The sequence below is a fragment of the Cupressus sempervirens genome, chromosome 10, assembly GCF_028749045.1.
Source record: "Cupressus sempervirens isolate cs-2001-9-10 chromosome 10, ASM2874904v1, whole genome shotgun sequence".
Lineage (NCBI taxonomy): Eukaryota > Viridiplantae > Streptophyta > Pinopsida > Cupressales > Cupressaceae > Cupressus > Cupressus sempervirens.
In genome coordinates this window covers 764,059,742-764,203,920 of record NC_143127.1, presented here as the reverse complement: position 1 = coordinate 764,203,920, position 144,179 = coordinate 764,059,742, and positions in this window count along the sequence as shown.

The window sequence follows — 144,179 nt, the reverse complement described above, 5'->3', positions numbered from 1 at the left end:
CACAAATGTTGATGCAGGTCAAACACTAGTTAAAATGATTTTTTCACATCTCTTTTTCACTATGAAACCATGCATTTTCTCTTTTGAGATGTCAATTTTTAATTTAGTACATTTTGTAACTGAATTGTTTTTAAAAAGTATGCTTATTAATGAGATTTTTTTTCTTAGTTCTTTCTAAGTTGTTAATTTTTTATCAAGTATTTGCTGAGTTAATTTTTGTTTTTTTGGCTTACAGAGTACTCTCTAAGTTCTAGTTTGTCAACTATGATTTTTGTTTTAAATATGATAAGAGTTCTCTCAAGACTTGCTTTTCTTCCACTCTTTTTTCTTATAAACTAAGATCTTTAATAATTTAGTGATTCAAGGTTTTGTACTTTTCTAAATTGATTATGAAACTAGTGCATTAATCCAAGCTCTTCACTTCTTATTGTGTCAATTTAAGTATCTCATCCCTCAGAATGGATCCTTTACTACCCATTTTCATCTTCGTTCCATATAGTTCTCTAAATTTAAACCTCGTCAATCACACTTGCTAAATTCTCTTACCCTAATTACATATAGGCACCCACCAAAATTTAGAATCTTTAACCTTCTTATCTATCCTCATATTATCTATTTCTATGGGAAATGCTCAAATTAATTGCTACACTAAATCTCTTGACAATATAGTTGGGTTTTATATAGTAAATGGAAAATTTAGTACCCTAGACAATTAAATCTTAGTATGTCAAAGAGTTTTAACATGCAAAGATATCTTTTATGGCTATAATCATAGAGAAAATAGAACCAAGCTTGTCTTGGTATTTGTCTAACTATGAAATTAATCTTTGGAAGTTTCAATTTGAGAAAGGTACAAATAAATTAATAGTATTATCAATTTAACATTTTGTGCATGTCCTTTATTTTTTACAAGAATATTTTACCTTTAGCAATGAAAAATGAATCTTTATCATAAGTACTACATTAATCATGATCATGGTAGATCTAATGTTGGAAATACAAATTTGTCAATTTTTTGCATTATTCTTTAAAGGGTACTAGCTCAATGGAAGAGCACCTACTTTATAAGGAGGAAGATGGCGGTTCAATTCCATCGTGCCCTAATATGACCAAATTAATGATTAAATAAACTACCAAATAAACTACCAAATAAAGTACCAAATATACTACCATATATACTACCCAAAAAACTACCAAATATACTATCAAATCAACTACCAAATAAACTATCAAATAAACTACCAATATTACTAAATAAACTACCATAAAATTACCAAGTAACAACAATAAACGACTAAACCAATGACCTAATCAATGATTAACATAGTTTAGTCATAAATTTGGTTGGGAGAAAAATGTCTGGCAATAAACTACCATTAGTCACATGATCAAAATTAGTCACATATCTACAATTTTTAGTAGTTTATTTAGTAATATATTGTTGTTTTTGTACTAGTGGTTTATGAGGTGAATGGATATATCATATATCTAAATATATTAGTATATCTTAGGCATCCATGTATATGTTTTGATTTAGCTTATGCACAATGAATAAGGGACTGATTAGATAGAAGATTGCATGTGTTTGTTGTTGCATACTTTGGTTGTGTTGATATTCAACATCATTAATCAAAATTTTTTCTCTTTCATGTTGAAGAACTAAAAAGTGTTACCCTCAATCAACTTGTGGATTTCATAGAGTTGCAATTTTCTAATGCACATCTTTGTTATTGCATAAGTATAGGAGAAATAAGGGTTTTATCTACTTTGTTTAGATTCAGTCTATTCTTTAGCAACTGGTACCATATAAAGAATCTATAGGTATACCCACCTAGGTTTTGTAGAGCCTAAAGTAGAAGAAGGGTCAAGCCTTATAGTTGGCCCAATGTTTAAAAGGATATGTTAAAGATGGGAAGTAGTTTCCCCTAGATATATCTTGTTCTCATCAGGGTAATTTGAAACTATGTTGTTTCAAAACACCAATAGTTACTTTTGCACATTTTTTTTATATTTCCTACTTTTCCACAATGATGACATGTAGGTTTACCTTTAGGTTTTGCATTTCTTTTCTCTCCACTCTTGGATGACTCTCATTCTTCAATACATGAAGAGTGCTTGATTTATCTTAGACTAGAAGTATCACTAGATCACCTTGGTGATGTCATTAGTTCTTCAAAGTGCCTTATAGTTTTACTTGGCTTATTCATTCTTTCCTTAAGTTATTTCTCATATCTTAACTCATTCCTTAGTAGGCCACTTTGTGATCTTAGAGTTGCATCTTAGAGTTGCAATCTCTATGTCCTTCCTATCCAACTCTTAATTTGCAAGTGAAAATTGATTCAACATCTCTAGCTAATTTTTTTGTAAGATTATACACATCAAATGAAATTTCTTCAAGTCTGGTAGCCATTTGGCTTTTTCCTTCTTTGACCGTGATTTATTCTTCTTCAACTTTCTTCTTTTTTTAAGTCACTTCACATAATATTATTGATTGGATTTCAAGTTCTCTCTTGAATCCTTTGAATTCTTAATTCAAAATATTGTTCTTTTCGAATAGGTCTTTTATTTTTGCATCACTTTTACTTAAATTCCCACCATTTAGAAATTCTTTGGTAACTACTTCTTTATATATTATAACATTCTACTAAATGGCCATGTCTTTTCTTTTCTTTAAGGATTTCCTTAACTCTTCTTTTTCTACTTCAAGTTGTTGTAGTATGTTCTAGATTTCAATCTTCTGATTCTCAATAATCTTTCCCAATTTGTAAGCCTCCATCACCAAGATCTAAACTGTCAAGCTGCTAGAATTCTTTCAAGAGAACTCTACTCTGATACCAATTGTTGGAAGTCTTATTGAGAAACAAGATATTGAGGGGGGGAGGGGGGATGAATCAGGATCTATAAAACTTTTCACTCTTTTAACCAAATAAGAGAAACTATATTCACTTCTAATCTGTCTCATATCTAGATCATATACCATATAATCATGAACCATAAAACTAAAATAAATCTAACTATGCATAAAAACCATCAACATGAAAATGTAAACACATAACAAAAAGATTTTGGTAACCCATAAACCCTCCAAGGTGAAGGTAAAACTGGGGTGGGGATGAAACCCACAAATCTTTGTTGTCATAAAAAAAAATTCTCCTATTAGAGCTATAACTTGATCACTTCAAATGATCTACCTTGTGAGGGGTTTGGTCAGTTCAAAGAATGACAAGACTGTTAAGTTTACCTTGATTAAAGGATTTAAACTTACAATGAAGTAATCACTATGTTAAGAGATTTAACTATTTATGTTAAAACCACTCTATTAAGATATTTTCTCAAATACACTAGTTATAATGTCTTAGTACATGATCCTTCAGTTTTCTCTCACAAAGATAATTTTTGATCTTCTCTCTTCAATGTCTAAATTGGATCTCTTTATCTAATTTTATCTATTCTTCCCTTCACTGCTAGGTTTCTCTCTCTAATCTCTCTATAAAACCTAGCCTTCCTTGTTCCATCCTTAGCCTTTTTACACATTCACAATTTTTGTTTGTAATCCATAATGATTTAGGGTTTGATCCCCTCTTAAATAGATAATCATGGAAGGTTCTACGTCATAATTAATGATCTAGAATTCATTCTTTTTCCTCTTACTCCTATTTTTCTAATTGATTACTCTACCTTTCTATGAATTGAAGACTTTAAAAAAATTCTTAATTAGATCCTCAATTGTCTCTACAATCCAAAAATATCATGTAAAAGTTGGATAAAGTGATTTACATGAGTTGCAAACACATATTCCAAAACTAGTTTACTCGGCAATTAAATGTTCTGAAGCTTGGTCATAATTAGCATTTATGTTGTCCCTCAACTTTTATAGGCTCAACATGTATTGAATCAATTAATACACATTATCTTTACATCAATTGGTCTCCATATATTTCACTTGACATGTATTATAACTCAATCCCTAGCAGGCTGCTCAGCAACCTTTAACTTGTTCAACATGTAGTGAAATATAAACAAGTCCATGTAGCTTGACCTTCTTAAGATAGCTTAGTCATAGTGATGACCAACCAATGCTACCTAGAAAATGAGTAAGTGTTGAACACTAGTTGAAAAAAAAGGCTTAGAGATTAATAGTTCCTAGAAGGTATGAAGCATGATAATGCATGTTTTTCTATAATTAAAAAAGACGAAGTAGAACATGAAAAAAGCTGTACACTTATTGGATTATTTTATAGATAGTGTGTTTGATTGATTAACACTAGTAAAGAATATTAGTCATTACATGGACTTGATACTAGGATCCAATTTTCCAAATAATGTGGCTCATAGATTGATACCAATAAAAAGTAAAGAGTTGAATAGACAAGTACATGAGTTGTTGTAAAATGGGTTAAACTAAAAGAGTTCAAGTATATGTTATGTACCATTAGTATTAGCACCAAAGAAGAATGGAGAATGGAAGATGTGTATAGATTCTCATGATACCAAGAATATTATATTTAAGTATAGGTTTCCATTGCCAACAATGGATGATATTATGGATTATTTTAGTGGAGCTCAATATTTCATAAAAATAGATGTAAAGAGTGAATATTGTAAAATTCATATTAAAGAAGGAGATGAATAGAAGACTGCCTTGAAGATAACTAAATGATTGTATGAGTGTTAGTCATGCCTTTTGAGCTAACCAATGCACCAAACACTTTCATGTGGCTCATGAATGAGGTACTAAAGGAATTTATAGGTAAGTTTGACATTGCTTACCTAGTTGGTATTTTGATATTTAGTAAGAAATTATAGGAGCATATCATGCATATTTGTAGGGTGTTTGAGAAGTAGAGGGAAGAGAAATTATTGATATATTTGAAGAAGTGTAGTCTTGTGAAGAAGGATTTAATGTATCTGGGATTTTTATTTATAACATAAGGTATAAAAATTGAACCCTAAGAAAGTGAAGGCTATTATTGAATGACCTATTCCAAGGAGTTCTATTGAGGTAAGGTGTTTTCATGGTTTGGTTAGCTTTTATAGAAATTATATCAAAAGTTTTAGTAGTATTTGTGGACCCTTGATTGAATCAATGAGAGGGGATCGAAAAGAGTTTAAGTAGACTATAGGAGTAGATAAGATTTTGAATTTTATGAAATAGAAATTTATAGAACCTATTTTAACCCTTTCAAATTTCAATAAGGTGTTTCAAGTAGACTGTGATGCTAGTAGTACTACAATAGGAGCTATTTTGAGCCAAGAAGGTAGACCTATTGCTTATTTTAGCGAGAAGTTAAATGATTCCAAAAGAAGGTATTATATTTTAGGTGAGTAACTCTATGTTATATTATATGCATTGAAGAAGTGGAGAAAATATCTTTTTCCTGAGGATTGTTTTTGGTAAACTAGTCATTGTGCTTCAAAATATTTGGATAGTCAAGTAAAGTTAAATTAGAGGCATTTAAAGTGGGTTAATTTTTTTTTCAAATTTAAAAATTTATTTTGAAGCATAGAGGTAGGAATTCTAATAGTGTTGCAAATTCTCTTAGCCTGAGATAACTTTTGATAATAGAGATGTAGATTGAGGTGGATGGGTTTGAGGAACTCATGAGTTTGTATCTAGAGGATCCTAATTTTGGCAAGCTTGAAAAGCTTGTACATAAGTTGTTACACTTGATAGAATAAGGTGGTTGGATTTCATCATCTAGCATGGGATGCTATTAGTTGGACATTTTGGTAGAGATAAAACCATTGCTTTGGTTGATAAGAATTAATACTAGTCAAAATTCTAAAAAGATCTCAAGAAATTGGTACAATGTTGTAGAGAATGTTAGATAGAGAAAGAAGCCAAGAAGAATAAAATGTTGTATCAGCCATTACCTATACTAGAAAATTCATGGGAGATGTCAACATGGACTTTGTTCTTTCTTATTGAGGACTTGATTAGGGCATGAATCAATTTTTGTAGTGATTGATGGGTTTTCTAAGATGTCACATTTTATTTTTTCAGGAAAACTAGTGATGTTGTTCATGTGGCAAAATTATTTTTAAGAGAATATGTGAGACTACATGGTCTACCCAAAGGCATGGTATCATATCAAAGCACCAAGTTTATTGGATATTTCTAGTGCACATTATGGAAGAAGTTGAAGAAAAAATTTAAGTTCAGATCATCCCATCATCCATAGACTGAAGTTTAGATTTTAAGTTGTGCCTTATGAACCATTCATTAGAAAGACCCTTAAGCTCATCAATTGATAAGTAGGAGATATTTTCTAGAGAAATTAAAATTATGATCTTGCTATCAAGATTTATGATATAATAATTTAAATTGTTGTGGAAAATATCTCCTACTTAACAATAGATGAGCTTGAGGGGATTTCTAATGAATGATACATAAAGCACAACACTTAGTGAAGTTTTTGCAAATGGGGTTGCAAGTAGAGTTGGTTTAACCATGGAGGAAACTCTATAGTTAAGTGTGCTCGAGATGGAGTAGTACTAGGATGGGTGACCTTCCAAGAAGTCCCAATGCTTCACCTATGTGAGCATCACCTAGATCCAATGAGTGCTAAGTGTTCCATTAATTCTCATGAGAGATGGGTTTGTTGAACCACTACTTATGAAATATTGGTGAATGAGATTGACTCAAAAATCATACATTTAATCTTGATAGCAATTTCATAATTTGAATTGCTATGGAAAATATCTCCTTATCAATTGATGAGCTTGAGGAACTTTCTAGTGAATAGTTCATAAGGTAGAACACTTGGTGAAGGTTTTAAGTAGAGCATGTTTAACCATGGAGAAAGCTCTATAGTTAAGCACACTCAAGTTGTAGTAGTACTAGGATGGGTGACCTCCGAAGAAGTCTCTATGCTTCACCTTTCTGAGCATCACCTAGATTCGATGAGTACTAAGTGTTCCATTCATTCTCATGAGAGATGGGTTGAGTGAACCACTACTTATGAAATATGGTTCAATGAGTTTGACTCAAAAATCACATAGTTAAATCATGATAGCAATATCATAATTTGACTTTCTATAGAAAATATTTGCTACTTATCAACAATTTTTTTTCTACACTAGCTATATGTCATCTAGAAAATATTTTCAGTTTAGGTGAAAAAACCTTTATTTACAAATAATTTTGTGGTGAGAAGTAGACACCCGAATTTGTAATATTTTCATCAACTCAAAAAAGGTCATTAAAAAATAACAAAATGCATTTTTTTTAAAAAAAAGGTCATAAAATTCACCAATTTCTATATATTTTATCAGTTTACATAATCTTCAAATTCCAAACACAAATATTATTTTTATTTTGTTGAAGTTTAATATTTTTTATGTTAGCCTTTTCTTATATATAAAAGTGACACGGGTCTATACTTTTACCCATATATTTTAAATATATACTAAAATCCTATTTAAAAATATGATATGTTCTATACATATAAATATTCAATTTCATATTAAAGAAAAAATACTTATAACTTTTTAGTAAAAGACTCCACCTAATTATTTCATTTATGATGGTGAAATTATTATAAAGTCCAAACCATACCATATTGAAAGATTCCTAATTTTACCTCACATGGGCCACTTGATGTATAGAAGTCTAGCACTTGGAATCTAACTGCATGTTTCTATATTGACAAGCTTATATGTGGGGTTGGTAACTTCTTTCATCTATTTAAGTATATTTTAATTTGAGAAAGAATGTAAGATCTTTTAGGTTCATAGTAATTGCAAGTATATGTTTTGTAATTATCTAATAAATAATTTATTATTATTGCATTAATTTGATAGTAAAATATTGTATAATGATTTAAAAAATTGAGTAATGATTTGTAAAAATGATCATAAGATTTTGAGATTGAAGATTACTTTGAAAAAAAATTCTATCCCAGGCTACAAAATTCTAAAGGCCTCCAATGAACATATAAAGATCTTGATCAACAATATGGAGAGTTGTATTGGGAGAAGGTAGTTGTGAAGATTGTTGAAGATCAAGAAGACCCTAGAGATAATCAAGGCAGACTAGGGAAAAGGACTAGGTCCAACACTAGGAAGCAAGTTGTTGTGGCTATCAAGGAGATTATGAAAATCAAGAAGGCTATTGAAAGTATGGATCAATTGAAGTTGTAGGTGGTAGATATTCTTAAGAGCATCACCTGATTGGCCTTTTATTGGGTGGTCTCTAGTCTTTATGGTTTTTTTTAAATTTTTGTTCTGTGTTGTCTGTTGAATGTTGTCTTTTGCTGGTTGACCTTTTGTATCTTTGTTGGCTTATCTTTTTTTGTCTATATGGGCTTAATTGATTAAATATTTTTCTTATTGTACAGGGTTTTAGGGCCCCTTTAAAACCATTTTATTTAATAAAAAAAAAATTGTAAAAATGATTATATTTAATGTTAATATGTGAAATTTATCAAGCCTTAGGTCTATTATTTAACAAAAGAAAATTCTTATAAAATTAATTAAAGAATAATTTTGATGATGAATGATATCTATTGAGTATATGCAGCAAGAGAATTTATAAAATTAAATATAATTTAATACACAATTTATCATTAGAAATTAGCTTTAATAATATTTAGTTGTCAATGAATCATAACATTATAATTTAGCAGATATGCTATTTGTGGAAGAAATGTGTTAGCCTTTGGGATGGGTTTTATTTGTCCCATTATATTTATAAGTTTAATTAGATACTATCGTTTAAACTATTGTTTTTTTTTTTTCCCTATTTTTCAGCAAGCCACCCCTAAATACTCCCACTAGGAGATAGAATTTTGATTTTCCCTTTTTATACCCTTTAATCTTAGATTCTATTTTAGAAAAAAATAAGTTTTGTTTTATTGTACATACATTGATCTTTCAAACATAACTATTCTTAATTCTAGATATTTATTGTACAATATACAAAAATTATTCTTTGTTCTAGTTTTCTTATTATTTTCTTTATTCTCAAAATGGGGCTCTTGTTGATGTTTGTGCCTACTTTGAAGGAGATTAGTGAAACAATGAGTATAGGAGAAGTTTGAGACTTTGGTTTTTCAACTTACATATTCTTTATATTCCAAGAAAACACATTACGAGGTTCATATCATGAGGTTATCATATGTATCAAATTTACCAATTAGCTATTATTTATATCAAATTTATGAGTTTTAATCCATTATAAAATTCATATAAAATAATTTATATTACATTTTACTAGTTGTAAATTGCTTTTAGTAAGAGGAAGTCACGAGGTAGACTTACTAGGTCTTACAAAGAAGGAGTTTATGAAAAAAATTAAAACTAAGCCTCACAAAGAAGGAATTGAGTTTATAAATAAAATTGATCTACTAAGTTCACCTCATTGAACATTTCAGTTAGGTTTTATTTCTTAATTATTTTTTATGTGGTATGTATTTCTAGTAGTAAATATATTCCACACAACCTTTGATCTTGTTAAGATTTTGATGAAGATTGTGTTTATTGCAAAATAAAAGGAGAGTTTTGATTAAGTAAAAGTAGGTTTTAAAGGACCTAAAACCTTTTTACAACAAGTATTTCAAGAAACAGATAGAGCATATAAAAGTCAACACGAAATAGACCTCCAAAAAGAACAAAGATGAGGTCAAAGAGAGAACTGTTGACAAAGACAGCAAAAAGTCAGCACAAAGACAACAAAAAGATAGCAAAAGAGATAGCAAAGAACAAGCTAGGTAGTCTTGATCATGTCCAGTGCCTAATCCACCATAATCTGCATGTTTTCAGCAACTGCCTTTACCTCATCCTTCTTGCTCGTGTCTTCAATCTTCTTTAAGTGAGCCCTAGTGCATTTGTTGGGCCCTTGTCTATCAACAACCTGAGGGGAATCCTAGCCTTTATCCATTTCTAGTTTCTTCATCAGAGTACTCACATTCTTAGCCATTTGTTTGATCAATTTCTCTAGTTTGTTTATCTTTGTTTCCATCATCGTGACCTTGCCCTAGTTAGCATTGAAATCTCTATCCATTGCCCAGTTCTTAGCTTCCAATTGTAGGATCTTTTGCATTATGTTTTTGACATCTTCAACACTCCCAACCACCTCCATTAATCTATTAATATGTTGTCCAAGAGTGTGCTCACCATGGGCAATTTGACTGGCATGCCCAACTTCCATCCTTAAGGCTTTCATATCCCTACCCAATGTCCACATTTGACTTTTCATAACCCCAATTTCTTTCAAAATAGTTCCAAGGTTTCCATGAATTCCTTTAAAAAACCTTGGAGTACCATCATACTTCTCATTATAATCTAGTTGGATCCCCTGTTCCTGAGAACCCTCATCACCCGACTCACCTTTATACCCAAATTGCTTCTCCAGGAATCTTGAATGATATCTTTTCCTTTCCATTCTATAGGTAAGAGTTTCATCATCCAAGGGAGAAGAAGCCCTCACCATCAAATTTTCCTTAATCCTGTTTCCCTTAACCTCACTTTTCTTCTTATAATCTCTCACCAAATCCTCCACGAAATCACTCTCCTTCTTAGAATCAGAGTGAGTAGCCACTCTTTTCTTCTTCTTAGACCTACTCCCAATGCCCTTGTTCAAATTCACCTCACCCCCTTCGGCATCATCTTAGGTTTCAAAGTCATAACCCTTCTCTTGAACACTCCCTTCTATATCATAATCAACATCCTTAATGCAACCTCTATTCCTCACTATCCTCTTAGATTTTAGAACATTCATAATAAAAACCATGAGACCCTCATGGTAGACATGTTTTCCATTAAGGTCTTTTTGGATAGCTTGAATAGAAACACTAAGCGATTGCTTTAGATAGTAGGGAAAATTGATTTTGACATTATGCCTAAAGTGGTTGGAAAGCATAAAATGATATCCATATCATTTTGTGAATCTCCCATTCAAGATTAAATACTCCATAATCACAAACAAAACAAAGTGCCAAGGCTGAGAGACAAAAGTTGGGTTGATATAAGACTTACCAATTTTGACTAGATGACTCTTCTCAAGCTCGGATTCAACAAATCCTTCAATAGCTCTATCTAACAATTTTTGTTGCTTATAGAAATTGATACCCTCGAGCTCCAATCCTATAGCCTTAGTGATCACCTCCTTTGAAATCTTCATATGCTAATTGCCCACCATCACCGAGCCTTCCTTCTAGGTTTTAATGAACTAGTGTGTGATGGCCGAGTTATTGCCATTAAGCCTCTCCATGAACTCAATAAAATTACCCCTCCTCAGAATATCCAAAACTTCCTCCTTCTTCCTCCACTCCATACAACTTACTGGTTCAACTCACTTCCTCTTTCCTCCCATTTTCCTCACATAAAAAATCCAAAGCTTCTTTGACTTCAACCTTCAAAACAAAAAAAAAATCACATAAAACAATGATAAAAAAAGCCCAAAAGACCCAAAATCCATGTGAAGCTAGGCACAAATCATTGGGAATTAAAGCACAAAACCCACAATCTCTTAACTCCACATCATGCCCCTGTACTAACATTGTCATTATTAAAAAACCTTTTTCTGAGACCTCTATTTATCATAATGAAAAAGTTGTTGAGCTTCCAGAGGTAAGTGGTCATGAATTTCCTAAATGATAGTGTGATCATTCCCACATGCCACATTTGTTGCCCAATTAGCCATCCCATTAGCCTCTCTAAAATTATGGGAAACAACACAATTATCAAAGGAATTTATAATTTTAATTGCCCCATAAATTATATTACTTATTGTCCAAGAGGGTGTAATTTTTTTGTTAAGACAATTAACAATATTGAGTGAGTTGCCTTCTAACCAAATATTATTCAAGTTCAATTTTTTGGCAAAGATAAGACCATGAAGAGCAGTAGAGGCTTAAACAATGTGATTAGATTGATTTCCAATCGGCATCTCCAAACTTCCCATATTATCTTCGTTAGAATTTCTAATCAAAATACCACATCCTACATTACCCGGGTTCCTTTCGATGCCCCATCAAAGTTTATTTTAAACCAATTTTTAGGAGGACAATCCCATCTAGCATGTTCTCTAGGATTAGGTCTTTGATCATCCATAGTCTTTCCTTTCAAATTCCAATTTAGAAGAATATTGGTTTCCCATTCATTACACAATTTTTGTTCAAATCCCATTGTGTTAATATTCTGTATCAAAATAGTCTTTATCTTATGAAAGACCTGAGTCGAGCTAGATTCCATATCTCTAAAGATTCTATCATTATGCTCCTTCCAAATACCCCATCCAACATATGGAAAAATGAAGTCCCACAATTTTCTAATCAAAGTGTTCTTTGAAGAAGCCTTCCAACTAGTAAAGAATAGCTAAATAGTGGAAGGGAACACCCAATCAACATTCAATAAAAAGAATATTTTATCCCAAATCTTCTTAGAAAAGGTATAATACAAGGTGATGTGATCAACTAATTCCCCATAATTCTTGCAAAGAACACATCTATTATTAATAATAATCCATCTCTTTTTAAGATTATCTAGAGTGATAACTTTATTCTACAAAAGGATCCAAAAGATAATATTGACTTTAGGCGTCGACCCCTTCATCCAAGCTTTACCCCAACAAGGTTCTTCAAAATCATCAAAGGAATTAGCATAGGCTGAGGCAACTAAGAAAACACCTCTAGGATCATTTCTCCAAATCAACTCATCCTCATTTTGGTTTAAAAAGAACACATTTAAGCACTTCCTTAGTTCAACCAAATTAGGGTCCACTCTATATAGGTTCATCCATTCATTCTCTTTCCAATAGTTCACCACAAGAGTTCCAATCTAGGTCTTACAAAGCTCCATATACTTATTCCATCTTAGGTCATCACACAGGGGGTGATAAAAAATTCAAACATCTTCCCAAAAACAAACTCTCCTACCATTACCAACCTTCCATTTAAACCCTTTTGTAATAATATATGTAAGCTTCTAAGAATGTTTCCAGATCATAGATCCCCCTTGATCCACATTATAGTTAAGAAAATGGTAAAATTCCAAGTTATCAAAGTTGTATTTATCATTCCAAATATATTTCCATTTCCCATCCTCTTTGTACCATCTCCATAACAGTTTAACCATTAAAAAATCATTCATAGAAGTAACCCTTCATAAACCAAGTCCTCCCTTCTTATAAAACATACAAAAATTTTCCCAAGCAATGAGAGGGAGCCTTTTTTTATTCTCCATGCTTGTCCACAAGAAATTTTTCTAGATCTTTTCAATAGCAAGAGCATATTTTCTAGAAATTTTAAAAAGACTCAAAGCATAAAGTGGGACACTTTGCAAAATAGATTTAAGAAAAAAAACCTTACCTGACTAAGCAAGGAACCTTTCCATCCTACAAGTTTTGAATGGATTTTTTCAATCAAAGAGTTCTAGAAACTATTAGGAGGAGATAATCCTAGAGGTAATCCTAGATAAGAACTGGGCAAAGAGCCTATCTCGTAGCTGATAATCTTTTTTATCTTCATTTGCTTCTCCACACTGACATTCATTTAATAAATCAGACTTTTATTCCCATTAATAATTTAACCAACAACATTACCATATTCCACCAAAGCCTTCTTAATACTCTTAGCATTCTTCACTAAAGCTTCTCCCATTACAATAGAATCATCAAGAAATTGTTGGTGAGATCACACAAGAGCCAAAGATGAAGGATTGAGGCCCACAAAATCCCTTCCAAAAACCATACAATCGACTAATCTTCTCAAACATTCAGCCAAAATGATAAAGAGAATAGGAGAAATAGGGTCACCTTGTCTAAGGCCCTTGGAAGCCTTGAAAAAAGAGGAGGGGGAACCATTCACAAGTACCAAGAAAGATGCTGATGACACTAGCATAAAGATTAGATCCCAAAATCTCTTATTAAAACCAAAATCTTCCAAAACACAGAGAAGAAAGTTCTAATCCACTTTGTCATAAGCTTTAGAAAGGTCAAGCTTAAGAAAAAAACCTTCCTTCTTAGACACTAAGAGAGAATGAATATTTTCATGCACTGTAATAATGGAATCCACAATCTGTCTACCAGGGATAAACCCATTTTTCTGTCTAGAGATAATGTTAGGAAGAAGTGACAGAATCCTCAAAGTAAGAACCTTAGAAATGATCTTATAAAATGAGTTACACAAGCTAATGGGCCTAAACAAGTCTATGCTATCAACCCCCAACTTTTTAGGAATTAAAGCAAGGAAGGTACCATTCAACTCCTTAAGGATGTTCCTAGATCCAAAGAATTCCTTCACTCTATTATAGATATCCACCCCAATAATATGCCAATACTTGTGGAAGAACAAGAGTGGGAATCCATCAATACTTGGGGCTTTGTCTCCTTCAAAGGAAAAAATAGCCTTATAAATCTCATCAAATGAAGGAATAGATGTGAGAAACATATTCTGATCCTCAAAAACACAAGAAGGGATGCACTTCATAAACAAATCCTACTTCTCAAGATCTAGGTTAGATTCATGTAACAAAGTTTTAAAGAAATCCACTGCCTCCCTTTTGATGATCTCTTCATTATTAGTAGGTTCCTCATCCATATTGAGTCTGCAAATCCTATTGGCCATCATGTGCTTAAGAGTTGTCACATGAAAGTACTTTGTATTACGATCACCTTCCTTTAAAAATACCTTTCTAGAGCACTGCCTCCAAAATATTTCCTCTTTAGAGATGATATCATGCAATTTAACCAATTTACCACTTTCCTCTTCCCTAGAAAAAGTCTCATAACCCTTAGTCTGAATGCTATCTTGAATGTCCTTAAGTTCCTCCAAGATCTTTTTTTTATTCTCAAAGATATTACCAAAAGTATTTTTGTTCCATATCTTAATCATTTTCTTAACATTCTTTAGTTTAGTAGCCACTTTAAACATTGTTGTGCCTTCAACTTGAATATCTCACCACTCCTTAATAAGAGACTCCAAGTCCTGATGGAGAGTCCACATTTTTTCAAACCTAAAATCTTGAAAAATAATTTTATTCTTTTTGGTGAGAATTTTCAACTTTGTGACAACTAAGTTCTAAAGTAAATATTAGTTTTTTTCTTTACTTATTACTATTCATTCAATAAATTGTATAGCTTTCTTCATCTCAAGATGATTTCTTGTTTGATTCCTTGGAAAGCCTTTATAATTCTTAAATTTTGTATATGTTTCAATCTCTTGATTTTGGCTTCGATTATAAATTTGAATTTGAGTGCCAAGTTACAAAGAAAAAATCAATGAATGAGGAAAAGATAATTTAGTTTGGAATGGTTTTTTCAAATTCAAATTTAAATTTGTAATACTATGCATTTCAACTCTATGTATTATAGAAACTCTAGGGTAATCAATAACCAAGAATCTTTCTTAGATCAACATAGAGTATAAATTATTATTCCAAAATATTTCACTCTCTCAACTTGAACTTAGGATGACCTAAAATCAAAAAAATTAAGGGACAACAGAACTTTCATGGATGGATGTGATTACAAAGCATTGATGTTGTGAATGCTTTTGAACACTAGAAAATACATGATATTTTTGTTCCTTAACTGATAAAATGTGAGGTATGCATTTTTGAAAATGGATTTATAAGAGTTTATTCAAATAGAAAATAAATAATTTATAAATGAATTTCAAAGGCAAATCAATTCATATCATTATATTTTATGGCAATGTTGGTATGTATAAAAACTATTAGGTATATATTTATGTTGAAGAAAATAAAGAAAAATGACATTTAACTTAGATATTGTTATGAAATTTAATAACTCTAGATATTTGTAAAGTAATAAATCATTTTTTATTTTTAAAAAAACTTAGAAACAAAATAAAAGATACAATGAATATAATCACATATTTCAAAGAAGATTTATCTAAAATTAAAAGAAATAAAAAAATGTTGAAAAAGAGGGAAGGAGATAAAAGTAATAAATCTCACCTATTATAAAAGATGTTTTATAAAACTTAAATAATGCACAAATTTAGGTGGTAAATATGCACTCCCACTTGATAAGATAATAAAAGTCTATGTTGTAACAAAAAATGAATATAATTATTTTATAGAAAACTCATAGATTAGCGTTAGTGTGGACAAATTTGATAGCACTATGTAAACTACACCAAACATGCAATAATATTTAGGAACAATCATGTAGAATACACAAAGTTTGTAAATGACAAGAGTCTACAACTATTAGTAAATTATGATTCTTACATTAGGGAGGTCTTGAGTTTGAATCTCCTTGAGATTAACACATAATAATAATTAATCTTAACAATAATAATAAATGAATAATAAATAATATAAGATTTGACTGATTATAAAGAAAACAAAAAAAATACACAAAGTTTGTATAGAATGTAGAATATATAAAGTTTGTGTCATGCCCAAAAACTACAGGGCATAAACACACTAACAAATTTATTTATTTTAGGGTGATTACAGGATGAAATGTAATACATAAGTATTTGAATAAAATTACTTTACTTTCCCATACTCATGTAGAATTACAAAATTTAAGTACAAAACAAATGCAAATTTTCTTAACATATTTTAAACTTAAAATTGCATAGCTAAGTATATATCAACATGTTATCTGATTAATCTAATATAAATGAATGTGATTACCAATCATAAAAAAAAATGTAGTAGGATGATACCATCACATCTGATTTTTAAAATTACATATGCAAAACTGAAAACAAGGCTATAAGACTCAATGCAAGCATATTTACTCGAACACCATTTTATTGGCAAACCTGATTCAAAGGCTCAGCCGGAAAAGAACCAGGAAGAGAACCCGGCTTCATTGCCATTTACAACAAAGTTTAAAATACAATTTACAATAGGATATCAATCCCAAATTTCAACAATATAATTGAATTTTCTTCATGTCCCTCATCAAGGGATTCATTTCAAATTTTGCAACACATTTATACGAACCAAGGAGGAAACAAATATCTGATCAGGTGACAACCAAGCATAACCAAGAAACAATCAAACAAGCATAATCATACATGGTTTACACAATAGGATTCACAATGAATCAAAACTAGGGAAAGGTGGATTCTTCCAACCAAGAGAAGTCAAGCACAACACCAAACAGATGCCCAATCGGGGCTATATATCAAGAACTTTCGTTCTTCCATTTCAACATACCAAAATCATATCATAATCATACAAGGTTTGTGCTGATAGGTAGGGGCACATAACACCCTACCCTTTCTCCCTCTTCTCATCTTGAGAAGAGACTCTACACTGGTTGGAGTCTGACTAAACAAACCTTTCCCAAAATTGGTCACTTCTGCCCTCTCCAAGGGTGAGTAATACCAAAACACCCATACAAGAAACATCTCAAGATTTCAAACATAAACATGAAAATAAATCATCCAAAAACAACCTGGTTTTCAAAGCTTCCCAACATACCCACAAACATACAAACATTGGAATAACAACAAGGTAGCATAAGCATGAAACAAGAATGAAATCTGAACAAGGGAGATGAGAATTCCAACCTTCACAAAGAGGTAATGGCAATGAACAAGTTTGAGTAGAGTTTCCCTTTCCTTGCTTCAATCTTCAAGACTCTTTCTCTCCATGTAGAGATTGGGTAACCCCCCTACTAGTCCAATGAAGGCCTCTAAATAAGCCTCCAACTCAACCACCAAAAAGGAGCAATAACTACTTCCACCCACTAGCAATTCTAGAAACTCCTAACTCAACCTACACTATGGTTAAACCCTAAGTGGAGATGAGGTGAGGTGACTCAAGATAACCATGGTCAATTTTCACACAAAGGAAAAAAGAGACTTTTTGAGTGACCTCAAAAGTCAATAAAAGGGGCTTAGGGGTTGGAAAAGACCCCTAACCCATACCCATACCCTTTGGGTATAATTAAATCATGTTTTAAGCCTAGGAAAAAAGGTTTAGAGCCAAACAAAATCTAGAAATAAAATAGGACCTTCTAACTACTTTATCATAGCAGATTAAACACTAATCTGAATTAAGGGTGGCTAAACTTGACTAAGAACCCAATTAGCAAAAATACACTAACTTAAATCGAATTAGGTCCACAGGTTACACAGCTAACCCTAATAAGCACGCTAAAGATCCCAAACAAATTCACGAGTGTCAAGTGACACTAAAAAAATAGTTACGAACATTACCATTTACTGATCACAAAAAGATACATTCACACATCTCACAATAAAATACTTGAATTACGAACAACAAGGTTTCCACAATGAGCACATAGGGATCAGTTATGTTCCTCCGTTGGGTTTCTCAGCTAAAATACCTGCACACTCATTGCACACATCAGCAGTCCCGTAAAATCACATGTACATATGTATATACATATAAAAAATTTACATAAATTGAAACATACATCAATTAGGGTTTCTTTCATCCTACTTATATCCTTAATCATAAAGATTCCAAAATCAATGTGTTAATCCTACATTTTACTTAATTCATCAACATACATATACATAAAACCTTAAATGATGAATATCAAATATTTGAAAGTAACATCACACAACATGAAATAATAAAATATGTTCAAGCATCAGATAATGTCTCGACATCTCGAGTCGTGAGTATCCAAATAATAGTAATGTATCACTATGCTACGATGGATCGGGGTGAACTCAGAACATAATGCTTCAATTATTTAACTATTTAATTCATTTCTACTCACATTTAATCATTAGTCATTACATACTTGATATGAAATCTAACTTATTCATTAATTCAGATTAAATACAAGAATAATCATTGTTAGGCATGCATGTACCTAAACATCAAAACATCATAACATCACCAATAGTGAGTATTGAACTATCTAAATGCATAGAATCCAAATCACTGAGGTAACAAAATCAATAACATCATCATTAAGTGAAACACCTTGTATTATTGTTAGTGCAAATTAATGTTTAAACAGTCAAGAAAACATAGTCGTTCTCTAATCTTTGAGTATTAAAGCATGGATATATCTATTGTTCTCAATGTTCCTTAGGACATCTAAAATCCTACAACATTACCCATATCCATTCAAATCTCCTACAACAGATTTGACAGAGAATTTCATATTTAATAAGTACATGTGAGGAGGGACCTTACAGTTTGTTTAAATCAATGTAATATATACAAAAACAATTTCTACACTAATATTTTGAGAAGAGTGTTCTACAAGTTTAAATCTTTTATGAATTGCATCAATTAAAGAATATGCTCAAATATACTATACAAAACTTAAAAACTTTCCTAAATTATTTATTAGATGACAATAACTAGTATTGGGAAAATTTGTATATAAATATGGAAGGTAGTTATTTTTAAAGTGAAATTGAAAAACAAAATAAATGTGTGGAGAGAGATAACTAAAGTGGGTCACTAGAACTCAAATACAAGAAAGAAATAAAAGTTGAGCAAGATTTATTTGTAAGTTAGTTTATATTTTAAGAGAAAAAAAAAGTTATTTTATTTTTTATGGTAGTTTATCATGGCCTTTTCTTTTTTTATGATATTTTTAGAAAAAAATTATTTTATGAATCTATTTGTAGTTAAAGGTTCAAAACTTGTACATACAAAAGCTAGTATAGAATATTTTAATAAATATATTATATGGTTATAACTCAAAACATTCTCATTCATTATCATAAAAATTACAAGCGTTATATTATTTATTTAACAATTAAGATCAATAATATTCTTGTCAATTGTAATAAATATTTATCCACTAGTAACCTTTAATAGAAGTACAACAAGATATATTGAAATTATAAAGTAATTTTCCTAGTCTTAAACTAAGTACAACTATTGAATATAAGCCTAAGTAGTCTTTAAAAGAATAGTATCTATTGACTACACATAACAAGAAACTTTAATTTCTCAACAAATTGATAAGAAGTTGTTAAAGTTATTTTCCACACACACACACACACACACACATACATATATCTATATATATACATATATATGTATATATACATATATATGTATATATATATACATATATATATATATATGTATATATATGTATATATATGTATATATATGTATATATATATGTATATATATATATATGTGTATATATATATGTATGCATATATATATATACATATATACATATATGTATATATGTATATATATATATATGCATACATATATATATACATATATGTATATATATATACATGTATATACATATATATATATATATACACACATATGTATATATCTATATACATATATGTATATATATATAACAGATAATTAAATTTATTCCCCTCTTTTAACAAAAATATGATAAAGTAATCTTCCAAATATATCTATCAGCCAAATAATACAAGAAAATTTTATGTACAACTTTGATGAATTTTATAAAGTGATCCTCTAGATATATCTATCAACTATATATAAAACAAGAGAACATGAATTTATCCATTAAACTTTGACGAAAAGTTGTTGAAGTAATCCTCCATTTTAGTGTGCTTCATATCAGGGTAGAGTTTGCATGTCCCTTTAGCTTCATCACCTTCAAATGAGAAAGTATACTAACATCCTTTGATAGCTATGTCATGAGTAAGACTTGCAACAATGCTTGCTAGCATCACCATTCTAAAACAAAAAAGGTAATATCCAACCCATTCAATTTAATTTAATGAGACTTAAGAAAAAATTAGAAAATCAAAGCCACACAAAGATGGAAATGAAGAAAAAGTAAAGGAGGAATTATATGACATAATTGATTTGGGAGTGTTTTTTATTAAGGAAAACAAGTTTTAATGGGGTCCTCAAACCCATACATAATAAAGAACTGACAAAAAAGGAATGCTTAGAGTAATAGTATTAACTAAAAGAAACCAACTTAAACAACCCCCCACAAATAAAAGAAAGAAACCTAAAAACACCAGGGGGGCAAGACAAAAAACAAGGGCCAGAAAAAGAGCTAGAAAGGCTGCTCAAGCGATTTCTTTGAGAATCTCTGCTGCACTAATTTCTAGCTCCAACGATCTACCATTTGCCTTGTTCATGTCTAAGAGATCCTTGTTAGATTTTGGGATGTCCTTCTTACTATTAGTTTGTGGTGACTAATCGAGTAAGTACTATACATACTTCATAAATTCTTTGGGGCTGACATGTAATTATTAATTATAACCCTAAAGTAGTAAAAATGCTTGTATAAAAGGGATTAGGGTTAGGTATTGTTTTATTGTGGTGATGCAAAAACTAGTTTGTGCAGGGTATGTGCAAGATCATGGTGTGCAAAAAAGTGGCAATCTAAAAAATATGTAGTTCTGAAATGCTTTAAAGCATTTCAAAATCTATTCTGACTTTTTGCCCACCAATCATGATACCAAACCAAAATATCAATACCTTTATAAGTCCTAGTATTTCTTTGGATAGAAACCCTACATGGTTAACTTAAAAAATGTCTTGAAAACATATTTTTGGCTTGTTCTTGTGTGGTTTTTACTTCAAACATGTGCCTAATGACTTTTTTTACTAAAATTTGATGAAATGAAAATATTTCTTCAGGATGTTCTTATCTTTCCATAAATGTAATGCCTATCAAATTACAGGTTTAGTGAGTAATTATTATTCATTTTCTAATGGAGTTATGCATAAAGTTTTTATTAACATACTGATTGAAAAATATATATATAACTTTTGAATGGTATAAAATTTTTGAAATCCAAAAGATGCGTCACATTATATACTTCTTTTTCTATAAGGAAAATAAAAGAAAAATTAAATTTTGTAAAGTTTTGAATTAGTTAAGGTGGTCAGACACATGAGTTTTTTTTATTCCAAAAATACTATAGTATAAAATTCATAATTTATTTATTTATTTGGAATAAAATATCCAAAAATATGTGTCACATTTGGGCATGAGTCTACTTCTTATATCTAGATATTATCATTTGATTTTAATTAAGGTGGTCAGACATATACCTACTTATTTTTATCCTAAAATTTGTATACTATTGCATTAAAATTCAAAATTTTGACAAATCAATTTTTTCTTTCTTGAGATTGCAGCTAATAGTTAAGAAACTAAATTCAATTTCCTAAAGATTCTTTTCTCACAACTATTTGATTTAAAGTTACTAACAAGTTCAAAATTACATGTCAAGTTGACATAACTCTAATTTGTTGCTTTTTCATTGCCACTTAAGGGCATAGTTTGGTTGACCATGATCTTGCACATACCTTGTAGTAGTATTGAGCTATAAATGACTATGGATTGTAATCAAGTTTTAATCACTAGATTGTAATAATATCAGACTTGTTGTTTGGTAGAAATAGCCTAGGGATTGGGTGAACCATGTTAAATCTTGGTGTCTTGTGTTCTTTTCTATGTCATCTATTATTTTATAATATTGTTTATATTTTCATTTAATTTTTATTTCTATCCATGGTTTAATCCTAACGAGTGGTATCAAAGCGAGGTTTTTTTTCAATTATCTTCTACAAAAAAATTTCACAGTTGAGTGGGAGTCTCACGGTTGATTGGGAGCAATGGAAAATGAGAGTAAGTTGAGGGTTGACAAGTTTAATGGGAAGAAATTTTAGTTATGGAAGATGCAAATGGAAGACTATCTTTATCAGAAGGATTTATGGAAGCCATTGGAATGCAAAACCAAGAATTAGGGATCTATGTCAAATGATGACTGGGATCTTTTGGATAGAAAAGCACTTGGAAGCATTCCATTATCCCTAGCACCATCAGTGACATTTAATATTACAAAAGCAAAGACAATAGAAGAGTTGATGCAAATCTTGTGAAACTGTATGAAAAGCCCTCCACTTCAAACAAGGTATATCTCATGAAGTTTTTATTTAATATGAAAATGATAGAAGGTGGATCTATTGCAAATCATTTAAATGAGTTTAATCCTATTACTAGTCAGTTATCTTTTGTGGGTATCAATTTTGATGAAAAAATTAGGGCCCTCTTGATTTTGTGTTCTTTACCTGAAAGCTGGAATGGCTTGGTGATGGTTGTGAGTAATGTTGTTCCTAGATCTAGTACCCTAAAATATGATGATGTAATTAGTGTTATTTTGAGTGAAGAAACTCAAAGGAAAACCTCAAGTGGATCTATATTAGGAAGTACTTTGAATGTACAAAGTTGAGATAGAACAATTGAGAGTGAAAGTAATTCCAGAAATTGTGAGAAATAAAGAGGAAATTCAAATAGGAGGAGGTCTCAATTGAGAGGACTAAATGACTACTATTACTATAGGAAACTAGGGCATAAAAATAAAGATTTTTGTACTCGGAAGAAAAATGAAGGAGATAAACCACATGGAGACAAGGAGGCAAATGTGGTAAGTAAAAAATTTGAAGAGGATGCTTTGCTTCTATCTTTAGAAAGTGTTGACGATTCATGGGTTTTAGATTTTGGTGTTTTATTTCATGCTACACCTCATAGAGGTTATTTCATTGATTATGTCCAAAGAGATTTCATATTTGTATATTTGGGGGATAATAAACCCTGTTAGATTGTTGGAAAGGGAAAAGTTAAGATTAAGGTGCAGAATGGGAATCACTAGCTACTACATGAGGTAAGACATGTTCCAAGGCTGAGTAGGAATTTAATTTCAGTAGGGAAACTCGATGATGAGGGTTATGTAGTTACTTTTAATGATAAAAATTGCAAGTTTTCAAAAGGTTTCCTTCTAGTAGCAAAAGGTGTGAAAGTAGGCACCTTATATCTTTGTATAGGTCATATTGTTCCTTCTACTTTAATTGTTTTAGAGAAAAATAAATTTTAAGAAACAATTGTTGTAGTTGAGCAGGGAGAACAAATAGCTTCTATAAATTTGGATATAGCATTGTGGCACAATAGACTTGGACACATGAGTGAGAAAGGTATGAAAGTACTTCATTCAAAGAAAGTTTTACCAAGTTTGATATGTGTTAATATAGATTTTTGTGAATGTTGTGTGTATGGAAAATAAAAGAGAGTGAGTTTTGTGAAGATTGGGAAGGAAAATAAAAAGGATCGATTAGATCTTATGCATAGTGATGTACGGGGACTGGCTCAGGTATCTTCCCTTGGTGGCTCTCATTATTATGTTATATTCATTAATGATACAACTAGAAAAGTATGGGTTTATTTCTTTAGACAAAAATCTAATGTATTTCAAACTTTTAAGAAATGGAAATGCTTGGTTGAAAATGAGACTGGTAAGAAATTAAAATTTCTTAGATCTGATAATGGTGATGAATATAACAATCATGAATTTGAATATTATTGTTTCAGTAATGGTATTCATAGATAGAAAACTATTCCATGGACTCTAAAGGAAAATGGAGTGGTTGAACACATGAACATGAGTATAATGGAGTGTGAAAGAAGCATTATTTTGCATGTTGGGTTGCCCTTATACATGTAGGTGGAGTTTGTCAATACTACTATCTATTTGATTAATAAAGGTCCCTCTACTCCTTTGGGTTGTGGTATTCTAGAGGAAACATGGAGTGGTAAGAAGGTGAGTTATTTGTTTCTCTAAACTTTTAGTTGTGAAGCATTTTCTCATATAGATTTTGAAAATAGAACCAAGCTAGAAGCTAAGTCAAAGAAACGTTTATTTGTTGGATATGCAATTAATGAATTTGGTTATAGCCTTTGGGATTTTAAAAATCATAAAATTGTAAGAAGTAGGGATGCCATATTCAATGAGAAAGTGTTGTATGCAACATGAGAAGAAAGAAGATGATTATGTAGTGTTGGATGATATTCCAAAAGATGATGTTCTAGCCATTCCTCATGATGTGCAACAATTGCAACAACAAATACCCCACACACCAATGAATGTTAGATAGTGAACAAGGCTAATTCAACCTTTAGAAAAAAATTCTCCCTCTTTGTATTCTATTTTACTTACTGATGTTAGTGAACCTAAATGTTATGATGAATCTGTGTAGGTGGATACTAAGATTCAGTAGGAGTCTGCAATGAAAGAAGAAATGGACTTTTTGATGAAAAACAAGACATGGGATTTATGCAAGTTGCTTGTAGGTAAAAAGGCTTTACAAAATAAGTGTTTATAGTTTGAAAGAAGAGGATGGAGGTAATAAAAGATTTAAAGCTAGGTTAGTTGTAAAAGGATTTGCATAGAAAAAGGGAATTGATTTTGATGAGATACTTTCTCCTATTGTTAAGATGACTTCTATCCATACTATTTTAAGTATTGTGGCTATTGAAGATTTGCATTTAGAGTAGCTTGATGTTAAAATAGCCTTCCTTCATGATGATTTGGATGAAGAGATATATATGGTTCAACTATAGGGATTTGTGGTCAAAGATAAGGAGAACTTAGTGTGCAAATTGAAGAAAAGTTTATATGGCTTAAAGCAAGCACATCGGTAATGGTATCTAAAATTTGACAATTTTATGCATGATGATGGATATAGTAGGTTTCATTCAGATTATTGTGTTTACTTTATGAGGTTGGATGATGATAGCTACATTAGTTTATGTTTATATGTTAATGATATGCTTGTAACTGGGTCTAACATGGATCACATTGAGGGGCTAAAATGTCAGTCAACACATGAATTTGCTATGAAAGATTTGGGGACAAAAAAAAAATTCTTGGTATGAAGATTTGTAGAGATAGGAAGAATAGGAAATTGGCACTATCTTAGGTTGATTATGTTGAGAAGGTGTTGCACCATTTCTCTATGGAGAATGCTAAAGTTGTCAACACACCTTTACCTAGTCATTTGAAGTTGACTAAGGCGATATATCCCAAGACACAAGAAGAGGAGGATAAGATGTCAAAGATACCCTATGCTTCAGCTATAGGAAGCTTGATGTATGTTATGGTATGTACTAGGCCATATTTTTGACATGTAGTGGGAGTTGTTAGTCGGTATATGAGTCATCCAAGAATTGAGAATTGGAATAGAGTTAAATGGATTCTTATATATCTGAGAGGAAAATCCAATAAGTGTTTAAACTTTGGGGGCTTCACTACTAATTTACAGGGCTATGTTGACTCAGATTTGGTAGGGGATATTGATACCAAGTGGAGTACTATAGGTTATGTCTTTACTATTGGTGGGGTAGCTATAAGTTGGGTTTTTAAGTTATAGAAGGTTAATGCTTTATCCACTACAGAGGCAGAATATGTTGCTACTACAGGGGCAGTAAAGGAGATGATATGGCTTTAGTTCTTCTTGGAAGAATTGGAACACCCTCAAAAGGATAATTATTTGTTTACAGATAGTCAAAGTGCCATTCATCTTACAAAGAATTCAACTCTGCATTCAAAGATCAAACACATACAGTTGTGATACCATTTCATTCGATCAGTTTTGGATGATAGATAGTTAAATATAGACAAGATACATACAAATGATAATCTAGCAGATATGTTTATAAATGTAGTAACAAGAGAGAAGTTGAACTCCTCTTCAACTTCAGTTGGTCTTCTAGACTAAACATGAATAAAAGAATAGTAGAGTCCAAGGTGGTTTGAACTAGTGGGAGCCTCATGGAGTAGCAACATAGCTACAAGATTAGTCTCCAACTCGAAAATTGTTGTTTACTATAGAGCCTGATCAGTCCTCAAGTGGGAGATTGTTAGTTTTTGGTGACTAATAAAGAAAGTATTGTACATACTTCATAAATAATTTGGGGCTGACATTTAATTATTAATTATAACCCTAAAGCAATAAAAATACTTGAATAAAAGGGCTTAGGGTTAGGGATTGTTTCATTATGGTGATGCAAAAATTGGTTCGTGCAGTAGTATTGAGCTCTAAGGGATTATGTGATGTAATCAGGCTATAATCACTAGATCATAATAATATCAGACTTGTTGTTTGGTGGACATAGCCTAGGGATTGGGTGAACCACATTAAATCTTGGTGTCTTGTGTTCTTTTCTACGTGATCTTTTATTTTCTAATATTGTTTGTATTTATATGTAATTTATTATTTTTATCTGTAGTTTAATCCTAACATTTCCTCATGCTAGATCTAGTACACTTCCTTGAACTATCTTCAAGTGTCCTATCCTTGGTGCTATAGGGAGCAAGATCCTCCTTCTTGATACTATGTTCCTTTGCTTTGTTAATGAGTAGCTTTAAATACTTATTAGCCTCTTTGAGGATGTTACAACTTTGTTCAACTATAATATGCATTTAGCTCTCCATTATTTTGACCCTGTTCTTCACATCCTCTACTTTGTTTCCCATGCTCTTTTCATTCTCTATTATCCTATTCTTTTAGCTATAGTTGTCTCACTCCAAGCTACTCACTCTATATTTGAGTTCTTGGATTTCATGAAAAATCAATTTGGTGGTGCAAAAGCTATACATCACACAATTTTTGGCATTGTTGAGGAAATCCATTTGACGATTTTCCTTAGTGGTGTTGCTAAAAATCACAAGGGTTGGGTCAATCAACTCTTCCATTTGGATATTTTCTCTTCATTCTCTTTCACCAATGTTCTGATCAATTTTCTTTTAATTCCCATTTTAGCAGAAATAGTGTCAAATTTCTCCACACCACACTCCTATCCTTGTCCATAATCGAGCATTTTTATTTTAATCTTCCAAATTTATCATAGCCCTACTCCTACTCCTCCCCTTCACATTGATTAATATTCTCTTTAGCCCCATCCTTCCCCATCCCCTAATTTTCCTCCTTGGAATCAGATACTTTCCCTCTTTTCCATCCCCTAGAGGTCATGGCTCCCTCCTCTTTGCTGGTTAGCATTTTGATGGTGATGTTTCTCTTCCCCCTCTTCCTCTCTATGCCCTTCCCTTCATTGAGATAAATCTCCTCCTCACCTTTAGCACTATTGTCCCCCATATGCATGCTCTTAGCCCTTTCAATATAGTCCCTATCTGAGGATGTGTCAAAGCCATTTTTAGGTTTAGTTAGTATTTTTTTCTCGTTCCTTTCCATTTTAATGATTCTTTTACCAGAGCTATACTATAGGGACTCATGCACCTCTAATTTTGCATGCATCTCAAGGCTATCCTCAGTATCAAAAGGCATATAGTCCTCTCCCGACTCTTTGGAGTCCCCTCTACCCTTCTTGCCCTCCAACCTATTCTTAATTTGTTTCCCCATAGACCTCAGTAGCCTTAAAAAAATTGTAAGTTAACAGAAAAGGCCCTCATAGAAGGCTAGGTTTTTGAAATGCCTCTCCTTATAATCATTAATATTCTCATTCATAAAAGAGTAGAAGTAGAAGGGAATAAATATCTTTGCCCCGTACCTAAAATGGTTGAGAAGCACAAAATGATGTGTGCAAAGGTGGTCAAATTTGGTGTTGAGGGAGATATACTTGATAACAACCTATAGCACAAACCTCTACAGTGGCTTGATAGAGCTCAAAAGATAGTAAATACCCTTCTTCACCGATTCCTTCTTTTCCTCTAAATCCTTGGTGAATTCCACCACCACATGCCCTAAAATATTTTTGTCTCTATAGAATTTCTTCTCCATAATGGGAATGTCGATCACAATGGATATAACATCCTTTGTCATTGTGAAATCCACCCCATCAATTTTAAAAATTCCCTCATTCAAGCTCTTTACCATACTCCTAGTAATGGAGGGTTTCCAACCATAGAGTCATTCTATAAAATTCATAATTTCTCCTTTTTTCAGAATGTTCCACACCTTGGAGCATCTGCACCACTTATGAGATTTGTCCTTTGGTTCACTCTTGTGTCTTTTCCCCACCATGGTGTCTTCCTCTATACAAGCTCTATTTCTAATATGATTGCCCTTCAAAGCTAGAATATCTTTGGCACTCCTCATTTTCTTGAAACTTCATTTCACCTTGTGAACTTTTTGTCCAAAATTGATCCTTGAAGTAAGTTGATGGATATTGTTGGTGTGAGAAGTACAAGTGTTGTTGTACTTACACATCACATTTTTGCACATTCCCCATAACTCATAAAAAATCATAATAAATCTACACATCATATTTATGACCATTCCTCATAACTCGTAAACAATCATAATGGACTTATTATGATTCCCAATCTACCCAAGATCCTTTCCCTTTTGATTAACTCATTAATATCTAATAGGAAATTATACCCATCTATCCACTTAGCCACTTCATTATACTTGATTTTCCAATTAGCCAACTTGTCCACCACTTGATTAGCTTCTTGATACTCATGAGCTAGATAGGTTTTTTTTGAAGGTCTTGAGGTGTTGGATGCATTCTTCTATGAGGTTCACTATTGTCCATGTTGGCTTGTTCTTCTCATTAAGGAAATCTATAATATTTTTTGAATCTCCTTCCAGCCAAAGATTTTTAACTCCCATTTCTCTAGCTATTTTAATTATTTGATGAGCCATAATCACCTCTCCATAATGATTAGTTTGTATTCCTAGGGGTAGTAATCACAACAATCCCTTTACCAAATGCATTTCTGATGATGTCACCCACCCCATCCTTTCCTGGGTTTCCTTTGGCTAACCCCATCAAAATTAGATTTATGCCAATCCCTTAAGTAGAAGAGTTCATCTATAATCTGCGCTCTTTTTTATGTCCCTTCCCTTTGTGCAAAGAGAGGGGATACGACCTTTGATATTGGTGTAGTTTTCCAACAAAACATTAAAGCATTTGTGTAAGACAATGTCTTCCTTAGTTTCTTTCTCCCTAAAAGTTCTATTGTTCTGCTCTTTCCAAACCCCCCAACACACATAGGGTAAGGTCCAATTCCACATAATCATGGTATCACTCACTAACATCCCATGGTGCCATTTTTTAAAGAGCCCCAAGATGTTGGAAGAAAAGCACCAAGTCATGTTGAAAAAGGAAAAGAAAAGAGATTAGATAGTTCTAATGAAATGAAAATGGATAAAGATCTGTTAAACACTCTCACTATGATTTTTGCATAGGATGCATCTATGGGGCATCACATTCCCCCTATTGGTGAGGTTTTCTACCATAAGAATGTGGTTTTGGAGCATAATCTAGAAAAAATGATAATTTTTGTGATGAGACCTAAATACCAAGCTTTGGCCCAAACTAGGGCCGGGCCATTATTTTGCATAGTTTCATAGCTAGAGGCCATAGTGTAATTCCCATTCATAGTCTCCCTCAAAATTATGGAACCTTTGTTATGGGATAGGGGAATATGCCTAACCATATCCATCAATAGCTTAAGCTCTAGGGACATCTGAACTAGATCAATCCACTTATTATGGATTGTGGAGTCACTCACCTTACTCCCAAATCTTTCCACACATTCATTAGCCCATCTATTAAATGGCTCTATGTCCCATAGGAGCCCAAATCTAAGCTAGTCATCATGCTAGAAATTGATATCTTCTTCATTACCTAGTTTCCATTTAGCTTTCTCAAAACCTAAGCTCTTCATTTGCAAAAAGCCATTCCAAATGTTAGAGCCCCTTGGGTCAGGATCCCTACTAATAAACTATTTGATATTGATGCTAGCAGCATACTTAAATTGCAAAATATCTATCCATGCACCATTATTTTTAAAGAGCCTCCAAATCTTTTTCTTTTTTTCTTTTTTTTTTTCTTAAAAAAGTGCACAGTTGAATTGTTTCAACTTTCTAATCCCCAAGACCCCTTGCTTCTTGGATCTACAAATGTTCTCCCAAGCCACCAAAGGAAATTTCTTGTTATCATTGGTGCCTGACCATATTTGAAATTCCTCTAAATAGCTTCCAGATTATCAGCCACCTTCGAAGGGATAGAGAAGAGGCTTAGAGCATCAATGGGCAAATTTTACAAAGTGGATTTGATCAACTTTATTTTACTAGCCTGACTCAAAGTGATGCCTTTCCATTCTGACAGCTTACTATTGAATTTGTTAATGAGATTGTTCCAAAAGATGTTAGGATGTTTGGTCCCTAAGGGGAGACCCAAATAAATGGAAGGGAGGACCCCAAAATTGCACCCTAGAATGCCAATAATTTTCCTCTATTTGTCTAATGAGGTGTTAAAAAAGAGCACCAAACTCTTGTTCTAGTTGATGAGTTTCCTAGAAGCCTTGGAATAAGTATTGAGGATGCTTTTCATAATCCTAGCTTCTCTCACTAAGGCCTCACCTCCCAAGATGGTGTCATCCATGAATTTTTGATGTTAAGAATAACATTATGGTCCTCTTCTTCCAAGTTAAGGTCTTTAGCAAGGATGGAAGAAAAGTACCTAATAGTATCATTATATTCCCTGATAGTATCATTCCCCTTTTTGATCTCACAAATTTTGTTGGAAACCTTGTGTTTCAAAGTGGATAGGTGAAAGAATCTTGAGTATTTGTCCCCTTCCTTGAGCCAAAATGACCTAGACCTCTACCTCCAAAACATTTCCTCTTTCCCCAAGATGTTGTGAAGCTTAGCTAGAATATCGTTCTCAGAATTCATCTTAATATCATCATAACCCCAAGTTTGAATCTCTTCCTACACCTCAACAAGGTCCTCCAAAATCTTCTCTTTAGCATGAAAAATATTGCCAAAGTTTATTTTATTCCATTTTTGAATCTCCAATTTAATGAATCTAAGCTTCTTAGCTACCTTATACATGGCAGTTCCTTCAACCTCTATACCCCACCACCCCTTAATTTTTTCAAATAGGCTAGGGTGCACAAACCACATCTTCTCAAATCTAAAAGGGAAAGCCTTCTTTCTATTAATGGTACCTAGGGTAAGAGAGATCAGGGAATGATCTAATCTAAGACACACCATAGATGAGAGCTTGCATTGAAAGTGATTCATCCAATCCAAATTTATGAGGGCCCTATCTAATCTCACCTAGATTAAATCCATGCCAATTCTCCTATTGGATCAAGTAATTTTACCTCCCCCAAGATCAACATCCAGAAGGGCTAGGTCCCTTATTATGTTAGCCAAACATTGCCATTTATCCACATTAGCTGGGAGCCCTCCTAACTTCTCTGAGGCCAAGAGAGGGGTATTGAAATCACCAACAACAATGCCCTTTGGTTCACCCATCTAGACCACCAAATCATAATTTCTTTTCCAAAAAATTCTTTTTCTATTCTGATTATGAGGGGCATAGATGTTCATCAAAAACTAGCTAACCTAAGCCTTAGGATTAAAGAAGTGCATGAGAAAAATATTACCTTCATCAAAGATGATGTCAACTTCAAAGGTTTCTTTCTACATTATTAATAGGCCACTAGAATCCCCATTAGAGTTTGTAGCTGTGTTCTTCATTCCTTCACTAAAAAAATCTTTTCAACTTTCTCCTTCTTCATTTTTGTTTCCTGTATCAAAAATAAATCTAGCCTATGATCCCTAATCATATTCCTAACAATTTCCTATTTATGGATTCCATTAAGTCCATGAATGTTCTAGGAGATAATCTTCATGCTTTATATTGGCTACATGTTTCTTGGATGGTTCTTTGCATCCCATCCAAAATATTGATTTGGGAGTGTTTTGAAAGTCATATTATAAAATTTAATTTTGAGCATTGTTAAATTCATATTCTATTTGATCATTTTTTTAACCTCTTGACACATTATGCAAAGGGTAAATTCTGTTGAAATGAGATTGTTGAAGTGATGAAGATTGATGAAACTATCATAGAACAATTATTATTTTGTCACTCATGTCAAACCTACTATTTGTTGGTGAGACAATTTCTTACTTTGGTTTGAATGCTATCATTTATTTGATTTATGAAGAGGATTTGAAAAGAAAGGATAACAAGAGAACCTAGAGAAAGGTTGATTTATTTGGTGTATAAAAAGAGCACTCAAACCAAGAAAGACATTGATGATAAAGTGTATTGTTTATATACTTAATTCTATAATAGAAGTATACTTTAGCATAGAATTGAAGGAGGTTAAGTAAAGAAAAGTGTTTGCTAAGCTCGATTGAGTAAACAATGCAAGCTAAATAAAGTTAGTGTAAGGTGAGGAAAAAAAAAGTTGAAGATGAGCAACAAAGTTTAGTATGTGTTGAATGAAGAAAGTTAGTATGAGTTGAGCAAGTGAAATATAGTTGGTGCTAAATGAAGGTAGTTTAATATGTGCCAAGCACTAGTTATGACCCAGTAGATGCCAAGCAACCCAATGTTGGTCAAGTGTCAGAACATAGTGTTTGCCAAGAAAATAGAGTGTTATTGCCAAGTGTCAAGAAAATGTGTTAAATCAAAGATTTAGCAAATCTAAGCCAATAAAGTTGATTTCTTGAATTGTGTGAAGCATGTAGAAGATTTCTATGATGAGCTAGTGGCATATAATAAGAGATAAACCATTTTGGGGTAAATTCAATGAGGATTGTAGAGTAAGTTTCTAGAAGGGACTAAAATGGAAAAGTTCTTAGATTTATTGAATCTTACCTAACCCTAGAATGGACGATTGTGGTTAAGAAAAAAAAAGACCTAAATTCTCTATTTATAGAGATAGAAAGTACAAGAAATAGTTTGCATGTGTGAAAACCCAAGGAAGACAAGAAGTCTAGAGTGTTGCTTCATATGATGGCCGAATAGAAGAGTCTACCACTGGCATGTAAAGAAAGAAGGCTTAAGAGGATGGATTCTTGAAGGGTAAACATGATGTGAGAGATAAAGAGGATGAAAACCAAGAAGAATAGAGGACCGAATGTGAGATCTATAATCTACAAGTGAGTTTTAATAGTTGTCAAATCAAGTCCTACTATTACTCTCTATAAATTGTATTAGTTTAGATAAATCCTTTGGATTAAGGTTGACCTAATAGTCATTAGTAAATCCTTTAATAGGGTGACATTCTAATGGAAAGTTCTAAAGTTCTCTAACAAGGATTACCCCTAATAGGGTGATTGAAATCCTTTAACTAGGTCACATTTAATAGTGTGTATTGTAACCTTTAGCAGGGTTGGTTCCTCATAGAGCTCACTTCAAAAGAATTAAAATTGGTAGCATGTTACTAGTGGTTTTTTCCAAATTGGATTTCTATGTGAAAGCCTTGTGTTAAAATGTGTGATTGATTTTTTGGTTTTGCATGTTTACATTTCTGCAAAGTTATTTTGACATAGGACAAAAATATGCATATGTTTAATGTATTGAATGGTCAATGCATGCATAAGGATAAATTGCAATATTGAAAAGTTTTACTTGTACATTTGGACCTTGGATAACTAATTCACCCCCCACCCCACCCCACTCTCAATTATTCTAAAGTATTTCAACAATTGGTATTAGAGCACTGCTGGAATTAAGGTATATTTGTCATTAGTGCAAACACTTATTCGATTTTGGATGCTTACCAAGCTCATCACTCAATCTACAAGTTTATATCAAGAATTCCTTTAGAAAACAAGCATATGGGTAGTTCAGCAGTGTTTACCAAGTTCATAGTGGTTACTGAGAAAAATAGTGTTCTCCAAGCAATTAGTGGTCACCGAGCTTCGCAGTGTTTACCGAGTGATCAAGGTAAACAAAGGACTTAGTGTTTACCAAGTGATCAAGGTAATCAAAGGACTTAGTGTTTACCAAGTGATCAAGGTAAATAAAGGATTTAGTGTTTACCAAGTAAACAAGGTAAATGAAGGAATCAGTGATTACCAAGTGAAGAAGGTTGTTAATGGATTCAATTTTTACCGAGTGACACAATATTCAACGAGTCACCAATGGTTACTGAGTTCCAAGCTACATAGAGTAATTAGTATGGACCATGCCTCTACTCTTACCAAGTGCATGATGATGCAGTGTATTGTAGTGGATGTTGAGTATCAAAAGGTCACCAAGTCAGTTTGAGGAACCCGAGTTTTCTACTATCTGGCCTACTCAGTAATGTTTTGTTCACTTGTGTTTGGTCGACCTTGCCAGTGTAAATATTGGAATGGTATATATGTAATGTATTATATCATTTGTAAAATATGAGGAGATGTTGTGTACCATTGTATGGTATTATACTACAATATTTTGAGAAGAGGGAAAGCGAATCAACAGCAAAACAGAGGAATACAACAAGGTCAACATAGATGCAGAAAAGTTATATCTATCACATCAGGTGATCAATGCATAAAGGATATTATCAGAAATCAATTGTAATCAGATCCACTGCTTCATCCTAACAGGTGAATTAGTTTGTAAATCCTTTAACAAGGTAGACTTAATAGGCTTTTGTAAATCTCCTAAAAAAGTGCATACTTCATTGTATGTTTGTAAATCCTCTAACAAGGTGGATCTAGCAATCCTACTTGCTCCTAACAGGGCAGATCATCAGAAGTGATCATTGTAAGCCTTAACAGGCCAAATTTATACTATAGTATTTAAGTTTTGTGGGTATCATCCCCACCCCAATTTTACTTTCTAATTGGAAGGTTTTTGGGTCACCAAATCAGTGTGTTCATGTGTTATGAATGTTTATCTTTTTATGCATACAGTAGATTAGATGGATGAATGGTGAATATATTATTATGTAGAATTGATTTAAATTTTTAGAGTTACTGATTCACCCCTCCCCTCTCAGTAACCTTGTTAGTCTTGATTATTTCCAACAAGCACCATGTTCTTGTCAAGAGAAAATTTGAAGGTACTTAAAGTTAAAGACCAAGATGTATAGAAAGAAGGTGCCCAAGTTAAATGAGGAAAACATTCCTGCATGAAATTTTTTGATGAAGCTACACCCTAGAGGTCTTGGAGATTATGCACATTACATAATCAACTATTACCACTAAGCATGTTGATCCAACAAGAAACCCAACTGCTAATCAATTGAAATAGAAGAAAGAACACAAGTAAGCAATGTTAGAGATTACATCTACCCTAAGCTACTCAGAGTTTTATGACATCAAGGAATTTGATATAGCTAAGAAGATTTGGGATGCCCTATAGGTGATCTATTGAGGAGAGAAGAATGTATTGAGAACCAAAGCTGAAAGCCTTAGAGGAAAATTTGATGAAATGAGAATACGAGAGTGTGAGACTATAGTCCAGTATTGTTAAAGGACCAAAGATATTGTTAACTCTATTCAAGGATCTGATGGAAATATTGAAGATGAGATTTTGATCAACAAATTATTTAGAACCATACTTCCTATCTATGCTATTAGAGTCTCTACTATACAAGATATGATGTGTACCCCTGGTAGCAATCTGACCCTTGAAGGACTGGCTGATAGACTCACTGCTTTTGAAATTTTAAAATTTTACAATTTGAAATCTAAAAATGTTGAATTTTCTTTTCAAGCTAAGTTGACACTAAAAGAGCCTAAAGATAAGTAGAGTCCAATGATAAATTTGAAGATCATGGTGATGAAGTTGTCTATGTTTCTATGAAGGATGATTCTGATGAAGATGAGGCAACTACATTGATATCTTATGTGAGCAAAAGTGATAGATGGATAATTGACACTAGATGTTCACATCACATGATTGGAGACAAAAGTAAGTTCATTATCGTTGAATAATAGAATGGAAATAGTGTTATATTTGGTAATGATGCACCCTGTCTAATTAAAGGAAAAGGATCAATAAGACTAATAGATAAGATTATGTGTGACAATGCTTACTATGTGGAAGGACTTAACTATTATTTGTTGAGTATGTCACAATTGAATAGTTTAGGTTGCAAAGTTGAATTTGATAACAACAAAGCTAAGATCTATGATACTAAAGGAAAAATAATTAAAAATGGAGATTAAACTAGATGTAATCTATTTTATCTTGATATGAATAATACTACTTGTCTTCTTGTACAATTTGATACTATGTGGCTATGGCACAAGAGGTTATGTCATGTAAATTTTGATAATTTGGTTAGTATTAGTAAGATTAAAAGAGTCAAAAGTTTTCCAAAATTGAAGAAACCTAATAATGTAATTTGCAAACAATGTCACTTAGGCAAGATGAAAAAATCTAGTTTTAAAAGTAAGACTCATACTTCAAAAGAAATTCTTGAATTAGTTCATATTGATTTATGTGGACCAATTGATGTGAAAAGCTACAAAGGTGTTAAGTACATCATCCTATTTGTTGATGATTACTCAATAATGATGATAATAATGTTTTTGAAAGAAAAAATTGATGCTTTTTCAAATGTTTAAGTGGTATCTAGCAAGAGTTGAAAAGTCAATTGGCAAGAGATTGAAATCTTTGAGATTGGAAAGAGGTGGAGAGTTTACATCAAATGAGTTTGAAAACTTCTATAATGATAGAGGAATCAAGAGACAAACTTTTGCACCTAGGATGCCTCCACAAGATAGGATTTCTAAAAGGAGGAACATATTTGTAATAGATTGTGCTAAAACACTAATGATGGAGAAGAATGTTGCTTTGAAATACTAGAGAGAAGCTATTAGTACAATTGTCTATACCATGAACCATGTACAAGTGAAGAAAGGTAGAAATTCCACACCTTTTGAATTATGGTATGAATACTCACCTGATGTCAAATATTTTAAGGTATTTGGAAGAAAGTCTTACATTCTTAAGGACAACAAAAATGGTAAACTTGGTGCTAAAAGTGAAGAAGGTATATTCCTAGGTTATTCCACAAGAAGTAAATCTTATAAGTATTTGAATATTAACACTAACAAAGTTGTGGAAAGTACAAATATGAAGCTTGATGAATATATAGAAGTGCATGAAGATGAACCAAAGAAGAAACATAAAAATTACAACACCTTTATATACTACTATGAAGACATGTCTGCTAATGATGTTAATCTTGCAAATCAAGTTGTTAATAAAAAAGAATTAGTATTATTGAGTCACATACAATGGATGTTGAGTTGCAGTTAGAAGCTTAGGTACATTTTGGTACTAAGATTAGTGTACATGAAAGGAATTTTGAGTTACCTAATAGAGAAGTGCACAATGATTCTTAAAGTGATAGACCCATTGTAGAAAGAAGAGTAGAACCAAGATTATCAAAGTATGTTGAAAGACATCGCCTTGTTGGAAAAATTATTGGAGATAAAGAAGACATACCAATGACAAGGAATAGATTGAGAAATGATACATATTTGTTAAGCATGCATGAGCCTAAGTCAGTATAGGATGCATTAGAGAATCAAGACTAGAGTAAAGCCACGAAAGAAGAAATTGATCAGATTGAGCAAAAAAAAACATGGACTCTAGTACCTAGACTAGGGAATAAGAATGTGATTGGAACCAAGTGGGTGTATAGAAATAAACTAGATGAGAATGGTGAAGTCAAAAGGAATAAGGCAAGATTATTCTGCAAGGAATATGCACAAGAAGAAGGAATTGACTATGGAGAGACATTTTCCCCAGTTGCAAGATTGTAAGGAGTAAGAACTCTACTTGATTACTCTGCATACAATGATTTCAAAGTTTATCAAATGGATATTAAGTCAACATTTCTGAATGGTATACTAGAACAAGAGGTTTACATATAACAATAAGAAAGGTTTGATGATCCAAACAACAACAGCATAGTATCTAGATTATGTTGGCTCCTGAATTAACAACTTTTGAATAACCCAATGATAGGAACAAATAAATTTAGAGGTAGCTAATTTCCATGTTCAATATATGTATTTAAACATCAAGGCCAATTATAAGGCTATACTCCTTCTTCAAGATATGCAAGACCTAGGCAAGTGTACCTATATATTATATTATGTGACTAGTTGCTAAAACCATAAATCTAAATCTATAATTAGTAGATCAAAACCCATGAATATTCTATGCTTATACAAATAACATAGACATGAAATAGCCAAAATCATAACTTATGAACTTGATAAACTAAGTGAGGAAAAATCCTTTTAGCTCTTCAACATAAAAGGGAAAAGACTTTGATTAATATGTTGATTTTAGAATAACCAAAACATGAACAAAAAAAACATATAGATCTTGTATCTTACTAGTGTCTTATCTATTGAGAAATTCAACATATCACAAACATACATAATTAGATATCAATAATATATCTCATATATCAAGACTCCAAATCTATCTTATCACTTTGCGAATCAAACATTTGCATCAAGGTTAAATCTCATACTTAACCTATCCCTTCATGAAATCTACAACCCCATTATGGTAAATCAAGAATTTACACAGCTCCTTGAATCACAAGAAGAATACACTAAAACATACAACCTAAAATAGGTTACACCTAGGTTTGTGCTCTTTGTTTACAAACCACAAAACATTGTAGACAACATAAATAGGAGACAAGAATTAGACCAAAGATAAACTCATTTACTATGTTTTATACATTACCTTGAAACAAATACACAAAGGATGCATGAAAATAACTCATGAAACAACTAAATAGATAAAAACTATCTATAAAAAATCCATTAATATTGTTCATACATGAGAGAAATGTTGGGCATGGTAGTATCATAGCTAGAGCTCTTCTCAATAGACTAGAACTAGAAAACTACCAACAAACTTAAAGAAAGAGAAGAGAAGAGACTAAATAGAATGGAAAAAATCTTAGATCTGCTATGATGCTACCATTTTTTCACTTGAAGAACTTCCACCTGTTGTTGTAGGACCTCTCTCTTCTCTCTTCCTTCAACTAAAAATTAGATCTTCTCATTTTTTCCTCTACAATGTAATCAAAATATCTTCAAAATGATGGAGAACACAATTGATTTGCAAGAAGACACAAAATTGCCAGTAAAACTCATGCCAAATGGTTTTGAAGGCAAAAAACATTCCTAGGAAAACTTCCGCCAAATATGGATCCAAAAATCTTCTCTATTTTCTTTCCATCTTAAAATGATGCTCCATGATGAAAAATATATGTTCTGCTAAGAATGCAACTAATTTTAAAAATATGTCCATATCTTTCACCTAATTGAACCTACACACATTCTAACTTCAAAATCAGAAAGTTTGTCTTCTCCCATTTCTGTTGATATATGATACTTCATATTTAGGAAAAATATAAGGCCCCTAGTGTGCATTTGAATTTTTAGGCCCTTGACCATGATCAAACTATTTTAAAAGTTGAACGATTTAAAATTTTTAATACTTTTAACTTTATGATGTAATCAATTTTATCTAAAATCTTCAACTTCTCAAGGTAAGCACTCAATTTGGGTAACATTTTATTTTAATATTTTAGAATTTTCTCATTTCTTAACCCTCCAACTCTGCATGGGGCTACCTACCAGCTGGGCTCCACATGGAACATCCTTATTGGTTGAATCACCCAAGTAGGACCCACACACCTTGATTGTAACTTCACAATGTTGAAATTCTAGCCTCCCGAATTCACAAATTTTGTAACTTCATATCTCTCAAACTTTGGCTTCTCGATCATACACTTTTGTGAGTTTGTATTTTGCATTTTTTGCATTCACAAACTTATGATTTTCGTAAGTTCTCAACTCTATTCATTTGACCTCTCAATCTTTCCACTGGGCATATAGCTTCAAAGCTTCAAAATAGACACATACGACCTTATGAAGACCTCTAGATGTGTTCCACATCACCATCTACTCATCTTCCTATGTGCAGGTCTAAAATTACATCCTTTATCATTGCTAACTATCCATGAGCCCACCATATTCATGTCTTCTCTCCAAAAGATGTGTATCTTTTAAAACACCATGATATTGTGCCTTAGGGTATTTAAAAACTAAAATGTTCACCTACCTTGTGAATGTGGGATAATAGCCCTCCATCTTTAAAACAATCCATACACATATAGCGATGACTCCTCAAGGAAATTTCTCATTTCATTCACAATGAATCGAGGCATCAATGTGAAGATAGAAAATGTCTCTATTGCAGCCACCTCATTCCCATGACCTAAATGACCTACATCTAGTATGAGTTATCCAATAGCTATCTTGAAATGTTGACTAGCTTTTGCATTTTGTTGGAATTTAAACACAACTTTGCAAACTATATTTGAGGCCTCAACTTGTCTCCAACCTCATTATCTAGAGGATAAACATACTCTACCATCTGGTCTCATTCATTGCAATGTAAGAGATCAGATCATTCAGACTGTGAGAAACATCTATAGTGCAGCCAACATAGATCTGAAAAAAATCAAATAAGTTCTCAAAAACTAGACAATCTTCTCCCATATTATATTTTAGGATCTCCTTTGTTAACCTGTATTGAGAATCATGGGTTATTTGATGTAGAAATCCCACATAATATACTGAATGAAACTAAGAAAGCTCCACTAGGTGTGCTTTGTGGGGTTGATATATCTCCATCTTCTTGTGAAGTTGTAAGAAAGCACTATATGATGTGTCATAGAAAGTTGATGTGGCTTCATAGGGTGATTGGGCCCAAAGTATACACTTTTGACATCCCATTTTGGAATAATGCTTTGACTTATCTATACTGCAAGCCTTTACACACTCTTATTTGGTGACAAACACACTTGACATCATTCTTGAAATATATAGGCAGAGGAAATTCTAAAACAATGCACCCAATCCTCTTACAAAAAAGGTAGTACCACTTCAAAATAATTTTTCAATCTCCATTTGAGTGGTGTCTTCTCATGCCCACATTGTCCTTTAAAATAACTCTTCCTTATAAATTTCAATTTTGAATATTATGACTCTTAACACTCTTCTTCCCTTTTTTTAATTTGGAAAATGAAATTGTCCAAAATGAAAAGGAAAAAGGCTTCCTAAGGAGTAAAAACTTGGGTCAAATCAATGCTCAGCCATACCTACCATACTTCATACTTGCCAATCAATCTCATTTCATTCATTGCAAACATAATCTTAACCATGCCCACTTGATCTCAAAATGATCATATGTGTACACTATAAATATGCAATCAACATCGTCATTCTAACTTATTAAGATACATTCAATCCCCACAATGTCTTATTGCCTTGATGAGATTAGTTTGGCCCCAAAGTGGTTCTAGCTATATTTTTTTTCAAATTGAAACACTTGACAATTCAAACTGATTAGATTCCAATTCAACCACTGAATCACCATTCAAAACTCATTTCACCTTAGTTTTGCAAACGGTTATTTTCTAACAAGAAGGCCTATGAGTTAGCTTTAAAAATTGATTAAATGAAATAATCTGACCCTAAAAATAAACATGCTAATTCTTTGTTCTACACTCTTGTATCCTAGTAGATTTCACCTCATGATGACATTAGGGTCAAAAGATATTGACTATAAAATTTGCTCACTTGACACTACCTACAAAAAAACATGTTAGAAAACAATAATGTGCATTCGATTTTGGATTTGAAAATAGGTCAAAGATCACTTGGAAACATGGAAATTGGGGCATTAGTTTACTATTAGGAAGAAAGTATCAATCTATGACTCAAGATCATGATAAATAATTGGGAAAATTTGGCAAGCATGTGAAGTTAGGTACTCAGAATTGCAGAACTAGGAACACTAATAGAACAATGATTTTTTCAAATAGAATGGATTTGAAAAAGTGTGCAGATGGATTTGTCAAGACTCAAAAATTGACACACAAGTATTTTTAGAGTATAATATAGTGGTACAAGTTGTTTGGTCTCACCTATCATGGATTTAGAATTATGACATCTTGATTAGGGGTACTGATTAATCTACACTCTTAGACACTAGTAAAACTTCATAAATTGCAATTAGAATCACATTTGGAAACTAGTCAAATAAATTCCTCATAGGCTCAAATCTGGAGTCTAACCCTTAGAATGCAATGCAAAAGGAATTTTCTCAATTAACACAATTGGGTCAAATCTATATCTGGTCAAACAGGGCTTCCTAGAATTCTAAACAATTTGCATTAGCATGACAATAGTAAACAACCAACTTTGAGAGATTCAAAACCTAGTCAAAACATAGAAAAATGACTCAAAAATTTAAATATATGCTCTTTTATATGTATACTAAACACTCCCAAAGTGGTGAGTCATGAAATTTAACTAGGTGCAAGGTATTCAAATGAAAACTAGGTTTCCTATCACTATTTGACACTTAGGCAAAAATGAAGATTTGAACAATGCTCAAAATGGAACTTCACAAAATGACTCACAATGACAAATAATCATTATGGGATGCATGCATATAAAGAATGAAAATAATTAGAAACATGAAACTCTTTATAGGTCTCAAAATGACATCTTGGTACACATTCATTAAAAGCACTTATAGGGGCTCAATTGTACTAAAAATTTAGAATCATACTCAAAATTAGGACTTCAATTTTGAGTCCAAATAGATTACATATCTTTAAATGGTTTGAAGCAAACTCCAAGAGCATGGTATGAGAGGCTTCAAAACTATCTTGTGATTTTTTTTTTGAGAAGACTAATGACGAAAACAATTTGTACTTGAAGAAAAAAGGAGGTAAAGGGATTTTACTAGCTAAAATATGTGTTGATGATATACTATTTAGAGGACAAAATGCATTGTGTAAGACGTTTGCAAATGAAATGAAGAAAGAGTTTGAAATGTCTATGTTAGGGGAGATAAAGGTCTTTGTTTGATTGCAAGTATATCAGATGAAATATGGTATTTACATCACTCAATCCAAGTATGTGAAGGAAATATTGAAAACTTTTGGTATGGAGGATTCAAAAATTATTAGTACTCCTATGGTGATAGGACACAAACTATCCAAAACTGATGATTTTGGTAAAGTAAATCAAACATTATATAGGTCTATGATTGGAAAATTGCAATATGTAGTTCATAATATACTTGAAATTGCATTAACTATTGGGATTTTTGCAAGGTTTTTTGCAAATCCTAAGGAGAACCAATTAATGTCTATTAAAATGATCATGAGATACTTGGAAGGAACATAAGACTATGGTCTATACTACAAGGAAATGAAAAGTTTGAATTGAGAGCCTATGTTAATGTTGATTTGGTTGGAAATATTGATGACATAAAGAGTACAAGTGGAGGAACATTTTTCTTAGGAAAGAGATTGGTCACCTAGACCAATAAGAAACAAAATTGTATATCACAATCTACTACTAAAGATGAATATGTGGCTACTATAGTGAATTGCAGAAATGTGGTATGGATCAAATTGTTACTCAAAGGAATAGAGGAGTAAATTACTGAACCTATGGTACTTTAGTGTGACAATAGAAGTGCCATACAAATATCAAAGAACCCTGCACATAAAGAAAAAGTACATTGCAATCAAGTATCATTAGTTGAGAGAGTTGGTTCATGACAAAGAAGTGAGAATGGAATATGTGAATACACAAGAGCAAATAACTATTATATTCTCAAAAGTTTACCTAAGGGTGAACATTAATATCTTAGAGGTAAACTAGGGGTGATACACTATCCAAAGCTATTTAAGAAGCCAAAGTAGTGCCTTAAATCAACTGAGTTGAATGACATATTTTACAAATTGATGCAGTGGATCTTTCTTTAGGAACAACCTGAAGTAAGGAAGGAGCTAAAACAAAAGATATACAATCACATGCAAGGTGATAGAGGGAGAATCTAAATTGGTTATATCTACATGTATACATAAAAGTCTTTGGAATTTTTTTCAAATAGGGGGATATAACAGAATGAGGGAGAGCCTACTAAGAATATATTAAAGGAGAGATCAGAGATTAGATGAGGGAGAAATTAGAGGAAGAGATCAAAGATTGGATGAAGAAACACATATTGATAGAAGGAGATATTTCAATACAAGGTATAAAGTTTCCTTTGGTATTGTTGTTAGTATTGGTTTGCCATCAATGCCAAAGAGGGAGATTATTGAAGTGAAGAATATTGATGAAAATATCATGGAACAATCATTATTTTGTCAATGATGTCAAACCTAATATTTTTTGGTGAGACAATTGCTTACTTTGGTTTGAATTCTATCATTTTTTTTATTGATGAAGAGGATTTGAAAAGAAAGGATAACAAGAGAACCTAGAGAAAGGTTGAGTTATTTGGTGTATAAAAAGATAACTAAGACCAAGCAAGACATTAATGATATAGTGTATTGTTTATCTACTTAAGTCTATAATGAAAGTATACTTGAGCATAGACTTGAAGGAGGCTAAGTAAAGAAAAGTGTGTACTAAACCTAACCAAGTAAACAATGCAAGCTGAGAAAAGTTAGTATAGGCCGAGCAAAAAATAGTTGAAGTCAAGTAGCAAAGTTTAGTATGTGTTGAGTGAAGAAAGTTAGTATGAGTTGAGCAAGTGAAATCTTGTTGGTACTAAGTGAAGATAGTTCAATATGTGCCAAGCACCAGTTAAACCTAGTGTTTGTTGAGCATTAGAACAGTGTTTTTTGAGCAAATAGAGTGTTATTCCCTAGTGTCAAGAAAATGTGTTAAATCAAAGATTTAGCAAATCTAAGTCAACAAAGTTGATTTATTGAATTGTGTGAAGTGTGTGGAAGATTTCTATGATGAGCTAGTGGCACAAAATTTAAGATAAACTATTTTGAGGAAAATTCAAAGAGGATTGTAGAGGAAGTTTCTAGAAGGAACTAAAATGAAAAAGTGGTTAGATTCATTGAATCTTACCTAACCCTAGAATGGACAATTGTGGTTAAGCCGTAAAAGACCTAAATTTTTTATTTATAGAGATAGCAAGCTAGAAGTAATAATTCCATGTACAAGAACCCAAGGAAGACAAGAAGTCTAGGGTGACAAGAAGTCTAGGGTGTTGCTTCATATGGTGGCCAAATAGAAGAGTCTACAATTGGCATGCAAAGCAAGAAGGCTTAAAAGGTTGAATTCTTGAAGGGTAAACAAGTTGTCAAAGATGAAGAGGATGAAAGCCAAGCATAATAGAGGAATGAACATGGGATCTATAATCTACAAATGAGTTGTAATTATTCTTAGATCAAGTCCTACCATTACTGTCTAACAATTATATTAGTCTAGATATATCCTTTGGATTAAGGTTGACCTAATAGTCATTAGTAAATCCTTTAATAGGGTAGAATTATAATAGAATTTCTTAAAGTCCTTTTACAAGGCTAGCTCCTAATGGGGTGATTGAAATCCTTTAACTAGGTCACATTTAATAGTGTGCATTGTAACTTTTAATAGGGGTGGCTCCTCACGGATCTCACTTCAAAAGAATGAAAATTGGTAGCATGTTACTGATGGTTTTTCTCGAATTGAGCTTCAATGTAAAATATATTGGAAATATGGTCAGTTAGATGTCTAGAGTGTTTTCATTTATGGCAAGATACATTTAGTATTTCATTAATGTATTTAGAGTTAGAAAATTGTCCAAATGTTAGACACTTTGTAGTAGTACAGAGACAAATGTGATGTGTATAGATGAAACACTTTGAGTTATCTAATATGTAGTTGAGTATATCTATATTAAAATGTCATGATGATGTAAGTTAGTACACAGATGTGCATAGACAATATGACACAAGTTATAGTTCATTTACTAGTTCAAGTATTTAACAGGACATAACAGAGAACATAAAAAATATGAGCTATACCACTTAAGGAATTATTTTGGTGACAAAATAATTACTAAGTCATGATGGGCCAAAATTATATATATTAATCCATAAGTTATCAAGCATGTGAACACATGAAAGCCGACTAAGAAGTGATTTGTTAATTTGCAAGATATAAGTAAAGATCTTATCTTGCGTGAATAATGTGAAAAATATGTCTAAGATGTATGACATGTGAACTATTGTGAAGATAGCTTCAAATATATGCAAGCCTTATGTGATACAAAATCTGATGTATGATCAAATCAAGTGCGAGTTACAACAATAAGAAAGTATTGTATGTATATCTATACTTTTGAAGAACTTTATTGCTTCTTACATGTTAGGGCAATGGACTCTTCTTGCATGCATTGTATTTGATCCACCAACTCCTAATAGGGTTGAGCCTTTTACTAGGTCCTAGTCCTCTAACAAGGATTTGATACACTATATGTACTTCATAGACTCCTAACAGGGTCAAGATCTTTGACAAGATTTTTTTGTTTAGGGAATCATCTAGTGGGAATCGTCCCCATCAAGGTTTTCCCTTGGCTAGGGTTTTCCTAGTTATCAAATAATGGTGTTATGAGTTCTCTTTTTGTATGGTTATATTTAATATTCAACATTGTTGGTTACTTTCATATGCAAGTTATAAAGTAATTAACAATATTTAGTTGTGGGAAAAAAATGTAGAATACTGATTTAATGCCCTACCCCCCACACCCCCTACCCCCTCGCCCCCCCTTTCTCAATATTATCTATTTCTAACAATTGATAGTAGAGAAAAATTACTCTAAAGAGGCTTAACAAATTGAGTAAAATCCCTATGGATATGGAACAATTAAAGAGAAATCTTGAAGAAGCTCTTGAACAAATTGATCTTCGTACAAAACAAAGAGACAACCTGAAAGATAGATCAAAAGTCTGCATTGGTAAATTGAAAGACAAGATAGATGATGTGAAATGTGGTAAGCAATCATATGTGCAAACTAGTGACAATGAGGAAGTATGAAATCTCAAGAAATAAAATGAGATCCTAAAGCATGAGGTAAAAATTGTTGAATTTAAGTTGAGCCTTAAGAAAAATGATAGTAAGAGTGACCCTGATCTAAAATATGAGAATACAGAACTTAGATCATAGTTAAGTCAAGTAACATCTAAATTAGATTCTATTATGATTGAGCATGTAGAATTAGAAATGTACAATACCATTGTGAAAGGAGAATTAACACAAGCTAAGCAATAATTAGAGAAATTTTATTCAAGTAGTGAAAAAATTAATGAACAAATATTTCACCAAAGACATTCTTATGACAAGATAGGCCTTGGTTACCTTATTGGAGAGAAATCTGCCAAGAAAGTTGAATTAAGAAAAGAACCAGATCTAGTTGTTGAATCCCCTAAAGAATTTGATTTGAGTAATATTGAATCAAGTATTAGTATTGAAATATCTAAGGAGATTGAGCTAGTTGACTTGTTTGTGAAATATGATGAGCCTAGGAAAATAGAGCAAGTTGAGAAACCTAAGTCAGATGAACCAGGCAAGGAAGCCAGACATGAATTTAGAGGTAGATGTTTTATATGCAATAAAGTTGGTCTTATGAAAATATATTACACGTAACTCTTTCAAACCTATTATTAATTTCTATTTTTATAATTGTCATGGTTATAGACATAAAGTAGTATATTGTAAGAAACCTAATTTTGATAGTAACAATGCAAATAGTAGATTGTTTAGGAACACTAACCCCATAGCTAATGAAAGAGGAAGATCACTATGTTAGAAATTTTTCCAAGGCTCCCATTGGGATTTGTGACAAGGTCTTAACTACCTCATGTGTACTATAAGTTGAGTGATTGTATCGGGCATTGATAGGTTGGGCTTTTGGTGCAACAAAAACCATACTCTAACAAGTGATATTAGATCTTGGTCAAAGGTTTGAATCCTTATACCCTCAAGTAATATCAAGGGGGAGATTGTTAGAAATTTTTTCAGTGCTCCCCTTGGGATTCATGAAAAGGGCTTAATTACCTCCTATATACTATAAGTTGACTGGTTGTATTTGGCATTGATAGATTGGTCTTTTGGTGCAACAACAACCCCACTCTAACACACTAACAAGATCTAATGATGGAGAAAAACCTAGTAGAGAAAGGAAACATTTTGTATGTTACAAATGTAACAATTGTAACACTGCTACTACTCACAAAACTAAAAATAAGAATCCAAAACAAGTACAAAGTACACAAATTTTTTTTATTTAACTCCTCTTAATAAAAATACTAGTACACAGATTGAACCATTCTCGATTTGAAAACCTCAAAAATACAAGTAAACATCATCCAAATATGATTCCATAAAGATTCTAAAACATATTGAGTTCAGTACAATAATGAAGTACAATCTCATCCTTAAATGCCTATGTCCAAAATATGGACCCTACTAGCAAATGAAAAATGATTCAAGAAGAACTTCAATAAGCATCTTTAGCTACTTGAAAACTTGAGGCACCTAGAAACACACAGGATGCAACACAAAACAAAAGAGGGCTCAGTACACACTGAGTTGAAAATTGTAATCCATCTGCATGTACGTTAGACCAAACATATACAAAACCATAATGTAGATATCTATTTCATTATAACACAGTGCAGTTCCAAAATTAATATGCAAGAAGTAAACCTTTCCTCATTATTGAAAAATTAAACTTGCACTAAGAATAACATGTAAATGAAACATATATATACTAAGGTGTCATCGTTATGGAACTAAGATACTGCATCCTTGTATGGTATGCTCATAGTCAACACACAACAAGTTTCTCTACTATACTTGTCATCGACAAAATAGAGATATGCCTTGTTCTCCATACTTAACCATATAGGTCTAAGTCATAGGTAAGGCCAACTATCTTTTATATATGTAATTAACCCACCCAGTTCATTTTAAAGTTATCACTGAATTAATTAACTGAAAAGGATAAACCAAATTCAACCACCCTGATATACATTCATCACAACTATTCTTAAAATACACATCAAACAGATTTTCTAAGAATGTTCATGCTACAGATATAACTCAGTTTTCACATGATACTACATCCTTTAATCTATTTGAACATATCTTAACATTGCCTATTTCCAAGGTAAATTTAGACTACTACCACAACAAAAAAAAATATTATAATAATAGAACCCGTAAATGCAATTAAATTAACATCTTAACTTAATGATATTTACTGATCTTAGTACTATACTATTCATCCCTGTTGTCATAACAATCTTTACTTATCCCTTGAAATAGCTAAATAGTAAGATTAAGTACAAAAGATACCTTCATTTTGAAAATGAATTTCATCAACATATTTCATAATTGAAACTTAAAGTGAAATCAACTTTCCATTTCAATAGAGTCTGGAAAACAAATCTGATTCTTAATAAAAATAGAGTATAACTATTTAATTAAAAATAATTCCATTTCATTTCAAACTTAATAACTGTATTAGAATATTTCAAAATACCATTTTAATACCATTGTCTATTTGTTCCAAGCAAACTCAATCAATGTTTCAACAGAGATCAACAATAATTTTTCCCTTCAAGATAACTATACAACTAATTCATAGATGCTTTGAGATCTACCTGCAATATATAATTCCCTAATTAAGCTATAACAACATTATATAACATCACGAATCATTTAACAAATGACTATTCAAACAAAATCTATGAATTCAAAGTTCCACACTAGCTAATTTTCAAATCTGTCGATGCCCAAACCCTTTTAAAAGTTTCATGATAACCATATGACCCAATTGCTTATTCCACAATTTTCACATAGTTGTTCAACCTCTAGGCTATGTTTGTCATAGCACAACCACACATGGTTTCAATACATCTTTCGACTCCCTAACAAACTACGATTTATCAATAATAATTCCTTATTGACTGTTATCTATTGAAAACTATTTTAATACCCTATCCCTGTTTGATAATCTTCCACCTCACAATGATCAAATCCAAGTATTAGCAAACTGTTTGACAAAATGTAAATGACAATTTTCTACTGCTGACTATTATAAAAAAAAAATGTGTTCATAAAATCAATGCCACACCATTTTCATTTCATAGAAGTAACTGTGTATCTTTATAACTACCAATATTCTAAGTAATGGCCAAGCCTAGTAAACACTACAAGTCCACTCTCGAGCATGAAAATCAACAACACTCAACAACCCATGTCAAGCCCTGCCCACTTCCAAATTCGAGGGTCAAAACGTAGTTCAGTCTTATACATCTATTAACAACTTTATATAATACCAAAGAAAAATTGTAGTAAGAAAGAGTAGGGATAGAGAATGCCCCTACTTGAAATATGAAAAATGAAGAATGCTCACACCAGCTTTTCTCTACAGCTCAGTGTTGAAGCCCCAAAAACACAACTCCAACCACTCTCCCAAAATGAACACCAACCAACAAGCTTGAAAAAGAGGTAAGATATGATAGCATAGAAACCAATAAAAATTCATGATGTACCCAAAAAAACCTTGCTCAATCCCCATATGAAAGAATCTCTTTCCAACTACAACCCATGTATTCTGCCGACTCTTCAGCATTCGAAAACAAGTGGTATACATTCTCAGAACAAAAATGCCAAATTAGCGACATTGTTACCACAGATCCAAGCTTGAAAAAGTATGGCAATGAAACCTTCAATGCCATTGAAAACCCCACTATGAAATGCATTAATGAATGTAACCTTTTATAGAGAACCATGGATACGGTAGCCCTCTTCCAATGCCATGTATTTGGCAGCAACAAAACATTAACACCTTTTAAAATGCATTCGAAACCCATAAGGGTTTTTCCACTAAAATCCCTCATTCCAAAACCAAAACAACAGATAATCATATACTATAGGTATTATATTTATATACCTTAGAACCATAAGGATATTCTAGTCCTTATAAACACAAAGACATTAAGTTAGGATAATCAATCAAATTGGAATTACATTATATATATTAAATAAAATAAAAAGATAACCTTGCTAAAATCACAAATCACAAGTAAATTAAATTAGGGTTATATTCTCCATATTCACTACAAATGACTAAATGCTCTGAAATCAAAACTATGTAAGTCTAAAAAAACATATGTATTTGAAGAAAACAAATCATTTATCATTTATGCATCAGTAAAACACAAACTGAAACATAACATCGCAATTAAATATAAATATTTTTTAGCTATTAATTCAAATCGAACTGAAATACAATATTTCTAATATCAATCCAATATAATATTTGTGCATTTGCAACAATAACGTAACATCAAAGATATCAAACTTGATAATCTAGAGACTACAATAAATTCTGATATAAAACACATGTTCCAAGGACAATATAAAACCAAGTTCAACAGATGAAATGAACATAATATCAGAGAAAAACTTATAACCAAAATTTCCTAATATGTAGTAAAACCAAAGAAGTGGTCAGGCATGACAACAATCTTGGACATATTGCAAGGAATTGCAAAGCACCTGATAGTCAAAATGGAACCAATCCAAGAAGAAATGCACCTATATGTCAGTTATGCAATAACTTTGGATACACAACAAGATTTTGTAGAATGGAAAGGAGGAACTTCAATGAGAATCTCAATCATAGAAGGAACAATAACATGAATGACCAAATAAATGATAACAATAATGATAATAGTCAAAATGAAGTAATCAAGGAATATGTTGATGAATTCAAGGAAGAATTTGTGAAAGAAAAGGATAAAAAAAGTTCTTATATAGTTTTAGAGGAACATTATTTTGATGCACCTGATGGGAGATTGAAATCGGAAATTTTTTTTGACTCATTCTAATTGAATTAAATGTTTGTAGTAAAGGTAGAGTGTCAATTAATTATAACTGATGTTAAAGAGAAAATTGGGAGTTGCACTATTAACAAAAGGTATAAGACATAGAAAGGAAGCTATGGTTGAGTGTGCAAGATTAGATATGATTGCAGGAAGATATAAGACATAAAACAAGTTTACTAGTGATTAGTGATAGTTTTTGAATTTGTGGTAGATACACATTTAATGTGGAGTCAAATATGAAGTGATTTAAAGATTGTGAACAAGATTGTGAGTACCATTTAATCATGTGAAGATTTTAGAGTGATTAAAGAGTAATTTGAGAACAATTTCAAGTGTAAAGAAAGGTGCTTGAAGTGCAAAGCTATAAAAACCCTAAACACAATATTTCAAGGTATTTTACAAAGTTGGGATTAAAATTCTAGTGTATATAGTTAAGAATTATGGAAATTCAGACAATATATGATGTGAGTGATAGGCCAAGGTATGAGTTCAAGAAACACCCTTTTTTTCTTTAGTGAATGATCCATTAGGATCATTATCACAAATCTTGATTAATGTGCTTCATGTAAGATGTTTGGAGTTATATTCATTGCAAGTTTGAAATAATTAGAGATGAGGAAATACATAAGGACTTAGGATTCATGTGTAATAGTGACCTAACCCTTAAATCCAAGTATGCACACCTAAGTGAGCTAAATTTGATCATGTATATTTTCTATATGGATTTTGACAATCACAAGTGGACTAAAATCATTTTGAGTACAGTGTATGATGAAATGTTTTGGATAGGTTAATTTCCACTCACAATTGACAATGACCTAATTCATAAGGTCATAAGTTTGAGCAATGAAGGATGCAACCTTGTGAATTATAGAAATATGAGAAAGATAATTGAGACTAACTTGTACACTAGGTTTGATGGTAGAAACATGAAAGTTGACATGATTTAGGATAGAGAAGTTAAAGTATTAAGTAAAATTATTGGGTATAAATTGAATCATAGTTCTAGAGTGAACTCAATGCTAGCAAGATTTATGCATGCAACATATGTGATGTCTATGGAGAAAAGAAAGGTAAGTATGTAAGAGATTATCAAAACACATCTTTTGGAAAATATTACAAAGATAAAGAATACCAAGAATGTAGTCTTCAAATTTGAGTCTTTGTTGATAGATCTATTCTTCTATGCAACAAAGAAATTCTTCAGAATGGAAAATTGGGACAATGATGAATATAATATGAAAATGGTAACATAATGTTATGGGGTGGGACTGGAAATTTTTAGAGATAGTGGCATTGACAAAATGATGAAGAAAAATTAGTCTGAGATAAAACAGAGATTTAGAATCCCTCCTTCCATGGTGGAGAAGTACAAAGATGAGATCATATGATATATGGTAGAAATTGCTAATACTTGTATGGAAGCAATAGAACCAAGGGTAAAGTTCATTGAGCCTATGGGATACAAGATGAGTGAAGAATTCATAGAAGGGTATGTCTAGATCATACTACAATCAAAAAAGGACACTGAATGCCTCAGATGGGGTACCTATGAGGAGAAGGTAAGGGAAGTTCACTCTGAACTTCACAACAAAGATATTATGAAGAAAGTTGAGAAGAAGATAGATTCCATCCTCAAGGAATCTAGTATGACTCAATAGATGTTTTAAGAAATCAAAGATATTGCACTAGAATTAAAGATCAATAGATAGACTGTGGTAATAGTAGCAACACCAATTGCTATTGAAGCACCATCTAAATGGGTACCAATTGTAAAACCTAGTGCATAGACACTTACACCTTATGCAACATATGTATAAGTACTACCAATCAAAGTTAATTTTAATCCACCAAGAAGGAAATCAAAGGATGAATCACCTATTATGTAAAGGAAATCTGAGAGATTGGTGAAAAAAAAGAAGGGACCTTTACCATCCTCCAAGAAAAGGGTCAAGAAAACCATAGGTGTATCCAGGAAAAGGAGAAAGACACTACAAATCAGTGATTCTAGGGAATTTAATGATGAAACTAGGGAGAAACCAGTGGGGCAAGCAATAGAAGAAGGAAGAACTCTAGTAGGAAAGAAGGCATGGAAACCAAAGGTAAAATATTTAAACATGTAGATTATTAATGATGATAATTTTGTACAATTAAATAAGTATTACAACTTGTATAATAACATGAATAGAAGTCATGTAGTGCAACATAGGAGAATCCCCAAAGGAGATGCCCTAGCTCCTAGAAAATAACTACACAATAGAAGAATAAATAATAACATGGATAATTAGATCCAAAATAATGCCAATTCTCATAATATAATCATAATATTTACATCCAACATGCCTAGTTGTAAGACCTTCTAGGTTATGGCCAAATACATAAGCAATTACAATAGTAATTCTGTAAGATCCCTCAAGATCCAATCCTAACTCTAACTAGTTTAGATCCACACTTTGATAGAAACCTCCAAGGAAGATCTCAAATTTCACTCATGAGCCCACCAAGAAATCTCCTTGTTTTCCAAGCCACAACTACTAGCTCTTCAAAGTTCACTCATCCTCCACATCCTCTTCTCCAAGCTTGATGAATAATAATCACAAGACAAGGCCCTCTACTAATACTAAACCAAGCCACAAGGAAACTCCTAGCAAGTTACATTAAATAAACCCTCAAGCCACAAGTTGGCTTAGCAAGTTACATTAAATAAACCATATAGCCACAAGTTTCATTTAACAATACCACCTATTAAATGTCTTTTCCCTCTTCTCTCCATTTATTATTTATTTTTACATTTTTTCTAATTTTTGTCACTTTCTCTCTCCTCCACAATTTTTTTTAAATTATTTTTTTCCTCTTTTTTTGAAAAAAATTAAAATAAAATTATTTTCCTCTTTATTTTTCGATGCAAGATGCTCCTGCATCAGACTCCCTAGGTAGATAGAAAAGTGTGGGTGTGTCCCACACTTTGATGCTAAAAGAAATAACTACAACCATCTTCATCTTCATTGAAGGCTTCCACTCCAATAGAGGAAAGAAAAACAACATGCAAATCATCCACATCTACATCACTCTGTCAAACACTAGAATCTCAACAATCCAAACAACATGCTCACTCCTAGGAAAAAAATGAACATAATGCTTCATTGAAAACCCTCATCCACATCAACAACTAGTGAATCCACACTAGCAACAACAAAATCCATATTAGTAGTAATATATAGATCTCTATGAATATATTCCAAGCTCATAACGCTAGTGGTCTTATTACTCACAACAAGATGCTCTGCAACATACAAGTCACCACCAATAGAAACTAGATCATCCATGACTAAGTATTCTACTATCTCCATATTAGACTCAACCAACTAATCATGAAAACCAATCTCCATCCTAGCATCAACAAGGTTAGGAATATCCTTAGCAACAACCTCCAATTTCTCTATAGGTTTTGTATTAGACTCCACAAACTAATCAAAAAAACCAACCTCTTCCACCTCAACATTGTTATGCCATCTTCTCTCTTGAACAAGTCTCTTAACTAGCCACACAACTCTCTTCTAGATCAGTAGACTCCAGCTCTACAAACATCCATGGAATTCCTTCCTCACCTTATCCTTAACTCAATTAACCAAGCTAGATTTAAACTGAGTAGACATCTCAAAAAACCTCCTCTCCACCACAACATAGAGATTTGCAATTATCTTAGGGTTTAATCCTCTTGAAGCCATCTTCCAAGATCTTGAAAAACTCTCTACAATAAATCACAAATAGATCAATCTTCCTGAACAAGATCTACATTCCATCTTTGCAACCATAGATCCATTTACATGTCCTTCCAAGGTCCTGATGCAAACTACCTCAACTTTGGTGCTATGTCTACACACTCTAGAATAACCTTCACTTCGATACCACTTGATGTAGTGAAAGGCAAGAGAATCCCCAAAGGATATTTCCTAGTCCCTAGAAAATAACCACATAGTGAAAGAATAAATATTAAAATAGATAATTAGATCCAAAATAATACCAATTCTCATAACATAATCATAATATTTACATCCAACATGCCCAGCTAAAAAGCCTTTTGAGTTATGGCCAAATACATAAGTAGTTATAATAGTAATTTTACAAGATCCCTCAAGATCCAATCCCAACTCTAACTAGTCCAGATCCACACTTTGGTAGAAACCTCCAAGGAAGATCTCAACTTGTGCTTGCAAGACCACCAAGAAATCTCATTTTTTTCCAAGCCATAGCTACTAGCTCTTTAAAATTTTCTCCTCCTCCACATCCTCTTCTCTAAGATGAATGAATAATAATGATAAGATAATGCCCTCTACTTGTACTAAACCAAGCCACATGTCAGCTACTAGTAAGTTATATTAAATAAATGCTCAAGCCACAAGTCTGCTTAGCAAGTTACATTAAATAAACCCTCTAGCCACAAGTTACATTTAATAATGCCACCTATTAAATGTCTTTTCCCTCTTTTCTCTATTTATTATTTATTTTTCTTCTAATTTTTGTCACTTTCTCTCTCCTCCACAATTTTTTAAAAAAAATTCTTTATTAAAAAAAAAAAACAAAAACAAAATTATTTCCCACTTTATTTTCTAATGCAAGATGCTCATGCATCAAGAGGGAAATTAGAGAATGCCATAGTAAAGAATATGATCTTGAGGAACAAAAGATTTGATAGTATACAAGGAAAGATCTTAAAAGATCTTTGTAAATGATTACTAAATAGAAAAAGGTGATTAGTAGAAGAAGACACTAAGCTAAGAGAGAGCATGGTTAAAAAATTGTGTTAAATAAATACCAAGGAAGACTTGGACAAAATCTTGGAAGGCATCAAACCCCTACTAAGAAATAAAAGAAGAGTTATTCTTCTTATGGGAGGAAACTATAAGGAAGCAAGGAAAGAAACAAAGGAAGCAATTGTCGAACACATGACTTTAGTACCTCTTGTCAAGAAGGAGAGTGCATAGCCATGATCAAATAGTCCAACATATGTGGAAGCTAGTACTCCCTCTAATGGAAAAGAATAAGCTAAAGAGACATAGTGAGCACCATCACATCCTCACATAGTTAAGGGTACTAAATCCATGCAAGTGGATAGTATGCACATAATAGTGGATGCAAAAGAAAATCCTTTTGCATGTTATGGAACATTAATTATTGGCAATATTAATGCCCATACCAGCTCTAATGAAGAAGATGAAGAAGAAGAAAGAAAGAGTAAAGAAGATAAAAAGAGAAAAGAAGAGAAGAAGAACCAAGAGGAAAAGAAGAAATCGGTAGAAGAAGTGAAGAGGAAAGAAAAAGAAAAGAGAAAAGAAGAGAAGAGGAAAGAAGAGGAAAAGAAGAAACAAGAAGAAGAAGAAAGATAAAAGAAGACGAAAATAAAAATAAAGTAGAATAAGAATCAAAGAAAAAAGAAGAGGAGAGAGAAAAAGCTAAGAGAGAAAGGCTAGAAGAAAAGTGGAAGAAGGCCAATGAAGAGAAGAAGAGTACAGAAGTAAAAATAGTTACACTCCTTCCCACAACAACTCCAATAGTAGTAGTATTAACTAATGATGACGATGACCATAAAGTATTGATGAGTTCTTTGAGAAAATTGCTCCAAAAGAATAAATTAGGTAACTCTTTAGAGAAGACATTATCATAAGTCTTGGATAGAATGCATAAGATAGTTCACACAACTACCACAAATCTAGACTTGCAGACTATGGCTAAAGAATTGGTGAAGTCTTTTGATGAAGAATTCACAACCTTATCTAAAAAAATTTCAACACAAGCACAACTCAAGCATGATGAATCATTTTTTGATACAGTATGCATGAATGTGAGAAATGACATAAAGTCATTAGATGTATGCATCAATTTTTTGAGAAAGAGCATTGATGAAGGTAAGAAGTTGTATGGACAATGCACAATATCATACAATTATCTGTCATATTTTGAGAATCTAATAAAGGGGTAAATGAGTGAGCTTCATACACTCACCACTAGGTTTTAGTTTCTAGAGGCCAACATTGAAGATTCATATTCTAAATAGAGGCATAGAGACTAATACAAAAAATGTAATCAAAAGATTCTCTACCCTTAGAGAAAATTCTTCACCTAAGATTAGCATTTTGCAGAGGCAATTGGAGGAGTGTCTTGTAGAAAAGTCCTCTTATCACAAATTTTCTTATATTGACTTGAGCATGATAGAAATGGTAGCTAACACACTTTTCAAATTCATCAATATCTCTGATATAGTTAAGGAAAATTGGAAGAAAGAAGTTGAGAGACTGAAACTTGTTTATGCAGACTAGTTTTCTAGAATAACAAGTTGATCAACAAAGGGCTATACAATTTTTGTATACTGTTCTTACACCTTTGCCATTGATGTCAAAGAGGGAGCAATATGTAAGGAAAATTGTATATGTTTATGATGTTTAAGGGAAAAGTTAATGTAAGGAAAATTGTATAAGTTCATGATGTTTAAGGAAAAAAATTATGTAAGGAAATTGAATATGTAAGGGGGAGTACACCTATATACCATTATAAGGAGTGATAAGGAATATAGTGATCCATCAAAATATGAATAAGATATTTTTTGTTTTGAAGGCAATTTTTGAAGTTACTTTTTGTATTTACTTATGTTTTGTATGATATCATTTTGGGACTTAATCAATTTTCCAAAATGTTGCCATCAATGCCAAAGGTAGAGATTGTTAGAAATATGGTCAATTAGATGTCAAGAGTGTTGGAATTTATGGAAACATGCATTCAATATTTCATTTATGTATATAGAATAGAAAATTTTCTTTATGGCAACATGCATTCAATAATTCATTTATGTATATAGAATAGAAATTTGTCTAAGTGTTAGACAGTTTGCAATAGTACAAAGATAAATGTGATGTGTATGGATGACACACTTCAAGTTAGCTAATGCATAGTTGAGGATACCTATATTACAATGTCATGATGACATAATTTAGTGTGCATATGTACAAACAATACAAAGTAAGTTATAGTTGATTTACTAGTTCAGGTATTTAATAGGACAGAATAGAGGATATCAAAAATATGAGTTGTATGACTTAAGAAATTATTTGGTGACAAAATAATTACTAAATCATGATGGAATGACATTATAGATATTAATCCATCAATGATCAAGCGTGTGAAGACATGAAGGCCTACTAAGCATAGATTTGTTAATTTACAATATAAGTAAAGATCTTAACTTGTACAAATAATGTGAAAAATATGTGTAAAATGCATGACATGCAAACTATTGTGAAGATATCTTGATAGATATGTGAGCCTTATGCGATACAAAATCTAATGTATGATCAGATCAAGTGCAATTTTCACAATTGAGAAAGTATTGTATGTATATCTATACTTGTGAAGAACTTTATTGCTTATTGCATGTAAGGGAAGTGTATTTTATTTTATCCACCAACTCCTAGTAGGGTTGAAGAGACTACTAGGGTTGAAGCAACTCCTAATAGGGTTGAGGCTTTTAACATGGTTTAGTCTTCTAACAAGGACTTTAGACACTATATGTACTTCATAGACTCCTAACAAGGTCGACATCATTAACAAGATTCTTTTGTTTAGTGAATCATCTAGTGGGTGTCATCCCCATCAAGATTTTACCTTGTCCATGGTTTCCATAATTAACAAATAATAGTGTTATGAGTTCTCTTTGTGTGTGGTTATATTTTTTGTTCAACATTGTTGGTTTACTTTCATATGCATGCTATAAAGTAATTAACAATATTTAGTTGTGGGAAAAAAATTTGTAGAATACTAGTTCACCCACCCCCTCTTAGTATTATCTATTTCTAACAAAATCCTCAGGTCAAAATGTGTGATTGATTTTGTGGTTTTGCGTGTTTACATTTTTGAAAATTTATTTTGACATAGGACAAAAATATGAATATGTTTAATGTATTGAATGGTTAATGCATGCATAAGGATAAGTTGTAGTACTGAAAAGTTTTATTTTTACATTTGGACTTTGGATAACTAATTCACCCCCCCCTCTTAGTTATTCTAAAGTATTCCAACAAATTTATGACATAGTTGACCCCTATTTTATTAAGTCTCATTTAAATATATCATAGATGAAGGAGGAATTTTGGAGTGTTTTAAAGGATATTTTGTACAATGTGTCAAGAGGGTAAAAAAATTATCAAACATAATATGTGTTTTTTTAGTTCACCCATACCACTCCCACATGCTAAATAAGCACTAATCAAAACTCTTGTTTATTTTATATGCATACATACATAAAAAATATACATGTATGAATATGTACACATGCAGGTGTGCATGTGAGTGCACACACAGACAAAAAACTACACATCCACAAACCTACAAACCTGCACATATGGACATGTATGCATGCATATGACACTCACATTAACCCACCCACATATACACATATTTGCAAATACATACATGGATAATAGAAATGAACATTTCCAAGATATTTTGAAGACATCCTTAGTCTAATTATATGATTAAAAAATGACCCTACATGCTAACTTTACTATTTTAGTTGAAATGGCCATGGTTAAACAGGGTACAACTAAACTAGTGTGGTAATGACTATATGCCATATGATACACATGTGGCAAATGTGGTTTGACCAAAACTAGGGGGTTTAACCAAATCATGGTTTGCATGATTGTGAAGGTTTTACAACTAAGTCAAATAAAAAAAATTGAAGGTATATATACATCTAATATACATATTACTATTATAATTATGAAATTCAAATTATTTATATAATATATATTTTTAGCTATTTAATATCTAACTGATGCAGGGAGGGATGAGATAACTAGGGCCAAAGGCACACTCATCTATTCAAACTGCCTAAGAGAGTAAACACTATAGAAAATAAACACCAAATAACAACCAACTTGGGAGATAGAGGAACAAATGCTTTAATAAATTCATCAAGCAATCAAATACATACCCAGCTATAAGGCCTTTTGGGTTATGGCTAGCATACATTAATCTTCAATGATAAAAGTTTACATTTCAACTCTACTTTGACCTCCTTGATCTATCTTCTAGCTCTACTACCATTGATCCCCTTAGAATCTACCTAATACTCTCTTAAATACATCCACAACCATAAGTCATCTTGTTACAAATATCAACTAATTAAATCCAAATATTAAATACAAATAAGCTACAAGTCAGCTCTTAGCAAATACGTATCCCTAAATTAAATGCAAAGGTCAACTTCAACAAGAAACCCCTCACAAACAACTTGGAAAATGAAGACTCCAACGAAATACTAACACTAAACAACCAAAGAAACTCAGCAACCAAAGAAACATGGTAGCAAATGTGAACTTGGCAACTACTAAAAACTCACCATCAACTGTGAACTTGGCAACCACTATGAACTCAACATCAATTGTGAACTTGACAACAACTAAGAAAAACAAAAATGCAAGACATTGTAACTCAACAACAACAAGAAAGAATAAAAATATATAGGATACCAATGCAACCCAGAATGCTCCTACATCAGAAGACTAGGGTTGAAAGAAATGATTCTCCTAAATCATTGAGATGTCACAACCTAAGATGAATCCAACTTAGTTTGAGTAATCCATGAAGCATCTTCAATAGGCTTGTTCTTCCACTTAACCAAATACTCAAATTAATCTTTTCCTATTGTTCTCTAATTCAATATTTGTTCAACTTCTTCAATCTTATTCTTAGTATAATCATCTGATACAAAAACTTCATCATCTTACTCATGATACTTATATAAATCAGCAATATTTATGTTAGTAGGTAACTCAATTTCATCAGTATTACCACTATCAAACTTCTTCAAGATCTTACAATGTCCAAACTTCTTCATCTTCAACTTACTATATGTTCCAATAGGAAATCTTTCTTTTTTCAAATGAACCATCACCTCATCACCAACTTCAAAAATATGATGTCTTATAGATTTATTAGCATTATCCTTATACTTTAGATTGCTTTGTTCCAAATTTAGATTCACTTCCTTATGCAAAGACACCATGAAATTAGAAAAATCTTCTCCTCCATCACTTCTATTTTCTTCACCAACAATATCCCTTAAGTCTGATACTCCTCTAGGTTGCATTCTAGTAACAATCTCAAAAGGTGTCTTCCATGTAGTCCTATTCATAGAATTATTAGATGCAAACTCATCTTGTGCCAATACCATTTCCCAATTACTTGGCTTATCTCAAACTAAAAATATCAACAAATTACCCAAGCCTCTATTCACAACCTCTATATGTCCATCTATTTTTGGATGGAATGTAGACCTAAACTTCGACTTAGCACCCATATTTTCCCACAAAGTCTTTCAAAAATAACCAACAAATTTACTATCTCTATCAAAAATAATACTTCTTGGTAATCCATACAATCTAAAAATATTTTTGAAGAAAATCTTAGCAACATGCTTGGTATATGATGTCTTCTTACAAAGTATTAAATGAGCCATCTTAGAAAATCTATCCACAACAACAAATATAGAATAATATCCCTTCACTATTTTAGGTAATCCAAGAACAAAATTCATACTGATGTCACTCCAAGGTTTCTTAGGAACAAAAATAGATATATACAAACCAATATTCTAACTTACTCCTTTTGCAACTTGACAAACTCCACAACTCTTTACAAACTTTTGAACATCATTATACATCTAAGGCCAATAATACTTTTCCTTTAACAAACTCAATGTCTTATCAACTCCAAAATGTCTAGCCAATCCACCACTATGCTTTTCCTTAATCAAATTTAACCTCATAGAACTTAAATAAACAACTAAATACCCTTAAATAACATACCTTCTTGAATAAAATACTCATCAATCTTACTTGGTTGTTCTATCAAACTAGGTGCTCTACACTCTTTCCACATCTTAGAAAAATTAGGATTAGTATCTTACAACTCCTTTATCTTGGCCAGCAAAAAAAATCTTCTACTTAATGCATCAACAACTGGGTTAGTGACTCCACTCTTATGCTTAATCATAAATGTAAAATTGTGCAAATACTCAATGACTTCATATGCCTTTGATTCAACTTATATTGACTTCCCAAGTACTGTAAAGCTTTATTATTAGTATACAACACAAACTTCTTAGGATTCAAATAGTGTCTCCATTTCTTCAAAGCTTAAACAATAGCATAAAATTCTTGATCATACAAAGAATACTTCCTTTTAGCATCATTTAACTTCCCACTAAAGAAAGAAACATGTTTACCTTCTTGAATTAATATAGATCCTATTGCACTATCATTTGCATCAAATTTAACTTAAACTACCTTATTGAAATCATATAAATCCAATACATGTAACTTAGCAACCTTCTATTTTAAAGTCTCAAAAATGTTATCATCTCCATGTTCCTTTTTATCTCCTCTCATTATCTTAGTCATAGCATTACAAACTAAACTAAAATTCCTTATAAGCTTTTTATAAAAACTAGTCAAACCATGAAATGATTTTACCTCACCCACATTATTAGGTGTAAACCATTCCAATATTCCTTTAACCTTCTTAGGGTACATATTTAAACCATCAAATGATATCACAAATCCCAAAGACACAATCTCCTCTTGTATAAAAGAACATTTTTTCAAATTAATCATCAACTTTTTTGCTTTCAATCTCTGTAATACTTGTCTAACATGCTCAATATGTTCTTCCTTTGTCTTAATAAATATCATAATATCATCCAAATAAAAAATCACAAACTTACCCAAGAATCTCTTGAGAACCTCATTTATCAACCTTGTGAAAGTACTAGGTGCATTAGTCAAACCAAATGACATTACCATCCATTCATAAAAACCATTTTTTGTCTTGACAGAAGTCTTCCATTCATCACCTTCTTTGATTCTAATTTGATGATATCCACTCTTCAAATCAATATTGGTAAAATAATTTGCTCTTGTCAAAAAATTTATTATGTCATCCATCCTTGGAATAGGAAATCTATATTTCACTTTGACCTTGTTAATAGCTCTAGAATTAGTACACATTCTCCATTCTCCATTCTTCTTAGGTGCTAATATGGAAAGTACAATACATGAACTCAAACTTTCTCTAATCAAACCTTTTTGCAACAACTCATGCACTTATCTATTAAGTTCTTCATGTTTAGTGGGTTTCAATCTACATGGTGCTTTATTTGGAAAAATAGATCCACTAACCAAATCCATACAATGACATATACTTCTTACTAGTGGTAAACCATCATGTAAATCCTTTGCAACAATATCTTTATACTCATTCATCAATTCTATAATTTCTACTGGCACTCAATCACTACTACCACTTTCTGTTGTCACTCAGTTACCATTAGCTTTGGTTACTTAGTCATTATTGATTGGCACTTGGTTAGCACTATTTTCTAATGTTCAGATGCTACTAGCACAACTCAGTCTCCTAGGAATTATAGAAAAACATATTTGATTTTAGTTTAGTCCCTTTTAACATTTCTTTCTATTAACCATGCAAATTCTCACAATAGTACACTTAACCTCATCTAGACTTTCAATTAAAGGTAGCACTATCTGCTTCTTCCCATTCACCCAAAGAGTATATTGAATCAATATTTCATCATGTATAGCATATCCATCATACTGTAGACACCTAAAAAACCTTTAGAAAATAAAGTATTTTTATTTTCTAAAAAAAATTTGATGACATCATCATTTATTAATTAATTAATTATTTAATTAATTTATTTATTTTTATGCCATTAAATCCCTTTATCTTAATTAAAAATATTTAATTAAGAAATCCCTCCCAAAAATGTTTAAATCTTATTTAAACATTATTTCCTTATTTATTAATTATTTAATTAATAAATTGACCAAAAATCCAAAAATAAATTATTTATTTATTTTTTTCCCAAAAGTTGGCCAATTTCCTTAAGACCAATAACCTCTTCCAAAATCTTCTAATCCTTCTTTAATTATGATTAAAGGCTAATCTCATCATTTCCTACCCCTAATCCCAACTCAAAATATTTAATCAAGATTAAATATTAATCCTCATGTTTATTAAAAATATTTTAATAAATATCTCCTCAACCCAAACCCTTGAAATAAATAAAACTTTATTTATTTCATTAAATCTTATCCTAGGAAGTTCTAGACTCTTCTAGAAAGTCTTCATCCTCATCCAAAGCCTAGACTCTTCTAGAAGATGTCTTTAACCCTAATCCTAATCCCCTCCTAACCTTGTCACATTCCCTAAACATGAGTTAAGACTTGCTAACTCAAGCCAAAATTAACAAATATCTCCTCCTTCACCCACCCTCATTAATTGCAATCCACTTGCCATCCACTTGCCTAGTCCTAAGCCATCTCTAACCCTTCCTCTAATCATTTTTACAACCCTAAGCAAGCTTAAAACCTCCCTAAACCCTCAAATTCGAATTTCATGGTATCTCTCACAAATATCTTCAACCACAAAACTTTATAAAGCCCACAAAGTCATAAATGTTCTTACAAAGAACTTATGAAGGGTCTTTATGAAGATTTTATCCCTTGAGCCTCCCTTGTTGACTCATCCTTCCCCTTTCCTCCATCCTCTCACCATGTGACATGTGTCACTCCTTGATTGGTTGTAAGGAAGCAAAATCCATGTGCTCTCCTCTCATGCAATCTAAGCCCTCCATGAGCTTTTTCCCATCCTTGCATCTTAGCCCTCAATCCCTCAAGCCTCTTGCCTATAAATTGGATCCTTCCCCTTTGCAAAATAACACAATCCATGAAGTAAAGTTATAATGCTATTTTGAGAGCCACTTTACATCAAAACCATACACTCACACCCAAATTCCAACTCCATTTGAAGCCCTTTTTGAAGCAAAAAGCTTAAGCATACATCCTATCTATTTAGACAAAGCTACTCAACAAGAGAGCTTCTCATTGAGAGAGCCCATTAATGGTTCATATTCTCAATTGAGAGCTCATCTTAGTCTATCTTGAAGTTTATAATTTTTTTTTAGTTTGTAGAAGCTTTATTTAAATTTGGTTTCGCATGGGTCATCTTCATTACTTTTTTAGTTAAGTTTTGTATGTCATTTTCTGATTTTGGCTAATTTTGCTTGTTTTTGTGATTGGTAGGATTGTATAAATTGGTTTTGTAGGTCCACATGAGCATGAAGAAGAAAAATAAACTCATTGTCTATCTCATAGTATTTGCAGATTTTTCAAGCTTATAGGTGGACAAAGCACTTGGAATTCTTCTTCCTCTTCTTGTCTATATTCTTCTTATTCCATCTACTTCTTCTTCTTCTTCTTGTGGGAGATCTTGGCCATTTTCTTTTTAAGGAAGCAAAATCATACACACTTCTTTTTAGTGCTTAAAATGAACCCCCAAATCATACTTAAATCCATTAAAAAATTAAAAATTTGCAAAAAAGAAAAAATCTTTTAACAAGTGAAACTAAACCAATCTAATTATTTGCATCCTTGCAACATCAAGGTTTTAGATGCATTCATGCAAAGTTAGGAACACTTCATTTTTGTGAATTTAAAAAGAACTTCAAGTTTCCATTTCAAAAGGTTCAAAATCAACACTAAGTGCACACTAAAATCTAAATCAAACTCAAAGCATCAATCAAGGATAAAATGAACCTCATTTGCAAATATGTTAAAGTTCTTTTAAAAATCTCATGAAAACTAAGAGTCCTAAATGGTTGCCAAAATTGTCCTAAAAAGCTTTGTTATTTGTTCCAAACAAATGTCTTGTTGCAAAATCTTGAATGTTTCTTAGGTTTTTTATGCATCAAAACAATCTAGGAATATCATTTTTGGGCTTAAAACATGCAACCTAGAACACAAAATCTTGAATGAAAAGCAAAGTCCAAAGAGTCATTTTCACTTTTGAGTCCAAAAACAATCTTGAATGATCTAAGGTTAAAACAAAGCACTTCAAAGTTCTTAAAACAACACACAAAATCTCAATCTTGAATGCTCAAAGGAAAAAACTTGAATGTTTAATCACTTGTCTTTGAATGCATGTTGCTAAAATCACTCTTGAGTGACATGGATTAAAATCAAAGTTTTTTTTTTTATGAATGCATGATTAAAACAACAAATCCAATCTTGAATGCCATAGATCAAATAATCATCTTTTGGAGCATAAAAAGAATCTACATTTTTGTAATCTTTTAAATTATAAAAACAAATAAAAATGCTTTGAGTGAGTTTGTCATTGGACTCACCCTCTTTAATCACCCATCAATTTAACCATTGGTTGCAATCTCAGTGCCATCTATGGGGATGGGTCCACCTAAGAGGGTGTTAAGTGCTCCACGCAAATCAAACTCCACTCACTTTGGTTTTTAGTGGTTTTTCTAAGTTAGAAAATTCCTTGAATGCGCATTAATCTCGCTCACACTTCATTTGGGCATAAAAATTGGACAAATCTTGACGTGGAGGACCTCCGGGCACGTGCTTGAAATCGAATCTCACACACCTTTGTTTTGGGCTTAAAATAAACTCACACTCAATCTTGAATGCCTTAAAGAAAAATCAATTGATACTTGACGTGGAGGGCCTCCGGGCGCACGGGTTTACCTTCTTGTTGACCCTAACTCTTCTTCTTGTTTGCATTCTGCGATCAATTTTATTTTTGTCGACGCTTCAAAGTTGGAATAAACATTGTATCTTAAACATGAGTGCTTGCAAAGTCTAGATCAGAAAACTTAAGCGTCAGTTGGTAAAAGAACAAGCATGTTTTTTAGCCCAAGATCATCCAAGTCTTCTCTCCCCTTGTCGTCTTTTGAGGCCATCTTGGGTGCATAAGATTAGGATCCAAAATCTTGTCTTAGCTTTTTAGGAGGCCTACTTGGGGATTTCATCACCCCTTGGGATGACCTCAACTCCAGCGTTCTGGTGGAGTATAAAGATCGGGAGGTGAATCCAAAGACACCTCTCTTGGGATCAAAATTTTGTCACTCGGGCTAAGCCTCAAGGAACTTTATACCCTTGAGAAGTGAAAGAGGAGAAGTGGGTTACCGCTCCTCTCGGCTGTGTGACATCTTTTTGGTTTCATCTATAGATTTGGGCCTCACGTACCTTGTGTATATCAAGGACTCCCTAGCTAAACCAAATTTCATCCTTGTAGAAAGCTTCCTAAGATGTTGGTGTGTTTGACGTACTTGCTCAAAACTTTTTTTTGCTTGTTTGTTCATAGCTTTTGAATGAATGTTTGCCAATTTTGGTCGAAATCCCAAAAAAGCAAAAATCTCCCAACTCAAGGCATACTTAGCTTAGTCACTGTCTTATCAAAAAATCATCCAAGCTCCCCCGATGCAATCGAATCTATTGAGTTCTTTGCCTTAGAACAATCCCAAATCCAAAGTCCATCCAAATCATCCCCCTAGCCAGCTAGCAACCCAATCCAAAATCACCCAAGCCTTTAAAGAGTTGTTGTCACTTTGCTAGATTTTGCTATCCAATCAATCCTACCAATCAACCAATCTCACCAAGGTTATCCCTTTGATAGAGCATTGTCTAGGGTAATCTAGCTTTGTCACTTGTATCCCTCATCACCTTGAGCTAAAGGTTGGGATCCACAAGTGGTCAATCTCGTGTCATGCCATAGGATCACTAGTCTATCCTTAAGTTGACACAATCACCATGAATCTTGCACATAGGAAAGCGAAAATATCACTTTTTGATAGCATACCCTTGAATTCTTCCACCCACAAGAAAGCCAAAAATATCTAGCCAATCCTCCTTAGGTCTGTCATACAGCTTTGACTCTCCCTAGGAAATCTTTCATCAGCCAATCCAAAATCTGTGCTTAATCCAAATCCAACCATGAGCTTCCGTGTTCATCCATATGCAAGACCCCATCCCCATCAAACTCATCATCAAAGCATGAAGAACCAATCCTATCATGATGTGTTTGGTCACATTGTCCTTGCTCCCGCCACCTCCTATTCCAATGATGATGAAAATCTTGTTGACTATGACAGGTATATTGAAAGCCTTAGAAACATTCCCCCAAGCATCCCCCAAAATCCAAGAGTTATTCCAAACTATCTAGTCATGCCATCCGATATTCCAGCTTTCCCTCCATCACCCTATCAACCAAGCTTCCAATCTTCAACCCCCATCACAATAGCTATTTATGTCAATCCACCTCCACCTTTGACACACGAGTCTCCAAGGAATCTCCTAGAGGAAATACAAGAAAAGTCACCTCCAATAGTCGATAGGCCATGTCATCTAATCCAACCATGTGAAGTAATTAGTGATGAAGCTTCCCCATCTATAATATCACCTCCATCTCCCATAGCTATCATCCCCATACCATCCACCAAATTGCTTAAAATCCTTCCACTTCCCACAAGCATCAAAATCCCACCACCTATCAAATCCCTCCAAATCCTATCCACATCACCTCCAAGCATTTCCCAAATCTCTTGTAATGACCCTTATGCATCCATCTTCGACTCACCCATCTCCACTACTGAATCTCCCATCTATCCATTCGCTGCCTTTGAAGAATCCATCCCTTCACCTCCTATCACACCATCCACTCCAAACCAATCCTATGAAGATCTTGCCCAAAAGCATGTTGACATCCCCCAAAGCATAAATGAAGATATCATCGTACCATGTCTTCCATCCATAGTGTAGTCACCATCTCCTCCATCTCCAAAACCTCAAGCCATATCTCCTCCACTACAAGATATCTTGTCATCCCACCCGCTACATCAAGATCCTATCCTTCCATCTCCCCCACTCCATGCTTCCATCTTACCACCTATCCAAGCTATTCCACCATCTATAATCTACCCTCTTGGTTCACTTACATTCATCCATAGTGGCCCTCTCTCAACAGAAGAATTAAGAACAGTATCTCCCCATTGCAATACACCTAATAAATCACTTCTACCATTTTCTGCAAGCAAAAAGTTTCCTCAGCTTGTTAAAATGCTCAATCAATGGCATTATCAAGGTCAAGGTTTAGGACCACAAGAGAAAGGAATCAGAGAGCCTATTATTGCACAAAAAAATCTAGGATTTCATGGTCTTGGATATGTATCCAAAGGCTCACCATCTAAAGGTGTTGGTACACCACACCCCCAAACCAAGCCTATCTCCAAGCCCACCATGCTAGCCTCCCATCACTCCTTCAAGAAATCTTATGTCATCCCCCCTCCACCATCTTTGCAACCCAAAATAACCTACCATATCCCCCCTTCATCCGCTAAATCCATTTTGGGTCCCTATGTCCCAAAATCTACCATCCTCCATCCTCCTATCAACCATCATAAAAATCCTATTCCATCCATTTCTATGCAAGATCAACAAAGACACATATCAGGGCACATCATCCATCATCATCCCCCTACATGCTCTTTCATATCCTCTCCATATCACAAAGCTTATCCTAACCATCTTCCCAAAGCTTACCACAGCAATGTGAATGCCAACTTCAAAATGCATAAAGCTAAAAATCCACATCCTAGGCAATCATATGTCTATTCTAAAAGACATACTCCAAAAAGGAAAAATCCAATCAAAGAATGCAAAACAATGCAAAAGCCTATGAAAAGAAAATCCAAAACCATGTGGATCCCCAAGAAAAAATTTGAAACCCAATGCATAATGGCATCCACCATTGCTAATCCCCCATCTAGTGACTCATGTCCCCCATCTCCTAACTCCATCTTGGGTGCCTATATCCCCAAGCACACTTCCACAAATCCTCCATCACGCCCGCATCTACCATCTATCCCCCATATGCTCTTTTCACACCCATTCCAACATGTGCCAATGTTGCTCTTGCAGGCATCCCTATCTCATGCTCCTTTCTAGCATTTTTATCCCTCCATCTCCTACCATCAATCCCATCTAATCTGATCTATTGCATAAATCACACATCTGGTGTACCAACAGCTAGCAACAAAATTGAACATTCCAACAGCCAGTGAAAACCCCAAAAAAGCCAAAATAGCTGAAGAAAGCCAAAATCATTCTAGCTAAGTCCAAAGTCAAAAAGTCAAAAAAGAAAAGAAAAATAAAGCATCCACTAGTGAAAACTTGGCAATTCAAGCGCCTTGGACAAGTACCATGATGAAAACTTGGCAAACAAGCGTCATGCGTAATCCCGCCATCCCCAACTTAGCCTATCACCCTCATGCTTTTGGTCATCTCTTGACATCCAACTCCATCTTCCAATCTATCCACCTATCCTCCATCCTTCAGGTTCCATCTCACACCATCCACTAATCTTATGCAGCTTCAACCAATCATCTCAGCTATCATCCATCTCCCTAGCCCCTTCAGCTTTTTCCATCCTAGCTTCGATCCTATCACATCCATCATAAGACCTCCTTCTACATGTTATCTTATAATTGGGGGCACTATATTCCTTGGAGATCTTTTCTTGTCCATCCTCCCTTGTCATTGGTATCTAGCTCTAGGCTATCCTCATGCAAACCCAATGTCATCTATTTATATCCATCATAATCCTAGCTATCTACCATCCTATCCAGCCATCTCATCCTGCTCCTCTAGCTATCCTTGGTCACAAAATCTCTCATCATCATTGGATGCATCCTGCTAAATCCATATCTTTCGCTATCACCCCACCCTTAGCTTTTGCATCTTGTACAACATCGAACCATCCCGCTATCCTATCATCCTGAGCTTTTGCCTGCTTGTAACTATCTTGGTCTGTTAGCTTGTACCATATCTTGATTAGCTCACTTGTAAATATCTTGGTCTGTCAGCTTGTACATCCTCTTTAGCTTAGTACCATTGCATCTATCCAGCGTTCGTGTCAGTTCATCCTTGATCAGCATCTTGCACCCATTGCACATCTTGGTTAGTTATTCCAATGCATCCTTTAACTAGATCTCTTATCACCAAAGTGTTATCCTTCTTAGTTCAGCTTGCCAGATGCATCACTTATCTAGAACCATTAGCTTAGGTGCTCTCCGATAGATCCTTGTAGGATATAGCTTTCCTCGTGTCTAATCTTGGTCCGTTACTACCTTGTCCTACCCATCTCGTTGGCAAACAGTTTTCTTTTGGATTCTCACTTTCTTTCAATTTGGAATCTTCCCTTTTGGGTCTTGAAATATCTTTTCCAAACAATCTCCTTGTTCCCTCCTCAAGGTTTCCATGATCTTCCATATCATGGTATACTGTGAATGGGGCAATCAGAGCGTAAGGTCTTGATCATGTCTTTTTCTTGTTTTCTTTTTTGCTTGTGGGTTACCCAGTGTTGTTTCCACACTGCTTCCTCTGGGATTCATGTGTGATACTGGGGCAATCCTTGTGTGTTTGTTTTGAGTCAGTTCGTCAGTCCTCTAGATAGTTGGTGAAAAGGCCTTGATGTTCTTGGTAACCTTGGCAATTAACCAACAGTCCTATAGCAAATCTAGTGCTCAACTACATGGTGGTACTTCTCTTTGAAGTATCCCCCCCGCTCAAAAAGCTTCAATGGTTTTCCTTCATCTCCATTATCCCCCATCAATATCCAGCATCTGTCTCTCCTACCCCAGCTTATGCATCAGTATCTCTTTGAATCACTCCTCACCTTTAGCTTTAGGGATCCACAATCCTAGTCTTAGGGATCCACCAATCCAAATCAATCCACCAAGCCTCATCTTTTGAGATCCACAATCCTAGTCCTAGGGATCTTTGAAACCCATCTTCCGCCAATCTGACTCTTTGAAATCCTATTGCATCAGCTTTTTTAATCCCCTCATCCATCTCCCCATCCTGGATTCCTTTTATAGTGCTCCACTCCTTCATCCTCTGCAATCCCTAAGATCTTAAGCTTGCTTCCTCTTGTGCCTTTGATTCTCCCTTTATCATTCTCATGTAGTGAGAGTTTGAGCTAACCAAACCTCTTCTCTTAAGCAAATCTGAGTCTTCTTGCTCATCTCGGATTCTTGTACTTTTCAAGAAGTCATCGAGCCTCGCTTTCTCTCCCCAACACCTTCTTGAGGGGGCATCTCACAGTCCATTCTCTCCTCTTCTGCTCTAGCCTTGGGCATCTTATTTTTTTTTATCTTTGATGTCATGCCACTTGCGGCATCACATCAAAGAGGGGCAAAATGTAGACACCTAAAAAAACCTTTAGAAAATAAAGTATTTTTATTTTGTAAAAAATTCCTGATGACATCATCATTTATTAATTAATTAATTATTTAATTAATTAAGTTATTTTTATGCCATTAAATACCTTTATCTTAATTAAAAATATTTAATTAAGAAATCCCTCCCAAAAATGTTTAAATCTTATTTAAACATTATTTCCTTATTTATTAATTATTTAATTAATAAATTGACCAAAAATCCCAAAATAAATAATTTATTTATTTTTTTCCCAAAAGTTGGCCAATTTCCTTAAGACCAATAACCTCTTCCAAAATCTTCTAATCCTTCTTTAATTTCGATTAAAGGCTAATCTCATCATTTCCTACCCCTAATCCCAACTCAAAATATTTAATCAAGATTAAATATTAATCCTCATGTTTATTAAAAATATTTTAATAAATATCTCCTCAATCCAAACCCTTGAAATAAATAAAACTTTATTTATTTCATTAAATCTTATCCTAGGAAGTTCTAGACTCTTCTAGAAAGTCTTCATCCTCATCCAAAGCCTAGACTCTTCTAGAAGATGTCTTTAACCCTAATCCTAATCCCCTCCTAACCTTGTCACATTCCCTAAACATGGGTTAAGACTTGCTAACTCAAGCCAAAGTTAACAAATATATCCTCCTTCACCCACCCTCATTAATTGCAATCCACTTGCCATCCACTTGCCTAGTCCTAAGCCATCTCTAACCCTTCCTCTAATCATTTTTACAACCCTAAGAAAGCTTAAAACCTCCCTAAACCCTCAAATTCGAATTTCATGGTATCTCTCACAAATATCTTCAACCACAAAACTTTATAAAGCCCACAAAGTCATAAATGTTCTTACAAAGCACTTATGAAGGGTCTTTATGAAGATTTTATCCCTTGAGCCTCCTTTGTTGACTCATCATTCCCCTTTCTTCCATCCTCTCACCATGTGACATGTGTCACTCTTTGATTGGTTTTAAGGAAGCACAATCCATGTGCTCTCCTCTCATGCAATCTAAGCCCTCCATGAGCTTTTTTCCCTCCTTACATCTTAGCCCTCAATCCCTCAAGCCTCTTGCCTATAAATTGGATCCTTCCCCTTTGCAAAATAATGCAATCCATGAAGTAAAGTTATAATGCTATTTTGAGAGCCATTTTACATCAAAACCATACACTCACACCCGAATTCCAACTCCATTTGAAGCCCTTTTTGAAGCAAAAAGCTTGAGCATACATCCTATCTATTTAGACAAAGCTACTCAACAAGAGAGCTTCTCATTGAGAGAGCCCATTAATGGCTCATATTCTCAATTGAGAGCTCATCTTAGTCTATCTTGAAGTTTATGAATTTTGTTTAGTTTGTAGAAGCTTTATTTAAATTTAGTTTCTATTAGCATACTAACATTGCTCATATACACATACTTCCAAGGTCTACCCAACAAAATATGAAAATAATCCATAGGCATAATATCACACAAAACATCATCAAAGTAATGTCCAATCTTAAACTTCACAATACATTACAAGTTCATTTACCAATATTGCATTCTCATCTTTGATCCATGAAACATAATAAGGTTTAGGATGCTCCAACCTTTGTAACTACAACTTTGTAACCAATTATTCTAATACCAAATTTGTGAAAATTCCATTATCAATGATCACTTTGCAACATTTTCCATCCATCTTACATCTGTTCTTGAAAAGAATTCTCCTTAAGATAGCTTCATCATCACTTCCCTTGTTACATAAGGTTGTTCTCACCATCAAATTTTCTCTAGCCTCAGGTTCACTTAGTGAACCCTCAATGACTTCTTGTACCACAACATTTCTATTACCTTTCCCACTTTTAGAAGATCTACACTCAAAGGATCTATGCCCTTCTTTACCACATCTGAAACAATTACCACAAAAACAACCTCTAAGAATAATATTTACCTCTTTCTTGGTAAGAACTAACACCTTCTCAATAGGAATCACTGCCTTTCCATTTGATCTTTGCGTTTATCATCATTATTCCATTCAGATATTCCCTTGTCTTGTACATAATTGTTAGATTTGTCACCTTCTCCATAATATCTACCTCTACCTCTCTAGAATCTACCACCTCTACCTCTTTGTCTTTTTTCATGCTTCTTTGTCAAAATATCCTCAACTTTCAAAGCATATTGGTATGCTTCCTCCACACCTTCCAATTTTCCAAAACTTATCTCATCTTGAATTCTAGATCTCAATGAATTTATGTACATTTTAATTTTCTCAACATCATCATCCACATGTCTAGATTTTATGTCCAATCTATAGAATTCCTTGGTATAATCCTTCACAGACATGTGTCTTTATCTCAAATTTGGAATCTTTCTCAACAAGGTAACTTGATAATTAATAGGAAGGAATTTGTTCTTTACCTTGTTCACCATCTTTTCCCAAGTTGTGATCTTATCCTTTCCACTACTTTGTCTATCAGATTGCAAATGCTCCCACCATAGTGAGGCATGTCCTTTCAACCTTATAATTACAATCTTCACCATCCCATTATTAGGAGTGTTTTGATACTCAAAGTAATTCTCCATTTTATAGATCTAATCCAACATAGCATTGGTGTCCAATTTTCCATCATAAGGAACAACTTCAATGGAAAGCTTTGAATTTTCCCTACACTCTCAATAATCTTACTTCATCTTGATCTTCTTTAGGCTCTAGGTTAGGGTTTGTTGTTGTTGCTTCATCATCACTCACATCATCAAGATGTTCTCCTCTTCTTTGGGTTGTCTCTACAACATCTAATCGGGATGCAATTTGTCCCAATGTATCCAACACAACATTATCAACATTTCCTCTAGCTCAAATCATCTTTACAATTAGATTCCTACAAGATTGTAACCCTTTGCAAGTTACAGGTCAAATCCACATATCTACAGCCCTATAACCAAATTTTCTTAGGGTCCTACATGATTCAATCTCCACAAGGATGAACCTTGTACTCTGATACCACCTAATGTAGGAAGAGATAAGATAACTAGGGCCATAGGCATGCCTAGCTTTTCAAACCTCATGTGAGAGTAAACATGGTAGAAAACAAACACCAAATAATAACCAACTTAGGAGATAGAGGAACAAATGCTTTCAAAATTTTATCAAGTAATCAAATACATGCCCAATTGTAAGGCCTTCTTGGTTAAGGCTAGCATAAATTAATCTTTAATGATAAAAATTTTCATTTCAACTCTACTTCAACCTCCTTGATCTATCTTCTAGCTCTAGTACCACTGATCCCCTTAGACTCTACCTAAGACTCTTAAATGCATACATGACCACAAGTTGACCTATTCCAAATACTAACTAATTAAATCCAAATATTAAATACCAATAAGCCACAAGTCATCTCTCAATAGATACCTATCCCTAAATTAAATGCAAAGGTTGGCTTTAATAAGAAACCACACACAAACAAGTCAGCAAATGAAGACTCCAACAAAATACTAACAATTGTCAACCAAAGGAACTTAGCAGCAACTGTGAACTCAACATTGTTGAACTATCATTTTGCACAATGCTTAATGGCAAGAATCCTGTCAAATTCCTCTCTTGAAAAGATAATCTAGGATCAACTCCAAGATTTCGGGTGATCTTGTGACCTACTCAAATCTACTTAGTTGAAGATAAATGTGTATGTTCATAGGAAGGCATTTTTAGGTTTTGACAAGTTTTGGGTAAAATTTTCAATCTTCTTGCTATTTCAAAAGTAACCACAAAAGAGATATGTTTTTGGTATTTTTTTTGTTTTATGATCAATACAATTTAACAATGCAACTATATGAATTCCTAATTTAATCAAGTGTTAGTAAAGAAAATAATGAAGGTAAGGTAATGAGAGATGAAAGAAAATAAATTGAAAGGGAAATTCCTAATAGACATAAACCACAGTAACAACTATTAGTTTGTGGTGACTGATTAGGGAAGTACTATACATACTTCATAATTCTTTGGGCCCTATTTTATTTAGATTTTGGGCCAACATGTAATAATTAATTATAACCGTAAAGTGACATAAATACTTGTATAAAAGAGCTTAGGGTTAGAGATTTTGAAATGTCCCATGTTAGGGTATTTATAGATTTTTCCTAACTTGTATAAATCTTATTACATTTTTCATCTGATGAAGTTGATAATCTTCTGCGTCTGTTATTTGTATCCATTTTTTAATATATTCTTATTTAATGATCTTTCCATTGTTTGGTATCCTATATTTATATGCATATTTCTAAGAGTCATGCCCCTTCATTAATATTAATTACATTCATAAGATAATTATATTAATAAGATAATCATATATTAATTATTATTTATGCATATTCCTTATTATATTTAATCATATATATTAATTAATATAGTATTTTAATATCTAATATATATAAGTATATATATATATATATATATATATATATATATATATATATATATATATATATATATATATATATATATATATATATATATATATATATTGTATACACATATAGTTATATGATAATATATATAATAATATATATATTCTTAATTTATATACATGATTAATCATTTTAATATAAGTATAATACTTATATTATACTTATCTATTATTAGATTATATATTTCAAGATGGGGATATCATAGTCCTCCCCTCTCAAATTTGCTTGTCCTCAAGCCAAATTATTCATAGACAAGCTCTGTCATAGATACAAAATATATTTGCATACCAAAATCCTAAAAGATTTATGAAATATTCATCTTTAATGAATGAAAACATGAAGCAAACACAGTGTAAACAGATGAAAAAATGAAGCAAACATGATGCAAACACATCATACATTCTTTATTGATTCTCTATAATTTATTTTTTCATAATGAATTAGAGTAAAGGGAATGATTTGTAAAATATACTTCCCTAGTATGCTTTTTGATCATAGATCCTGCAAGCACAAACAATTATCAGCATGTGCATGTATAAAAGAGCTCCAAAGAAAAGTTGAGTCATGATAAATTAGTTCTAAACCAATATCCTACGAAGCCCAAGAGCAAAACTTTGGCCCCCTTGGCCTTAATGGAAGACATTAGTCATCCCATGAGGTGGCCTACTTGGCAGATTCTTAACTAAATTGAGTTGACATGATGTCAAATTTTTCCTTAACTTAACCAATCTAAGCCCTGAAGTGAAACTTTGGCCCTCCTAGCCTTGAAGAAGATATTCTATCATTCCATCAAGGTGGTCTACTTAGATGTCCATCTTAACATTTTTTCCCAATCTAAGCCCAAGAGTGAAACTTTGGCCCTCTCAGCCTTGATGGTAGCCTTTGACATCCATCAAGGTGTTCTACTTAGATGGTAATCTCATTCTTCTTAAATATCCTACCTAAGCCCAAGAGTGAAACTTTGGCCCTCTTGGCCTTGATGGCAGCCTTTGATATCCATCAAGGTGTTCTACTTAGGAGATAATCTTATTCTTCTTAAATATCCTACCTAAGCCCAAGAGAAAAACTTTGGCCCTCTTGGCCTTGATAGTAGCATTTGACATCCATTAAGGTGTTCTAATTAGGAGGTCATCTTATTCTTCTTAAATTGATAATATTCATAATATCATCATATTTTTGATATGTTGTAAAAATAGTCATAATACTATCAGTCCATTAGTAATCACATCCTCCTTATATATATATAATTACATTCAACCTAATATAACACCAATACAACTTCATGTTGAAATATGAATGACACCTTCATAGAATATGTATCTTGATTCCCTCCATGATCTGACTATCATTCACCAAGAAACTTTTATATCTCAGTGGTAATATTGTCTACTGGAAGTGAGACAAAGAGTTCTATGCTTATTTATGGATGACTTTTAATGATGAAAGCTTTTGTAGCTGAAAAGTTATAGTTTCTACATTTCATGATAATTATCTTATTCTCCCATTTTAATACTTCTAGATAGTAGTCATTCCATCCCAAATGAAAGAAAAAGGATGCCTAAAGTTCATTTTTTGTATATCAGTGTAACACTTTTCATGTTTGGTTTTGTGCACCATATCCTTATGTGTTTGACCATTGGATGTGAGTCTTCCCATGTACTATCATAATTCTACATTCAAGGTAGTGCTCAAACTAGCCATTCCTGTCTAGGATCAAGGTCGTTAATATGCTCAATGGTTCTTTCCAAAAATCTTTGCACTTTCAATACACAATTGTTACCCTCCATTCAATGGCCACTGTTTGTATTATCTTCATTTCTAAAGGTAGCTATACTCACAATCCCCTCTTTTCTCAAATCAAATAATGACTTTGTAAATTTGACACTACAAGCCTAGAAATGTATTTCTAATAAGAAGATCTACATTGAAAACATTGATTGGCATTAATATATGCTAATTCTTTAAATATATCATAGAGGTGGCAGTTTGAATTTTGACACCAAGCACCAGTTTTAAAATCACGTAGAAGGTTAGAATGTTTTTATTGTATATGTCTTCTCTAATGCTTGAAGTGCCTTCACCATCTTACAATAATGTGTGCCACACTTCTGCTGATCTTCTCAAACATGCCAATTTACAAAATCTTTGTCTTCTTTTGTCTACAACTCTATGAAGCTTTTAAAGAAAGATACACTAATATAATTGCTCCTTTGATGCATTTCACACATCCTCATGTTGGATCTGCTGGCAATGTGATCTCAAAAAAAATTGGATTGATTAATATTGCTATCTCCTTTTTCTATATTGGTTAATCTATCCACTGAACACTTTCCATAGGATGGCAGGAAAGATGGCTCTGATACCACTTGTAATGTCCCATTTTAGGGTATTTATAGATTTTTCCTAACTTGTATAAATATTATTATATTTTTCATCCAATGAAGTTGATAATCTTCTATTACTATTATTTGTATCCTATATTTATATGCATATTTCTAAGAGTCATGCACCTTCATTAATATTAATTACATTAATAAGATAATTATATTAATAAGATAATCATTTACTAATTATGATTTAAGCATATTCCTTGTTATATTTAATCATATATATTAATTAATATAGTATTTTAGTATCTAATATATATAATTATATATATTGTATACACATATAGTTATATGATAATATATATAATAATACATATATTCTTAATTTATATACATGATTAATCATTTTAATATAAGTATAATACTTATATTATACTTATCTATTATTAGATTATATATGTCAAGACGGGGATATCATAGATTTTCATTATATGTAATGCAAAAAATTCTTCTTGTGGTGGTATTGAGCTATAAGGGATTATGGATTGTTTTCAAATTGTAATCATTGGATCATAATAATATTGGACTTGCTATTTGGTGGATGTAGCCTAGGGTTTGGGTGAACCACATTAAATCTTGGTGTCTTGTGCTCTTTTCTATGTGATTCAATATTCTCTAATATTTTTTATATTTTCATGCAATTATTATTTATGTTTGTGGTTAATCCTAACAAGTGGTATCAAAGCAAAAAAAAATTTTGGTTATCCTCTGCAGGAGAGTCTCATGATTGAATGAGAGTCTCACAGTTGAGCTGAAGGTTGACAAGTTTAATGGGCAAAACTTTCAGTTATGGAAAATGCAAGTGGAGGACTATCTCTATCAGAAGGATTTATGGAAGGTATTGAAATGAAAAACTAAGAACCGGGGAACTATAAAAAATGAAGACTAGGAATTTTAGACAAAAAGGCACTTGTAAGCATTTGATTATGCTTGGTACCATTAGTGACATTTAACATTAGAAAAGTTAAGACGATGGAAGAGTTGATGGAAACCATAGTGAAATCGTATGAAAAGCTCTTTACTTCAAATAAGGTATTTTCATGAAGTGTTTATTTAAGATGAAGATTGTAAAGATAGGAAGAATAGGAAATTGACATATCTCAAGCTCATTATATTGCCAAGGTGTTGCAACATTTCTCTATGGAGAATGCTAAAGCTGTCAACACACCTTTACCTAGTCATTTGAAGTTATCTATAGAGATGTGTCCAAAGAAAAAAGAAGAGGAGGATAAGATGTCTAAGGTACCATATACTTCAGCTATAGAAAGCTTGACATATATTATGGTATGTACAAGGCCAAATATTGCACATGTAGTGGAAGTCATTAGTAGGTATATGAGTCATCCAGGAATTAAGCATTGGAATGCAATTAAATGAATTCTCAAATATTTGAGAGGAACATCCATTAAGTGTTTACATTTTGGGGGATCTACTACTGATTTATGGGGATATATTGACTTGAATTTGGTTGGGGATATTAATACTGGGTGGAGTACTATAGGCTATGTATTTACTATTGGTGGGGCAATAGTGAGCTAGGTTTCTAAGTTACAGTAGGTGAATGCTTTATCCACTATAGGCACAGAGTATGTTGTTGCTATAGAGGTAGCCAAGGAGATGATATGGCTTCAATTATTCTTGGAAGAATTAGGACACCCGTAGATGGATAATTATTTGTTTATAGATAGCTAGAGTACCATTCATCTTGCAAAGAATTCTACTTTGCATTCAAAGAAAGAACACATTCAGTTGTGGTACCATATCATTTGCTCAATTTTGGATGATGGACAGTTAAATTTTTACAAGATACATATAGATGAAAATCCAATAGATATATTTACAAAGGTAGTAAGAAGGGAGAAGCTGAAATCATCTTCAACTTTGGTTGGTCTTCTAGACTGAATAGAATAAAAGAATAGTTGAGTCCAGAGTGGTTTGATCCAGTGGGAGCCCCATGTGGTAGTAGTATTGCTACAAGATTAGTCTTCAAGTGGGAGATTGTTGTCTAGTGTGTAGCCTGATCAGTCCCCAAGTGGGAGATTGTTAGCTTGTGATGACTGATCATGGAAGTACTATACATACTTCCCTGATCAGTCACAAAAAATTTTAAAAAAACACATTTGTGAGTTAAATCGTTGAAAAAATTAGGTAGGAAACCAATGAAAATAGGAACAGTGCTTCCTCAAATCAACTGATGCAATCATCGATGGAAACTTAGTAAAAACTAAAAGATATTTCACTTCTCATCAAATTACAAGGCCATGGAAAGTGCCCTCATGTGAGACAAGAAGCTATGTAGGAAAAATAGTGTGATCTCTTCTCCAACTTAGTATGTTAGTAGAATTGGTCAATACACAACAAATACTAGAGCTAAAATATCACACAATCAAATCAACACAACAAAATTGTTGGCTCCATTATTATTCATGAACAAGAATTCAAAAAATAACACACTCTAGAAAGAATAACTACACTTAGAATGAGAGCACCAATAGAATATATTATTGCATCAAAATAATGTCTTGGAATACATGTTACATTCTTGAATTTATAAGAAATAATCTCCTTAATTTGTGTTGAGTGTGAGAGATCTTTTAATGAAAATATATGCTTATAAACTAATAAAACAAATCTAATTATATACAAAATGACTATCTAAATGGTGCTAAGTAGGGCTCCACCTTTGTATTTATCAATTAATGGGTGCATGAACCTTTACATGTCTTAAAACAAAGAAATAATGAGTAGATAAGAAGAAGGAAGTCACAAGAGGATTCGAGAGTCACTAGAGGCTCTAAAAATAGAAGCTTAACCTTCTCTAGGGATTTTTAGGAGTTGACTTGCCATTAGAATATGTTTCTAGTATATGGAAAGCTCTAAATTATCAACTAGAAGTTAACTATGAATGCACCTACGTGAAAAACACACCTTGTGAACCTCAATGCTAGGTTCAAAAGATCCAAAATTTTGCCAAGAGCCAAGACTAAAATTCTAGCTTTTGGGTTTTCTTCCCCTTTATACCAAAGTGATGTTTAGATTTTTTCTCTTGAATTTCTCTACAATCTCCATCATTTGAAAAGCATATGGAAAATACAAAGTGTTATACTTATCTTTTGCTATTTTTTAGTAATTACTAAACTCTATATGAATATTTGCAAAATCCTCAAGTTTAGTCTCCAACTCCAACAATGCCTCTTTAGTCCTAAATGTCTCTCTCTTTGTTAGCACTATTCTGACAAATGTGGCAAGTACGTGCATGTTCAAAAATATCCTTGAAGATTGTAGGCCAAAAATAGCTAGATCTTAAAATCATATGGGTTATAGCCTCTGCTGATCCATGTCCTAGACCATACTAATCATGAAATTGTTCCAAACTTCTTTTTACTTCTTCCCATCCCAAACACTTTAGGTAGATTCTTTTGTAGTTCCTTTTATACAGTTTCCTATTTTGCAACATGTAAGATTCACACTTCATCTTGAGACCTCTATGCAAGTGAGGTATTGATTTTGTAAAATATAATAAACAGTATCCTAATACCAAACATCCATTATTATACCTTGACCAATATCAACTTGAGATACTACAATCTTCTTTTGTTGATCTTTTGTGTTGATTTCATCATCAAATCTGAATTTATTCTCATTTCTGATCTCATTATGTGATATCATCTTTGTTAATCCTTAACTTCATTGGTTGAATCTGTAAATCAAAATCTTATAGTATCACCATCCATTTTTCTCACCTTTCACCCAATTCATTTTGCATTAGTAATGAGTTAACTATAGGATTAGGCACAATTACATACACCTTGATCCTTATTATATAATGGAAAAATTTCTTGACCACCTTTATCAAAGTAAAAGACCATTTGTCAAGATTAGAATATTTCAACTTAGCATTCTTCATGATATAGGCAAAGCGTGAATAACTAGGGCCAAAGGCTCACCCAGCTATCTAAACCACCTTGTAAGAGTTAACACGATCAAAGCAAACATGAGGAACAACAACCAAAGGAGGAAGAAGAATGAAATATTTTTATTGATTCTTCAAATATTCAACATACATGCCCAGCTATAAGGCCTTCTGGGTTACAACTGTAATATCCCTAATTTTGACATATATTTTAATAATAAATAAATATAAATAAATATTATAATTACACTATAAACCAATAAAGATTATAATATATTTAAATATTATCATATTTGAATATATATACTATTAATAACTAATGATAATAAATTGATTAATAAATTAATCGATATAATATTATATATATTAATGATACAAGAATTAATATAAATAATAATACAATATGTTATTTACATAACATATAATTAAATATGTTATAATAACATATAATATTATATAACATATTTAAATACTTATGATAACAAATATCTTATTAAAAATATATATCAACTACAAATACTCTTTCAATTAAATATAACTCTTATATAATTATATTACAAACACCTTTTAAATATTCAGGGATAGTATTATAATATAATTGAGAATTAAATATTATTATAAATAATATATAAAGAAAATATACTATGTAATAGTATTAAGAATAATGATATTACTAATAATATTATTAATATAATATATGACATGTTTATAAATTAAACTCATTGATATAGTCTATATATGAATATAACATATGCTATTATTAATATAATTACATGGTCAATGTAATATAATTGTTATATTATGAAAAGACATCTCTCTCTCTCTCTCTCTCTCTCTCTCTCTCTCTCTCTCTCTCTCTCGCTATATATATATATATATTGAATATTAACTGTTGAGAAGGATATCATATACAAATTATTATCAAATTTCTACCATTCAAGAGGAAAATATCCAATGGCCTGAAAGGGGACATTACAAGTGGTATCAGAGCTTAGATCCTACTAGCCTATGATATAGATATTAAAACTACTTTTCTGCATTGAAGCACATTTGGACATTTGATGATCTAAGAGAGTGAGTTTGTGGAAAGCATAGTCAACAAAGATCACCAAATCCATTAATTCTCAAAGAATTATGAGATTTGGATACAAATCACATGGTCAAAGATGGAAATCAAACTAATAACACCGAGCCTATAGAAAAAGATAATACTAGAGTATGTGTGCAAGATGAATGCATATATGTTGGTTTTCTATGTCATTACATATCAAGAATACAGTATTCCTATAGTGTGTATTTTAGTGGCAAGTTTTGGGATACAAGAAGCTACCTACTGTGTATCTAATTGTGAAGTGACATTTTTTCTCATAACCATGTTTGATACTTGTCTTAAAAGAACAAAGCACAATATAATTGAACTTAAGTAAAATAGCAATTACTAAAGCGTTAAAAATATAAGAGAGATTATTTAGAGGAAAATTCATAAATGTAAGGATGCATTATTTTTTCTCCCAACAATATAAATATGCAAATCTATCCATTCAAAAAGGGTAGGTTGAGATGAATTAAAACAGAGATATATAATTAGAATAAAAATTTGATATGTAAGTGGAGAAGAAGTGAGAAGAAGTAAGCAGTGCATAGAGTTGGAATGAAAACATGTGTGAAAAAGCATATCATTAGAGCAAGCAATAAGAAGAGTGCAAATTATTAAAATATATATGCAGAGAAAAACATAGAAATAAAAAAAATATGAACAATCACAAGATGAATGAATGAAAGAGAGACATGAGTATCTTAAAAATAGAGAACAACAAAAAAGGTTTTTCTAAGAAAATTGTTGGTACAAAGGTCAATACATAGAGGGAAGTGATCCACAACTTCTTTGTCTCTCATCAAGTTCAGCCATCAAGATTCAACACCAAGGAAAGGAAAAGAAGTTGAGGTGGAAATACCCACTGATCACAAAGATAGAAAGAATAGATTGGTGGTCGACCAAAGACAAGTAAAAAATAGACTTTGAATAGCGAGTGAGAGTTTGTGAATGTGTCAAAATATAGTTTTCATTGATTCCATCTCAAGATGACATAGCAATCAAGGATCACTTTATCTCAAAGGTTTCATTGGAAGAATGAAATATTCACTAAATATTATGGACTTAAGTCAAGTTTTAGGATCAAACTAGAAGAAGACCTCGAATGGATTAATGCAAGAAAAAGGGAAAGTAATCATTTCCTTCAAGGTTTATTCTGCATAACTACTTTTTAAAAGGGAGGCATGTATCATGATTCCACATAGATACCTTTTTCCAAAAGGGAGGCATATATGGAAGAGAAATCTATATGCCATCAAAGATCAGATTGCATCTAGATTGAGCCGAATACCTCAAAAATCAATTCAATTTGCTCAAGACTGTCAAATTGAAAAGAATTGCAAGAAAGTGAGAAGGATTAAAGGAATCAAGGAAGAAAGTAAGAAAAATAATATATAGATCATCAAATTCTTTTCCCATGAATGAATCATGGACCAAAGTCAATTGTAAATGGAGGAATTAAATAGCAAGTCAAAAATATAAAAAACATTCCATTTGAATAAAGAATAATTACAGTTCATGAGGAACTTGACTATAATGAAGCCCACAAAATACGAAGCAACCTTAAATCTCAAAATTATAGGGAGTCCATTACTTGAATGAATCAAATTACCTCCTGAGAAGACCACCTTGATGGATGTCAAAGGCTGTCTTCAAGGCCAAGAGGGCCAAAGTTCCGCACTTGGGCTTAGGTAGGATATTTAAGAAGAATAAGATTACCTCCTAAGTAGACCACCTTTATGGATGTCAAAGGTTGCCATCATGGCCAAGAGGGCCAAATTTTTGCTCTTGGGCTTAGGTAGGAAGAATAAGATTACCATCTAATCAAAAGACCTTGATGGATGTCAAAGGCTACCATCAAGGCCATGAGGGCCAAAGTTTTGCTTCTGGGCTTAGATTGGTTAAGTTAAGATTTGACATCATGTCAACTTAATTCAGTTAAGAATCTACCAAGTAGACCACCTTGATGGATGTCAAAGGTTGCCATCAAGGCCAGGAGGGCCAAGTTTTGCTCTTGGGCTTGGTAGGAAATTGGTTCAAAACTAATTTATCATGACTAATCCTTTCTTTGAAGCTATTATATATATGTACATGCTAACAACTATTTGTGTGTGTAGGATCCACAATCAAAAGGTGTACTGGGGAACTATATGTTATAAATCATTCCCTTTACTCTACTTCATTGTAAAAATTATAAAGAATGTATGATGCATTTGCATCATGTTTTCTTTGTGTCTTCATTTGTCTACTTCATGTTTTCATTCATTAAAGATGTATGTTTTATAAAATCTTCTAGGCCTTTGTATGAAAATATGTTTCTTGTCTATGTAAGAGCAGGTGTATGAATGATTTTTCTTGAGACAAGAAAATTCAAGAAGGGAGGGTTGTAAAATCCCTAATTTTGACATATATTTTAATAATAAATAAATATAAATAAATATTATAATTACACAACAATAAAGATTATAATATATTTAAATATTATCACATTTGAATATATATACTATTAATAACTAATGATAATAAATTGATTAATAAATTAATCGATATAATATATATACATAAATGATACAAGAATTAATATCAGTAATAATACAATATGGTATTTACATAACATATAATTAAATATGTTATAATAACATATAATATTATATTACATATTTAAATACTTATGATAACAAATATCTTATAAAAAATATATATCAACTACAAATACTCTTTCAATTAAATATAACTCTTATATAATTCTATTTCAAACACCTTTTATATATTCAAGGATAATATTATAATATAATTGAGAATTAAATATTATTATAAATAATATATAAAGAAAATATACTATGTAATAATATTAAGAATAATGATATTACTAATAATATTATTAATATAATATATGATATGTTTATAAATTAAACTCATTGATATAATCTATATATGAATAGAACATATGTTGTTATTAATGTAATTACATGATCAATGTAATATAATTGTTATATTATGAATATATGTGTCTCTATATAATACCATTTATAGATATTGAATATTAATTGTTAAGAAAGATATCATATAAGAATTATTATCAAATTTCTACCATTCAAGAGGAAAATATCCAATGTCCTAAAAGGGGACATTACAATGACCAATTAAAAATACATTCACATTCAAAGATCCAACTACAAATTCCCACTTTCAGTTCTGCTCTCCAATCTTCTTCTTAAAACTTGCCTAACTCTAAGCTTAAACACTCTATATATACTTGCCAAAATGGCTTATAGATTATTCTAGAACATTACATAAGAGTAAGACCAACCCAACAATGGCATGGACACATCCCAAGAAAATATCTTAACATAAATGTTGCCATTGAAATAAATCTTGCAAGTTGTCTTGCAGAAATCACATCCAAATACTGACACTTGACATACACTGGATAACTTGGCACATGAAGAAACAATTGGCATACACTAGGTAACTCGACACATGAAGAGTCACTTGGCATACACTAGGTAACTTGGCACATGAAGGAATTGCTATAGTAACTGTTGTCACTTAGGTTTGCACCCTTGTCCAGAGCCTATGCATGAGGACAACCTAGTGAAACATGGAAACAACCTCCAAGCTATGGGACTTGAATTGTGAGGTTGAGTCTTCGAAGAAGGCTAGCTTCCTCTTACTATCAAGGTGCACCTAACTACTCTTGGAGAGGAAAAGGGAGAAGGAGAGCATGAAAGAAAACCTAACTAATCTAGTCAAAAGAGGTGATGCACCAAAATAGAGTGTTTAGACCAATCTCTACCCATATATGCACTATTGAACTAGAATGAAACTAAGGATATACACATTCAGACTTTCTTTAATCTAATAACCACATGCAGACTAGAAAACTAGAATGAATGACACAAGGAAAGAGAAGATTCACTTATATATCATTCATAGGTCAAGGAGATACAGTCATGCAGATTACTGATCTCTACAAAACAATGGCGAAGGAAAAGAGTTCTTGCAATTTCATACCAATGGCTGAAGGAGATAAAATAGAGCATCATATAGTTCAGAGGCACAAGGGAATTTACACTAAAATTGTAGAGTAATAGTAGAGAAAAATAGAGAAGGGTGCAAAATTTGCCTTTATAGTGTAGGCATAACTGAGATTTTCCCTCCAAAACTATCCCGCAACCACCTACATTAAGTTCTGTAAGGAACAATCATGGGGATCTGAAGAAAATCTAATCTTTTGTGTCAAATAATGCCTTGAGAGGACAGAAATGGTGCCATAACTATGTTTTGACCAAGTAGATAGGTTGGATCAGAGGGGTGGAGTTTTCTTTCTTGTCTCACATGCACTTCTAGGTGGTTGGGATTGGTTACAGAGATTAAAGCCGCAAGAAAACCTGACTTTCTTCATTCCTAAGCACCTGAATCAGCAAAGTTAGCAAGTCAACTAAACCCTAGCACCAAAATGAGCCACATGGTCCAACAGTCTTTTATCTTTTTGCCACCCTGCAAAGTCTTCCTGAGTTGACCATCTCCTTTCTTTACTAACTGCACCAACCTCGCAAACCCTGACCGTGATAGTCTCATTAACCGTCAACCCTTAATAGTTACTGCCTAGCATTACCCTCCTGGGACATGTGTCACTTAGGCACTATGTTGCTATGCATAATGTTCTTGTAGTTTTTCATAGCAAGATAGTGCCCAGCGTTGATTTATTTAGATCTGACAATAATGAAGACTTGTCGTATACTGTGCTATCTCCTTAAGACTTTTGGGCCCACGAACCACCTTAGCCTACCTAGCATCTAACTTGGCCCAAACTAGTACCATCCCTACAACTTTATAATACTCGGCCCCACTGATCCATGTGGAAAAAGGGCACTATAGTGCTATGGTAAAAAAATGAGCAACTTCCAATAGCGCAATAATGCCAAACATTGATCTTCCTAAAATCTAACGATCATGAAGACTCGTCATATTACCGCATTTGTTCTTGCTCTAGGCCCATCATACTTGACATCACCTCAACAATTCGTACCAGACTTGACAACACATGACATCTAACTAGCAATTCACAAAGAAACTGGTCCCGTAGAGACCACTTCAAGCAATATTTAATCTCCTCGCATCTTGGTAATGTGGGGAAGCGTTAGCCCTTGATCTGAAGATCTGACGGTGATCAAAACCTATGTAGATCACATACTTGGTCAATTGGATGGGCCAATAAGATGCTTTCATATTCTGACCTACTTGACAGCTACCACAGAAGACAAGCCACCTATTGATACCTTCTAAGAAAGTGGACCCATGACATCAACTGAGACAAGTGTCATCAACCCGCTTTCTCACATTGTTTAATTTCCTTGTATCTCCATAATGCAGGAAAGCACTAGCCCTTGATATGGGGAGATCTGGTAGTGCTTGTAACTTGTACATTTTGGACCTACACAACCATTCACCGTGACATCATGTGGGATATGCATCAACAACCCACTTTCTTGCATTGTCAAAAGGTTTGACAAAGCTTTGAATGTGGGGAAGTAGGTACCAACCAATCTACCAGCTTAGCCAGCCACCCTGTCCAACCTATGACCCACAGAAGGAACACAGACCCACCTACCACACATCACAAAAAGGCTTTCTCGCATTGTTTAAACATCTTGCATCTTGATAATGTAGGGAAGCAGGGAACCATAGATCAGCCTACACTGGATAGTGCTCAGAGATTTGTAGAACAATAAGCCAAGTCAGTTGGGCTAACCAATGAGATGCTCCCTATCATACATTGACTCACCTGACAATCCACTACACAGGATGAGTTGTAATGTCATTTTCTATCTGGACGCTATGTCGCTAATAGCGAGGAAAGAAAATTTTTTGATAGCGCCATAGCACCCACCGTCGATCAGTCAAAACTCAACACCAGAGAAACAATCAGGGTAAGGGGGGACCCACCTAACATGTAGTAGAAGGGTGCTATGTCACTAACACAAAACATTGTTTGACTTTCAAAAGTGACATAGCGCCAACCATTGACCCAAATTGATCCAATGATGAGGAACTTGTGCATTGAAACTTGGCGAAGACCCCGCATGATATCACATGTCCATGCATCAGAAAGGGGCATTCCTACATTATTTAAACATCTCACATCTTGATAATGCAGGGAATGTGGTGATTGTTGATCCTCTAAGTTCTGACAATGTGCAAGATTGCAGGCCAGTGGAAGGAAATTTAGGAAATAACATAAGATTTTTCATTCATTTTTAATATTTTTGAACCATTAATATAAAACTAAATTTGGGAACTAGCCATTGGGTGGGGTTTGCATTTAAAATTTGAATATTGGCAGGGCACGAAAATGAGCAACATTTCTAGCAACTCACAGGGGATGTGAGCCTGCTACGCATATGACCAATGGCCTGAAGCATCCATTGGGTGATGGAGTCAAAAAGGTGTGGATCCTAAGCACTATGAAACCCTAACCCTATCTTGCAGCAATGAAAAAACATTGAAAAAACTTTATTTCTACAATTGGAACCAGAAATCAAACCTCTCTACAACCTTCAAAAATTTCAAAAACTAGCTATCTAATAGAGAGACAGACTGTGCTCATGCACTTCTTGGAAAATAAGATACAAATAGAGAATAGAACTATACTAACTATGTACATGAAAACTCAAATCCTATAAAAAACATGGCTTAAGATAAATCCCATTGACTGGGATAGGCAGAATCTCACCACCAGGCTTGCTTAACTGAAAAGCATTAGGTTGTTTACAACTTTCAATCAGGTAGGGACCACTCCACAATGCATCAAACTTTGAGTGTCTTCCTAGTTTTTCCCTTCTGCATCCCATTTCAAAACTAGATCACCTTCCCTAAAGATTCTGACCTTAGCCTTCATGTCAAAACTCTTTTTTACCTACTATTAGTGTGTCTCTAGGGTCTGCATGGCTTTATTTCTCTTCTCTTCTAGCTCCATCAGCTTTGCCACTCTCACTATCATGGCATCATCTTCAATTAGTTCCAACTGATGAGCTAACTCTAGGGATGGAAATTCCAATGAAATTGGAAGCCTTGCTTCTCTTCCATATACCAACACAAATGGTGAATTTCCTATTGATCTTTTAAGTGTTATCCTGTCAGCCCATAGTGCAGTCTTCAATTTTTTATGCCAACACCTCTGGCTATCCTCTATTGTCCTTTTCATGATCCTGATTAGGTTCTTGTTGGAGGACTTAGCTAGGCCATTACCTTGAGGATAGTAATTTGAGGATGTGCTCAAATAGTTGTTATGATCCACTACCCATGCACAAATTTGAGCTCCTACAAAAGATTTTGCATTGTCTAAAATAATGGTTGAAGGGGTACCAAACCTAGTCATAATTCCATCAAGGAATTCAACAACATAAGATTTAGTGGCATCCTTCAATGCAACTACCTCTGTCCATCTGGTAAAGTAATTTGTAGCAGCTAAAATCCATTTGTGACCTGAACTAGAAGTAGGATTGATTAGGCCTATGAAATCCAATCCCCATTGAGCAAAAGGCTGGTCCACCTGAATAGGATGAAGGGGAAGAGTTGCAAGCCTTTGTTTTCTAGGGAAGGAGGCACATTTTTCACACTTCATCACATACTTATGACAATCATGAAATAGAGATGGCTAGTAATAACCAACCATCATGATCTTCATTACAGTTGTTCTAGCTAGAGAAGTGGCCACCATTAGGACCATCATGAAGTTATTTGATCATTCTTTCAGCTTGGTTTATATCAAAGCATCTTAATAGGGCTCCATTAAAATCTTTTTTGAAAAGGATACCATCAACTATGACATAAGGGATTGACTATAATCTATATTGTCTCCTTTTAGTTCTATCTAATCCTTGGGGGTATCCATTCCCTAATAAGAAACTCTTCATGTCATCCATCTAATTACTTGGATCACCATTTCTCACCTCTTGTTCCTCTATTAATACCATGGCAACTTCCTCATCAGGCTCCTAAGATGATAGCATCTATTTACACAATCCTTTCCCTCTTACTAGCTTGGTAATCTGAATGTCAACATCATATTTCACTACCTTTGTAATCCAGCTAGCTCTTTTCTCACTAATATCCTTGCTTAAAAGGAACTCCTTCACACTAGCATGGGGTACTAACAAATGAATCTTATTGTGGGATAGGAGGTGTCTAAATTTCTTTAAAGCTTTGATGACTATAAGGGCTTGCTTCTCTACATAGCTATACTTATCTTCATATTCCTTAAGCCCTTCATTAAAGAAGGCCATAGGCTGCTCTTCATTCTTGTCATTTTCTTGAGTCAAGACATTAGAGATACTTGAATCACCACCTAAGGTATAAAGAATGAAATCCTTCTCAAAATTTGGATTGATGAGAGTAGGGGCTAAGGCTATGGCTGCCTTGATCTCTTAAAAACTTTTCTTCCCTTCCTTGGTCCATGCAAAAACCATACCCTTCTTGAGCATAGTTGTAAGAGGTTTCATCATGGTAGCAAGATTAGGGATAAATCTTCTCACAAAATTTATCCTACCAAGGAAACTTTGCAGCCCTTTCTTATGTTTAGGAAGGGGGAGGGCAAGTATTGCTTTTGTTCTCTCTGGATCAATCGTTAAGCCATCCTTACATACAATGTGTCCTAATAATTTTCCTTGGTTGGTAGCAAAGACACACTTGCTTGGGTTAAGTTAAACCCCAAACTCTCTACACCTTAAGAATACTTGTCTAAGATGATCAAAATGATAGTCTACATCCTTTGAATATACTATGATATCATCAAGGTAGACTAATACAAACCTTTCAATCATGTTCTTGAAAGCCATCTCCATTGCCTTTTGAAATGTAGCACCTATATTGGTTAGCCCAAATGGCATCTTACAATAAGCATAGGTACCTCATTTAGTGGTAAATGTAGTCTTGTATCTATCAGACTCTTTAACTAGCACTTGGTTATAAATAGAGAATCCATCAAGAAATAAAAATTTGTTTGAACCACTGACCTTGGACAAAATCTAGTCCATAGAAGGGAGAGGATGGTGATCTTTAAGGGAAGCTTGGTTAAGGTCCCTAAAATCCACACACAATCTAATTTCCCCATTCTTCTTCCTAATAGGGACAAGGTTTGCTACCCATGATGAGTGCTTGATAGGAAAAATTATATTGGCCTCAATCAATTTGGATAGCTCCTTTCTCATTAAGGGTTCAATCTTGGGATTCACTGGCCTCTACTTTTGCCTTACTAGTTTGACATTATCAACTAAATCTATGGTATGTTGATTCAACCTTGGGTTAAAACCCTTTAAGTCATCATATGTCCAAGCAAATACATCATTAAATTCTTGACATAGATGAATAAAATTTTCTTGTTCAATTTTAGAACATACCTTCCCCATGTTCAAGGACTTTCCATCAACAATCATGACTAGAGTATGATCATCTTCATCAGCAGCTAGGTTCATACCTCTGCCTCTTGCTTTGTCATTAGGATTAAAAACACTTTCTAAAGTAATGAGACCTTTAGGTAGCTTGTTGGAGCTAAGGTTAATGATTTTCTCACCCTACTAATCCTGCAGTCTTGATTGATTTCTCTCTAAAAACTCTGCCTCATTCTGCAAGAAACTAACAATTTGCTCATCAGACTCAAACACTTGCCAATGGATGTTGTTATCAGGGATGGCAGGCCTTATGACCAATCTAATTTGTTGCTTCTTCTCCTCCTTAAGGTTCCTTGAAACATCATAAGATGTGCCTATTGCTGCAAGTCTATCAGCATGCCTATTTTCTTTTGTAGGGATGCTTTGAATATTAAATGCATTAAAACCTTCAAGAAAATCTCATACTCTATGTTTTTAAGACTTGAGCAAACCATTTTTGGTGGTATTCTGATTTCTCACTTGATTAACCACCAAATCATTGTCTCCATACACCCTTAAGGCTTGGATTCCTTTTTTTTGAGCAAGTAGGATAACTTGAATCAAGGATTCATACTCTGCTACATTGTTAGTGAAACTAAATTGGAGCCTAAAGGAGAAGTAATATCTTACTTGTGCAGGAGAAACCAACATCACACCAACTCCTAGCCCATTTTTATTCCTTGATCCATCAAAGTACATACTCCATATCCCACTCATATCTTCTTTAGCACCCACAAGATTGGGAACTAGAGCATCTTTTTCCAATATACAATATGTACTGAGACCTATCTCAAGGATTTCTAATGTAGAATCAAATGGATATGCATCAGCCCATTCATCCAAGAAAAAATTAGGTATCTCTGCTAAGGAAGTGGTGTGCTCACTCACTAAGTCATTCTTATCCATCTCTAGGATAGGGTAATTCATATTGATGGAATTGGGGGTGTAAGTTTCAGTATGATGGAGGGCTTGAGGCTTTTCTATAATTGAAGCGTTGGATCCATATCTCATTTTAAAAAACATATATGACCAATTAGAAGATATGTAACCACCTATTTGGGTAGTAAAATCTCTTGACAGATAGATGGCAAAAAATGGCTTGAACTCAACAAAAAAGATATCTTGGGTTACAGTACAACCAACGCATGCATGTAAGGCCATCTCCACATTCCTAAGGATCCCTAAAATATTGATAGTACTACCATCCAACTATAATACATCCCTAACAATGGGCTCATATTTCATTCCTAAAGTGTCAGCAACACACCTAGGTATCACTGAACTGCTAGCCCCTGAATCAATCATGCAATTGTGGACTAGCTTGCCCCCTATAATTAGAGAAACATAGAATGGAGGAGGTCTAACCTTTTTTCTTGATTCTACCTCCCTTGATGGTTGTACTAGTCTTATGGCACTTTCCATGCTACGTGTTTGATCCTTTGGTTCCATCCTCTCCAATTCTTGCTGCAGCAACCTCTTTTGCATGGGTATAGTACCAACAACATCCCACATAAAGATATTCACATTTGTCTTCTTCATCTACTCTACCACACTGAATGGCATAGCAGGTGCTTTGGTAGAAGCTTTGGGAGCTGCAATTGTATGAGGTTGAGATGGAATAACCTGAGGATCACTTGTATCTTTTTTGCCATGGTTTTGCCTTTGCTGCTGAAAGGTACTTGATTGATTATTTGGTGTTTGCTCATAAGGTATTGCCCTTGAAGTTGAGGCTTGATTAGGGTGAGGAGGAACAACATCTTCGATAGCTCTTCTTTTACTTCTAGTGTTATGAGCAATGTAATCCTGGTTTACATTACAATGCTCCTCCATCTGATGATTCATAAAAGAGAAATCACCATGTCTTTGTATATCTCAGGCATCTTTAACTTGGTCCTCCTTATATGATTGTTTTGCTGCAGGTTCTTGGACTGTCAAGTCCATAAAAGATTCAACCTTCTAACACATGCAATAGGCATAGGAGTAGTTATAGGAGGGACAAAAATCTTGATCTTGAGCCATATTGTTTTAAGGGACTATGGCCCTACTTTGGTTTACATTTGAGGTTGAAGCATGGCCACTTTGCCTACTCTGATCAAAAGAATTGTTCCAATGATTAGGATTTAGAGGCCTACCACTACTGGGAGCTTGATATTGCAATTGATGAGGCTTGCTACCTTGAGGTTGCTATCTTTATTAAGTCACCACCTTGTTGCTTACTTTCTACATCATAGAGAAATTATCCTCCAACCTCTTTCATTCATCTTCTAACTTCTTACCATGATCTTGTAGTTTTTTATCAAGGTTCTTTTCTTTTATCCATGTTCTACATTAGAGATTGCATCATCTCTTTGATTTCATCTATCCCATTTGAAGATGTGGAAGCTTGAGGGACTGGGACAAGGGATTGTGATGTAGAAGTTGTGGGAAGGGGAGCCATTGTTGGTTGATGATTTGGAACATCAAGGAAGAAAGGCATAGGAGGCCTTGGAGCTAACTTACCTCCTTGTATCAATATATTTTCTTCCCTTATCGCTATATCATAAGCATTAGGCAAGGTATCTCCTCCCATAGTTTGGATTGTAGTGGCAATATCACTATTGAAAGCTCTAAGGTAATGTAAGAAGGCATTACTAGGGGTAGGCTTCACTAAAGTAGGTATTCTATCCCATGTCTTTTGAAATCTATAATTAAAATCAGTCATACATTCATGAGGGGCTCTTTTTGTAATAGTCAACTACTCTAAAAGTGACAAATAGTCACTTTTATCCTCAAAATGTTTGCACAATCCTGCTCCTAATCCATCCCAATCTGTTATAGAACCATGAGCTAAACCTCTATACCATTGTAGTGCTTTTCCTTTCAAGGATGAGGCTAGGAGCCTAACTGCAACATCATCCTCTGTAGTACCATGGATATTATAGAAATTTGCAACCTCTTGAATATGTTCTAAGGGAGAGATAGAAGTTTCACCGGTAAACTCTAGTAGAATTTTGAGGGCAGCTACTAGTATATCATGTCTTTGAGCTAATAGGAGAGGGCTTCCATCATTAAAGGTGGCAAAAGTATGAGCTCTAGGAAATTCCATATGGACAAGTGATCTATTGATATGTATTGATGGAAATCTAGGCTAAAATCTAATAGTAGGAGGAGTAGAGATAGATCTTGTAGGTATATTTGTTACTATTGCACTCCTAACTGGTGATAAAGATATTCTAGTCTTCCTTCTTCTAGAGTTTGAAAATGAAATCTCTTGATACTAAAACTTACCTCTAGAAGATGCCCTTGTTTCAGCTCTAGGCATGAATCACTACAACTTTGGTTTAGAACAAGATGTATTTGAAGCTCAGAGTCACTAAGTACTTTGAAGAATGAGCCTCTTGAAGGCTTAAACACCAAAGCTAGTACTATCTCCTCAGTATTAATCTTGAAATCTTCTCTTTTGACACCAGTAGGCTTGAAGTTTCTAAAAGTTTGTCCCATTGGGGATGCCAAAAATTGTTGTCACTTAGATTTTCACCCTTGTCCAGAGCCTATGCATGAGGACAACCTAGTGAAACATGGAAACAACCTCCAAGCTATGGGCCTTGAACTGTGAGATTGAGTCTCTAGAGAAGGTCGGCTTCCTCTTACTATCAGGGTGCACCTAACTACTCTTGGAGAGGAAACAGGAGAAGGAGAGCATGAAAGAAAATCTACCTAATCTAGTCTAAAGAGGTGATGCACCAAAATAGAGTGTTTAGACCAATCTCTGCCCATATATGCACTATTCAACCAGAATGAAACTAAGGATATACACATTTAGACTTGCTTTAATATAATAACCACATGTAGATCAGAAAACTAAAATGAATGAAACAAGGAAAGAGAAGATTCACTTATATATCATTCATAGGTCAAGGAGATATAGTCATGTAGATTACTGATCTCTACAAAAAAATGGCAAAGGAAAAGAGTTCTTGCACTTTCATACCAATGGCTGAAGGAGATAAAATAGAGAATCATACAGTTCAGAGGCACAGGGGAATTTACACTGAAATTGTAGAGAAACAGTAGAGAAAAATAGAGAAGGGTCTGACTTGAACAAAATCTACAAAATTTTCCTTTATAGTGCAGGCATAACTGACATTTTCCCTCCAAAACTATCCCGCAACCACCTACATTAAGTTCTATAAGGAAAAATCATGGGGATCTGAAGAAAATTTGATCTTTTGTGTCAAACAATGCCTTGAGAAGATAGAAACGGTGTCATAACTATGTTCTAACTAGGTGGATAGGTTGGATCAGAGGGTGGAGTGTTCTTTCTTGTCTCGCATTCACTTCTGGGTGGTTGGGATTAATTACAGAGATTAAATCTGCAAGAAAACCCAAATTTTTTCTTTCCTAAGCACCTGAATCAGTAGAGTTAGCAAGTCAACTAAACCCTGGCACTAGAATGAACCACGTGGTCCAATAGTCTTTTATCCTTTTTCCACCCTGCAAAGTCTTCCTAAGTTGACCATCTCCTTTCTTTACTAACTGCACCAACCTCAGAAACCTTGACCGTGACAGTCACATTAACTGTCGGCCCTTAATAGTTACTGCCTAACATTACCTTCCTAGGACACGTGTCACTTATGTGTTATGTCACTATGCATAATGTTCTCACAATTTTTAATAGTGAGATAGTGCCCAACATTGATTTCTTTAGATCTGACAATCATGAAGACTCACCGTATACTGTGCTATCCCCTTAAGACTTATGGGCCCACAAACCACCTTAGCATACCTGGCATCTAACTTGGCCTGAACTGGTACCATCCCTATAGTTTTATAACACTTGACCCCACTAATCCATGTGGTGAAAGGGCGCTATGGTGCTATGGTAAAAAATGAGCAACTTCCAATAGCGCAATAATGCCAACCATTGATCTTCCTAAAATATGACGATTGTGAAGACTCATCATATTACCATGCTTATTCTTGCTTCGATCCCATCATACTCAACCTCACCTAAGAAATCTATACCACACTTGGCAACACATGGCATCTAACTAGCGATTCATAGAGAAACTGGTCCCACAGAGACACGTGGCGACTACCCACTTTCCCACAATATTTAATCTCCTTGCATCTTGATAATATAGGGAAGCATCAACCCTTGATCTAAAGATCTGACGGTGATCAAAACTTGTGTAGGACTGCATACCTGGTCAATTGGATGGGCCAATAAGATGCTTTTTTATTCTGACCTACCTGACAATTGCCATGGAAGACAAGACACCTATTGATACCTTTTGAGAAAGTGGACCCATGACCTCAACTGAGACAGGTGTCATCAACCCACTTTCTTGCATTGTTTAATTTTCTCATATCTCCATAATGCGAGAAAGTGCCAGCCCTTGATCTGGGGAGATTCGATGGTGCTCATAACTTGTACTTTTTGGACCTACATGACCATCCACTATGACATCACCTAGGACACACATCAATAGCCTGCTTTCTCACATTGTTAGAAGGTCTGACAAAGCTCAGAATCTGGGGAAGTGGGCACCAACCGATTTGCTAGCTCAGCCAACCACCCTATCCAACCTGTGGCCCACAAAAGAAACATGGACCCACCTACCACATGTCACAAAAAGGCTTTTTTGCATTGTTTAAACATCTCACATCTTGATAATTCAGGGAAGCAGGGAACCATAGATCAGCCTGCATCAGATGGTGCTCAGAGATCTATATAACAATAAACCAAGTTAGTTGGGCTAACCAATGAGATCCTCCCTATCGTACACTAACTCACTTGACAATTTTCTATAGATGATGAGCCATAATGTCATTTTTTGTCTGGGTGCTATGTCACTAACGGTGAGGAAAGAAAATTTTTTGATAGTGCCATAGCACCCACCGTCAATCTATCAAAACCTGACACTGGAGAAACAATCAGGGGAAAGGGGTATGTGATAGAAGGGCATGATGTTGCTAATGCAAAACATTTTTTGACTTTCAAAACTAACATAGTGCCAACCATTGATCCAGATTGATCCAACAATGAGGAACTTGCATGTTGAAACTTGGCGAAGACCCCGCGTGACATCACCTATCCATGCATCAGAAAGGGGCATTCTCACATTATTTAAACATCTCGCATCTTGATAATGCAAGGAATATGATGATCATCGATCCTCTGAGATCTGACGATGCGCAAGATTGCAGGCTAGTGAAAGGAAATTTAAGAAATAACATAAGATTTTTCATTCATTTTTAATATTTTTGAGCCATTAAAATAATACTAAATTTGGGAACTAGCCGTTGGGTGGGGTTTGCATTTAAAATTTGAATATTGGTAGGGTACAAAAATGAGCAACAGTAACTCAACACATGAAGGACTGCTAGGCACATGAAGGAACTACTAGGCACATGAAGGAACTGGATTGCTAGGCACATGAAGGAACTGCTAGGCACATGAAAAATTGCTAGGTACATGAAGGACTACTAGGCACATGAAGGATTACTAGGTACATGAAGGAATTGTAGAATGAATAAAAATGATCGAGATAACAAGGGAGCCTAGGATGCTCCTGCATTAGAAAACCTAAGCTAATTCCAACTCAAATTGAGAAATTCATGGAGCATCTTCAATAGGTCTATTGTTCCATTTCACCAAATATTCATAGTAATCTTTTCCTTTGGTGCTCTTGCCAACTCTCTGATCCAATATCTGTTCAACTTCTTCAATCTACTTCTTAGGATAATCATCTAATACAAAAACTTCATTGAGATGTCACAACCTAAGCTAATTCCAACTCAAATTGAGAAATTCATGAAGCATCTTCAATAGGTCTATTCTTCCATTTCACCAAATATTCATAGTAATCTTTTCCTTTGGTGCTCTTGCCAACTCTCTAATCCAATATCTGTTCAACTTCTACAATCTTCTTCTTAGGATAATCATTTGATACAACAACTTCATCCTCTAACTCATGATACTTATACAAATCAGCAATATTGAATATAGGAGATATATCCATGTCATAAGGTAACTCAACTTGATAAGAATTACCATTGTCAAACTTCTTCAAGATCTTACAGGGTCCAAATTTCTTCATCTTTAGTTTACTATATGTTCCAACTGGGAATCTTCCTTTCTTCAAATGAACCATCACCTCATCACCAACTTGAAAATTATGGTTTCTTCTAGATTGATTAGCATTCTTCACTAATAACATCTCTCAAATCTAATATACCTCTAGGATGCATTCCAGTAACAATTTCAAAAGGTGTCTTCCTTGTACTCCTATTCACAGAATTATTATATACAAATTTATCTTGTCCCAATACCATCTCCCAATTACTTGGCTTATTCTCAACTAAACATCTCAGAAAATTACCCAAGCTTCTATTCACAACTTCTATTTGACCATTTGTTTGTGGATGGAATGTAGAACTAAACTTCAATTTACTACCCATCTCCTTCCACAAGGTCTTCCAAAGGTATCCAACTAACTTACTATCTCTATCATAAATAATACTTCTTAGTAATCCATGCAATATCATAATCTCTTTAAAGAAAAGTTTAGCAATATGCTCAACATCTAATATCTTCTTACATGGTATGAAATGAGCCTGTTAGTCTAAGAATAGTTTTGACACTTGAGTGCCAACACACTTAACCACTTTCTACATTAAAGCCGAGTACACTATGTATGTTGAGCCATAGCTTGTGCCAAGTCAGGAAAGCCATCAAGTGTCGAGTGAAGATCAAATACTGAGTGACTATAGGTGTCAAGCATGATCCAAGTGCTGAGAAATATTCAAGTGTTGAGTCATAAATAATGTCGAGAAAGATAGGAATGATACAGGAGCTAAGTTACAAAAGATGTTGAGCATCAGGAATCTATAAGTGCCAAGTAACTCAGAATCAACATATGAGTTTGTAACTTCACAAACTCAGATGTGAACCATTTTCATGGCTGACATATGATGAATCTCAAAGGATTTATGTGATAAGATCAAAAATCATTTATATTTCCTATGCAATCAACATGTAGCTAATAAGAAAAATAGAGAAGGCATGCAACCAATGATAAAAGTGCAAGGAATGAGTGAGAATCAAAGATTCAATATGGATTGTAGATCCATGTCTAACCCTAAGTCTTTGAATGTCTTTATAAGGAAGAAGAAATCTCATTGAATCAAGTAGATGCAATGAAGGAGTAAATGAAAACTCTAGTGGAGTTCAGAGTGAAGAATAAAAAGACTTAGAGGAAGAGATCAGCTGTTAAATATATAGTTAATCAGACCAAAGCAGGGGATACAAATGAGTATTAGATCTCAGAGGATCAAGATCAGAAGAAAGCAAATCAAGTGCCTATATTCAGCAATCAAGGATTGTAAGCTATCAGGTTTATTAAACCTAATACTCTTTAGTCATTGTATTAGAAAGGAAATCCTATGATGATAGGTTAGATTAATATCTATTTTGTAGATCCTTTAAATAGGTGATTAAATTATTTAACAGGGTAACACTTCATGTAAAGTTTTTGTAAATCCTTTAATCAAGTCACAATGTAAAGCCTTTAATAGGGTAGGCCTTTAACAGGGCAGATCATCAAAAGTGGTCAAAACATTATTACTACAATGATTTTGTGGGTATCATTCCCACCCCAATTTTACCTTCTTATTCCTAGAGGGTTTTTGGGTTACCAAAATCTAAAGTGTTATAAGGTGATGCATATTTGTTTCTCATGATTGCTTAATGTTTCTATGCATGCATGTTCATTTCAAAGATATGTTATTAAAGATTTAAAATAGGTCAAAATCTAGTACTTTTGATTCCCCCCCCCCCTCTCAGAAGCATTCTTTCCAATAAGATATTACAACAATTGGTATCAAAACAAATTCTCTCAAAAAGGAGCCTAACAGCTTGGAGGAAAATATCTAAAGATGGAAGTTTTCAAACTTGGAGAGATTATTCAGAACTAGGTGATAGATGTGCATCTCACTCTACAAAAAGTAGAGGAAGCTAGAATGGAATTAAGAAAATCTTTGAAAAGAAGAAAGGAGATAGTGATAGCTGAAAATAATATACACTACAAGGAGATTGATACCACACAAGTGTTTGCCAATGGAGACACTAAAGAGTTTGATGCAGCAATAGCAGAACTGATGGAGAAAAACAAAGCTCAAGAAAATGAGATAAGATCTTTCAAGATGGAACATGAATCACAGGTCATAATGTTATGTGAAATCATTGAACAAAAGAAAAGAGTAGTTGAGGACAGAGTCATGATGGAAGATGACAAAAGGAATCTTGCAAACAAATAAGAAGAAAAATGTACTGAATTAATAAGGATCTCAAACATGTAGATGGATACACTTGCCCAAATGATGAACCTTCATCATGAACTTACTATGAAAGATATTGAGATCTCTACTTTGAGGATGCAGAATGAACAATTGCAGAATGAATTGAACAGAGAAAAAGAAATGGTAGAGAATCTCAACAAGTCAAGTGAAACCATAAAGTACTTTGAACAGTTGCTGAAATCCCCACGATCTGCCCATGATACATTAGGACTTGGATACAACAGCACTAAAGTTGGTGAATCATCAAAGAGTGTTGAGAAAAGAAGTGAGAAAGGTAAGGATTCTAAACCCATTTGTCATTACTATAATAAAAAGGGACATACTACTAATGTTTGCAGGAGTAGAAGGATCAATCAGCCAAAGACATCCAAAAGCAAGAGTTACTGTCACAAATGCAACATGTAAGGACATATGACATAGGATTGTAGATCCAAAGTTCCAAGGACACAAAGATTTAATGGACATTGTCATAATTGCAAGAACTATGGACACAGGGCATTTGAATACAGATCAAAGCCTATGTGGACATCAAATCAACCAACAAAAGAGAATGAAGGTCACTACCATTGAGATTATAACACTAGATACAGTTGTCACTATTTTCAAGAGTATGGACATATACCCCAGAATCATAAGAACACATTTCAAGGGGAACTATAAAAAATGATTGAACTAGACTACTTGCTTCAGTTGCTTGAAAACTGGACATGTTAGCAAAAATTTTCCAACAAAGGCCAAGGCACCCAAGACTAAAGTAAATAAAGGCAAAGAATAGACTGATATGGAACACATAGAAAAAATATGAAGAAGACATGGCAGAAAAGGATGGATCAAGTACATCCTATGAAAGGGTCACTTCACCCATGAGGTCAAGTGATCATTTCTCATCTAACTAATCACAAGATAAGCCTATAGGGCTGATACATAAGGAAGTATCACACATCAGCCCTAAACCATGAAGAAGCACTGCAACGTATAAATTTGAATGAGACAAGATGCTAAGACTAAACTTGAAAGATGATGCCGAGTTGTCTTTGGATGCTGAGTGAAACTACCTTAGATGTTGAGTTATTAACAAAATAAGTAGATGCTGAGTAAGTATAGCTGTCGAGTGGATGCCTAGTTGAAAAACATTTGGAAGCCGAGCGATAGGTGCAAGTACTAAAATGCATTAAATGCAAAGTTTCTTTTGTCACTTAAAAGTAAAAATTGATTCATTCCTGAGACATTCAAATGAAGAGCGATTACCTTGAGCACAACTGAGCAATTTTCAATCTTTCAACCAGTGATTTAGCATCTACCCAAGTGATCTAAGCATTTATCCAAGTATTTCCTTCAGTTGCTGAGTTTTACAATTTAAGAAGTTTGCTTTAATTGTTAAACCCTAGTTTAGATATAAATGGCATCTAGTTCAAAGATGACCCAAGGGATAGTGAACCATGAGATTCAACTTGTTAGCAACGAGGTTAAGCAACCACTAGTGCCCTATCCACCATCCTTGTAAAAGTTGTTATGGTTCAGAATGTGCGAAAGTGCTATAATTGTAAAATAGGAGCCATAGGAGATTTGGAAATCTTTAATGCCTATGAAAAACTTTGTGAAAATGGTATCCTGAAAGATGAGTTTTCTATCATAGAAAAGAAGGGTTTGACCAAAGCCCTAGTTTTTCCAATTGTATTAAAAAATGAGTGGATGCGTATAATACTTAGCAGAATCCTTGATGGATCATTCTGGTTAAAACAAGGACCAGTCAAGATTACCAAGAAAATGGCTCATAGGGTTATAGGTTTTCCAAACCTAGATCGGCCAAAGACATTGAGAAGTGAAAAGAAGGAAACAATTAAAAAGAACACAGGTGCAAAATGGAACAATAGAGGCATGACCATAGATACCATAATTGATCCCCTTCTAGACTTTTCTATAAGAATCATATCACATAAGTTTTATCAATCCAGTAGGTTAAATAGTGTACCCTACATAGTAGCAGATGTGGCATGTAAGCTTGTAAAGAAAAACCACACCTATGACCTTGCAGAGCTCTTGTTGCAACAGATCAATGAAAATATTTGAGCTATTAGAAAGTCCAAGGGAACACAGTGTAAATTTGGTTCAGTGTTGGTTTGTATGTTTTTCTATGTAATGAAGGAATTCCCTTCATTTGGCAAAATTAACTAGAGTTAGAATAGAACCATTGTTGATCAAATTAATGATTTCATTGCACAAATGGGAGATAACTTTGATGATCAAATGTCTATCTATTTTGATGATTTCAAACATGAAATGAAGAAAAGAATGAGGATACCAGTTTCACTGGTAGAAAAGCATGTAAATTACATATTTTTTCTTGTTGATATTGATTATACTTACATTCAATTAGTCCTTCCATGAACAAGATGGCTTAGACCATTGAGATATGAGCTTGATGTTGACCAAGCTTCTACAACCATCACAACATTACTTGCAGAAGAAATGGACAAATCTGCCAAGGCATTCGGAACATTTGACACTGTCAAATCAAGATTTGTTACAGAACTCAAGATAGCCATAGTAGTAAAGAAAAAGGATAAGCTAGTAAAGAAGATAAAGAATAAATTTGGTGTTGAAGAATCAAATGCAGCAGGCAAAGTAGATGAGATTAGTGAAGGAGAAGAAGAAGGTGTGCTAGAACAAGAGCCACTTGAATTGACAAAGTCAAGGTGAAGACAAAGATGAGAGTGCCGAGGAAGCAGAAACCAAGGAAGCACCCATAAAAGGTAGAGTATCAAAAGGAAGAAAAAAATACCTCCTGCTTCTCAGCCTTCACCAAAGAAAGCTACCATGAAAATGCCCAAGAAGCCAACAACCAGAGCTACAACAAGGGCCTCTACCCAAAAGGCCAAAGAGGAAGCCACAAAGAAGAAGAACATAGTCAAAAAGGCATAGGAAGAGCCAAGGAAAAGGAAAATATATGTGGCCCAACCTGATACTGATGAAGAAGATCAGACTAAAAGGGTAAGTCATCCTCCTAAATTTTTAGGTTATATATTATGTGAGAAGATTAGGAATGGAGACTTAAGTGAAATGAAAAAGATTGATTTCAATAAGTTTAGTAAAGAGGAACAAAATAACATAGAAGAATTAGTCTATGCATTAATGGCACAGTTCAAGTATACACCTCTTGAACTAAATGGACAATTGCCAAAGGAATTGTCTAAAACTATAGAAGATAGATGGCATTTCTGTCTAATGATGGAGAAAGAGATGAGGGAATCAACCCTAGCAAACCTACTACTTGATTTAACAAAGGAACAAGTAACTCAAGTAGTCAAATGAAATAGTAAAAGGTTTACACCTAACATAGAGCATTCTCCATCCTACAAAACAAAACTGAAGAAGTTGTACAAAGAACTACAAGAGTTTGGAAAAACTTGTACAAGACAACTAAAGATGTCCTTGAAGAGGAATACAAAGAGGGAGCTGCTGCTAAACCTAAGAAAAGAAGGAAGAGGAGAGAAGAGAAGACAAAAGAAGAGAAAAAGGTTGAAGAAGAGGAAAAAAAGAAAGAAAGAGAAGAGGAAGGAAAAGATGAAGACAAAGGTACTAATGAATAGAAAAGTGTGCAAGACACACAACTTTCACCTCCTAACCTACCTCACTCTACTACCACACCTACAGAGATCATAAAGATTAAGGATGTTGTTGACACCACATGTCAAAACATCAATCCACTAAGTGCAGAGGATCTTACTAAAATCCTTGACCAAACAACTCTACAAGCGCAATTGTGTACGAGTCCTATATTGGTTAGTGTGGATAATCTGCAAAAGTTAGTAGATAAACTCAAAGAAGCCAAGGTGTCACCACAAGAACCACCTCAAATCATTCAAACTATTGGGCTTACATTTTTACCACCTCCATCACCACCAAGAATAGCCATTCAAGCTCATCAGGAGCTGAGTGCAACAACAGAGGTAGTCACAGGGATAATAGTTTAGACAGTGAGTATACCTCCAATAGTAGTGACACAAGAAGAAGCCAAGCAAGAAGAAGAGGACAAAGAAGAAACACAAGATAAAGAGGAGTCTATAATACAAACTTTGGATGAATTACCAAAAATAGGAACTCCCACCAAATCCAGTCATAAGCTGAGTACTAAAATGATGACCTTACATATTAGTACACCAAGCTCAAGCTCTACTAGGGTAGCTAGGACCATTCATTATGGTATTCATGAGCTTGATGAAGAAATTAAAATACCCTATTATGATTCAAGCACTCTAAATGAGGAAAAGATGAATGAAATATAGAGTGCATTGGATAAGAGAAGGAGGCAAGAGGAAATGAGGAAAGACTATAAATACAAGTAGGCAATGAATGAGATAAAACTTATATTCATGGATGCTTTTAGCCTTCAACCTCCAGATGCAAATAGGCAAATAGTTGAGCAACTATCTAATATAGTTGCCCAAGTGAATAATGAAAACCATGATACTAATGTTAAACTAATGGAATGGTCAGAAAAGAAGTTTGTAGGAAAAGTCAACCAGAAAATAGCTAATAACATAATTTTGGGATAGGTTGACCTAGCTAAGAAATTGGAAAGTGTAAAGAGTGTATTAGGGAACATATTTTCCCTTTATAGAAAATTGTGTGATTTTTCCAAGTTCACACAAGAAATAAATCACAAAAATTTGAACCTTGAGAGTAAATTAAAGCTCTCTAACATGTAACTACCCTCAGATCCTACACAGAGTGAAAAGAAATTTTCCCAAACACTTCACACTCAGAGGGAGTTAACTACGTTGTCAGCAGAAGAGGCCACTATCAAAGAAAAGCTAATGCAAATTCAAGCCTCCATCACTCCTCACTTGGAAGTATTACACAAGGAGAAAATGTATGCAAAAATAGTTTTGAAGAAGGATCCAAATATTTCTACATATGAAGGACCTTTTGATCTAGCAGCAAAACTTGCAATCCAATAAAAGTCATTGGATATTGCCTTAAATAACTGGGATGCAGCTCTCCAAATACTCCTTGAGGTAAATAAGACATTTTTGGCCAAGCGTGGCATTACTAATTAGGACCATTTGACATTAGTATCAAAAAGGGGGAGATAATATTCTAAGAGGGAGATAATATTGTGAATATTGTAAAGATATATTAGGCATATGGTACAAGACATCAAAATTCATGACATGACAAGGCATGATCAACTCAGGCAGAGTTTTAATAATTTTGAGATTAGTGAATGTACTCATAAGATCAGATAAATAATTCTTAGTTAAGTGTTTTTGAAACTCATGTCAAAGGGGGAGATTCATAGTCTAAGAATGGTTTTGACACTTGAGTGCCAACACACTTAACCACTTTCTACATTAAAGTCGAGTACACTATGTATGTTGAGCCACAACTTGTACTAAGTCAAGAAAGCCATCAGGTGTTGAGTGAAGATCAAATGTCGAGTGAATTTAGGTGTTGAGCATGATCCAAGTGTCGAGCAATATTTAGATATCAAGTCATAAATAGTGCCGAGTCATAAACATTGCCGAGTAAGATAGGAACGATATAGGAGCCATGTTATAGAAGGTGTCAAGCATCAAGAATCTATAAGTGTCGAGTAACTTAGAATCAGCATATGAATTTGTAACTTTACAAGCTCAGATGTAAACTATTTTCATGGCTGACATATGATGAATCTCAAAGAATTTAAGTGATAAGATCAAATCATTTATATTTCCTATGCAATCTACATGTAGCCAATAAGAAAAATGGAGAAGGCATGCAACCAATGATAAAAGTACAAGGAATGAGCAAGAATCAAAGATTCAATATGGATCATAGATCCATGTCTAATCCTAAGTCTTCAAATGTCTTTATAAGGAAGAAAAAATCTCATTAAATCAAGTAAATGTAATGAAGGAGTAAATGAAAACTCTAGTGGAGTTCAGAGTGAAGAATAAAAAGACTTAGAGGAAGAGATCAGCAGCTAAATATATAGTTAATAAAAACAAAGCAGGGGATACAAACGAGTGTCAGATCTCAGAGGATAAAGGTTAGAAGAAAGTAGATCAAGTGCCTGTATTCAACAATCAAGGATTGTAAGCTATCAGGTTTATTATACCTAATACTCTTTAGCCATTGTATTAGAAAGGAAATACTATGATGATAGGTTAGCTTAATATCTATTTTGTAGATCCTTTAAACAGGTGATTAAATCCTTTTATAGGGTAACACTTCAAGTAAAGTTTTTTTAAATCATTTAACCAAGTCACTATTGATACAGTGTAAAGCTTTTAACAGGGCAGGCCTTTAACAGGGAAGATCATCAGAAGTGGTCAAAACATTATTACTACAGTGATTTTGTGGGTATCATTCCCACCCTAGTTTTACCTTCTTATTCCTAGAGGGTTTCTAGGTTACCAAAATCTCAAGTGTTATGAGGTGATGCATATTTGTTTCTCATGATTGCTTAATGTTTCTATGCATGTATGTTCATTTCAAAGATATGTTATTAAGGATTTAAAATAGGTCAAAAGCTAGTACTTCTGATTCACACCCCCCCCCCCCTCAGAAGCATTCTTTCCAATAAGATATTACAACAGAGCCATCTTAGAAAATCTATCCACTACAACAAATATGGAATCATAACCCTTCACTATCTTAGGTAATCCAAGAACAAAATCCATATTGATGTCAATCCAAGGTTTCTCAGGAATAGTAATAGGTGTATACAAATCAGTATTTTGACTCACCCCTTTTGTAACTTGACAAAATCCACAACTCTTTATAAATTTCTAAACATTCATATACATTTGTGGCCAACAATACTTTTCTTTTAGCAAACTCAATGTCTTATCAATTCCAAAATTTCTATCTAATCCACCACTATGCTTTTCCTTAATCAGATTCAACCTCATAGAGCTTTTAAGAATACACAATTGAATATTTTTTAAAAACATACCTTCTTGAATTACTTATGTGATCTATCAGATTTGGTGCTTTGCACTCTCTCCATGCCTTAGAAAACTGAGGATCAACACCATACAACTCTTTCATTTCATCAAAACCAAGAACTTCAACCTTCATTTTAGTCAACAAAGAATGTCTTCTACTTAATGCATCAGCAACTCTATTAGTAACTCCACTCTTATGCTTAGTGACAAATGTAAAACACTACAAGTACTCAACCCACTTCATATGTCTCTAATTCAATTTATGTTGACTTCCCAAGTATTGTAAAGCTTTCTGATTAGTATACAACACAAAATCCTTAGGAATCAAATAATGTCTCATTTTCTTCAATGTTTGAACAATGACATAAAAATTTTGATCATACACATAATACTTCCTTTTAGCATCATTCAAATTTTAACTAAAGAAAGCAACAAGCTTACCTTATTGACTTAATACAACTCCTATTGCATTACCACTTGCATCACATTCAACTTGAAATACTTTGTTAAAATTAGATAAAGCTAATATAGGTAATTCAAAAACCTTTTTAAAGTCTCAAAACTCTTATTAGCATCGTGTGTCCACTTGAATTCCTTTTTATCTCCCCTCATTATCTTAGTCATAGCATTACAAAAAACATTGAAATTCTTTATAAACTTTCTATAAAAACTAGCCAAACCATGAAATGATCTTACCTCACCCATATTCTCAGGTGTAGGCCATTCCAAAATTGCTTGAACCTTCTCAAGATCCATCTTCAATCCATTAGCTAAAATTACAAATCCCAAATACACAATCTCCTCTTGCATAAAAGAACACTTTTTTAGATTAATCAACAACTTTTCCTCTTTAAATCTTTGCAATACTTGTCTAATATGCTCAAGATGTTCTTCCTTAGTCTTATTGAATATCTAAATATCATCCAAATAAAAAATCACAAACTTACCAAAAAAAATTTCAAGAGTTCATTCATCAACCTCATGAAAGTACTAGGTGCATTAGTCAAACCAAAAGGCATAACTAACCATTCATACAAACCATCTTTTGTCTTGAAAGCACTCTTTCATTCATCACCTTCTCTAATTCTGATATGATGATAGCCACTCTTCAAATCAATCTTGGTAAAATACCTTGCTCCACTTAAACAATCTATTATGTCATCCATCCTTGGCATAGGAAACCTATATTTCACTGTGATTTTGTTAATAGCTTTGGAATTAGTACACATTCTCCATTCTCCATTCTTTTTAGGTGCTAATATAGAAAGTACAACACATGGACTCAAGCTTTCTCTGATCAAACATTTCTACAACAACTCATGCACTTGTCTGTTAAGTTCTTCATTCTTTGCAGGTGTCAATCTATATGGTGCTTTGTTTGGAAAACTAGGTCCAAGAATCAGATCCATACAATGACTTATACTTCTTACTGGAGGTAAACCATCAGGAATATCATCAGCAATAATGTCTTTATACTCACTTAGCAATTCTTTAATTTCTACTGGTAATCAACTATCACTATTTGTTGTCACTTATTTATTACTAGCTTTTGTTGCTCGGTCATTTCTACCAACATTCAGTCCTATAGGAACTACAAAAAAATAGACTTGATTCTTTTTCATTTCCTTTTCAAATTGTTTCCCATTAACCTCATCTAGACTTTCAATCAAAGGCAACAATGTTTGTTTCTTCTCATTCACCCAAAGAGTGTATTGATTCAATCTTCCATCATGCATAACATATATATCATATCGCCAAGGTCTAGCCAACAAAATATGACAACAATCCATGGGCATAATATCACACAAAACTTCATCAAAGTAATGTCCAATTTTGAACTTCACAAGGCATTGCACACTTACCAATATCTTATGCTCATCTTTGATCCATGAAACATGATAAGGTTTGGGATGTTTCAGCCTCTACAACTACAACTTTGTAACTAGCTCTTCTGGTGCTAGATTTGTAGAACTTCCACTATCAATGATCACTTTGCAGCATTTTCCAACCATCTTGCATCTTGTCTTGAAAATACTTCTCATTAAAACAGGTTCCTCATCACTTCCCTTATTACATAAAGTTCTTCTCACCATCAGATTTTTTCTAGCCTCAAGTCCACTTGGTGAACCCTCATCATCTCCTTGAATCATAACATTTATGTTACCTTGCCTACTTTCAAAGGATCTACATTCAAAAGATCTATGTCCCTCTTTACCACATCTAAAACAATTACCATGAAATCCACCTCTAGAATAGGAATTACCTCTTCCTGGATAAGAATAGTAAGAATCACCACTTCTCCATTTAGTCTTGCCTTTGTCATCATTTTTCCATTTAGATTTGCCTTTATTCTGCATAGAACTATCAAATCTACCACTTTATCCATAAGATCTACCTTTGCCTCTCTATAATCTACCACCTCTACATCTTTGTCTTTGTTCATGCTTCTTTTTCAAGATCTCCTCAGGTTTCAAGGCATATTGATATGCTTCTTCTATACTTTCCAACTTTACAAAACTTATTTCATCTTGTATTCCAAATCTCAATCCATTAATGTACTTTGAAATTTTCTCAACATCATCATTCATGTGTCTAGATCTAATGTCCAATCTATAGAATTCCTCAATATATTCTTTCACAGTCATGTCCTTTTGTTTCAAATTTTGCATCTTTCTCAACAAGCTAACTTGGTAATTAGCAAGAAGGAATGTTTTATTTACCTTTTTCACCATCTTTGGCCAAGTTTTAATCTTCTCCTTTCCTCTCCTTTGTCTATCCATTTGTAAATGCTCCCACCATAGTGATGCATGACCTTTTAGCCTAGTGACCGCAATCTTCACCTTTCTATTATCAGGAGTGTTTTCATACTCAAAGAACTTCTCCATATTAGATATCCAATCCAACACAACATTGGTGTCCAATTTTCCATCATAAGGAATAACTTCTACATTAGGCTTTGAATTTTCCCTAGACAACACTCTTAACAATCTTTCCTCATCTTGATCTTCTTTAGGTTTTGGATTATGGTTTGGTATTGCTGCTTCATCATCACTTACATCATCAAGATGTGCCCCTCTCCTCTGGGCTATCTCCATAGCATCTAATCTAGTTGTAATTTATCTTAATTGATCCAATATAGCATCATCAATATTTCTTCTACCACAAACCATCCTTACAAATCAGGTTCCTACAAGATTGTAACCCTCTACAAGTTATAGGTCAAATCTGTAGATTTTCCACCCTACAACCAAATCCAAATTAGAGTTCTACACAATCTAATCTCCATAAGGATGAACCTTAGGCTCTGATACCAACTAATAAAGGCAAAGAGTGAATAACTAGGACCAAAGGCTCATCCAGCTATCTAAACCACCCTAGAAGAGTTAACACAACAAAAGCAAACACAAGGAACAACAACCAAAGGAGGAGGAGGAATGAAATTCTTTTATTGATTCTTCAAATATTCAACATACATGCCCAACTATAAAGCCTTCTGGGTTACAGCTAATTACAAATACATTCACATTCAAAGATCCAACTATAAATTCACACTTTCAGTTCTACTCTCCAATCTTCTTCTTAAAACTTTCCTAACTCTAAGCCTAAACACTCTATATATACTTGCCAAAATGGCTTATAGATTATTCTAGAACATTACATAAGAGGAAGGCCAACCCAAAAATGGTCTAGACACATCTCAACAAAATATCTTAATATAAATGTCATGATTAAAATAAATCCTACAAGTTGGCTCATAGAAATCACATCCAAATACTGACACTTAGCATACATTGGGTAACTTGGCACATGAAGAAACACTCAACATACACTAGGTAACTCAACACATGAAGAAATTGCTACAGTAACTTGGCACATGAAGGACTACTAGGAACATGAAGGAACTGCTAGGCACATGAAGGAACTGGATTGCTAGGCACATGAAAGAACTAGACTACTAGGCACATGAAGGAACTGCTAGGCACATGAAGGAACTGCTAGGCAAATGAAGGACTGCTAGGAAAATGAAGGACTACTAGGCACATGAAAGAATTGTAGAATGATTAAAAATGAGTAGGATAACAAGGCAACCTAGGATGCTCCTGCATCACCTTAGAGGATAACTCATGAAAGCAATGGGCCCTTTATCCTCTTTTTCTTTCTTCTATGTAAGAATCCCAGCATATGAATGTTGTGAAAAAAGAGAGTATATTTTAATGACAACTTATAATCTAGACTAACAAGTACTATAGCCATGGAAAAAGCCACTTTGATGTTCTCAAATGACTTCTTAATTTTTGGAACCCATTATGTTCTCGCTCTCTTCTTGATCAAATCATTAAGGGGGCACACTATCTTAGCAAATCCACTTATAAACTTTTGGACAAAATTTATCTTCCCAAAGAAAGACTTGAGTTGTTTATGACTGTGTGGAGGAGACAACTTTAGAATGGCTTCAATTCTCTTAGGATCAATGGAGATTTCCACTTTAGAGATTATGTGACCTAGAAATTTTCCTTTAGTGACCCCAAATGAACACTTCTCGGGATTAAGCGATATGCCATATTTTTGCCATTTATTGAACACCAATCTTAAATCAGCAATATAAGTTCTTCAATCCTTTGAAAAGATAGTTAAGTCATCTATGTAGATAAGTATGTACTTGTTTATCAGCCCTTTGAAAGCTTTTTCCATGGCTCCTTTGAATGTAGCCCCTTCATTGATCAGCCCAAAGGGCATTCTTCTATAGGAAAAAGTTCCCCACTTTTTTGTGAAAGAAGTCTTCAGTCTATCTTCTTCATCAACCATCACATGATGGTATCCATAATATCCATCTAAGAAAGACATAATTTTGGATCCATTGACAATTTGTAATACTTCATCAAGTGAAAGAAAAGGGTAGTTATGCTTTTGAGATGCTAGGTTCAAATTATAAAAAATCCACACAAAAATGAATATTAGCATTGAGTAATTTCTTGACTTCCTTCATGATCAATGGTTCAAAAATGGGATTAATAAGCCTTTTCCTTTGATAGAAAGGTTTGGCATATGGTTTCAATGGAATGCCATATGTGATGATTTCAAGATCATACTTTTTGAGTTCTTCATAACTCCAAGCAATGACATCTTTGTACTTCCTAAGTGATTGGAGCATATCTTCCCTTTCCTAAGTATTGCATGCCTTTCCAACCCTTACCATTTTAGAATCTTCATTTGTACTTAGATTATATGAATCATATTTCCTGATTCTTTTTTCTTCAACAGTTCTTTTCCTAAGTGTTTATTCATTGTGATTGAAGATGCACTCCAACTCAACCATCCCCTTAGGGATAGTGTTGGTTTACAAGTTGAGAATCCCATCTTCATCTTCAAGTTCATCATCCATAATTTTTTCATATGGAGTGTCACCAATATATTTCCCTTTAAAATGGCTATTGCACATGATAAACTCAAGTATGTGTTGGTTGTCTTAGAAAATTTGGAAGATCATAATGTTGTCCAGGATAGATGGGGTAGCAACCAATTCTAATAAAAATATTTTCAATTTTGTTCTCTCGACAAGTTATAATGCACTAGCTGAACTTGAGAGGGTATCTACTACCATTTTTCTCCTTCTAGGAATGGACTTTATGTTCAAAGCTTCAAAGTTATTCATTAGATCCCATACTCTCTTTCAATGAGCGAGTAATCTCCTATCATTGCAAGAGCAAATTGATTTCACTTGTCTAGTCACCAACTAGGAGTCTCCTTCATTTATGAGAGCTCAAACTCCCATCTCTAATGCAAAGAGAAGTCCACAAATAAAGGCTTCATACTCTACAACATTGTTAGTACATCTAAACTATAATTGATATGTTTCATAAAAGTACCTACCTTTTGGGTTGATTTATTCAATACCTACACTAGCTCCTAATTTTCATTTAGAGCCATTAAACCTGTGTGTCTAGATTGGTTTTCCTTTGGGCTTCCTAGACTTATGCTTGTCCATCCATAGATTTTTTTTTACTTGAACCTTAAAGGATTGTTTCATCAGGATCCATTGTAATCTCTCATATGGTGGATTTGATTATTTTTCATTGTTTATCTTTGATATGGGGTGTGTTTGTTTCTCTTGTTGATGTTGAATTTTCCCAATCAATTCTATAATTTTGTCAACTTTAGGCTTAGGATGAACAAATACTAAAGTCCAACCTTGGCCTTTTATGAAATGTCTCCTTCTTTGGATCTTGATCATTCCTATTGGAGGAGAAGACAAACCTTGACCATTTGAAGATATCTCACTATATGATGCGTTGAGGACTTCTACTTCTTTTCCATCTTTCCCTTTAGCTTCAGATATGTATGTGGAACTTGGATTTTATAAGGGTACTTGTTTTAGAATTTGGTTAATGTTTATTTCTATTATCTGAGTTAATACTCAAGCAACTACTTCTTAGAAATGTGAACATTTGAATTTTGAATGATGAACTTTATGCAATCTATAAAATCTTGAAAGGAGAAAAACACTTGGGTCTACTTCTTCACCTAGGCATTGTAAATTCTCCACCATGCTACCTATGAACTATGTCATGATCTCTTCTTTTGGGATTGGGATCATGGGTCTTCCATTTGATCCTTTGATGCTTTAGTTGCAATTTTATCAAAAGCCATCACTTTGTAAGAGGCTAAATCTAACTATAAAAATGCTACCTCATTTGGTGCATTCTTTTCTATAATCATCATTTTCAATTTTGGCTCAATGTCAATCTTGATCTGATTATTCAACCCTTTCCAAGATAACCACAGTTGGGTAAAATCAATTGAAAACTATCCTCTTAAGAATTTGGTCCATTCTCTAATTAGTAGCAATATGTATGTTTCAAGAATTTCAACCACATGTATATCAATGATGTCTTGAATTCAAGGGTCAAATATTAATTGTATCTGAACATCTTTCAACACACCAATAATATTGACTTCCATTTTGTCAAGTTGTATCACTATTTGATTAGAGGGATGAGGAGTGACTCCCAACCTTTGTGCTATCAAAAAAGGCATGACATTACAAGAAGCTCCCAAATCAATTGGGAAATTGTGAAGATTATTCTTGTAGATTGTAATGCTAAGAAAAAAAGGAGGCACCTTAACCTTGTCTTTAAACATAGTTGACATGGCCTCCAAAGTATTGACCTATTGTGATACTATCTTTTGAGGAACAATATTCACATTAAGGATTTCCTTTATATGATCAAGAATTTCCATCAGTACTTCCCACTAGTTAGGATAGTTTTTTAGCATGTAGAACATGGATATGTTGGCCTTCATTCATTTCAAATCTTCCACTGCACTATACTTTTTAGTAGACCATGCAAGATTCTTCAAGATTGTAGGCACATTTCCTTGGTTTTGATTTTGTTGTTCTCTATACAAGTTTTTGATAGGTACTAGATTGTTACTTTCTCTCAAATCTGGAGTAGTTGGTTACAATGCAGGAGGAAACTCTTCATTCATGGGTTCTTTCCAATTCCATAAATTGTAAGTATTTTGGTTGTCATTCTAGAAAGAAAAAATTTCTTTAGGTTGAGTATCTGGTTCTTGACTAAATGGAAAAGAAAATTCTTCATGGGCTTGTTATTCCATTCCCATGTTCTATGAAGAATCATAAGATTCTAGCAGCATGGTATTGAATTGCATAGGGGTCTCATTATTATTTCCTTGCAAATTCTAATTCACTTCTTGATTTCCATTGTAATATGACCCATCATTGTTAGGTACATTCTAATTATTGAGATACTAATTGATGTCCACATACTAGGCATTCTTGTTGTTATTATCTACAAGAATGCTTCCATTGTTTGGATGAGTGTTCCATTGTTGATTTTGTCTTTGGAAACTATTTTTGCAATCATTCCTTCATTGTTGTTTCTCACATTGTTATTTCCTGCATTGTTATTTCTAGCATTATTGTTTTTGATAAAATTCCTATTGTAGTTCTGACAATAATTGTTGTTGTTGTAAGGACCAGCATTTTTTCTCTAAAAGTTGTTATTCTATCGCGACAACCTCAAATGGGTAAGCTTAATGGTAATTTGGGACATGGTCTTCTTCATTTGACCAAGCTTAGATGGAACACTCCTCTCTATTTTGATGGATGTTGCCACCTTTTTCTCAAAGAACGTAGCTTTTCAAGGTTCATATCCTGGGTATGTTATAGCTAGAACTTGTGGAGTAGGTTTCTTCTGTAGTGGAGTTGGATTCATCAATATGAATTTTCTAGGCATCAATGGTGCTCCAAAAGGATATGTTGGTATTTGTGGTAATAGCTTGAGTTGGGGGCAACAACATTTCTCCATTAGAATTGGCTTGTTTCATGAAGGTAATTGCTTCTGAGAAGACTTATTCCAATGTTTTGATATTTCTAGCAAGAAGTCTTCTTAGGAAAATAGCCATAAGATGGTCCATAGAATTTTTATAAATCTGAATCATAGCTTCAACTAGTATAGGTATGGCATTCTAGCTTGTGGTATGCCATATGAAAGCAATGATTGAAGCATGAAACCATTTCAGTTGGGTCCCTTTTGATTGATATGAATTTATGATGTACCATAGCTAGGCTAATGAATGTTTCCCTTATCACTCCTTTCTAGACTCTTCTCCTTCTGAGAGAGATCTACGTTGGGATTTCATGTATTTGTTGTATCCAAAGTCCTTGCCTTTGTATCCTGAGAAGTTTGTTAAGGTTCTTTTGGCATCTATCCCTCCTCTAATACTTCATTAGTTGGTATATATTTAATCTCTTTTCCATCTATTAATTGTTCTTGTTCTTTAGTGATAGGAGGGAGAGGAGTGGCTGAGCCTTTGTCCAAGAAAGACAAGTCCTAAAATGGTGGTAGTGGTGTACCTAGAGACCCTTGTGGTAGAGGTGGCATTTGGTTCCAATCCTTTCTCAAAGGTTGGTTCATAGGTGTATCTTGTATCTTATCACCCACCATTTTAGTGCCTATTGGCGCTCAAAATTGTAGCCCACGTTTTGAGCACCATCGAGAAATTTGAGGCCTATAAATGCTTTGTGAAGCCTATGTACCCTGCTATTGAGTTAACGCATAAATGGTGTTTAATGTTTCTAGCACCTTGCATTCAGCGTGTCTAAGTGTTCCATGATGTTAAATTGATATTTTGAGCTGTTTGGTGAAGTCTTGTTTCAAGCATTTGTCAAATTTACAATTCTGCCCTAGTGTCAAATAACGACAAGAGGCCTTGTTCGCATCTGAATATCTCGCACCCAGAAATGTTTTGTGACTTTCTGCTTTGGGAGTGTCTAGTATCCATACCCAAAAACCTATGTTTCATATTTTGAGTCGTTTCGAGTCCATTTGACTAGGTTTCAAATCCATCAAAGTTGGTCAGTTACTATTTTCATGCTTTTGCAATTTGCACATAATTCTGGGAAGCCCTGTTTGACAAATTATAACTTTTGACTAGTTGACCAAACTGTTGAAATTCCTTTTGAGTTGCATTTTAGATTTCAGAGACTTGTTATGTTTAAAGTTTCAGCTTATGACGAATCCGTTTGATCAATTTTCAAACACAATTCCAAATGCAATTTTTATCTTTTCACTGGTGTCAGCATTTGCAGATTGATTGGAACCCCTATTCGTGATGTCATAACTCCTAATCCATGATTCGTGAGATCAAATGGTTTGTTCCCCTGTGTTGTCCTCTAAAAATGCTCTGAGTGTGTCAGTTTTCAAGCCTTGACGAATCCATCTTTGTACTTTACCAAGGTCATTCCATTTGCAAAAAATGTTTTTTGTCAATGCTTTTAATCTGCAAAATCCAAGTAGCATACTTTGAACGTCCACCATTTGCACCCAGCTATTCTTCATGAGCTCAAATCACAAATTCATACTATCCTCATGACAAAGAACCAATGTCCCAGTTTTTGTCTCCCCAAGTATTCGTTTGCTCAGTTTTCAAAGCCAATTCCAAGCCCAATTTGTTGTTTTCTGACATGTTTTCTTGTACGTAAATCTGGGAAGGAAACTTCGACGGTCCATATCTTTTGACTGAAAATTTTTCATGAGACGAGATTTGACAGGGTAGAAGTATGCCGAACAAAGATTCAATGTGTTAATTTTTAGAGCTCGGTCAGAGGTTCGGGTCAGTTTTCAAAGCCAGTCAAGGGACCCTCTGACATCAAATTTGACAGTTAGAAAAGGGTTATAAATTAATTTTTTTTTAGCGATCAGTCAGTGATCAAATTTATTTCCAATCAGTTCTAAATGATTAGTATGTTAGTTTGAGACTTCAGTTGTTCGAAAACAAAAAAAATTTAGCCAGACCCACTTTGGGGTCCGACTAATTGCTCCAAAAGATTGGTTGCTGACTAATGTTGAAGGTTGAACATGTCATGAATTGCATTAAGAAAAGATAATATACCCTAAGGGGCATAGATGTGAACGTCCTCCTTGAAGTGTTGAAACAAGTCCAAAAGAATTCCTGTCATTTTATAAGGTTTGAAAGTCAAAAGTGATAGATTTGTGCTAGTGAAAGATTTGTTAAGTCTGCATGCATGGGATAAATTACATGGGATGAGCCAATTATATGCATGGAGGAGAGCATTCACGCCAAGATACTTCAGGAGATCACATGTGACTATAAGAACAGGGCATGTTTACTCCATTAGGAAGTCAGCAATATAAAGGGTGAAAATGTATCAAGACAGGTAATTCACTGTAGTGTCAAAGCCTCTCACGCATTCAAGGAGAATCAGCATGTTTTGAGGAAGAAGCCACCAAACATGTATAAAAGGGAATTCTCAAGAAGATGGGAGGTGGATTTAAAGCAAGACACCATGAATCCATTGAGGGAACTCTACATCGAATAAGGTATCTTACACCTGAAGAAGGCACTCACACATGAAAATGCAGCATCAGAGCTAAGACCAGATAGATTACATTGATGGAAACCCATGCATTGTGAAATAAAGGGATATGTGGGGCAATCTAAAAGTCATGAAAGCCACCTATCAAAAGGAAAAAAACCACAGACACATATGGAACAGAGATGTTTTGAAAATACAGTTAGCGCCATAAGTAAAAGTGCCTAATGTAAAAGGAAGACGCCTTGTTTTGAAGAAACTCTGCGACAGTTAAATGGATACCCACAGCTTTTAAAAGACTTACTCAAAGCAAAACAGCCGTAGTCAAAGCAAAGTCACCCTGCGCAAAAAGAAAAAATAAAGCTTTTAATGCTATGAGTTTGATGAAAGTGGAAAGTAAAGGAGGGAGCAACGATTTTCAACAAGTCGTGTGGGGAGTAGAAGAAAAAGCACAAGCCAATTTCAAAAGAAGATCTCCATGCTAAAATCATAGAAGGGCAGCCCATGTTTGAAGTTCTCGTTGCAAAGATTGCTCAAGCACGCCATTGAGAAAGAAGCTTCTAGCACATGAAAGAAGGCAGTGGACTGAATTTTGCAGGTAGTCACCACGGTAAAGAGTGGAGTCTCCATGATTAATAAAAATGTCATGTAAAACCTCAAGGCAGGAATCCACCCTCACAAATTGAACAATGAAGGAAGCCGCAGAAGCATAACAAAAAAGTGATCTCAATGTTCAAAAGGGAGCACAGGCAGCCCAGATACAAAGCAATATCCCACATTCAATGGGGGAAGAGTAATTTTAATCTTTAAATAGCATCCTATGCACTATTAGATATAAATTAAATGAAGAGCCTTTTGGAAAGGCTATGCTTGTGCACGATGGGTCCCATTCACCCGACCCGGTTGGAAGCAAGGAGTAATTTTTAAACGAAAATGCATATCAAATTGATGACGTCAGCAAGGGATAGGCATCGAAAAAGAAAAAAATCTGGCTAGTTGCTATGTCGCTAACCAGAAAATCTGAGAAATCCTGGCTAGCGACTTAGCGAGTCATCAAAAAAATTTAGAAATCCAGCGAATGATGAGATGCTCCAGATGAGAGGGAATTGTGACACGTGGCACACCCAGCAATCCTCGCTTACTTGCCAAGTGGAAGATGCATGACAATTACCATAGCGAGTTAGCAAGAAGACGACACGTGACAGATGGTGCAAATCAGGCAAGCCAATCAGCAAGTGACACGTGGCACCAGTCAAACCAAGGTTGACCACAGATTAAAAGGGTCAAGGAAATATTGAAGAGTTAATAATAATAATATTTTATTATTATTTTTGTTGAAAATTCCCACGTCAAATTTTAAAATCAAATGGGACATTTTCTAGAGTTTATACTTTAGAATTTTTCAAATTTTGAAAAAAATCAGATGTACAGACATGAGTTTCTAGTAGAGGAGTCATTTTCAAAATGACTTTTAGCAAATTTTTGAGAGGCCAGATAGGCGATGTTATATATCGCTGAAATCGGGAGAAGACAAACTTTTTGATTCTGGAGTCAATTTTTGCACAAGTATCAGTCTGTTTGAGCTACAGGAGGATTTGTCTCAGGTACCTAAATTGCAACCATTTTCAGATATCGAAGTCCAAAATTGTTTTCCAACATGGTAATGACTTGAATATTAGTAGCATATAGTGAAAATGCAGTTGGGGTCACATTTAAGTTAGTTATTTGGGGAGTTCGCCAGTTTTTCATAAGGAAAATCAAATATTTTAGTGACTTAGCAAGTTTTCATCATTCAAAAATAGACATTTGCAAATCAGTTACAAAAAATGATGAAATCAAATCAGATCACAATGGGAGAAGGAAGGAAGAAGTTTTTAGTTTCCAGAAGATTGAATTTCAAGTGGACACTTGTTGTCTTCAGAACAGATCTGGGAATTCTTTCTCTTCTATATCTTTCTTTCTTTCTGTCATTGTGAGGGTTCCAGTTTTTGTAAGGAAACTCAGGTGCGGAAATAGCTTCCTACACTAATCTCATAAGGAAAGTCTGGTGCAAATCCTTTTAAAATCTTCTACACTTACAGATTCAATATCATGTAAACAAAATTATTGCAGCCAACCATGGATACAGAAATTAGATAGAGAAAGAACACATAACACAAAGATTTGTCGATGGGGAAAAACCTTTTGATAAAACAACCCCACCCCTCCAGAACCTGCACAATGTATTATCTTCAACACAAGATTACAATACACTTGCAATGCAAGTCCAACATCAACAATAGAAGACTCCAGAAGCACCTCAGTACCTGCAAACTTTCATCTATCACACTATTGCATTACAACATGCAATACCCATTTTATGAACATCTTAAGACCCAACAAAATGCCCATAATGGAGTTGGGCATTTTTCATGGCTCAACCACCAAGAAACATGCACAATGCCACATGTACATCCAATACCAAGAAAAGTGCATGCATCCCTTGAATAGACAATGACAGCTTGTCATAGAATCCGCCAAAAATAGCGGTCACAAGAGAAGTGTAAGAGAATCCATCATACCAACCTATTTTTGGCATATTCTCTTACACACACCAACCACTCATTCTTGGGCACCCAAATAAGCCTCATGTCATAAGATGCTCTTACACCTGTCATAGCTCATTCCTTAAATAGCTGTTACGCATCATAGGAATTTGTCATAACCATTTTAGCCATGATCTCCTTCACACACTTCAAGATGCCGACACATGTAAGTGATCAACATGCCAACTAGACATGTACACTCACATTTACATATTATTTGCAAAAATACATTTTACAAAAAAAAAAATAATAAGAATAGGAATTATACAAGGTTGAGACACCTTATTCCTAACATTCTCCCACTTGTCGAACACCTTGTAAGAGCAACAGGAACATAATAGGAACTAACCACTATAGGCCGAAAGGCCCATAGACTCAGAACACCATCTGAACTTCTCAGTGCCCACTGGTTTTGTTAATGCATCTGGAACATTCTTCATAGTATCTACCTTCTCCAAATTTACCTTTTCATCTTCCACCATATCTCTCACAAAGTGAAACTGCACATCAATGTGCTTCGTTCTGGCATGGAAAGTTGGATTCTTTGCAAGGAAAATAGCACTCTGAATGTCACACCAAATAGTAATCTGTTCTACATCAACACCAACATCAAAACATAATCTCTTAAGCCAAACGGCTTCCTTACAAGAATGAGTAGCAGCCATGTACTTAGCTTCTGTAGTGGACAAAGCAACCATAGGTTGTCGCTTACTCATCCAACTGATGGCACCACCAAACATAGTAAACACATAACCACTAGTGGATCTCCTGCGATCAATATCACCTACCCAATCTGAATCCACAAACCCATTAATACAAACTGAATGCAAAGATCCAGAAGAGTTACCATGATAACATATGGAGTAATCTGATGTACCCCTCAAATATCTGAATACTTTCTTAACTGCATCCCAATGTACCCATCCAGGATTAGCCATAAACCGACTTAGGATTCCCACTGCTTGGGAAATGTCTAGTCTAGTATAGACCATAGCATACATAAGACTGCCAACTGCACTAGCATAAGGTGCTCTACTCATGTCCTCCACCTCACTAGGAGATTTTGGACAATCATCTACAGATAACTTTGTTCCCACAGAAATAGGAACACATAGTGGTCTACAATCTGCCATGCTGAACCTGTCCAACACAGACTTCACATACTTACCCTGACTCAACCAAATTTTTCTGTTAGACTTGTCTCTACTGATTTCCATACCCAAGATGTACCTAGCTGCCCCAAGATCTTTCATCTCAAACTATTCTGACAACTAAGATTTAAAATCAGAAATCATACCCTTACCCTTCCCAAACAGCAATATATCATCAACATATAATGCAACAATAAGAAGGCGATCATTTTCAACTCTGAAATAAACACAATGATCTGATTTCGATCTTACAAATTCAATTGAAAACACAAAGGCATCAAACTTAAGGTGCCACATCCTAGGAGATTGCTTCAAACCATATAGAGATATCTTCAATCTACAAACAAAGGATTCTTTACCTTTAACAATGTAGTGCTCAGGCTGTGACATATAAATCTCTTCCTCCAAATCACCATGAAGGAAAGTTGTCTTCACATCTATCTATTCTATCTCTAAATTATATGATGTAGCAAGAGATAATAGAAATCTAATGGATGTCAACTTTGCAATAGGAGAGAATATTTGAACGTAATCTATTCCCTCTACCTGTGAATACCCCTTTGCAACCAATCTAGCTTTGTACCTTTCAACACTGCCATCTGCACATAATTTCTTCTTGAACACCCATTTTCAGCCAACAGGTTTTCTCCCTTTAGGAAAAGGTACAAGGTCCCATGTTTTTTTTTTTCTCTAATGAAGCCATCTCATCATCCATAGCCTCAATCCAGGAACCTGCATCTTCCATGCCCAAAGCCTCTTTCATAGATCTAGGCTCATCAGTGTTAGTAATCAAAGAAAAAGCACAACTGGAATCTAACATAGAATAACCAAACCTTTCTGGTTGCTTTCTTTCTCTCATGGATCTCCTCAAGGGCTAAGGTTGAGGTTGTTCTTCCTCTTCTTCTAAACTATCAGAGCTGCTAGAGCTCTCCTCATCATTAGACCCAACATGGTCTCTCTGTTTAGTCTTCTCAAGGGTAGGAGGTAACTAAACAACATATTTTTTCTTTTCTTTTTCATCTGGTTGTAGCACAATAGGAGAAGATGTTAGCTCTCTAAAAATAACATTTCTGCTATACAACACCTTACTAGTCACAAGATCCCAAAGCTTGTATACTTTCACACTAGAACTGTACCCAATGAAAATACATTTAACAGCTTTGTTTTCCAACTTAGATCTTTTCTCCTTTGGAACATATGCATAAGCTTCACAACCAAAAACACGAAGATGTCTAATTGAAGGCTTCTTACCAGACCACTCCTCCATAGGTGTCTTACCAACAAGAGTTGATGTAGGAGATCTGTTAACCAGATAGCAAGCAGTGGCCACAGCTTTGGCCCAAAACCTTTGTTCTAAACCAGCTCCACTAAGCATACTCCTAGCCTTCTCCATTAGTGTCCTGTTCATTCTCTCTGCAACTCCATTTTTCTCCAGGGTATAAGGAGTTGTCTTATGCCTCTCTATACCTTGTTCTTTACAAAACTGTTCAAACTCTACTAATCAAAACTCACCACCATTGTCAGTTCTCACACACTTAATCTTCTTACTAGTCTGATTCTCTACAAGGGCTTTAAATTCCTTGAATCGACTAAAGACTTGTGTCTTACTTTTAAGGAAATAAATACATGTCCTTCTACTATAATCATCTATGAAAGATACAAAAAATACAGACTTGGAGATTGAAGGAACTTTTACAGGACCAAATACATTACAATGAATAAGATCCAAAACATCAAAAGATTTGTGAGAACTAGAGTAAAATTGAACACGATGTTGTTTACCATATACACAGTGTTCACAGAAGTTGAACTTGAGATTACAATCATTTAACCCCTTAATGAGATTTTTCTTTTCCAGGTTTCTAAGACCCTTCTCACCAATGTGGCCAAGTCTCATATGCCACAACATTGTCTTTTCTACAAGAAGCTTTCCTTCCAAAGTGTTTGCATTGCCATTGGAACCAATAACCACAGAATTCTTCACTACTCGTTCAAATGGTGAGGATGAAGAACTGTTACATAGAGGAATACATGCATCTAGCTGAAACAAAGTACCTCTCCTAGTACCCTTAGCAAGCACCATCGATCCTCTAATCATCTTACATCCTTCTTTCTAAAAAATAACTTGCACACCTACATCATTCAGCATACTTATAGATAATAGATTTCGTGCCAAACCTGGAATGTGCATAACTCCATTGATTCCCTTTACTCATCCATCAAGAAATTTGATAGTGACCCTTCCGCATCCAACTATCTTTAGGTGAGAATCATCACCCAGGTACACCTTTCCACCATCGAACTCTTAATATCTTGAGAACTAGTTTCAATGAGAGGTCATGTGAAAAGATGCACCCGAGTCAACCAACCACACATCATCAGATGCATGGGCTGCCAAAGCTATGATGAATGCATCGCCATCTTCTTGAGATTTTTCAAAACTAGAATCTCAGGCTTTCTTCTTCTTCTTAGGATCTTTATAGTCTTTACAGAAGTGCCCAATCTTTTCATAGTTCCAACATTTTTCCTTGGACTTATTGGAAGTCTTTAACTTCCCATAGGATTTGGATCTACCCTTATTGTCAGACTTATTGTCATTTTTCTTTCCTCTTTCCGTAGATCTCCCACAAACAACAAGGGCTTCTTTTTCCAAAATGGAAGCCTTTCTTCACATCTCCTCTATAGCAGTGAAGACACCACATCATCCATTTTGAAGGTGACTAATGTGCTTTCGAGAGCCATCACAAGATGGTCCCATGAATCTGGTAAAGAACACAAAAGTGTGTAGCAACGATCCTCCTCCTCTAACTTGACACCAACAGATGTCAACTATGCACCCAGTAGATTAAATGCATTTAAATGATCCATTAAGGATCCACCTTCCTCCATTCGTAGAGAATACAACTTCTTCCTTAGGAACAACTTGTTCACTAGAGATTTGGCCTGATACATGGCCCCAAGTCTCTCCCACAAACTATATGTGATTTTCTCATCTAGAACATTCAGAAGGACTGCATCGGTTAAACAGAGTCTTATGAGACCCTTAGCTTTATGATCTTTGATATCCCAATCTGCTTGAGTTATAGTTGTTGGTCTTGTAGCACTTGTAGTCGCTTCCCATAGGTCACGATCTTCCAACATGTCTTCCATCTTGAGTTTCCACAACTTGAAATTAGTGCCATTAAATTTCTCCACCACCATTCTTCCATATGATGAACTCGCCATCTTAATCTAAAAATAAGATTCAGGATGCTCTGCACAAGACTCCCACTCAACTTGAGATTACCTCAAAAAACCCTACCCAATAACTAGGATCAAAAGTTGATCAAGCTCTGATACCACTTGTAAGGAAACTCAGGTGTGGAAATAGCTTCCTACACCAATCTCATAAGGAAAGTATGGTGCAAATCCTTTTAAAATCTTCTACACTTACAGATTCAATATCATGTAAACAACATTATTATAGCCAGCCATGCATACAAAAATTAGATAGAGAAAGAACACATAACAAAACGATTTGCCGGTGGGAAAAAACCTTTCGGTAAAACAACCCCACCCCTCCAAAACCTGCACAATGTATTATCTTCAACACAAGATTACAATACACTTGAAATGCAAGTTCAACATCAACAATAGAAGACTCCAGTAGCACCTCAGTACCTGCAAACTTTCATCTATCACACTATTGCATTACAACATGCAATACCCATTTTATGAACATCTTAAGACCCAACAAAATGCCCATAATGGAGTTGGGCATTTTTCAAGGCTCAACCACCAAGAAACATGCACAATGCCACATGTACATCCAATACCAAGAAAAGGGCATCCATCCCTTGAATAGACAATGACAACTTGTCATAGAATCCGCCAAAAATAGCAGTCACAAGAGAAGTGTAAGAGAATCTATCATACCAACCTATTTTTGGCATATTCTCTTACACACACTAACCACTCATTCTTGGGCACCCAAATAGGCCTCATGTCATAAGATGCTCTTACACCTATCATAGCTCATTCCTTAAATAGCTCTTACACGTCATAGGAATCCGTCATAACCATTTCAGCCATGATCTCCTTCACACACTTCAAGATGCCGACACATGTAAGTGATCAACATGCCAACTAGACATGTACACTCACATTTACATATTATTTGCAAAAATACATTTTACAAAACAAATAATAATAAGAATAGGAATTATACAAGGTTGAGACAGCTTATTCCTAACATTTTTTGCATTGAGAAACCATTCTTCAACATTTCTTCTTGTATTGAACAACATTTTGAGTTTTATGCAAATAGTTCATGTTTGTTAGGTGATTTATGAAGTATTTTGTACATCTTTCATGTATTTGATTTCAAAGAAAGCAAATAAAGAGTGGTAATGGTTTCAAATTTAGTCCGAATCTTGTCTCCTATTTTTGGATCTGTAATCTTTTCTAGTTTATGATTAAAGACCATAGATTAGGTTGCATCTTATTTAGTGATGTATGTGATTGAAATACCTTGCTTATGGAACCAAGAGCCATATAACTGCTTGGTGTTTATCACAGGGTTTACTGATTTCATGATTGGATATTCTGAGTATGAGATTCATTTTGATGTAGATGCCAGTTCACAAAGTGAAGGATAGATCAACGATCTTGATGTAGAGATATGTCTAAGATTTCTAGGAGATGTATGGTTATAATTTATTTAATTGCCCAATAGATAAGGCACTGATCATAGATAGGATCATTAAATTTTGTTGCTCATACCTGGGTCTTGTTGTCATCAATCTATTAAATCATTTTCATTTTATGTTGAAAGGTATTCAAAGGATAACCCACACTTAGCTTTCCAGTTTCATGAGTCATGTCCTTAGCTATTTCATGCTTGTGATCTCCTGGTTAAGCATAGAAGAATTAGGGGTTTCATCTACTTTTATAGATCCTAAATATGGTTATTGCACTGGTCACATAGTCAGATCTAAAGAGGTTCACCCGCCTAGGTTTTGCAAAGCCTAAAGAAGAAGAAGGGCCATGCCTTATAGTTGGCCTAGTGTCTGAATGGGCATGTTGAAAATGGGAGTTAGCTGCCCCTAGATGTGTCTTGTTCTCATCAGGGTAATTGGAAATGGGTAACATTTTCAAACACCAACAGAATGGTGACTCTTCTGGGGAGATTATGAAGAAATTCGTTGTTAGAATTACTGGAATCTCTGGTATAAATAGCAAGGTCATGAAGTATTTTCCATTTCTTTGCTGAAGGTTCATGTCCCCCAGTGTTCTTATTCATTGACATCAAAAGTTTAATTGAATTGAATGATTTGCAATATCAAAGTCACTTGAAGTTTTGATAAGTTTCTATCAAAATTCAAAGTTAATGTCATGTTCTTTTAGTTTGTCAAGAATGTGGAATTACCCTGTTGTTGAATACAATTTGCAAATACCAATTGTAAGTTCTGGACCATCTTGTTTTGTTTTGCAAGTTGGTTAATCTTTTCTCACTAAGTGAGTGGTGACTCAAAGTAAAATCTCTGCACCAGTGCTTCATAAATATAAAGGTATTATGAAGGGAAAAATAGTGGGAAGGCAGATTTGAAGAATTCATTTCAAGTTCTTAACACTGGGTAAAAGAATCAAATGAGATGCAGTGCAAGTGTTAATAAATCTGGTTAAGATTTGAATCTGTTGTTATTTGCAGCATTGAAGTAGTTGTAGGCATCCATAATAAAAGGTATTTTCCATTCTCATGTGATTTTATTTACATGAAAGTAAAGATTCACAAAAGTTTCTCCATCAAATGGTTTATAGCATTAAATAGGAGATTGGTTTAGTACAATTCAACATGCTTTGTGGCAAGTAGATTTAGCAAAAGTGTTTTATATGTCATAGTGTGTTTGAAGTTTTGAATTGGTAGAAAGAACTCCAGATCTCCTACAATTAATAAATTCTAAAAGTATTTAATGGTGAATGAGTCTTGAGTTGAAGAATGTTGAGTTTCATCTCATCTAGTATGCAGCCTGTTAGTGAAGTTCCTAGATCCATCTCTAACAAGAGCTATATGTCATTGAATTTTAATGGTATCCATGGTTTCCCGAATACTATGCCTTGTAACATCAGAAATTATTTTCCTAAGTTTGGTGGAAACCATGAAATTTCAGCCAGTCATCATGTTTAGTTGTTTAGTGACTTGGTGATTTTGAAATTGCTCATGAAGACATTCAGATGAAATTTCTTGTTCAGACTTTAGAGGATGATGCTAGGGACTAGTTTTCATTCTTACTAGCATGTTCAATTTCATCTTGTGATGAATTAATGTTAGCCTTCATGATGCAGTTTGGGGAAAGAGTAAGCATCTCTGATTATTTTGATAAGTTTTTGAAAATTCAAATCAGGAATGGTGAGTTAGTTCCTGAATTTAATATCAGATTTGCAAAGATTTTAAATGAAATTCCTGAAAGCTACAAGCTGGATGATCAAATGTGTTTAGTGGTTTATCTTAGTGCATTTGATAAAAAGATGAGCTATCTATTGAGAGATAAAGAACCTAAGACGTTGCATCAAGCATTCATGGCAGTGATAGAGATTGAGAATAACATTAAATATGCCTTAACCTAGAGTCACTTCTCTAGAAATGTTTGCTGGCAAGATGAGGAAATAAATTTAGTTGTTTCTCCTCCTATTGATAATATGCCTTTGGTTGAGAATGTTGTAAACTTTGAAGTTGAAGGATATTCATCTTAGTATGAGGAGGAAGAAACTAGAAGTGATCTATCAAGTAATAGAGGTGAAATTGCTGATCCGACATGCCATGGAGAGATGACACAAGATAAAGAATGTAAATCATATGTATCTCAGTCACAGTCAGAAGAACTAAGCTCATATGTTGATAATATTTCAGCGGTCGAGATGCATTCTCTTGACCAACAAGATAGGCAAGAAATGAATTATCTCATTGAGAGATTACATCATGTTGAGAACGCTATTAAATCTGAAGTTGAAAGACAGTCATATCAATGTGAGCATGATAAAGCTAAAAGTCATCTTTCAAGTGATAATGAAGTTGCTGATCCAATATATTATCAAGAGGTGTCCTATGAAGCTGATGATGAGAGTTATCACTCAAGTCAAGAAGAGGATAGTGCTAGTGTGTGTCCATCTTCATGTGAATCAGATGCAGACTAGGAAGAAGAAAGTAATGACGAGAGTGAGTGCTCTTATGATAGTAAAGGTATGAATTCTTTTCTTAAATCTGAAAGTGAGTGTCCATTTCAAAATTGTGTAAATCAGTTTGAGATTGAAATTTATGAAGAAAATGTGTGTACACAATATGAAGACAAAGAGGTTATCCATAGAGACGTATTACCTAATTGTGTAGAAGAGTGTCTTAAGGATGAGTGCAGTGATGATCAGTACATGATTGATCCTGAGATTAATGCATCAACACCTATTGGTAAGATAAATGATAATTTGCTTGCAAGACATTGTAATCACCTATATGGGGACAATGAAAGTAACTTTGATTTGTATTCTACATGCTTCGTTGATGGAGTGGATGTTGAGTCTTCATATGATTCTGATTTTTCTTCTTCATATGTTGAAAGTGTCCATGACAGTGATGTTAGAAATGGTTTCAAAGTTTTCACTAATTCGTTATATGGTGAGGAGTTTGATGTTGATCAGCACATCACTTGTCCTAATGTCTACAAAAGCACTTTGCATGGAATTATCAATCCTCTTTTTGAAGAACACATGGACAATTCAGATTTAGTTGAGAACGAGTTTGATGATGATACCTTGTCTTACTGCTATAAGAGATAAAAATCTTCTTCTTTCGAGTTTGATAGTGAAACTAATGATTATGTAGTATCTGAGGAGGTAAATGACAAGGTGTTTGACGAAGTTGTTTTTGAAAACTAGTATGCACCTTGCAATGAGATTTATGATGAACTCTCTGATGTGAAGACTAATCTATTTGCTAATTGTGAAGAACCATTTGAAGATTATGGATTAGTTTCAAATTCTAATGTGGATGACATATGTGAATATCAGTCAGATTGTTCATTTAATTCCTATCCATTTATGCAAAGGGATACACATTTTGAAGGTATGAGTGGTCTTTTTCCCCAAGTTGAATATGAAGCCTTCAAATTCAAAAATGATAGCATGTATGAGTCATTAAATGAAGAGAGTTTTTAGTTTGAGTTTGATATGTTTAAGCATGCTGATCAGTATCTTCATAATGAACTAATGGTTGAAGATGAAGTAAGCTTTTATATGCATTATGAAAGTAAGAGTGATAATTTTGTTTTGCCGAGTGATTTTTTATACGATGATAATTTGATTGCTGAGACTGGCATGAGTGGAAATTTTAGTTTATGTAATGAAATTTTAGATGAAAATCATGTTTATGACAGAGCTAAATAGTTTTGTTGAAGTTTGGTGGCCCGAGGCCATTGTGTGTACATAATCTTGGTAGTTGTAGTTGTTTCCCTGTTTTCAATAAAGCTGTTTGAGGAAGTTTTAATGTTCAGGTGTGTGGTCTGCTTCTACCAGAGATTTGAATCCTTGCCATGGCTGCAAGGGACATGCATCCCCAAACAGAGCCACTGTTGGTGCTCAAAATTGTAGCCCACATTTTGAGCACCATCGAGAAATTTGAGGCCTATAAATGCTTTGTGAAGCCTATGTACCCTGCTATTGAGTTAACGCATAAATGGTTTTTAATGTTTCTAGCACCTTGTATTCCGTGTGTCTAAGTTTTCCATGATGTTAAATTGATATTCCGAGCTGTTTGGCGAAGTCCAGTTTCAAGCATTTGTCAAATTTACAATTTTGCCCTAGTGTCAAATAACGACAGGAGGCCTTGTTTGCATCTGAATATCTCGCACCCAAAAATGTTTTGTGACTTTCTGCTTTGGGAGTGTCTAGTATCCATACCCAAAAGCCTATGTTTTAGATTTTGAGTCGTTACAAGTCCATTTGACTAGGTTTTGAATCCCTCAAAGTTGGTCAGTTACTGTTTTCATGCTTTTGCAATTTGCACATAATTCTGGGAAGCCCTGTTTGACGAGTTATAACTTTTGACCAGTTGACCAAAATGTTGAAATTCCTTTTGAGTTACATTTTAGATGTCAGAGACTTGTTATTTTTCAAGTTTCAGCTTATGAAGAATCCATTTGATCAGTTTTCAAACATGATTCCAAATGCAATTTTTATCTTTTCACTGGTGTCAGCATTTGCAGATTGATTGGAACCCCTATTCGTGATGTCATAACTCCTAATCCATGATCGGTGAGAGTGAATGGCTTATTCCCTTATGTTTTCCTCTAAAAATTCTCTGAGTGTGTCATTTTTCAAGCCTTGACAAATCCGTCTTCGTACTTTACCAACGTCATTCCATTTGCAAAAAATGTTTTATGTCAGTGCTTTTAATCTGCAAAATCCAAGTAGCATACTTTGAACATCCGCCATTTGTGCCCAGCTATTTGTCATGAGCTCAAATCGCAAATTCATACTGTCCTCATGACAAAGAACCAATGTCCCAGTTTTCATCTCCCCAAGTATCCGTTTGCCCAGTTTTCAAAGCCAATTACGAGCCCAATTTGTTGTTTTCTGACATGTTTTCTTGTAGGTAAATCTGGGAAGGCAACTTCGACGGTCCATATCTTTTGACTGAAAATTCTTCATGAGACGAGATCTGATCGGGTAGAAGTATGCAGAACAAAGATTCAATGTGTCAATTTTTAGAGCCCAGTCAGAGGTTCGAGTCAGTTTTCAAAGCCAGTCAAGGGACCCTCTGACATCAAATTTGATAGTTAGAAAAGGGTTATAAATTGATTTTTTTTTAGTGATCAGTCAATGATCAAATTTATTTCTAATCAGTTCTAAATGATCAGTATGTCAGTTTGAGACTTCAGTTGTTCGAAAATGAAATTTTTTTAGCTAGACCCACTTTGGGGTCCGACTAATTGCTCCAAAAGATTGGTTGCTGATTAATGTTGAAGGTTGAACATGTCATGAATTGCATTAAGCAAAGATAATATACCCTAAGGGGTATAGATGTGAACGTCCTCCTTGAAGTGTTGAAACAAGTCCAAAAGAATTCTTGTCATTTTATAAGGTTTGAAAGTCAGAAGTGATGGATTTGTGCTGGTGAAAGATTTGTTAAGTCTGCATGCACGGGATCAATTACATGGGATGAGCCAATTATATGCATGGAGGAGAGCATTCACGCCAAGATACTTCAGGACATCACATGTGATTAAAGGAACAGGGCATGTTTACTCCATTAGGAAGTTGGCAATGTAAAGGATGAAAATGCATCAGGACAAGTAATTCACTACAGTGTCAAAGGATCTCATGCATTCAGGGAGAATCAGTGTGTTTTGAGGAAGAAGCCACCAAACATGTATAAAAGGGAATTCTCAAGCAGATGGGAGGTGGATTTAAAGCAAGACACCATGAATCCATTGAGGGAACCCTACATCAAATAAGGTAGCTTACGCCTAAAGAAGGCGCTCACACATGAAAATGCAGCATCAGAGCTAAGACCACATATATTACATTGATTGAGACCCATGCATTGTGAAATAAAGGGATATGTGGGGCAATCTAAAAGTCATGAAAGCCACCTATCAAAAGGCAAAAAACTATAGACGCATATGGAACAGAGATGTTTTGAAAATACAGTCAGTGCCATAAGTAAAAGTGCCTAATGTAAAAAGGAAGACGCCTTGTTTTGAAGGCACTCTATGGCAGTTAAATGGATACCCACAGCTTTTAAAAAGACTTACTCAAAGCAAAAAAGCTGCAGTCAAAGCAAATTCACCCTACGCAAAAAGAAAAAACAAAGCTTTTAATGCTATGAGTTTGATGAAAGCGGAAAGCAAAGGAGGGAGCAGCGATTTTCAACAAGTCGTGTGAGGAGTAGAAGAAAAAGCACAAGCCAGTTTCAAAAGAAGATCTCCATGCTAAAATCAGAGAAGGACAGCCCATGTTTGAAGTTCTCGTTGCAAAGAATACTCACGCACGCCATTGAGAAAGCAGCTTCTAGCACATGAAAGAAGGCAGCGGACTGAACTTTGCAGGTATTCACCACAGTAAAGAGTGGAGTCTCCATGATTAATAAAAACCTCATGTACAACCTCAGGGCAGGAATCCACGCTCACGACTTGAAAAATGAAGGAAGTCGTAGAAGCATTAAAAAAAAGCGATCTCCATGTTCAAAAGGGGGCACAGGCAGCCCAGATACAAAGCAATATCCCACATTCAACGGGGGAAGAGTAATTTTAATCTTTAAATAGCATCCTATGCAGTATTAGATATGAATTAAAGGAAGATCCTTTTGGAAAGGCTATGCTTGTGCGCGAGGGGTCCCATTCACCCGACCCAGTTGGAAGCAAGGAGTAATTTTTAAACAAAAATGCATATCAAATTGATGACATCAGCAAGGGATAGTCGTCAGAAAAGAAAAAAATCTGACTAGTCGCTATGTCACTAGTCGAAAAATATGAGAAATTTCGGCTAGCGACTTAGCGAGTCACCGAAAAATTTCAGAAATCTAGCGAATGATGAGATGCTCCAGATGAGAGGGAATTGCGACACGTAGCACACCCAGCAGTCCTCACTTACTCGCCAAGTGGAAGATGTGTGACAATTAACATAGCGAGTTAGCGATAAGATGACACGTGGCGGACGGTGCAAATCAGGCAGGCCAATCAGCAAGTGACACATGGCACCAGTCAAAAAAAGGTTGACCATGAATTAAAAGGGTCAGGGAAATATTGAAGAGTTAAAAATAATAATATTTTATTATTATTTTTGTTGAAAATGCCCATGTCAAGTTTTAAAATCAAATGGGACATTTTCTAGAGTTTATACTTTAGAATTTTTCAAATTTTGAAAAAAATCAAATGTACAGACATGAGTTTCTAGCAAAGGAGTCATTTTCAAAATGACTTTCAGGAGGTTTCTGAGAGGCTAGATCGGTGATGTTATATATCACCGAAATCAAGAGAAGATGAACTTTCTGATTCTAGAGTTAGTTTTTGGATAGGTATTAGTCTGTTTGAGCTACAGGAGGATTTGTCTCAAGTACCTGAATTGCAACCATTTTCAGATATCAAAGTCCAAAATTATTTTCCAACATGGTAATGACTTGAATATCAGTAGCATATAGTGAAAATGAAGTTGGGGTCACATTTAAGTTAGTTATTTGGGGAGTTCACTAGTTTTTCATAAGGAAAATTAGATATTTTAGTGACTCAGCAAGTTTTCATCATTCAGAAATAGACATTTGCAAATCAGTTACAAAAAATGTTGAAATCAAATCAGATCACAATGGGAGAAGGAAGGAAGAAGTTTTCAGTTGCCAGAAGACTAAATTTCAAGTGGACACTTGTCGTCTTCAGAACAAATCCGGGAATTCTTTCTCTTCTATATCTTTCTTTCTTTCTGTCATTGTGAGGGTTCCAGTTTTTGCACTAAGAAACCATTCTTTAGGATTTCTTCTTGTATTGAACAACATTTTGAGTTTTATGCAAATAGTTCATGTCTGTTAGGTGATTTATGAAGTATTCTATACATTTGTCATGTATTTGATTTCAAAGAAAGCAAATAAAGAGCGGTAATGGTTTCAAATTTAGTCTGAATCTTGTCTCCTGTTTGTGGATCTGTAATCTTTTCTAGTTTATGATTAAAGACCATAGATTAGGTTGCATCTCATTTAGTGATGTATGTGATTGAAATACCTTGCTTATGGAGCCAAGATTCATATAACCGCTTGGTGTTTATCACAGGGTTTACTGATTTCATGATGGGATATTTTGAGTATGAGATTCATTTTGATGCAGATGTCAGTTCACAAAGTGAAGGATAGATCAGGGATCTTGATGTAGGTATATGTATGAGATTTCCAAGAGATATATGGTTATAATTCATTTAATTTCCCACTAGATGAGGCACTAATCATAGATAGGATCATTAAATTTTGTTGCTCATACTTGGGTCTTGTTGTCATCAATCTATTAAATCATTTTCATTTTATGTTGAAAGGTATTCAAAGTATAACCTGCAATTATCTTTCTAGTTTCATGAGTCATGTCCTTAGCTATTTCATGCTTGTGATCTCCTGGTTAAGCATAGAAGAATTAAGGGTTTCATCTGCTTTTATAGATCCTAAATATGGTTATTGCACTGGTCACATAGTCAGATCTAAAGAGGTTCACCCACCTAGGTTTTGCAGAGCCTGAAGAAGAAGAAGGGTCATGCCTTATAGTTGGCCTGGTGTCTGAATGGGCATGTTGAAAATGGGAGTTAGCTGCCCCTAGATGTGTCTTGTTCTCATCAGGGTAATTGGAAATGGGTAACATTTTCAAACACCAACAGTGCCCATAGGCATAAAATCAAAATTAGAAATGTTGAAGACATTTTTTCTCGCCCTTTCTATTCTTCGGTTCATTTTTTTGCTCATTTTCTGAAGTTGCAACTTAAATAGGTTGCTTGGGAATAGATAGTGGTGTTATAGTGGAGCTCCTTCTCCACATTTATTCTATAGCCTTGGCTAGACGAGTCCTTTGACTCAAAGGGAGATTATCCTCTTTGTCTATATCTTCTATTGCATCTACCTTAGGGATACACTTTACTATTATAAATAGATAATACTAGGAGTTGGGGGGAGGGGGGTGAATTAGTATTCTACAAACCTTTTCTCACAAATTAATATTGTTAATTACTTTATAAATTACATATGAAATTAAACCAACAATGCCAAATAGTAAATATAACCATGCACATAAAGAACTCATAACACCATTATTTTTAAACTAGGGAAACCCTAGCCAAGGGAAAACCATGGTGGGGATGATACCCACTAGATGATTCACTAAATAATAGGATCTTGTTAAGGATATTGACCCTGTTAGGAGTCTACAAAGTACATATATTATCTCAAGTCATTGTTAGAGGACTATGACTTTTTAGAAGCCTCAACCCTATTAAGAGTTGCTATAACAATTACAATGTATGCAAGATGAGTCCACTACCCTAACATGCAATTATACAATTCAATTCCTTCACAAGATAGGTATACATACAAGACTTGGTTTGTTGTTGTAACTCACACTTTCTCTAATATTACATCATATTTTTCATCACATAAAGCTTGTAGATAGTTTTCACAATAGTTTTCATGTTACATCTAATCACACAACTTCCTGATTATCTATGCAAGATAAGATCTTTATTTATATCTTGCACAATCACAAAACTTTGAACTATCGGCCTTCATGTATTCAAAGACTTGACATAATATAAAATATTTATGGAATAATATCCACATAATTGGCTCAACATGACTTAGTAATTATTGTGTAACCAAAATAATTCCTAAAGGTGTACAACTCCATTTACTACTATGCTTTATTCTACATAGTTAAATACCCGCACTATTAATCTTATTATAACTTTTGTCATATTATCCATACATATCTATGCACTGGAACACATCATCATGTCAGTTTCATAAATCTCTCCTCAACTGGGCATAAGCTAACTCTCAAGGCATCATCCATGCTCTTAAGATATATTCTCTAAATTGCTACAAACTATCTAATACTTAGACAATTTTCTATCTTTAAATGCATAAATCAAATGTTAAATGTATGTTGCCATAAATGACATTCATCAAACATCTAATTGATCATATTGCCAAAAATCTCCCCCTTTGGCTTTGATGGCAACATTTGAGAAAATTGGCTAAGTCCCAAAGTGATGTCATACATAACAAAAACAAATAAAGGTAACTACACAAAAATTATCTTCAAAACATAATAATTTTATTCATGTTTTGATGGATCATTACATTCCTTATCACTTGATTACATTGATACATACATAAGCTCCCTCTTACATATACATTTAGATATATACAATTTTCCTCTACATAATACTCCCCCTTTGACATCAATGGAAAAAGGTGCCAAAAAAAATTTGTATCACAAAAAACTTGTTACTTGTTGTTGATCAGCTCGTTATTCTAGATATGCAATCTACAAAATCAATTTATAGTCTATCAAGGTCCTTTTTCCAGTTCCCTTTGATTGTATCTGATATACTAATGAGTGCACAAAGTGCATAAGATGTCACTTCAACTATGCTCAAGTTAGTATAGGCAAATTTGTCATAGGAATTCTTTGGTGAAAGACATTCCTCCAATTGCCTTTACAAAATTACAACTTTGGGTGCCAAATACTCTCGGAGAGAAAAGAATATTCTTATTACCGTCTCTTTGTCAAATTCAATGCCTCTTACAACATTGTGGGTCTTTTCATTCTCATTCTTGAAATCTTCAATTCTAATCTCTAGTAACTACAATCTTGCAAGCAGTTTCTGAAGCTCACTCATATGGCCTTTAATCTTTGCATAAAAATCTGATAAGTGTAAGATATTGTGCACTGTCCATACAATTTCTTACTTATAGCAATACATTTTCTCAATTCCTTGATGTTTCCATCAAGTGCCTTCAAATCATTGTGCACATTGGTACACAGTGTGTTGAATAGGATCGCATCGTGAATTATTTGTGCTTGCACTGCTACTATTTTAGCTAAGATTGTTCCCCTTCAAAGGTCTTCACCAACTCTTTTTCCCTGGCTTGCAAGTTTGGATTTGCTACAATTGTGGAAACTATCTTCTATGTGCACTACAAGACTTCAACAAGAGTCTTCTCCAATGACTTATCAGTTTTACTCTTCTTGAATAACTTTCTCATAGTGCCCTTTAGTTCTTTCTGATGTTCATCATTAGAAGGGATAGATACTACTACTGATGTTCTAGCTATTGATACTACGGAAGGTATAGTAGCCTTTATCTTTTTTCCCTTCGCTTTCTTCTTTTCCTTGACCTCTTTCTTCTCATCTTCTTCTTTCTTCTTCTTTTCTTCTTTTACTTTTCTCTTCTTTTCTTCTACTTCTTTTCATTTCTTCTCATTTTCTTCCTATTCCCTCTTTTCTTGTTCTTGCTTCTTCTTTTTCTCTTATTCCTCATCATCAGAACTAGTATAAATAGTGATATTGCCAACAATATTTTCTCCATACTCTACAAATGGGTTCTCCTTTGCATCCATAGTTATGTGCCTACTATCTAATTGCTTGGATTCAATACCCATAACAATGTTAGGTGGTGATATTGCTTGTTGTGTCCCTTCTACCTCTTCCTCTTTAATAGAAGGTGTTTCTTCCTATACATATACTACATTGTCAGCCTTTTCTTGTGCACTCTCTTTAGCTAATGAGGACATATACTTTACTCTAGCATCCTCTTTTTCCTTCCTAACTTCTTCATAATTGCCTTCCATTAGAAGAATTGCTCTTCTTTTGTTCCTTAGCAAGGGCTCAATACCCTTCAAAAATTTTTTAGATTCATCTTTTGATCCAACATCACATAACTTATTTATTGATGTGATTCTCATATTCAGGTCTTCTTCTACTACTCATCTCTTTTTATTAATTAACCTATTATATAGGTGTTCAAGAATTTTATTATGAATACTTTCAAATCTCTTATTTCTCAAAATTATGTTTCTTATGTTTCAATTCTCTAATTGCCTCCTATCCATACTACTATACATGCTATAAAATTTATTTAACTAAACAAAATTGTCATCATTTATAATCTACATGTTCAGATTCTCTACCTTTGGTTCCAATGCCTTTTTGCTTGTAGTTGTCTCAACTTCCTATGCATCTTGTTCAATAAACTTATCTTTATTATCATCTTTGAAGCTTCCATAATTGCTCACTTGCATGGTTTTTCTTCTCTTACCAAGCCTATTAGTGGTCTTCTTTACTCTTTTCTTTGCTTGAGGTGTAGGTTCTTTCTTAACCTTCACTAGTCTTCCTAACTTCCTTTTCTCAGAAGGTGCTTCCACCTCTAGCTACCTCCTTTATTGTTCATAGTTGGCTCTTACCAGTTGCATTTGCACAACTATTATATATAGTACAATAGGAACTTGCACACATGGTTGTTCCACTATTACTCCCTCTGAGGGTCTTGCTATTACAATAGGTGTTTCTGCTAACACTTCAAATTTCTCACTAGCCTTCTTTTCTAGTGCAATTCCCTTCAGCTTGTTGAATTCTTGTCTTGATATACCAAATTCCTTAAGGGTGGAATCTATTTCCTTTTATACTTTCTTCTTGATTAGTTCGCTAAAGAGCTTAGATTCTACTATCCTTAACCTTTCATCATATGTTCCCCATCTAGATCATTTTGTGTCCTATTTAGATTCAAGTATAAATCTGTGCATACCCTTCTATCAGTTCTACACTCATCTCATATCCCATAGGCTTAGTGAAATTTACTCTAAGCATCACTTCTTCCATGTAGGTGTTGCCAGTCTCCACCATGAAGCATAAATCATCCTTATATTTGTCCACCATAGAGGGAGGCATCCTATACCTCAGTTTCATCTTAGACTAAAAGTTCATCATTTTGTCTATATCAATGTCTTTGAAATTCTCAAGTTTGGATCTATAGCATTGGTCACTATCTTCATTGTGCACTCACTACTATGCCAATTGATTATTCCAAGAAACTTATTTGTAACATAAAATAAAAAATGAGCTAGTAAGGACATAAATCTAAACATTGGGCTCTTTGTTTTCTTTATCTTTGTTTTCTCTATCTTTGTAATATTATCCAATAATTGTAATTAGTTAAGGTTGTGTTGGTCTAATTTTTCGCAGTATAGAATTTTTTTGATGTTTGGGGTAAAAAAAAAATCAGTTAGGTCTTTTAGTCTTGCAGATTAGGGTTTTATTTTGTGAAATCCTGAAAAATGGTTAGATTACCCTAATTATGCCCTATTATGTAAGTTGTATCATCCTTTCAATTTCTCAAAGTTGGGCTCTAAAATTATCCACAAAAAAGGCCCTAAATGCATGAAAAACCCTTATACCTTCACTTTGTGATGCCCTAGTTTTCAAAATTTTCAAAAGGTTATTGTTTCAAAACAATTTTGGCACGGTATTTTATCTTAAAGATTTGTTTGCATCAGAATACCTTTATTCCTTATGATAAACCTTTTATGCGCTCTAATTGGATATTTTATTACAAAAAGGATGACAAGTTGAAATGTTTTGCAATACCGTTAATTTTAAAGCAAGATCAATGGTTCACGCATTCCCACATTATCAAAGTGCTTGGTTTTTTAATAATGCAGGGAAGTAGATTAGTGACACGTATCCCCAGATGGTTTTTGAGATACAGTGTGCCACAAAAGGTCTGGTATGTCAGCATGGGTTAGGACAATTTTGCAGTTTTGTCAGATTTGCCAAGACACGTTTTATTTTCCTATATCGTCATTGATTGTCTAAGTCAATAAAGCTTCACCTTATAATCAATGTGCATCAACCATGGATCTAGTTCATATCTATGATTCCTGTATTCTTGCATTATTAAAATGTGCGATCTTTAAATAATGTGGGGAAGCGCGCTCACGATGTGTGGCAATGGTGACATCATGGGCCTACCTTTTGCAGAAAGGTAATTATAGTGTGTCCTCCATGGCATGTGTTAGATGACATGGAATGAAGAGAAAACATTTCATTGATCCATTCAGATTGAATGAATGTACAGTCATCACATGTTTCTGATCACCGTTGATTAAAGAAAGATCAATGGTTCCCACATTCCCACATTATCGAGA